The 116,556-nt window shown below is 42.6% G+C and overlaps 4 protein-coding genes across 9 annotated transcripts in view; 1 reads left to right on the forward strand and 3 right to left on the reverse strand.

Annotated features, from left to right (window-relative positions):
* LOC106605918 (zinc finger protein 318) overlaps positions 1 to 5,521 on the reverse strand; it is a 13,990-nt gene extending 8,469 nt beyond the window's left edge. Inside the window, exons 1-4 of the mRNA XM_014201917.3 lie at positions 4,965 to 5,521; positions 3,661 to 4,578; positions 2,277 to 3,477; positions 92 to 174 (exon numbers count right to left, since the gene is read on the reverse strand). Of these exons, the coding sequence (XP_014057392.3) occupies positions 92 to 174; positions 2,277 to 3,477; positions 3,661 to 4,578; positions 4,965 to 5,228 (2,466 nt within the window). The 5' untranslated portion in view covers positions 5,229 to 5,521. The remainder of the gene's footprint in view (positions 1 to 91; positions 175 to 2,276; positions 3,478 to 3,660; positions 4,579 to 4,964) is intronic.
* A 5,444-nt stretch (positions 5,522 to 10,965) lies between these two features.
* Positions 10,966 to 23,093, reverse strand: LOC106605925 (uncharacterized). Its single transcript, XM_014201929.3, has 18 exons — positions 21,978 to 23,093; positions 21,737 to 21,769; positions 21,453 to 21,625; positions 21,249 to 21,294; positions 21,029 to 21,154; positions 20,805 to 20,909; positions 20,391 to 20,609; positions 19,966 to 20,103; positions 19,659 to 19,763; positions 19,422 to 19,547; positions 19,092 to 19,298; positions 18,805 to 18,945; positions 17,916 to 18,020; positions 17,702 to 17,787; positions 16,831 to 17,530; positions 14,765 to 16,639; positions 14,313 to 14,397; positions 10,966 to 12,959 (listed from the first exon to the last, which is right to left on the reverse strand). The coding sequence occupies exons 1-18, from the start codon at positions 22,536 to 22,538 to the stop codon at positions 12,328 to 12,330; spliced, it is 5,463 nt and encodes a 1,820-aa protein (XP_014057404.3). The 5' UTR covers positions 22,539 to 23,093; the 3' UTR covers positions 10,966 to 12,327.
* Positions 23,094 to 29,410: 6,317 nt separating this feature from the next.
* Positions 29,411 to 65,393, reverse strand: LOC106605930 (cullin-9). 3 transcript variants are annotated; one of them, XM_082975351.1, is made up of 41 exons: positions 65,113 to 65,393; positions 63,490 to 64,152; positions 54,164 to 54,318; positions 53,435 to 54,028; positions 53,129 to 53,270; positions 52,747 to 52,937; positions 50,659 to 51,058; positions 50,246 to 50,438; positions 49,941 to 50,142; positions 49,547 to 49,740; positions 49,225 to 49,421; positions 48,756 to 48,993; positions 48,444 to 48,549; positions 48,096 to 48,323; positions 47,789 to 47,879; positions 47,348 to 47,519; positions 46,923 to 47,028; positions 46,716 to 46,811; positions 46,421 to 46,596; positions 46,206 to 46,339; positions 45,876 to 46,061; positions 45,547 to 45,573; positions 45,127 to 45,263; positions 44,739 to 44,921; positions 44,360 to 44,517; positions 44,044 to 44,245; positions 43,692 to 43,863; positions 38,755 to 38,900; positions 38,506 to 38,635; positions 38,035 to 38,237; positions 37,611 to 37,864; positions 36,415 to 36,790; positions 34,019 to 34,159; positions 33,639 to 33,803; positions 33,228 to 33,391; positions 32,991 to 33,084; positions 32,595 to 32,780; positions 31,353 to 31,470; positions 31,098 to 31,231; positions 30,876 to 30,967; positions 29,411 to 30,775 (listed from the first exon to the last, which is right to left on the reverse strand). In XM_082975351.1, the coding sequence occupies exons 2-41, from the start codon at positions 64,145 to 64,147 to the stop codon at positions 30,568 to 30,570; spliced, it is 7,749 nt and encodes a 2,582-aa protein (XP_082831477.1). In that variant the 5' UTR covers positions 64,148 to 64,152; positions 65,113 to 65,393; the 3' UTR covers positions 29,411 to 30,567. The 3 variants fall into 3 exon arrangements, with proteins under 3 accessions (XP_082831477.1, XP_082831475.1, XP_082831478.1); XM_082975349.1 differs by having other exon boundaries at positions 45,547 to 45,576; XM_082975352.1 differs by lacking the exon at positions 45,547 to 45,573.
* A 3,829-nt stretch (positions 65,394 to 69,222) lies between these two features.
* On the forward strand, positions 69,223 to 111,888 carry LOC106605956 (synapse differentiation-inducing gene protein 1). 4 transcript variants are annotated; one of them, XM_014201980.3, is made up of 5 exons: positions 71,294 to 71,667; positions 74,737 to 74,771; positions 77,415 to 78,087; positions 83,694 to 83,831; positions 107,198 to 111,888. In XM_014201980.3, the coding sequence occupies exons 3-5, from the start codon at positions 77,521 to 77,523 to the stop codon at positions 107,354 to 107,356; spliced, it is 864 nt and encodes a 287-aa protein (XP_014057455.2). In that variant the 5' UTR covers positions 71,294 to 71,667; positions 74,737 to 74,771; positions 77,415 to 77,520; the 3' UTR covers positions 107,357 to 111,888. The 4 variants fall into 4 exon arrangements, with proteins under 4 accessions (XP_045576202.2, XP_014057455.2, XP_045576194.2 ...); XM_045720246.2 differs by lacking the exons at positions 71,294 to 71,667; positions 74,737 to 74,771 and adding an exon at positions 69,223 to 69,349; XM_045720238.2 differs by lacking the exon at positions 74,737 to 74,771.
* Positions 111,889 to 116,556: the final 4,668 nt, after the last annotated feature.

A 116,556-nucleotide genomic window follows, 5' to 3' on the forward strand; every position in this document is an offset into this window, starting at 1 on the left:
ATCATTAGAGAACTAGTGTATGCCAAAACAGCATCAAATGACAATACTGTAGGCTTCATTTGAATTTAAGTGGATAGGCTGAATACTCCACCTTTTGTTTTTGGCTTTCATTATTTCTCTCTTCTAAAACCCTCCTGTCCTTGCCATTATCCTGAGCGGCCATCTTTGATGATACTATACAGGAATAATGTACAAAATTAGATAGGAGTTACATCATCAAAACTACTGTTTACAGTATTTTCAGAAAGTATTCAGACCACTTGACTTTTTTACATTGTTACATTACAGCCCTATTCTAAGATGTATTACTTGTTTCTCTCATCAATCGACACAAAATCGGCCACTATGACAAAGCAAAAACAGCTTTAGAACTTTTTCCAAATATATTAAAATAAAAAAATCACATTCACATAAGTGTTCAGACCCTTTACTCAGTACTTTGTTGAAGCACCTTTGGCAGCGATTACAGCCTTGAGTCTAATTGAGTATGACGCTACAAGCTTGGCACACCTGTATATTTGGGGAGTTTCTCCCATTGCTCTCTGCAGATCCTCTCAAGCTCTGTCAGGTTGGATGGGGAGTGTTGCTGCACAGCTATTTTCAGGTCTCTCCAGAGATGTTCGATAGGGTTCAAGTCCGGGCCACTCAAGGACATTCAGAGACTTGTCCCGAAGCCACTCCTGCGTTGTCTTGGCTGTGTGCTTAGGGTCGTTGTCCTGTTGGAAGGTGAACCTTCACCCCAGCCTGAGGTCCTGAGTGCTCTGGAGCAGGTTTCCATCAAGGATCTCTCTATACTTTGCTCCGTTCATCTTTCCCTTGATCCTGACTAGTCTCCCAGTCCCTGCGGTTGAAAAACATCCCCACAGCTTGATGCTGCCACCACCATGCTTTACAGTAGGGATGGTTCCAGGTTTCCTCCAGACGTGACACTTGATATTCAGGCTAAGGAGTTCAATCTTCATCAGACCAAAGAATCGTGTTTCTCATGGTCTGAGAGTCCTTTAGGTGCCTTTTGGCAAACTCCAAGCGGGCTCTCATGTGCCACTACCATAAAGGCCTGATTGGTGGAATGCTGCAGAGATGGTTGTCCTTCTGGAAGGTTCTCCCATCTCCACAGAGGAACTCTGGAGCTCGGTCAGAGTAACCATCAGGTTCTTGGTCACGTCCCTGACCAAGACCCTTCTCCCTCAATTGCCCAGTTTGGCCCGGGTGGCCAGCTCTAGGAAGAGTCTTGGTGGCTCCAAACTTTTTCCATTTATAAATGACGGAGGCCACTGTGTTTTTGGGGACCTTCAATGCTGCAGAAATGTTTTGGTACCCTTCCCCAGATCTGTGCCTCGACACAATCCTGTCTAGGAGCTCTACGGACAATTTCTTTGACCTCATGGCTTGGTTTTTGCTCTGACATGCACTGTCAACTATGGGACCTTATATATACAGGTGTGTGCCTTTCCAATTCATGTCCAATCAATTGAATTTACCACAGGTGGACTCAATGGACACAAAGTCTTGTAGCAAAGGGTCTGAATACTTATGACAATAAGGTAGTTCTGTTTTTATTTTCAATATATTTGCAAAAATGTCTAAAAAGGGGCCTCCCGAGTGGCGCAGAGGTCTAAGGCACTGCATCGCAGTGCTAGCTGTGCCACTAGAGATCCTGGTTTGAGTCCAGGCTCTGTCAAAGCCTGCTGCGACCGGGTGACCCATGGGGTGGCGCACAATTGGCCCAGCGTCGTCCGGGTTAGGGGAGGGTTTGGCCAGCAGGGATGTTCTTGTCCCATCACGCGTTAGCGACTCCTGTGGCGGGCTGGGCGCAATGCAAGCTCGCCAGTTGTACGGTGTTTCCTCTGACACATTGGTGCGGCTGGCTTTCGGGTTAAGAGGACATTGTGTCAAGAAGCAGTGCGGCTTGGCTGGGTTGTGTTTCGGAGGATGCACGGCTCTAGATTGTCGCCTCTCCCGAGTCCGTACGGGAGTCTCAGCGATTGGACAAGACTGTAACTACCAATTGGTTACCACAAAATTGGGGAGAATAAAAACATGTTTAAAAACCTGTTTTCGCTTTGTCATTATGGTGTATTGTGTGAAGATTGATGGTGATTTAATCCATTTTAGAATAAGGCTGTAACATTACAAAATGTGGGAAAAGAGAAGGGGTCTGAATACTTTCGGAAAGCACTATGTGCTGCAGTTTCATTGATCACCAACAAAAAGTATTTATTGAAGAGGAATGAACAAGTAATTAAACATCCACTTATTCAATGGTTTGTTCTCACCTTTTCTTTCACCCCCCTGGTGTAACTCTGGCTGGATGACGTTCAAGTATGGTCTGTCAAACGGCGGGGTGTTCGGAAAATCTTCAACGGGAGATTGAGGCAGCATGCCCATAGATGGAGGTGGGTACATCGGCCACTGTTGGGGCATGTAAGGCCAGTTCCCATACTGCCCAAAGCCATGAGGTGGATAGTTGGGTGGTACCAGACCATGTGCCTGGGCTTGGGCGTAGGCAGGAATCGAGATAGAAGGGTGGGTGGGTGTCACTGGAGTAGTTTCAGTCTTCACCTCTCCGCCGCCTCGAGTCTTCCCATGGATGCTGCGCTTGTCAGATGGGGGTGACTTCTTCTGGCTCCTTCTGTTATCACAGCTGCTGCTCAGGCTCCTGCTACGACTCAGGCTGTGGCTTTCGCTACGACTGCTACCACTGCTGGAGCTGCTCCCACTGTGGCTCTTACGCCTGCCTCTGCTCCTGTCTGAGCTTCTTGAAGAGTCACGGTGACCCCGCCTCCTCCCAGGACAAAGGGTTTTTGGAGGGGGCCTCTTTCCATGCAGACGCTCCTGAGTCCTGGCAGCCATCTTGCTGATCTCCGTCACCCCCAGATCCAGCCCAATGGTTTTGAGGAGGTCCTGGATCTTCTCGTACTCCTCCACGTCTTGCTTCTCCTTCCCTTCCAGTGGTCCTGTTCCTAGTGGGTAGTCATTAGGCTCTTCAACCTTGATATTATGGTCAGGGGTGGCAGAGGACCTGCTTTGATGCTGATACCTCATGTCCACCTGTTGCTGACGAGAGCTTCTCTGATCGACAATACCAGGATGGCCCTCTAGGTGCGGTGAGGCACCATAGCTTGCCGGCTGACTCATAATATCACCATAGAGCTCTGACAGACTGTGTTGACGGGGAACTCCTGCTGGAGTCGGAGACCTGCCCTTCTCTAGATCATCTTCATCGCCATAAAGGAACTTCTCCTCATCGTCAATGTCTGGTACCCTCTTCCTTTTCTCCTCCTGCGGTGCAGATGCACCTCCCAACAAGCCAAGGATCCCTGCAATCCCACTGGGATCAAGCCTGCCCTGGGCCATGCGTGGGTCATCTCTCAGCTCTCCCAGCATGGTGGCCAACATGTTAGGGTCCATGCCTTTCATAGCTGAGAGGAGACGCTCTGCCTCAGCACCAGGGGTAACTCTTGGAGAATCACTGTTCTGCAAAAAAACAAAAAAACAATATATGATGAAGAAATTAATCATGATAATAATTTGGATAAAAGAAAAAAGGTCATTGTGGGATGACAGGGTTAGAATGAGTATGACGATGGATAATACACTACACAGCTATATACTACATAACTAATTTAACACAGTAATAAAATGGCAAATGTCCCCTACCTGCACAAATGAAGGGGAGTCAGTCTCCGAGTCCATGCGCCTCTTCAGGATGGACTTGGTGGGAATGTTCATGTCTTCCATCTCTTTGTGGTGACGGGCCAACTCCAGCTCCTTGAACCTGCTCATCCTCTTTATCTTATTACCGCCTCCCCTGCTGCTCCTGCTACTGCTGGTACTGCTACTGCTGGTACTGCTGGTACTGACACTGCGGCTCCTGCTCTTGTGTGGACCAACACTCTTTGCTCTGCTTATACTGCGGGCCTGTCCATAGCTCTGACCACAACTCCTGCTCCTGCTTCGGGACCTGCTTGGCGGACGGCTCTTGCTCCGTCCCCCCATTTCAGGGCTGCGGCTTCGGGCCCGGCTTTTACTCCGTCCCTCCAATTCAGGACTGCGGCTTTGAGTAAGGCTTTTGCTCTGTCCCCCCATTGCAGGGCTGCGACTTCGGGCACGGCTTTTACTCTGTCCCCCCATTGCAGGGCTGCGACTTCGGGCACGGCTTTTACTCTGTCCCCCCATTGCAGGGCTGCGACTTCGGGCACGGCTTTTACTCCGTCCCCCCATTGCAGGGCTGCGACTTCGGGCACGGCTTTTACTCCTTCCCCCCATTGCAGGGCTGCGAGTTCTGGCACGGCTTTTACTCTGTCCCCCCATTGTAGGGCTGCGACTACGAGGACGGCTCTTGCTCCGTCCCCTGATTCCCGGGCTGCGACTACGAGGTCGGCTTCTCCCTCTGCTGGGACTCTGCCTCCTGGGGCCACGGTCGTCAGGGCCATCATAACTGGACCTCTTTGGCAGGTAAGGAGGGTAGTCTCTTGAGGGTAGCCCTGCCCCAGCTGGTCCAGTCAATTCATTGCCCACAGTGATTACCAGACTGTGGTCTGTGGGGATGCCACCACGGGGAGAAGATGGAGATCTCTATTGACAGAAACAGATTTGTAATCAAACTCCTTAACTGTAAATCAGTTTCATTACAATAAATAGTTTGACAGGATTTTGAAGTTAGACACAGCATTTCGGCAAATTAATGCATTGCTCCAGTAAAAAAGGAAATAGGAGCCAGTGCAAGGGACGGGGTAACTTCCAGTTCCACTGTAAATAAAAATTGCACCTGCGCTGGTAGCTGGTTAACAATAAACAGTGACAAGTAGTTATGATAACTAGCCTAGTTAGCTAGCTAACCAATGCGCTATGCAAACAGGCAACATGCACGAATTGTTTTTGAAAGCTACATTTACCAATGTAATTAGCAAGTGGCAAACTAGTCAGGTAGACAGTATCCCGCACATAATTATTGCACTTACTTCTCTTGGGGGAGGGCCGCTGCCCCAATATTCACCGCCTGGACCTCTGTGACTTACTGAACCGGGAGAAGGATACCTCCGGAGCGGCGGAGAACGCCTGTACGGGTCTGAAGGCCCGTCATTGTAACCCTGAAACGGAGGTCTGGGCCTGCCTCTTTCTTCTCTAAACGGTGGCCCAGGATAAGACCGGCCAGGAGTAGGACCACGGTCCTCGCACTGCTGCGGGTACCCTCCTCGAGGTGGAAGAGGCCGACCACGATACATATTTCACTGTTAAATTGGCCCTTTTCTATCAATTACAGCTACTTACTACCGCACTGATTGTATGCACATTTACTTGTTCTATTACTTACTGTCTGCAGTTGGTGATAACAAATGCAAGCTACCATGTAGCAATTTGAATTTGAGTGTATGACGAACAACTCAGCGCTCAATGTGTTGTGATTTCCGGCCTGCTTGGACCTTCTTCTTTGGTATTACTGGCGGTCCGCAAAACAACGTGAAAGATGCATGCCGCCACCTGTCGTGCTGAAGCGTGTGGTTGAAAAAGGTTTACATACTGTAAATCCTCCTACCTAATCCCGTACTACTAAGAAGCATGAGCCATACTAATTCCAGTCATCGCCCGTAAAATAACAGGCCCCAGATCCATCTCAATATCTCTACACCTCATTGCATTGGTCTGAATAATACGCGTCTTATGTAAACCCAGACCAATTGATACAAGCGCAAGCAAGACGTTTCTATTTTTGTCTGAAAATGGGTAACATTTTTGTTTAAAGTGAAAACACTGGGTTTGAGTTGTATTCTACTTGTGTAATAATCAAAACCTCGAACTTTTGTCTAACTAGTTGAATTCAGACGAGCCGTTTTAGTCATGTCAGCTGCATCCCACTGCTGGCTTGATTCTGAAGCTAGTTAAGCAGGGTTGGTCCTGGTCAGTCCCTGGATGGGAGACCAGATGCTGCTGGAAGTGGTGTTGGAGGGCCAGTAGGAGGCACCCTTTACTCTAGTCTAAAAAAATATCCCAATATCCCAGGGCAGTGATTGGAGACATTGTCCTGTGTAGGGTGCTGACTTTCGGATGGGACATTAAACGGGTGTCCTGACTCTCTTGGTCAGTAAAGATCCCATGGTGCTTATCGTAAGAGTAGGGGTGTTAACCCTGGTGTCTTGGCTAAATTCCCAATCTGGCCTTCATGCCACCTAATCATCCCCAGTTTACAATTGGCTCATTCATCCCCCCCTCCTCTCCCCTGTAACTATTCCCCAGGTCATTGCTGTAAATGAGAATGTGTTCTCAGTCAATTTACCTGGTCAAATAATGGTACATTTTTTTTAATGCCAATTAATTTGAGTACGGTGCCTATAGAAAGTCTATACCCGCTTGAATCTTTTTTTCTCAAATTTTTCTGCCTTAAAATTAATTAGATGTTTCACCCCTACAGATCTATCTACACCACCTACCCCCCATAATCTCAGGGTTAAAGAAAGTTAGAGAACATTTTCCAAATTAAGATATACAGTGCATTCGAAAAGTATTCAGACTCTTTATCCACATTTTGTTACATTACAGCCTTATTCTAAAATGTATTCAATCGTTTTTTTCCCTCATCAATCTACACAAAATACCCCATAATGTCTAAGCAAAAACAGGTTTTTAGAAATGTTTGAAAATGTATTAAAAGTGAAATATTACATTTACATTGGTATGCAGACCCTTTACTCAGTACTTTGTTGAAGCACCTTTGGCAGCGATTACAGCCTTGAGTCATCTTGGGTATGACGCCACAACCTTGGCACACCTGTATTTGGGGAGTTTCTCCCATTCCTCTCTGCAGATCCTATCAAATTCTGTCAGGTTGGATGGGGAGCGTCACTGCACAGCTATTTTCAGGTCTCTCCAGAGATGTTCGACCGGGTTCAAGTCCGGGCTCTGGCTGGGCCACTCAAGGACATTCAGAGACTTGTCCCGTAGCCACTCCTGTATTGTCTTGGAAGTTTGCTTAGGGTCGCTGTACTATTGGAAGGTGAACCTTTGTCCCAGTGTGAGGTCCTGAGCACTCTGGAGCAGATTTTAATCAAGGATCTCTCTGTACTTTGCTCCGTTCATCTTTCCCTCGATCCTGACTAGTTTCCCAGTCCCTGCCACTGAAAAACATCCCTAAAGCATGATGCTCCCACCACCATGCTTCACCGTAGGGATGGTGCCAGGTTTACTCCAGATGTGACGCTGTCATGTGCCTTTTACTGATGAGTGGCTTCCGTCTGGCCACACTACCATAATGCCCCGATTGGTGGAGTGCTGCTGAGATGATTGTCCTTCTGGAAGGTTCTCCCATCTCCACAGAAGAATTGGAGCTCTGTCAGAGTGACCATTGGGTTCTTGGTAACCTCCCTGACCAAGGCCCTTCTCCACCATTTCCTCAGTTTGGCCGGGCAGCCAGCTCTAGTTAGTCTTTGTGGTTCCAAACTTCTTCCATTTATGAATGACGGAGGCCACTGTGTTCTTGGGGACCTTCAATGCCGCAGAAAATTTTTGGTACCCTTCCCCAGATCTATGCTTTGACACAATCCTGTCTCGGAGCTCTTCGGACAATTCCTCCGACATCATGGCTTGGTTTTGATCTGACATGCACTGTCAACTGTGGGACCTTATATAGACAGGTGTGTGCCTTTCCAAATCATGTCCAATCAATTGAATTTACCACAGGTGGACTTACATTTGCAAAAATGTATAAAAAACAGTTTTCGCTTTGTCATTATGGGGTATTGTGTGTAGATTGAGGAAAAAAAGTGTATTTCATCAATTTTAGAATAGGGCTGGAGCACCCCCAGATCATCACCGATCCTCCACCAAATGTCACAGTGGGTGCGAGACCTGGAGATCCTCCACCAAATTTCACAGTGGGTGCGAGACCTGGAGAGGCCTACAAGCCACAGTGTCTCGCACCCACTGACAAATTTGGTGGAGGATCGGTGATGATCTGGGGGTGTGTCAGCAAGGCTGGAATCGGGCAGATTTGTCTTTGTGAGGGACGCATGAATCAAGCCACATACAAGGTTGTCCTGGAAGAAAACTTGCTTCCTTCTGCTCAGACAATGTTCCCCAACTCTGAAGATAATTTTTTTCAGTCGAACAATGCTCCATGCCACAGTCAGGTCAATCAAGGTGTGGATGGAGGACCACCAGAACCCCATTGAAAACCTCTGGAATGTGATCAAGAGGAAGATGGATGGTCACAAGCCATAAAACAAAGCCGAGCTGCTTGAATTTTTGCGCCAGGAGTGGCATAAAGTCACCCAACATCAATGTGAAAGACTGGTGGAGAGCATGCCATGACGCATGAAAGCTGTGATTGAAAATCAGGGTTATATATTGATTTCTGAACTCTTCCTAAGTTAAAACATTGGTATTGTGTTGTTTAAAAATATCAACTTAATTTCATTGCATTATTCAAGGTCTGACAACACTGCATGTTTTTTGTTATTTTGATCAGTTGTCATTTTCTGCAAATCAATGCTCTAAATGACAATATTTTTATTTGGAATTTGGGAGAAATGTTGGCATTAGTTTCATTTTACCCAAACACATACAGTTCATACAGTTTTTCACAATTTCTGACAGTTAATCCAAGTTAAAATTCCCTGTCTTAGGTCAGATAGACCACCACTTTATTTTAAGAATGTGAAATGTCAGAATAATAGTAGAGAGAATGATTTATTTCAGCTTTTATTAATTACTTTCAACACATTCTCAGTGGGTCATAAGTTTACATACACTCAATTAGTATTTGGTAGCATTGCATTTCAATTGTTTAACTTGGGTCAAACGTTTCAGGTAGCCTTCCACAAGCTTCCCACAATAAGTTGGGTGAATTTTGGCCCATTCCTTCAGACAGATCTGGTGTAACTGAGTCAGGTTTGTAGGCCCATTGCTCGCACATGCTTTCTCAGTTCTGCCTACACATTTTCTATAGGATTGAGGTCAGGGCTTTGTGATGGCAACTCCAATACCTTGACTTTGTTGTCCTTAAGCCATTTTGCCACAAATTTGGAAGTATGCTTGGGGTCAATGTCCATTTGGAAGACCCATTTATGACCAAGCTTTTACTTCCTGACTGATGTCTTGAGATGTTGCTTCAATATATCCACATACTTTTCCTCCCTCATGATGCCATCTATTTTGTGAAGTGCACCAGTCCCTCCTGCAGCAAAGCACCCCCACAACATGATGCTGCCACCCCCGTGCTTCACGGTTGGGATGGTGTTCTTCGGCTTGCAAGCTTCCCCCTTTTTCCTCCAAACATAACAATGATCATTATGGCCAAACAGTTCTATTTTTGTTACATCAGAAGAGGACATTTCTCTAAAAAACAATCTTTGTCCCAATGTGCAGTTGCAAACCGTAGTCTGGATTTTTTATGGCGGTTTTGGAGCAGTGGCTTCTTCCTTGCTGAGCGGCCTTTCAGGTTATGTCAATATAGGACTCGTTTTACTGTGGATATAGATACCTTTGTACCCGTTTCCTCCAGCATCTTCACAAGGTCCTTTGCTGTTGTTCTGGGATTGATTTGCACTTTTTGCACCAAAGTACGTTCATCTCTAGGAGACAGAACGCGTCTCCTTCCTGAGCGGAATGACGGCTGCGTGGTCCCATGAAGTTTATACTTGCGTACTATTGTTTGTACAGATGAACATGGTACCTTCAAGCGTTTGGAAATTGCTCCCAAGGATGAACCAGACTTGCGGAGGTCTACAATGTTTTTCTGAGGTCTTGGCTGATTTCTTTTGATTTTCCCATTATGTCAAGCAAAGAGGCACTGAGTTTGAAGGTAGGCCTTCAAATACATCCACAGGTACATCTCCAATTGACTAAAATGATGTCAATTAACCTATTAGAAGCGTCTAAAGCCATGACATCATTTTCTGGAATTTTCCAAGCTGTTTAAAGGCACAGTCAACTTAGTGTATGTAAACTTCTGACCCACTGGAATTGTGATACAGTGAATTATAAGTGAAATAATTCTGTGTCTGTTACTTAAACTCTGTGAAGCATTGATTTGGGCTGCAATTTCTGAGGCTGGTAACTCTAATGAACTTATCCTCTGCAACAGAGGTAACTCTGGGTCTTCCTTTCCTGTGGTGGTCCTCATGAGAGCCAGTTTCATCATAGCACTTGATGGTTGTTGCGACTTAACTAGTAGAAACTTTCAAAGTTAGTGAAATCTTCCAGACTGACAGACCTTCATGTCTTAAAGTAATGATGGAGTGTAGTTTCGCTTTGCTTATTTGAGCTGTTCTTGCCATAATATGGACTTAGTCTTTTACCAAATAGAGCTATCTTCTGGCACTTTTACTGAAACGTTGATTAATGTGCACTGTCCCTGTAAAAATAAACTTCAACTCATAAGGAAATCAGTCAATTGAAATGAATTCATTAGGCCCTAATCTATGGATTTCACATGACTGGGCAGGGGCGCAGCCATGGGTGGGCCTGGTCTGACTTAGTAGCCAGATCCAGCCAATCAGAATTAGTTTCCCCCCCACAAAAGGGCTTTTTTGAATATCACTATCCATCAATGATTCCCAACCAAATGTATGTGTTTGCGTAATTTTGACAAAAACAATGGCTATACTGTGTTGCCCTAAGAGTTGTGCATGGTGGTAGAATTTTATTCTAAATAAGTCACCGCTGTAATGACTGTAAAAGTCCACCAAGTATTAACTCAGGGGGGTGGAGACTTATCCAATTATATCAGTATTTTATATTTTCTTAATTTGTTGGTTGCGTAGTTCTGTAGGGGTAAAATAATCAAATTGCATCCCTTTTGAATTTTAAGGCAGCAAACTGCTTTTTTTTTTAAGGGGTTAAGACTTTCCATCCATGTATTAGCCAGGCTACACTGTAAACGTACTGTTTGTGTCGAAGTAGTACCAACATGGAATAGGTTCGAGTAGCCTGTCAATCTAATGTATAATTAAAGACACAAGTCATATCTTCATAATAGTCTGGTGTTTATTGTCACACCATAGAAAGATGATCTTTCACGATTGAAACGATGAGAATAGCAGTACGTTTAGTAACAAGCCTTATGACAGAGGTGTACATTTATTTAAGAAACATTCTTTCAGCAACTAAACACACACAACAACAACAACAAAAACTTACCCAGATGCAATTTTTTTGTTTGTTCTGAAAATAATCTTTAGGGTGAATTTTCATCGATCTTGACGCTCTGTGCACTACATGTTTACCTCAACAACGTCAGATGTCTCAACATGCACACCTCACGGTCACCTATGTACATCATTTTATATTTTGATCAAAATAATACAGAAACATCACAGAAAGGTATGGTGACAGAACTTCCAAAATTACATCTGGAATAGAGTACTACACTGTACAGCAACACTGGATTGCACAGATCTTTGTTATTGAATGCTGTATCATTTCCAAAAAGTGACAAAAATAAAAATGTTCTCTTTTTAAAATCTAATTCAGCTGAACTTGTGTTACCTTTGCTATGTTGGATGTTCAAAGCCTAGTCCTGAGATCATCCTAGAAAATGGGTAAAGGTAAAGAGACTCCTAGGTAGGTAGGAGGGAAAAAGCTTGGCGCTGGTCAGCAACAAGCAAACTTACAGCTTGGATAGTGAAAAAAACTAAACAAGAAGAGAACATTAAGTTACAGAAATAAAAGGTAAAGTATTACATAAGAGAACCCTGGAGTGGCCAATCTGCTAGCTAACTACTACACTAGAAAAGCTCTAGCAACAGAGTACAAACAAAAGTTACCTCTTGTATACCTGTAGAATTTCCGTTGGATATTTGTGTACTTTGGACAATAAAGTCATCTTCCTTCTTCTTCTTCTGCAGTTAACTTAAAAATTGAGTGAGTATATGTTTTGACAAGAAAGAGACAATGTTAGAATTTCCACTTAACTAAAAGACCTTCACTTTTACCGCCATAATTTACAGACATCCTAGTTTGAATGCCTCTTCTATCACAAGTTTCATATCTCAGAGGCTTCAGAGCAGAATGAAATGCCAAGCACATGATATTTTCCAATTATCTAGTTTATTTGTTTCTGTCCAACAAAATTCATACAATAAGTAAAAGCCTAGCATTTTATGGATAAACAACATGCTAATCATCAGTATGCTAAAACTTAAACAAAAAGATTACATACAGCAGTTAATCAAAGTGGATACTACCATAACAGAATGTATTATTTGCAATGAAGTAACATTACATCTAAAATCAACCCGTAGGTTGGTATCCAGCGCTCCAGCACAGTAAGGTAACAGAGAAATGAAAATAAAACCGTCCCCAATAAAAAACGAATTCATTGGGCATTTCTTAACTCATCACAGGACCATTGCTTGCCTCGGTCTCCCACTTCTCCAAAAAGTCCTGCAAGTTCAAGTTGAAAGTATCAATACCTTTACCAGACAGATGAACACCATCTGGCCTGTACAGGCCTGCGTCTGAGCCACACATGATGTTGTCATGGGTCAGAGCAGTGCCACCTAGCTCAGCGATGATGGTGTGAACTCTTCTGTTGATGGCCGCCCTAACATTGTCCACTGCGTCACTGTCCTCTGTGTGCCTCCAGGAAATCCGGGGCAAGATGTCAGACCAGACCAACAGGCATTGTGGGAAAATGCTCCTCATGGAGGTCAGGTCCTTCTTCACAGATGCCAGAAGGGCCTCAGGGTTGTGGGTGCCCAGGTCATTCCCGCCCAGGTGCAGGATGACCACGTCTGGGCTGGGCCACTTGATCTTCAGCTGGTCAAGCTGGGGCAGCAGCTGGGCCCACGTCATGCCCTGTGTGCCCTTCCACCACACCCGCACACTGCTGGGGTCCATGCCCAGCTGCATGCCAATCTCGGGCGACTTGGCCCTCATCTCTGCCCAATATATAAGCGAGTGGCCACAGATCCACACGTTCCTAGGCTCTGTGTTTGCAAAGGTAACTTTGGGAACTTTTCCTGTAAAAACGCAACAATAACACAGGGTACATGTGTGGGTTAGCATCACAGGGGCTTTGCGAGGTTGACGTTACTGACGCTCCAGCTCTTGGGACTCTGCAGGCTGCTGGTTGGCTGTTTATCTTCCATCTTTGGCTCAGAACTGATGGAGCTGACACTCAAGACTATGCCCTCCTGCAGTTAGCTAACCTAGTCTAGTACTATAAAAAACATTATCCTCATGAACTGAGGTATGAGAAATATTTGACACTAATGATAGCTTATACACTAAAGCTAAATAGCAAATGACACCATCTGCAGTCTGACCTAGCTTACTCTTCTTAACGTAGCACTACCACATCACACCCTCATTTCCTCATTATTCAGGCCCTAGCTAGTTGTCAGATTGACAGCAGTCCCAATATTTATCCCTGTTTTGGAGTAAAAACAACACTAACAAGTCCCCCCATTGAAGTAAAAGTTTCTCCCTAGCAGTAGAGATTGGAACACCCACTCCCCTAATCAAGAAATGTATAGCAAGTCTAATATTGCCAAAAAAGTCCTAACACTTTTGCGGACTTCCTACAGCTTACCTGATCCCCGTTTCTGAACTACACATAAACAATAATGCAACTCAACAGCTTAAGACCTGTTGATGTAAACTCTGCTAAAATACTTACCTTTATCTGTTGGAGAAAACATTACATGTTAAAGCTAGCTAACATTAATATCTGTCTTTAGAGCAACTCCTGTCCAGAGTAAAGGAACATGGGAGTCTATACCTATCTATTGTTTCTGTTAGTATATCTGAGCAAAAGCACTTGAGTCTTGAAGACCTCATGCTTAAAAAAATTGTATTGCATGCACAATAAATAAACATATTTTTAATACTTTTTTATGAGCATAAACCAAGTATGGAAACTCATTTTCCTATTAGGACATACTTGCATTACACAAATCAAGACAAGTGCCAAGCTGGTAAATCGTTACAGGGCCAGGCCTTTCAAAGCAAATAAGTAGGAACACTTAAAAACCTAGCCCTAACACAAGGATAAAAACAGAAAATGTACATCTAGGAAATATAATAGCTAAAGCTATCTAAGATATCACTGAAACCTGATTAACCATGGCTGGAATAAGAGCAAGTAAAACCTACATTAAACCTGTCTAAGTGAAGCCTCAAACCTATCCGTGTTCCCTCCATGGCTGGTTCTTGACACCTACATCTCATCCTGTACTTTGAACGCGTGTTAAGCGCCCAGCATCAATTAAGTTGTCTATAGCTCCTGACTAGTTCTGGTATCACCTAATCTTAACCTTGGCTACAATGTGTGGCTGAACACCTCTCTACACGTCAACCTCACTAAGGGTTACCTGTTGCGTTCTTCTTCCTACTGTCACGAGTATCGTTCATTCTTTGCTGATTCTTCTGTCTCATCCGCAGGTTAAACTGCTCCAGCTACAAAGCGACACACACACACACACTGTAAATACAGTCAACTCCTAAATGCAGCAGCTTTGGACTGACTTGCCAGTGTGCACTAAATCCAGAACATTAAGTTAACAGAAGCAATTTAATATTATATAATTGGGAATACAAAAAGTGTGTTCAGACACACACTGAACTTTTCCAAAGTGCACTATCAGGAATTAAAAATGTCAAACAACTCCCCAAAAAGCTTTAAAATGGCCTATAATGTAATTCAAATGTCAACAACACCAAGGACTGAAGGTGGGTTGCTGGCTGGTAGAATATACACAAACTGAACATGATCAGACAACTTTTTCTAATTCCTACACATGGAATGAACAAAAACATAACATACCCTTTTCTTCTGTTTGGCCTTGATATCGTCTTCCGTCACTGGTGGACCTGGAGTCTCTGGTGATAGAGGGGGAGACGAGGGCTGTCCAGCTGCAGCATCAGGGCTTTGTGTGTTGATCTGGAGAGGTATGGCGATACTATGTCTTGGCGAATCCTGCTGTGCACCGGACACACTTTTGACTGTTTCAATCACCTTGAGGCATCTAGACTGGCTGGTGACTTGGAGGATTTGACTCAAGACATCCATTGTGGGATTCGATACAGTCACCTGATTCAATATATTCACTTGTTGTGTGAGCTGAGTCTTTGCAAACGGTATCATGGGGGCACCAGGATGCCCATAATAAGCGGTGGGCAAGGCCGTGGGTAAGCCAGGGGATTGTCCCACAGGCGAAGTATAAGTATACACCCCAGCTGCTTGTTGACCAGCTGGAACATGAGGTGTGTTTGTCAAGGATGGGACAGGGGAAATATTAGGGGGGGGACTTAAGGGACCGGGCGGCAGTGATGAGAGATAGTTGGTACTAGACCCCTTGCTAGGCCAACCCTTAGGAGCAATGGGCTGTGTCTTCTCAGGGAAGTTCCACTGTGTGGTGGAATAGGAGGTGCCAGGATGGGAGGAGGTGGTGGGGGAGGTGGTGGGAGGCGAGACACTCACTTTCTTGGTGAGGCTTTGCATCTGCCTTGCCTTCTCCAAGGCAGCCTCCTCTTCCGGGTCAAGGAACCCTCCATATTCCGGGGTGTCTTGGGGGTTGAGGTACACCTCCCGCTGGGAAGACCTGGAGGGCGAGGCCGACCGGAGGCGTTCGGAATCAGATGAGTCGGTGTTGCGTCGCCGATGCCGATCTCCCCGCCTAGACGAGTGCTTCGTCTCTCTCTCAGAGGAATCTGATGAGTGTTTGGATGACTTTGTCCCGTAGAGGCGCTCCTGGGTCCTGTCTGCCAGCTTGGTGACCTCGGAGGTGTCCAGGTTCAGGCCGATGGCCTGGAGCAGGCTCTTGATCTTGTCGAAGTGCTGTGTCTTGTCCTGACTCTCCTGCTTCTTGGTCTCCTCCACCGGGGCTCTGGCTGGACTGGACCTCCCGTCATCCCTGGATCTGTCTGAGCGTCCAGGTTTCTCATAGCGCTCCTCCTCACCCGCTGCTGCTGGGGCTTTACCCCCATAGAGGAAGTCATCCTCTTCTTCCACACGTTCAGGTTCTCTCAGGAACTGGGTGTGGGACGTCATTCCTAGAATTCCGGAAAAGCCACCACCGTCCTGGATTGCTCTCTCGTGAGGCAGCAGCCGGTCTTCGTCTCTGAGGTCATCTTTAGTGTCGGAGATCTTCACTCGCTCCCTGTCGAAGCCCCTGTGTGGGCGCTCTGGCTCCTCCTCTCTTCCCCTGTAGGCATCCTTGTACTGATCTTCATCCCCACGTTCACGCGACCTACGATAACACTTTTGAGGTATGGGACTATCCTCCTGAATACCAGCAATCTCCTCTCGAGACTCCTTGACCACAGTGGACAGCAGACCGGCATCCACACCTTTGTTGAGGATGTTGAGGAAACGGGCGAGCTGGGTGTTCAAGTTAGGGTTCTTTTCCTGTGACTCTCGGCTGGGAGGAGGTCGATTTGAAGAATGAGGGTCAAGAGGTGTTTGGCGAACTAGAGAAGGTTGTGATGGGTGCTCTCTAGAAGTCTGCTCATATGGATCATACTTTGCAGATAGGTCAGGAGCAGGATGTCCAGCAGGTGAACCTTCATAATAGGACTTCTGACTGGATGTTTGGGTGAAGGGTGGTTGGGCAGAGTGTGGTTTATAGGGCGTCTCAACGTCATAACCGTACTGTTCCACAAGCCTTTGATCAAGAGGTTGAGCTTTAGGGGGTTCAGTCTGCAAAGAAACAAAATAATTTCACACCACGTCATACAAATCAAAAATGTCTCATGTCGTGCTGATCACAATAATATTGACTGTAATATGTTTCTTAAATCGATATATGAAAACTATATAAAGCACTATATAAAATTCCCGAGAACAAATGATTCTCTAACTGAAAGAGAAGTTTAGAAAGAATAACTGACCTGAATTGGGAAAAGTGGCCCTGTGACATGGTCTGGGCGTTTCTTCAGAATGGACTTGGGTTTGATGTCAGTGGGTGGTTTAGGTTGTGGAGGAAGCTCTGGCATTCCATGATTGTAGTCAAAACAGGTCTTCTCCATAGGCTTCCCTTCTGGCAGGAAATTGGGAACTCCACCATGTTGCTCCATGGCAACCATGGCTCTCTTGCGGTATATTAACTCATTGAGCTCATCTAGTTCCCTCTTCTTTCTTTCTAGCTCATCGTTCATTCTATCTGGAGGTTTACTTCCCGAGCTTGAACCGTTCTTGGAGCTCCTCTGACTGCTTCCATCTCGCTCCTTGCTGTGGCTCCTTTTCGAGGATGTCCTCTCTTTGCTGCTGCTCCTGTGCTTGGAATCTTTTCTCTCCAGACTGTGGCTTCGTCTCCTGCTCCCACGGCTGCTCCTCTCCCTGCTCTGACTCCTGCTGCGACTGCTCCTGTACCTGTTGCTACCACCCCGCTCTCTGCGCTCCCTGCTCGTGCTCCGCCTTTTCTTCACCCGGCCAAACTGGTCTAGGCTGGGGCTCCGGCTTCTGCGCCCGTATCTCCGCCGGCTGCTGTCCGAGTCCTTGCCACCAGATCCAGAGCCAGCAGTTTTTGACCGCAGAGTTTTTACGACTGCTTTCATCTTGTCCAACTCCTCGAAGGCAGGTTTGTCGTTGCTGGGGCACAAAATAATGAGGGAAATGACTTCAAGCACATCTGTTAAACGTTTAGATTTCAGGGTACTTGTGGCTTGAGCTAACAAATGACATCCAAAATCGTCACGCAATGATACTTTACCTTGACTTCATGTTGGAACCAATACTACTACTAAGCACAATCAAACTCACGTAAGATCATCATCGTGCTCTACTTTGACACCTGCACCCTTGATGAGCAGTTTTGGGTCTCTCATCAGTTTGATGGTCATCTTCTTCTGTAAGACAATAGGCAATTGAATACAACAGAGACAGCAACATGTCTATCCCCTAAGTCAATATGACATCCCCCGGCACTAAACATCATTGACCAAAGTCACAGGCTTTTGTTCCATCATAAACCAACCTTTTCTTTTGCTGCCACGCCCACAAGCTTGGGCACACGGGTGAAGACACTGTCGATAAAGCGTTTGATCCTGATCGCTTGGTTACCTCCTTCAGCTGTTTCAAGCTAAGAGAAAATGGAAAGAGTTAAAATGCCCAGCGCAGTTGTTTTTATCTCAAAATCAATTCTGGGAAACAATTAGCTAAGTAACTTATTTTAACAGTTTTCCGTTAAAATTGTCAAAAAGCAACAAAAGTTGCTTTTTAGCTAAAACTCATTCTCAAGCAAGGTTTTTGCAAAGACTGTCTGGCCTGAGGGGAGTGGGGAAGGGCACCAAAGCGCTGCATTAACCAGTTAGGATTGTGGCGCGGGGATCACAATCCACCACAGTGGAGGGGCTTAAAGGGAGGGATATGTAACCTGAAAACTAACTGTTATTTGCAGAGAGGTTTTGAACTTGCTTTGTTAATGGTCTATTAACTTATATTGCCAACGTTGCAAAACCTGCTGATTAGAAGGTCCTGTGGTGATTGTATTTTCAATCAGCAAGTATCGGGAAATAAAACGGATCACATTTTTTCATACTTTTACAGTGTTAGTTTCATCAGCTGTTGTACAAGTATGATACAAAACGCAGGATAAAATAATTTTGACTGCACTGGGCCTTTAACTTTTGTCATTCTTTTGAAAACAATCATCCTGTGAACCAGACTCAGTGGAGGACAGTATTTAAATCGATCCATATGACAGCAGCAGTGTGGGTTATATGGAAATGTAACTGCATGTTCCTCAAGTTGGAAACAACTGGTCAAAAGAACAACATTTCTCTAAATAGCTACTTGCATGTACAGTATACCAACAGATATTAACTTCCCCATGCCAATCGGATCACAGCTCCAGGGAAACTTACCGGAATGACACTAAACTCCACCTTCTCTGAGATGTCCAGTTTCGTCTCCTCCATGACCTCAGTCAGACGGAAGAAGAGCAGCTGGGGGCTCTGATGGCACTTAATGGTCCCAGACAGCTCCCCAGCTTGCACCACCACACCCTAGAAGGGAAAACACTTCACTTAGACATACTGTGCAAATCCATTAAGGCATTACATAAAACATCCCATCCTTCTTTAGTGTGGAAAAACCTAGCCAGCCTCAGACTTAAAAGGCATCATGTACCACATGCTAAACATGATCTTACAGTTCTGCGTTGCTCTGTTGACTCCTCAAACGTCTCGGAGAGAATCTCCACGTTGACGGCACGCTCCTCCTTGGTCTCACGGTTGGTGGAGATGTTAAAGTGAACCTTGTCTCCGTCGAACATGGTGGCGTCAGTCAGAATGTCAGTGGCTTCAAATGATAACTGTTTCTGTGTGCCGCCCACCGACGCCTCCAAAAGGCCCTGCTCCTGGAAGGAAAAGGAGATAACATATTCTAAAATCCATGATTTGACAACCCAAACGTTTTCCAACAAGAACACATAACAATACTGTCTGATTTATACTTTCAATCTTCTAGTAATACACCGTACCTGCTTCTTGTCGGAGACCTTGAGGACAGCCTTGACGACCGTTCCTGCATGCTGCGCAGTGCTAACGTCCTCAAACACCACAGTCCTCTGGGGCAGCACCTCCTCCACTGGGGCCACTGGCTTCCACTGGAGAGACAGTAATAAGGACATGATTGGGTATGTCACCGATGAAAGTCATCAACTCTGAACGACAGATTTTCCACCACCTATCAGATTTTGCACTGAACTGCGCCCCACCTTGTCTTTTCCTGCAGTGTCTTCAACCTTCTTCTCCATGGTGTCTTCCAGTGTCACCAAGCACTTCAGCTTCCTTACTCTGATGGCCTTCTCCTTCCCTTTGATCTAATGAAAACAATGACATTATGTTAATGTAACATGTATCAGTCAATCAACAAAGAATTTAAACATTGCAATACTTAGGATCAAAATCTGCACATTTAGAGGGTCAAAACATCACTCCCAGGTTCAAACTGATCGTAATTCGGTGTCAACAAACTCAATTTGCCAATCAATTATGTGGATGGGAAAGACACAGTATACTCACTGTGACGACTGTAAAGTCCACCTCATCCATAACAGCGAACTCAGTTAGACTCATGTTCTCTGTGGTCTCAAAGGGCAGGTTGTTCTGGTTCGCTGCCATTATGGTGCCAGAGCCACCCTTTACGCTCATTATCACACCCTGGTTGAGAGAACAAAAAAGATATCAACAGCTAGCTACAGTAGGGATGGCCAACTCTGGTGCCACTAGGCCACTTTGTTTGCAGTAGTTTCATCCAGCCCAGCTCTAACACACTTGACGTAAATAATTGTGGTCTCAATTGAAGATCCTGAATAGATGATTATTTGACCCGGGTGTAGTCATACTGGGCTGGATAAAAGGCGTGCAGCTCTCCAGGAACAGAGTTTACGTCCACATTTTTTACCAAAATTAAAGTGTAAGAATATAGGTGTGCCACTCAGACTTACCACCTCCCTCTTCTCTCCAGTGATCTTAAAAGTCTGTGGTGTCTTTGGCCGAATATTAGTGGCTCTAATGTTTTGTGAAACTATGTCGGTTAACAAGTTGAATGTCACATGGTCCCCTTGCAACAGGGTGATGGTGCTGTCCTTCTCTGAGTAAAGCAGCGCTCTTGTCTTGCCATCGATGTTGGCTTCAATTTGGCCAGGTTTCTGCTTTGCACCAGGCTGTGGGGGCACATACATTCAGTTAATACCAGCTATGCCATTTTTAAACGAGATGCCAAGTATTAGTCATAACAAGCCAAACATAGAATCAAATATACTTACAATAATCAAAACATCTAGTTGTGGCAGTGATGAAAATGTTCATAAAGTCAAGAATTGATTTTAGAAAATCTTTGTGCTACAGAGTTCCCTCACCTGCTGCTCCGGGATAGCATTGCAGACAAAACCTTCAATAATGGTGGAGTCAATCTCCTCAGTCCCCCCTGGAGGTACAGATACATCGGTGGCACACTCCCCTGCCTGGGTTTACAATACAGGGAAGTATAAAAAAGACAAATACAATGAAAACCAATGTCTCACACTCCTTCGAATGTTTTCCTTTGAACTATATCCAGCAAAATGTTTCTAAAGTGACCCACCTTCTCCTTATAGGCTGTAAAATGCACCCTGACCCCAGGTATCATGTTCTTGGGGACTCCCAGAAAAGCATCAAAAGTGAAGGAATATTTTTTGAGATCGTCTCTTTCGATGTAGCCGTAAGTTGGCTGTGGACAGGAGAGGACAATTTGAGAATGCAATGTTGACTAGTGGAGATTAAGAACCTTCCATTCAAGCAGGATTCTCAGCATTTGGACTTACCCCAATGAATGAGATGACCCCCTTGGATCTTCCAGGTGGAGGAGGCCTATGAGTTGTAAGTGTTGAGAGGGGGAAAAAAATATATGCGTATAAACATAACTTCCTGAAGAACTAACGTAACGTATGGAAGATCCAACTACTGTATGCAATCAAACACTAATCGCACAGTGATGACATCTAATTTGTTGACATAATGACCATTACTTGTCATTGTAGCTCTTCTTCCCTGATGATTTTTTGTCCTTCTTGGACACTTTGGTCTTCTGTTCATCAGTCTGTGGTGGATCAGGTTGTTGGACCTCGGAGCCCCGGCAGAGTCCCCACACATCAGGCACTACAGTCGTCTCAGTCGGAAGGGGGGCTGTTGTCGTAACGGGCTGTTTCCCGACAGGTAAGAGAAAAGGAGCCAGTGAAAAGTTGAGAGTAAGTAGCAAAATGTTATTGAAATTGTATCATAGAGATGACAGGACAGACACAGTGGCTCTTACCCACGACGGCGGAGGAACAGCATAAGGGTTTACCTACATGAAGGAGGCAGAACTGATTTTAGGGATGATTTTTTATTTAAATATTTTATTCATGAAGAACAAACTAATTCTTCTTGATTGCACATTCAAACCATGTCATGTTATTATAACACCAATTAAATTTTTTTTTTTTTTTTTACAAGTTTAACATTGAGAATTTGCCATATGCAGAAAGCACTACAAGTTGTCAAGCTAACATTACCTCGCTTTGCCAGGGTGGAGGAAAGCCAGAGTTGTCCACCAGAGGCGGGACCATGGGCGGCATACCTGGGGGAGGAATACCAGGGGGCGGAATACCTGGGGGGGGCATAACTGGCGGGGCCATAACTGGAGGGGGCATTGGTCCTGGTACATTGCCCATCATTGGATCATATGGTCCGGGCATACCTGGACCATACCCGAATCCTGGTCCATCCATCGGTGGCCCATCAAAACATCCATCCATAGGGCCACCTGGACCCATTGGCCCATACCCATCCATGGGGCCTCTTGGCCCGTATCCATCCATGGGGCCACCTGGACCCATTGGCCCGTAGCCTGGCCCATATCCGTGATAATCAGGGGGCATGGGGCCTTGCATCATTGGATCTCCCATAAAGTTAGGATGTGGACCGGGGCCACCGTGAAAAGGACCAAAGGGTCCAGACGGCCCACACCAACCTGGTCCTGGGCCCATGTCAAATGGATGAGGCCGCCTTGGTCCCATGTCAAATGGAGGAGGTCCATTGCCTTTTCCACGCTTCCGACCACCTCCTCGTCCCATTTCGAAATGTTTTATGAAAGCTAGTTAGCTCGCAAGCTAACGTAAGCAGAAAGAACCCTTCAAAGGGGACGCGAACGTTGAAATGCTGGCTAGATTACCATACTAGCTAGGTAAATATCTCTGATATTGCTATATATGAAGGTGCACGTATTCACTATTGCAAGTTTGTGGTTTGATAGGTAAATGTTCGGTTAACGTTATATGGAAACTCAAACAACTCACGTTAGCGGGATAGCTATATAGCTAGCCATATAACCTCACACCACCAGATACAAGCGAACTTGTTGCGGATATTGTGGATGTGGAGACATGACGTATATCCGATGTAGATAGCGCCAAATCCATAGACTGTGAAAAAATTCGATAAAATCATATGAAAGGGTCGCCACTAGTTTATACAATTTATCTTCTTAAAATGTGATTTTAAACATAACCCTAACGTTAACCACACTGATAACCTTATGCCAAAAATGTACCTTAAATTAAGACCAAAAAGCACATTGGTAACTAGTCACTACCCCCCTCACTGCAACTGCACTGTACTATCTCTAGCAGCCTATGCTGAAATTACGACGTTAATAATAGCTATATAGCAGATACCTTTTCAGAACAGACATTCGAGCTCATTAAGGTCGAATACCGCCACTAACAGCACCGGTGGTGAAATTACATTTGAAATGAGAAGTTAGGTACTGGCAAAGACAGTACAGTATGTCCTAGGTTTAGAATCTCTGTGGTACTAGTTAGTGTGTACACAGTTTAGCAGATGTTAAAGCTGGTGCAGCGAATAGCTTATAGTAGTGTGGACCTACAACTAGCTAGTGTGTATTTAAATCTGTCCAATTTCACACATGTACCAGTGTATTAATATGCTTGTGTGAATCGGAAATGTGTTTTTCCATATCCCATTCTCCCTGAGACAACCTCTAACAGTGAGGTCAGGGTCTGCCACTTCCTGGTCTATTCTAAACATAAATCCAAGACACTCCATCAGCCATGGACCTTAGAGGCTGCTGCCCTATGTACATAGACATGGAACACTGGTCACTTTAATAATGAAACACTGGCCCCTTTAATAATGTTTACATACTGTTTTACAATTTCATATGTACAGTTGAAGTCAGAAGTTTACATACACCTTAGCCAAATACATTTAAACTCAGTTTTTCACAATTCCTGACATTTAATCCTAGTACAAATTCCCTGTCTTAGGTCAGTTAGGATCACTACTTTATTTAAGAATGTGAAATGTCAGAATAATAGTAGAGAGAATGATTTATTTCAGCTTTTATTTCTTTCATCACATCCCCAGTGGGTCAGAAGTTTACATACACTCAATTAGTATTTGGTAGCATTGCCTTTAAATTGTTTAACTTGGGTCAAACGTTTTGGGTAGCCTTCCACAAGCTTCCCACAATAAGTTGGATGAATTTTGGCCCATTCCTCCTTACAGAGCTGGTGTATCTGAGTCAGGTTTTTAGGCCTCCTTGCTTTCACACGCTTTTTCAGTTCTGCCCACAAATTGTCTGTAGTATTGAGGTCAGGGCTTTGTGATGGGCACTCCAATACCTTGACTTTGCTGTCCTTAAGCCATTTTGCCATAACTTTGGAAGTATGCTTGGGGACATTGTCCATTTGGAAGACCCATTTGCGAACAAGTTTTAACTTCCTGACTGATGTCTTGAGATGTTGCTTCAATATATCCACATATTTTCCTTCCTCAGGATGCCATCTATTTTGTGAAGTGCACCAGTCCCTCCTGCAGCAAAACACCCCCATACAACATGATGCTGCCACCCCCATGTTTCACGGTTTGGATGGTGTTCTTCGGCTTGCAAGCCTCCCCTTTTTCCTCCAAACATAAAGATGGTCATTATGGCCAAAAAGTACAATCTTTGTCCCCATGTGCAGTTGCAAACCGTAGTCTGGCTTTTTTATGGTGGCTTTGGAGCAGTGGCTTCTTCCTTGCTGAGCGGCCTTTCAGGTTATGTCGATATAGGACTCGTTTTACTGTGGATATAGATACTTTTTTACCTGTTTCCTCCAGCATCTTCACAAGGTCCTTTGCTGTTGTTCTGGGATTGATTTGCACTTTTCGCACCAAAGTACATTAATCTCTAGGAGACAGAACGTGTCCCCTTCCTGAGCGGTATGACGGCTGCGTGGTCCCATGGTGTTTATAGTTGCGTACTATTGTTTGTACAGATGAACATGGTACCTTCAGGCATTTGGAAATTGCTCCCAAGGATGAATCAGACTTGTGGAGGTCTATAATTTTTTTTCTGAGGTCTTAGCTGATTTTTCTTAATTTTCCCATGTAAAGCAAAGAGGCACTGAGTTTGGAGGTAGGCCTTGAAATACATCCGCAGGTACACCTCCAATTTACTCAAATTATGTCAATTAGCCTTTCAGAAGATTCTAAAGTCATGACATCATTTTCCAAGCTGTTTAAAGACACAGTCAACTTAGTGTATGTAAACTTCTGAACCACTGGAATTGTGATACAGTGAATTAAAAGTGAAATAATCTGTCTGTAAACAATTGTTGGAAAAATTACTTGTGTCATGCACAAAGTAGATGTCCTAACTAACTCTACAACGAGATAGTTCGTTAACAAGAAATTTGTGGAGTGGTTGAAAAACGAGTTTTAATGACAACCTTAGTGTATGTAAACTTCAACTGTATATACTGTATTCTAGTCAAGGTCATCCTATTGAACTACTGCGGTACATATACTATTCTATCCTGCGTATTCTTCAGATATACTACATATTCCATCCACATACTGTCCATAATGTTTATACATCCCATTACACACACACATATAAACACACATTATATACAGTACCAGTCAAAAGTTTGGACACACCTACTCATTCAAGGGTTTTTCTTTATTTTCACTATTTTCTAAATTGTAGAATAATAGTGAAGACATCAAAACTAAGAAATAACACATATGGAATCATGTAGTAACCAAAAAAGTGTTAAACAAATCATTTTTAATACCTGTGCAGCGATGCTTCCCATCCAACCTGACAGAGCATGAGAGGATCTGCAGAGAAGAATGGGAGAAACCCCCTAAATACAGGTGAGCCAAGCTTGTAGCATCATACCCAAGAAGAATCGAGGCTGTAATCACTGCCAAAAGTGCTTCAACAAAGAACTGAGTAAAGGGTCTGAATACTTATGTAAATGTGACATTTTCTAGTATGTGAACTATGTGGAATGATTTTGGACCGTTAGCTTCCCTTAAAACAGGTACTAACAGGAGGAACAATATGAGTCTGCCAGAGGTCTTTACCCTGAATGGGGATAGTGATGGAGGCTCTAGTGGTACACACAACAAAGAGGCAGGTGTCCCTTCCAGTGATGTGGAGCTGCCTTTGGACCTCACGGAGGCTGTAAGACCCTCCCTCCATGATATAGAAATATATAAATCCTTTGACTTCACTACCTCTTCAATGGTGTGGTCCCTTTTGCACCATAGGGACACTTGATCTCCACCACTGCTCTGGTGCCCACCAGACCATCCGGTAAGGCACCCAGGATCCCAGACCCCGTGATCCAAAGCCCTGACTCATGCACATCCATCTCTGTAGCCATTTTGAATGCCTTGATGCCCTCCTCTTCGTTATCTGTGCCCCACTTTACAGACAACACCCCATCCAACGACTGAACACCTTGAAATGCATTCGTTGTAAGAAATGTGCTATTTAAATCAAGTTTGATTTGATTGATGACATTACAGCTGTAGAATATTTAAGTGCAGTTTTTCCATAAACGTTTAATTGATAAGTTTGGATTTTACCACTTGACAATTCTATAGCGGAAAGGATCCTATAAATCAAGACTGTGTGAATGCATGCCTCTGGTCATTACATTTACATTTCAATAATTTTGTGACTTACAGTTAGTGCATTCATCTTAAGATAGTTAGATGGGACAACCACATATCACAGGCATATAAAGTACATTTTCCCCCAATAAAGTAGCTATCGGTAGATTAATTTGCATCAATGACAACCTTCTAGAACTGAGTTATCGCTCATAGAAGTCTGGTATCTTGTTAATGATCATAAAATTTATCAAGTGGCTCTTTCCTTGTAGAATGTTGACAGCGGTATAGAACACATTGTATTGCTAGATGCTAAAACTTAACTTAATAGCTACACTCACCGACACAGGATAAAGTTTATCCCTCATGCTGGCCCTGACCAAACCGGTTAATTGCCCCTCACTATAGCTGTACTTCTTCACATGGCCAGACTTCTAGTGGTCTTCTCCCCTTTTAATGCTCATATAGTAATCCTTGAAAAACGCCATAATATCTGAAATAGACACCAAATACAACATACAGTAAAAAACAATTATCTAGTCTAAGTTAAACAAACAAATGTTTTATATTTATACTGCTCTGCTAAACTACCTAGGTAAAAAGTGTAGTCAGTGGCTAGCTAAGACAGAGAAAGGGGATGCAAATTCATGGATAGGGCACAAAGGTCTCTGATCGAGCTGTTGAACGCTCCCGAGTGGCACAGTGGTCTAAGGCACTGCATCTCAGAGCTAGAGGAGTCACTACAGACCCTGGTCCGATTCCAGGCTGTATCACAACCGACTGTGATTGGGAGTCCCATAAGGTGGCGCACAATTGGCCCAGCGTCATCCGGGTTAGGGTTTGGCCAGGGTAGGCCGTCGTTGTAAATAATAATTTGTTCTTAACAGACTTGCATAGTTAAATAAAGGTTAAATAAAATAAAAATAAATAAAACGGTAGCTGACGTCAGCTAGAGATGACGTGTAGGTGCTTCCTGCAGGAATATGTAGTCAACTGCCGTTGTAGCACAGATAGAACAATGAGACAGATATTTCACCAGATGTATAAATGTGAAGCATGTGGGGCTTCCACTCACTACCAAATATGGTAGCGAGAGGAAGCCAAGTGGCCGGCAGAAACGAGATGGATTTTGGCCAACATTCTGCTAATTTACTCATCGATGAAACATTTGATCTCAATGCAGTTCTGGTCCCAAAACTTGAATCTGTTATGCACAGAGTGGACTAAGTTATGTAGACTTTACCCTTTGCCAAAGTTGAAAAAAAATGCGTTGTTAAGGAGTACAAAGGCGAATTGAATTATTGCACACGCGCACTTCACAGAGTAGGCGTTCCCAAACGGAAATATGCAAATATAGGCTACAGGATCTCGGTGGCACGTGCTTGGTCCTCGTCATCATCCTCTGCCAAATATTCCCATTTGAAACGACAGGTTGTGGTCTCTTGGTTTAGTTATACAAATCTTTGGTCGTATTTTAGGTCTTATCTGTTGCTAAATTAGCGTTTTGTTGAGTAAATTTCGGCGAATATATTGAGAAAACTCACCTTTTCCAAGAGAGAATTACATGGCTATCAAAACGTCACACCGGCCTACACGAAACACAGACTATATGAAGTAGTTCTAAAATCCCAGATGTAAAATTAATGGGGAAAAACGATTGAAACCACTACCGGATTTACCGATAGATTGTATGGGTATTATGACGCGTACACTGTGCCGGACTATTGAGAGGCTTTCAAGCCACCATTCGGCCATATTGGCACTGCGCAGTCGGAGCAGTCCTCCATAGGAATGAATGGAGTTCTACATTTTTCAATTAAATGTTTCAATGACAAAATTACATGTATTTAAGTATTTTGTTGTAGTGGGGACAATAACATTAGTCATCTCAAAAAAGTGTACTTTAAGGAAAAATTGTTATTTCATTTGTATAGTTATCTCACATAATATAATTTAAAAGTATGTTTTAAAGTGTCTTTAATAAAATAAATGCTGCAAAAACGAATGTAGACATTAATAAATGCATTTCTATGGTCTGTCAACGTCACGAAAACGATGTGCCGCTTCCATGGGGAAGAAGTTAGCCAGTCTGTTATGATTCTGGATGGCCAGATTGCTAGCAAGAATGACATGAAACTGCCATGTGGGGAATGGTAAATGGCTCCATTCAGCTTGTTTCATAAAATAAAATACACATATTTAGCAGATGTTATTGCAGGTGTATCGAAATGCTTGTGTTCCTAGCTCCAGCAGTGTAATAGTATCTAACAATTCACAACAATACACACAAATATAAAAGTAAAATGGAATATATATATTAGATCAAGCAATGTCAGTGGCATTGACTAAAATACAGTAGAATATAATATAGTTTTTACATATAAAGAGTAAAGCAGTTTGTAAACATTAAAGTGACTAGCTTTCCATTATTAAAGTGGCCAGTGATTCCAAGCAGCCTCTAGGGTGCAGCGTTGAGTAGCCGGGTGGAAGCTGGCTAGTGATGGCTATTTAACAGTCAGATGGCCTTGAGATAGCTGTTTTGCAGTCCCTCGGGCCCAGCTTTGATGAAGCCTTACTTACCTCGCCTTCTGGATGATAGCGGGATGAACAGGCTGTGGCTCAGGTGATTGATGTCCTTGATCTTTTTTGCCTTCCTGTGACATGGTGTGCTGTAAGTGTCCTGAAGGGCAGGTAGTCTTTGGGCAGGTCATCTTATTGATACCATGTCTTGTGTGTTGTGACTGATTTCATATTAATGCTAATATGGCTGAAATTCATTAGCTAGTTGACCAACAACTGCAACGATGTATTTCAGAGAAGTGGTCATTGTGCAAATGTATGTTTTCAATAAATATTGCAGACGAAATATAGCTTACATGTCAACTAAGCTAATCTCATCGGTTTTTCCCATGGTTGTGCACTGGTCTACTTAGTTCATTGACTTTCATAAAAGAGAAAAAAAAATTTAACTGAAAGTGGGTTGTCTTGCTGGATGCTTCCAATTTAAAATCAGGTAATAGTTATGAAATCACTCCAGTACAGTAGCAGAAAAAGCATTTATTTAGTCAGCTGAAGATGCACAACTTCAACAATGAGATCAGAAAGATAACATTTTGGAAGATGCTCAGTATGAATAAGGATATCTCAACTTCTATGAGCAAAGTATGTTGAGATATCAGATACCTCTCAAACAATTAAACAGATGAACATTGACATGTACAAATTTCAAATGCTATTTTCCAGCAAGAAAAAAAAGCATGTAGGTTTTCGCTTAGCAAATAATGCATGAGCTATGATACTTTCAATCCGTTATATGCAGTGAGGTTAAGAGGATGGCGACATGTTTCTGATTTGTCAGTCTGATGGGCTGTGGCTTACTGCCAGGCACACCAAATATCTTACACCCCCCCCCCCCCCCAAAAAAAAATGTTCTCCATCTGCAACCCTTTAACCCAGATGCATGAAAATGTTTCACTCTTCAAACATTATGTATTTACTGATGTCTTTAGTAGGCTACTAAACAAACCAAATATAATTGAACAGTATTAAGTTTCACTATGGAAATCAATTCAGATTAATTGTGTTCTTTATCATTTTGAAGGCATATATCCATGTATTAAAAAATAAACCAAGGCAAACCATTTGGTAATGAACGACATATGCCAACTCAACATGTCAGTATACAACAGATATAAAAACCATGAACTTAAAACTAGCACTGGATTATAAATCCCTTTATTGGATAAATCAAAATGCAGCATCTGTATTAAACAAAAGTATGGGCTTTGTTCCAAAGTATACAGTCACACCTGACAAATGTATCCTCTTACAGGGATCCTTCATTATGCGTGATGATCATGGAACCCTCATCGGCTTCAAAACAGTAATGTGAAAAATAATGAAAGGCTCTAGGATTTCAAACCTATTTGATAAACAATAAGAGGAAAAAGTAAGTGTACCCCCTATCCAACAGTTGTGGCATGGGACAAAAACTGAAAGATCAGCACAAACAGGCTGACCGGAAATGTGAAGGCTCACAGCCAGCCTCACTTTAAACAAGACCATGGCTTTCCTGTTACCAAAGCTCTCTAATGGATATTTGTTTGTTTATTAAGTACTGTTTCTAATATAGTTATATGGTGTTTGCAGTGCCTGCACAGATTGACATTTCCTTCCTTTAATATTTTCAGATATTTAGTCAAAAGGACTGAAATCCCTCTCAAGGTTTTCAGACTCATCGTCATCAGAGAAGAAGTCGTCCTCATCTATGTCATCTTCATCATCTTCATGCCATTCGAGGACTTCCTCATCGTCATACTCATCATCCTCCTCTGCCTCATCTCCACCTTCCTCCTCATTGTTGTTGTTGTTGTCAGAGTCACCAGACTCAGAGGCCCCAGCCCTGCAGGGAGAACACCAGTCTCATCGTGAGCACAGCAAAACATGCTACTAGATCCAGGTGGTAATGTGGAGATCCACGTCTCAAAATGTCCTGTACTCACGCTTTATTGGCATCTGTGGTCTTAGAGAGATTTGAAGCTTGAGCAGATTCCTGTTCCTGTCCTGTTTTGGAGTTGTAGCCCACTCGAAAGTCCTGTGTTTGGAGAGACCAGACAGGAGGAAACCCTAATGATTTGCTGTTGATTGGACCACAATGCATCCAGTAAGTATTACCACCACACTTTGTGTTCTGCTCTTCAGAGTGTGCGTGCGCAAGTCCCTACCTGGGTCGAGTGTTGTAGAATGGCCACCAGACGCTCCTGAATGCGGCGGATGAGTTCCAAGCCAGTGTTGAGGTGCTCAGGCTTCAGGAGACGGACGCAGGACGCTAGATCAGTGCACTGCAACAGGGTCTCCTCTGGGGGGGTGGAAAACACACAGACGATGATAACTTATCCATGATGCTTGAAACATCCTCAACAGCAATCTGCCTTGACAAAATCTTACAATGATTTTCCTAGAATTCATGAAGGTCTTACCCAACAGGATCTGTAGGGCATTGGTGTGAAGCTCCAGGGCTTCCATTTGCTGCTCCATCACATCCATCTTCTCAGTGTCCTGGTTGTAGTAGCTGTACACACAAGAGTAGGCCAGCACCTACATGGCAGTCAGGCAAGAGGTCCATATTAGTCATATGGATACTTTTTGAATACTAACAAGGTTCATTGTGAACCTTGTATGCAGGGGTGAAAATAGATTTAATTTCTTACCGGTACGGGAAACCCAAGTGAGCGCACACTTTTTTTCAATACTACAGAAATTACAGGGTAGCCTACTCTGCAGACACTGACAAACCAATCAATAAAAACGCAATCATATATTTGGCATTTGCAGCGTGCACTGCCCAAATTGTGGGTCCTTCCGACTGTAGACTATGCAATAGAAAACAAATCGACAGCTTTTATATTTTTTAGATGCTAATGATTCTCTATGGCAAATCATGCTTTCTGGTGTAGTAGCCTATTTACAATGATTATATTGATTTCTTTATAGACAGGAATATGTAATTCAAATTTACTTTAAGGAAAGCTTTTCTTCCCCTAGCCTTATGGACATGCCGCCTATGCCTTTTAAATGGGGCAGAAACACAACCAGTCACTGTGTTTCATCTGATTGTTAAATGGTCATTTAACAATGGCGCTCCTGTAGGCTACGCGCACATTCGTCCACTCACAAAATAATTTCAGCATCCAAACCAACAGTGCACTGTGAACCCACTATTTGATGAATGGAAAGAGATGGTTACAAAACACCTACGTGTATTGTAATAACATTCTGCGATTGTCATTGGGCCTACACTTGTAGCCTGAATTGATGCATCCACTGTTATCCACGCACGCCTCGGTCACTCATCTCCACAAAATGTAACTGTTCTCCTCAAACCACAATGCATTTTGGAGCGTATGCCACTCGGTTTCCAGTCAATTCGTTAATTTGTCATGCGGCTGACCTGCAGTAAGGTTAAATAATGGTGTAATACCCAAAAAAACTATAGGCTATGTTGTATGAATTGTGATAGGCTCATGTTTTACCGGTACGACTTACCACTATTTATTTTCCCAGGACGCAGTACCAGACCACCTTACTTTTACCCCGACTTGTATGTGAAATCACATGCTGATTGATTTTTCCAAAATGCTCTTTAACACAAGAGACACTGTATTGCTTCAATGTCGCTACAGATTAGTTGGTTCTTTTCCTATTTGTTTACTCCCTCTTACCTTGCGAGCTTGAGCGAGTACTTTGCAGGCATCAATAACAAACGTCAAGGACTTCATCTGCAGTGCTTCATTGATGGAGGAGACTTTGCTCTCCAGATTAATGGCGAAGTCCTTGGCCTGGTTGTGGAAAGTGCATCTCTCGTTGTAGTCTTGGAATTTCTTTTCCTGCCTTGCTGCTTTACTCACCTGCAGACAGAAAAAATGTATCACTGCATTGGAACTCAGAGCTTTTGTTTATTACAGAGTTTTGTATTAAAGTATGTAGGTTTAGATTGGACATGGATGATCATGTCACAAACCAAAGGGGAAAATACTCTGCAATTTACAGAAACCCTTTGCATTTGTTTTAAATCTTATGAAGCACAAACTTAATTTCATCAAGTCATATGGACTCACCATAGCTGAGCAGTTGTAGTAATCTTTGTGGGTTGGTTTCCATGGCTTAAGACACCTCCAGCAAAATCCATGGTTACATTTGGCACAGGTCATACTGAAAAGAAAAAGGAGAGTGGCAGTAACAGCGATGCCTATAAATCCCTACAACATACTTCTGGTAAACCTTGAAATGGTTTGATGGGAAAAAAGACAGAACAGGGCTGAGGATTAAAACGGGTCCAGTAGCTTTATACTTACTGAAGGCAGCCTTCGTTCTTCTCTATCTGGGCCTGGCAGCTGGGGCAGCGTTTGGAGATGAGTTTGGCAAGGTGCTTACTTTGGGCTTCCATGGTCATACCCTCGTAGTAGCCACCATCATCCATCCACTGGGACATGTGACTGCAGCTGGCTGGGTAGTGAGCCTGGGGGAGATGGTGGAGGTTAAGCTGTACTCTGTGCTTGCTTGAGTGTCTGGAAAAATATGTATAGATAGATGGATTTACCCTACACCAAGTTTGATCGCTAACCATATAAATAAGGATTTCTGATTCAATAACATTTAAGTAAAAAAAATATTACAAATAAAGTAAAACATTTTCACTAAAGCCCAAAAACACAAATGAGAATGAAGACATGAAGCTGTGTACTGTATGACAGCTCAGCGCTAACCTCTGGGAAGTTGCAGCTAAAGCAGGAGGACCAGCAGCACTTTGAGCAGGTGCCCATGCTGCCGATGTTCTCCTTGCACAAGATCTGGTCACAGCCCAGGGGGTTGGTGCACCAGGTCAGGTTGGAGCAGCACTCCACGTAGCCCCGGAGGAGCGCGTTCTCATACTGGAGGGGAAACGGAGGACAGGAGCGGAGGGGCTCAATGAAAGGATAGGTACTGCTGTTTTAAACTCACGAGAAGCAAACAAACATTGTAAAACTGGACAGAACTGTCCATGCTAAACTGAGCCAGCACTTCATATGACAACTAGACTAATGTGATGTAATGTTTTGGGTTAAAATAAGTGTGTTTCTCTCATTGAGCTGTGTGGGGGACAGACCTTGGCGATAGTGTCTTTGTCGGTCAGGATGTTGAAGAAGAACTGAGAAGTAGGTTGCGCACGGCAGTCTGTGATTGGACAGTTGCAGTTCATCACCAGGTTCTGCTCAATCCTGGCCGTGAGGTACTCCTGCCAGCAAGACTGAAGGAAATATTAAAAAAAACGATTTCCTAAGCAATCTACACACAATACCCCATAATGACAAAGTGAAAACAGGTTTAGAAATTTTGCTAATTTATTAAAAACAAAAATACCTTATTTACATAAGTATTCAGACCCTTTGCTATGATAATCAAAATTGAGCTCAGGTGCATCCTGTTTCCATTGATCATCTTTGGGATGTTTCTACAACTTGATTGGAGTCCACCTGTGGTAAATTCAATTGAATGGACATGATTTGGAAAGGCACACAGCTGTCTATATAAGGTCCCACAGTTGACATTGCATGTCAGAGCAAAAACCAAGCCATGTGGTCGAAGGAATTGTCCGTAGAGCTCCGAGACAGGATTGTGTTGAAGCACAGATCTGGGGAAGGGTAAAACATTTCTGCAGCATTGAAGGTCCCCATCATTCTTAAATGGAAGTTTGGATCCAGCAAGACTCTTCCTAGAGCTGGCCGCCCGGTCAAACTGAGAAATCGGGGGAGGAGGGCTTTGGTCAGGGAGGTGACCAAGAACCCGATGGTCACTGACAGAGCTCCAGAGTTCCTCTGTGAAGATGGGAGAACCTTCCAGAAGGACAACCATCTCTGCAGCACTCCACCAATTAGTCCTTTATGGTAGAGTGGCGAGATGGAAGCCACTCCTCAGTAAAAGGCACATGACACAAGCCCACTTGGAGTTTGTCAAAATGCACCTAATGAGAAATAACATTCCCTTGTCTGATGAAACCAATATTTAACTATTGAATGCCAACGGTGAAGCATGGTTGTGGCAGCATCATGCTGTGGGGATGTTTTTTCAGCAGCAGGCACTGGGAAACTAGTCAGGATTGAGGGAAAGATGAACGGAGCAAAGTACAGAAAGATCCTTGATGAAAACCTGCTCCACAGCGCTCAGGACCTCAGACTGGGGCAAAGGTTCACCTTCCAACAAGACAACGACCCTACGCAGACAGCCAAGACAACGCAGGATTGGCTTCAGGACAAATCTCAATGTCCTTGAGTGGCCCAGCCAGAGCCCGGACTTGAACGCGATCAAACATCTCTGGAGAGAACTGAAAAGAGCTGTGCAGCAACATTCCCCATCCAACCTGACAGAGCTTGAGAGGATCTGCAGAGAAGAATGGGAGAAACTCCCGAAATACAGGTGTGCCAAGCTTGTAGCATCCTAACCAAGAACACTCGAGGCTGTAATCGCTGCCAAAAGGTGCTTCAACAAAGTACTGAGTAAAGGGTCTGAATACTTACGTAAATGTAATATATTTTTATTTATTTATAAAAAATAAAAACATTTTTTCTTTGTCATTATGGGGTATTGTGTATAGATTGATGTGGACAAAAAAAAAAATATTTCATTATAGAATAAAGGCTATAACGTAGCAAAATGCGGAAAAAGTCAAGGGGTCTGAATACTTTCCAAAGGCACCGTAAATAATCATCAAATGAGTCCTTTGACAAACTGTACACATGAATTAGGAGAAGATGTTACTACTCAGTATGTACAGTGTAATTCATCCTTAACCCCCTAGAGTTGATTCTCACGTAACGTCTGTAGAGTCCCAACAGTTTGACATACAAACTATTATGACCACTATGGAAAGGTGGAGACTTTCACGTACACGATGGTGGTCACCGACCCCCACAAGTGTCAGAGGACTCGTCTGAAGTCAGTACCATTGAAATGCAAATTTCTGTTTGTAGTGTCCAAACAGTTGGCTACAAACTAATGTGACACACTACAGAAAGGGTCACAGGACTCGTCTGAAGGTAACCGGTAATGTTTATAAAAAAAATATATATATTTAAAAAAAAAAATGGAAGTTTGAAGGTAGTTTTATGCCTAACCAAAAAAGGAGTTAAATGTGTAAAAAAAATATTTCCTGAGCTTTCTTATATCGCCTAGATAAGACAAACACTTAAAATCTTGTTTCTTATGATTTGGTTTTTGACTGTCTTTTTTTTACCATTAATGAATGTGTTATTCAATGCGTTTCTCTGGGCTATAGTAGTAACTAACAAATTCAATATTTCTTCAAATCAATATTTTATTCCTGAAGGGGTACTGAAATTCAGAATCAAATAGCTAAATGATCTATAGTATGACCATCTTAAAACAATTCCATGTCAGCTTAGAACCCTCGCTCCCCAACAGCTTAGACTTTAGAATTAAAGTATCCGTGCAAGAGTTTTTTAAAGAAGTTTGAAAAGAGGTAGAAAAATCTGTAAGGTGACTGACCCGGCAGCAGTAGTGCATGCAGCAGAGGGTGGGGGCGGGCTCTGCCTCCCCTGATTGGGAGATGAGGCACACGGGGCAGCTGGCCACGGGGCTAGGGGGCGGCTGGGGGTTCAGGCCCTTTAGCCCGGCAGCCAAAACCAGGGAGTCTGGGTCGTCTGTGTAGCGCTGGATCAGCACGTCCACGTTCCACTTGCAGTGGACCAGCAGGTGCTCAGCCTGGTCCAGGTCCAAACTCAGAGTGCCAGAGACCTGCTGGACAGTGCGCTGCATCAGCTGCCGGACTTCCTCCTGGTTCATGGTCCGGCCCATGGACAACAGGACAGCCTCCAGGACTCCATCTTCTGCACTCGGAGGGGCTGCAATGATGCCTTCCAGGCTGCAGGAGGAGACACAGTGGGTCACAAGGGTACTTACAACTATGGAAATCTTAACTTCTTAAAAGTGAGGGTGTCAATGTATGATTACATTGGAAATGCTCTCCTTTAAGAGAACAAGCATGTGTTATTTAAAGTGAGTAACCATAACATCCTTATAGATAAGCTAAATTTAGTCATCAGGTTCGTGATAACTGTGATTTTAATGACTGAGTGACTAATTTTGGAATCTTCGTTAGAAAATATCTCACCCCATACAACATTTCTAGACTATTTCATTATAACACAAAGAAAGCAACAAACATGGTTCAAAGTTGATCAATTTTCTTTATTTATAATAAAACATTCACTAGCATATTTTGCCTGTTTCTGAACATATTGTGTAAGAGCCTAGATTATTTTGATGTTGCATTATCGTTTGAGTAGAGAGCCCTGGTTTTCTTGGAAAGTAATGGCTTAGATGAACAGCATCAGTGGTCATCCTGAATATGAAATGACTGACATTGGTGGGCATTGCCATGCAGCCATAGTTTAGGTCAAAGTGCATTTAAAAGCTTAAGTAGGACAGAACGAGAACATATGTCACAAATACGTGCTGTAACAGGACTGAAGACCTCATCCCAATTGGTTATTTATTAAAGCATTTATCCGATGCCTAAGGCAGTGGGACATAAATGGAAAAGGCCTGTTAATATAGTCTACTCTCCTTCCCTACCATTCAAAAACCAAACTAGCCCCGAGATACAGAATCTCCCCAAAGGCCACACCAGCCATCCACATTAAAATTCATTCCCCCTACTAGGTCAAGGCCAGTCCGCACACCTGATGTCAGCGTTGCTGCTGCTGGGGTTATTCTTCAGCTCAGCCTTGCTGAAGGAGAAATGCGCTTGGCCCTTCTGGGGAGTGGAGGGGTCCTCGGGCAGGAACTCCACGATGTGGGGGCTGTCCTCGTTGCGCCTGATGTAGCCCTTGCTGATGACATGCATGACGCAGGACAGCACGTCTGTAGTGCTGCAGCTGAAACGAACTGAGCCCGGGGAACGAGTCGCCTCTCGCTTCTGACACGTGTCCAACACCTGGGGGAGGACAAGTGAGAAAAGTAGTACATAAGACACCAGCTGCTAGTATCTGGCCCATCAAATAAAGCTGGTCCTGAACCACGGAGGGATGGACGTCTATACTACCACTACATAGGATCAGTTGAGGATCTCCATTGGTTACACATGAAAAAGGAACATGGCCTTACTCTGAACACCAGGTTGTCTATGTGCATCTCTTTCTCAGCCTTCATGATCTGGATGATGATGCAGTAGATGAAGTTCCTCTTCCTCTCCAGCGAGCGGGCAGCATCCTCATCCACATTCAAGTAGGTCTGCTTGGGCAGCAGGTAGCAATAGCTGTGGTTTTCCAAACTCTGAGACAGAGCTTTTTTGTTCAATCTCAGGACTCCTATGGGCAGAGGACAAAACTATACATTCAGTGCGACTCCAATGACAAATGCCAACAGTAATTTCAAAATGGTCACTAAAATATAATCTAACTGGGGAACAATGCAGGAGAAGGAGTCTCAGTAAAAAAATGTTGTTTTTTTTAAAAGTGTAAATGCAATGTCACAAAATCTGATGGATTACAAGGATCAACAGAAGCTCCATAGAATATTTGTGAAAGGCTCAGAGAGAAAGAGCTAGCCAGGGGAAGACAAAGAGCAGGAGCTCACCCTTCACAAGATCGTTGTCAGGGCTGTCTTGGGTGAGAATGCCCTTCCCTGCAGTGAGGGGAGACAGAGCATGGGCCAGCATTGTCGGGGAGAGGCCTGTGGCCTGCTGAAGAGCCTCCACAGATACATCCTGAAATAAAATACAACAGGAGGTAGTATCAGAGACAACAGCCCATTGTCAATGGAGAAAATGTAATACTTCAACTCCCCATAGTGCATTGCACTGTACCCCCCCGGTCATCAAGTTACCGCTTGGTGGTTGAACTGCAGGAGGATGTACATCTGCAGGGTGGAGACGTAGAGAGTGCAGGAACCGTAGCGCAGCTCTGCATGGCCCAGCCACGTCCACTGTAGACGCCGGGGCTTACTGTGGGTCAGATTGTACATGCACTGGCCTGCAGACAAACACATACCACTCAACGTTTAGGCTCAAGCACTTTTGTTCTGAAATATGCCATTGTAACAGACTGGTTCTGATGAGATTTTGGCATATGTGACTTGTTTCAGGAAACTAGGCATATGTCGCTGAGATAATGGATGTGCTGGACATGCCCATCCAGAGATGATGGGCATGTCCCATTACATGACACATCAAGTTAGCCAGGTGTGTCTGTGGGTGATTACGATCATCTATTGTATTTCATGAACATGTATACATGTTGAGTTTGGATTGGTCTGCCATGTAGCATGCTTCTGTCTATAACGTGAGCTGTTCAGTATGTGTTGACAGTCCTTTCTACCATGTTTTTTTTTGTTGAAAGATAACATTAGCCATCGAGAACTACAAAAGTTTTTCTACTTTTCTCAACAGCATTGATGCCCTGAATTTAGCAGGCCCTTTCGACAGATCAGTTGGAAAAAGTGATGGGCTACATTCTGCATGCCATGGTAATTGTGAACGGGAGTGACTTGACAACTCTGGCCAAACAAAATTGAGTTCAAATGGTGCCAGTCTGCTATGACGCGTTCAACCATGTATACGGGTAAGAGACTAGCAACATTTTCAGATACAAGTGTCTAATTGTGTGAGAAAGTCATTTTCATTGCAAGTTAAAGCGTACTGTTTGCTAGCAAACTGGCAATAATATTATTACACAAATCATACACGTAACGTTAGCTAGCAAGCTAACGTTACGTGTATGATCTGTGTAGTAATATTATTGGAATCAGAACTCTATTTGCATTGCTAGTTATAGCCTAATGTTAGCTAGCTAACATTGAACCTAGCTAGTTGGTCAGCTTTAGCTACCTGCAGATTCATACTACAGCTATGACAATGTTTGTATTGGTGTTAGTAGTACGAGTTGGGATTACGCCGGTTTATTGTTTAGCCAGCTAGCTACATGTCTAAACAAAAGACTCCACTTTGCCAGATGATTACATGACCCACCAAGTTAGCCAGGTGTGTCTGTGGGTGATTACGTCCATCTATTGTATTTCATGAACATGTATACATGTCTAGACAATAGTGACTCATCCACCTAGCTAGATGTGGCTGGTTATAGCATTTCCTTCAAATGACCTATCAATTTATACAAGCGTGTCAGGTAAGCTTCATCTAATAATTATAAAATATTTTATCCGGACACTGTTTTTAATATTGCTAGTGACCAATGTTCCCTCTAAGCTGCGCGCGCAGTAGCCCCGAGACTGCCGCATAGAAATATCAGCCAACAGCGAGAAGCACGAAATTAAACTTCACTCAACATTCTAGAGCAGTGGTCACCAACCGGTCGATCGCGATCAACTGGTCAATATCCAAGGCATTCCTAGTCGATCAGTAAATATTTATGTAAAAAAAAACATCAGATGCAGGCACCATCAGCCCAGTGAAATAAAAATAAAAGCCAAATATTTAAATGTATTCTCACTCAGCTGTGCTTCACAATTAATAAAAAAAGATGCGCTACCAGCATGATCATATAGCCTACCTCCAATTTTTAAATGCCCTGAACAATACACTCATTGGCGGGCAATTCAAGCAAAGCCAATATGTGGTTTTTAAATTGGTTAATGTTGCAGGCTTACATTTTTTAAGTCGTGTTAAAAAATCTGAGCGGTAGATCTCAGCTTGGGTTTTGACTCCGTGATCTTGACTCAGAAAAGGTTGGTGACCACTGTTCTAGAGTTCTCTGTTAATACCATCAACGTCTCCTTTACTGTGGCAGTTGTGATCGAATCAACGCAATATTAGCCACTTTCAATGCAACATACCAAAACATAATGAACTATCCAAAAGATTTTGTTGTAGGCAGAACGCATAGGAGTAGGATTCTATTGCATTGACATGCACTACTCAGACCGTACTCTACACAGACCGGTGCGGTATAAATAAATCAGAGCTGCAGTAGGCCTATATGCAAATAGACCATTGCCGTACATGGATCAGTGTCATTCACTTCTTGTTTTGAGATCAAAGCAAGAGCTGCATGTAACCACGTGTGCACACTATTTTCATATCCTTTGCTAGTTGGTGAGTTATTATCCCAGTTATAGATAATTTGTAGTCAGCAATAGGGGAGTGATTGCTTCTTACAAGAGAACAAAACGTGTACATTTCTAGACATCTTTGAAAAGCCGGTCAGGTAAAGAGCTCTTTTTGTCTTAAAGGGGCAGTGTTGTATTTTGAGACAGGCTTGAATAAGATAATTAGCCAATAGGCGGAGGGTAGCATAATTTGTCTGATTCTATGTAATAATGGTATGGGAATAATGATGCATTTTATATGGTAAAAGTGGTTACTTTCATCAAACAACATTTTCAATCGCCTCATTGTCTGAAGGACAAGTAGATTAACAGGTTAATGTCAAGCCCTGCATGTTTGTTGTTGTAAGTCTCATGGAATGTAGGCTTACATTGAACACCACACATTGGCTGCTATTGTAGGCTGAATGACAGAACAGCCATTTCCATGTTAAAATATTATGGGATGCATTTTCTCTGTTGTTTTTGATGTAGGCCACTGGTTAAAACTACCTTAACCTGTTGGGGCTAGGGGGCAGTATTTTCACGGCCGGATAAAAAACGTACCCGATTTAAACTGGTTACTACTCTTGCCCAGAAATGAGAAAATGCATATAATTAGTAGATTTGGATAGAAAACACTCTAACGTTTCTAAAACTGTTTGAATGGTGTCTGTGAGTATAACAGAACTCATATGGCAGGCCAAAACCTGAGAAGATTCCATGCAGGAAGTGCCCTGTCTGACAATTTGTTGTCCTTCTGTTGCATCTCTCTCGAAATTACAGCATCTGTGCTGTTACGTGACACTTTAAGGTTTCCATTGCTCTCTAAAGCCTTTAGAAAGCGGAATGACGCGTCTCCTGTCTCTGGGCAAAGTACAGCAGCAGAGTTTGTAAGTGGCCTACCTGGGGACAGTGACACTGGAGATGCGCGTTTCACGAGAGTTCGCCATTTTTTTTTTCTTTCTCTCTTTCAATAAATAAAACGTTGTCCAGTTGGAATATTATCGCTATTTTACGTGAAAAATAGCATAAAAATTGATTTTAAACAGCGTTTGACATGCTTCTAAGTACGGTAATGGAATATTTTGACATTTTTTTGTCACGAAATGCGCTCGCGCGTTACTCTTCGGATAGTGACCTGAACGCACGAACAAAACGGAGGTATTTGGAACCAAAATATTTGTTGTTGAAGTAGAAGTCCTGGGAGTGCATTCTGACGAAGATCAGCAAAGGTAATCCAATTTTTCTAATAGTAATTCTGAGTTTAGTTTGTCCCAAACTTGGTGGGTGTCAAATTAGCTAGCCGTGATGGCTGAGCTATGTACTCAGAATATTGCAAAATGTGCTGTCACCAAAAAACTATTTTAAAATCTGACATAGCGTTTGCATAAAGGAGTTCTGTATCTATAATTCTTAAAATAATTGTTATGTATTTTGTCAACGTTTATCATGAGTAATTTAGTAAATTCACAGGAAGTTTTCGGTGGGTATGCTAGTTCTGAACATCACATGCTAATGTAAAAAGCTGTTTTTTGATATAAATATGAACTTGATTGAACAGAACATGCATGTATTGTATAACATAATGTCCTAGGAGTGTCATCTGATGAAGATCAGAGGTTAGTGCTGCATTTAGCTGTGGTTTTGGTTTTTGTGACATATAGGCTTGCTTTGAAAATGGCTGTGTGATTATTTTTGGCAGGGTACTCTCCTGACGTAATCTAATGTTTTGCTTTCGCTGTAAAAGCCTTTTTGACAACGGACAATGTGGTTAGATTAACGAGAGTCTTATCTTTCAAATGGTGTAAAATAGTCATATGTTTGAGAAATTGAAGTTATAGCATTTTTGAGGCATTTGTATTTCGCGCCATGCGATTCCACTGGCTGTTGAATAGGGTGGGACGCAAACGTCCCACTGGCCCAGAGAGGTTAAAGCAGGAACAGCCTCAGTGTTCACAGTAAACGTGCGCTGGAAGTTGCACAGAATTTTCACAACGTTCAAGTTTGCGCTCAGCAGACCTGAAATTTGCTCAGCGGTTAATTTTCTTTTAATTTTGGGGGGACGACGACATTGCAAGTAACAATTTCACTGTACTGTTTACACCTTCTGTATCCAGTGCATGTAACAAATAAACTTGGATGTTATTTGATAGTGTGTGTTTACCAGGGACGCTAATGTGAAGAACATGACCTGCACGAAAGTCAGATTAGGATATAGGCCAAGGACTAGATAAGTGTATTTTACATGGATTCTTTCCTTATTGTAGGATACTACTTTTAACACTTAGTCTTGAAATATTTGGTTGTTTACTAAACTACTTACTCTGTTCAGCACATGGTCTCACACGTCAAGCCTTAAAGAGATAGGTGGGGCTAAGGCTTAAGAGGGTGGGAACGATGCTGAATGGGTGTAGACAAAGAGCTCTCCAGTAGGTGTACCAAAACATCCAAGGGCCATTTTCTCAAAAGTGGTGTTAAAAGTTAACTTTTAAAGCAGAATTACTTTCCCATTGTTCCTCAACTGTAGTGTATGATACCATTTTCTAGCTGAGTCTCTTTTATCCAATATATAAAAAAAAGTACACATTTTTTGGGGCTACATAAGACCAAATCGAGGCAGCCAGTCACATATGAGAAATATTAAAATACATCAATATGAGGCAAACAAATTATTGCATACAACCAAACTTTTTGAAAAGAGATAACCGAAGGGGACTGACTGTTAGAGTAGAAGTCCGTGAACTCTGCCAGGTAGGTGCAGAGCTGCTTGGGGAAGTATCTGCTGTGGTTGTCCATGTAGCAGGGGGAGGAGACAGCCCAGCAGCGAGGAGACAGGATCAGCACCTTCACCTCACTCTCCTCCTCAGGCTCCGACGGCTGATCATCCATCATCTGTAGCACAGCAACGGACAAAAATAGTTTATGTTATGGGTTGGATTCCCATGAGCCCATATCACATTGTAACATGTGTATGCTGCTTTGGAAACAAGCATCAGCTATATATATATAAAAAAGAATAAAGGAAAAACATTGCAGGGCCTGATACAATAGTGGTTCTCATCCTCTGCTCACCTCCTCGTCGACATCCTGAAGGGTCTTGTCCAGCTGCTGGAGGCGGTAGAGGTGGAACTCCTGCTGCAGCTCCTCAGACTCACTCAGGTTCTTCAGCATCTGCTGGGGGAAGCGGTTGGGGAAGCAGGTGCCTATCTGCATTATGACAGCACTCTCCAGCCACACCTTGCCCTGGCCTAGCAGCCTGTCACCCAGGTAGTACCTGTGGAGGAGGAAATGAGATGGATTGAGACTCGGGTACAATATGGTCCTTTTCAGAATGATAAATGGTGTTAGGTTGACCTTACCAACTACAGGGATAGAAATGTGGACTTACCTGTAAAAGTGCTCAAAGGTGTTGGCCAGCTCCAGGCCGGAGAGGAAGAGCATGGGTTCTAGGAACTGCTGCAACTGGTTAAGAGTCTCCACGTTGCCAGAGTCCACTCCACTCTCCTGGATCATCAAGTCGATGTACTGGGCAAACCGCTCGCTCACCTGCAAAACACAAGAGATGGAGAATTCAACCTACACAAAGAGCAGTGATCTGGAGAATAGATGTGTTACCGGTGCACTGCCGGGTCATGTTCATTAGGTACTAAACAGAAGAAAAATGACTGGAACGGGGAAAAACAGTGCGTTTTCCGTTGTTTGCCCTAATATGACCCAAGTAGTATTGAGTATAGGTCGTCTAATATAGGTAGTCTAGTATAACTCACGTGCATGGCGGTGAGGATGGAGAGCTGTAGGAGAGCAGCAGAGAAGCCGTGGCGGAGAGCCAGCACAAACGCTGTCTGTTGGCCAAACAGCTCCTCCATGGCATTCTTCAGACGGAGGTACATGTTCCTGTAGCGCTCCACAAAGTCTGGCAGGCTGCACGTTGAGTCCAAAAACTTCTTAACCTGTTAAACATGTGTCAAGTCATCACTCCAAAAGTTATTTATCTATGAGTTCCAACTTTGAAATCTTGCCAAAGACTCATTTAGTGATGCCATCTTGACTCAAACATTTTGTTTAGAGTTACTACACCAACTTACTTCAAGGACATTAGATCAGAGTAGGTTTATAATGGGCCTCAGCGTTTTTAGAGCAATAGGAGTGGCTTACCTGTCTCTGTACAACGCCCTGCCAACACAGTGCTATCCCTGCAATACTGCTGGTGTTCTTCATCTTCGGTTTGACAGAGTTGGAGGAGGAGGAAGAGGAGACAGCAGCTACATCTTTGTTCTTTCCCTCTTTTCCATCTGAAAGTAAATGACAATTCAGTTACCTGCTAAACAAAAGGTTTGAGATAAATCAGGGTAAAAACAATCTGCAGCCAAAAACAACAAAATCAATAACACATCGTCCTGATCATTTTCAACTGAAACTGGAGGGTTGCGTGTGGGAGGAAAGCGGAATGTTGCAGTCATTAGTTATATAAAAAAAAATTATAATAAAAAAAAAAATTAAAAATGGGGGTGCCATTGAGCTGGAAGAATAACTTAAAACGAAATGCAGTACATTAGCCTCTAAACTGTTACTTACTCTTTAAATCTTTGCTTCGGTTGATACCTTCTGAAAACAAAAGAAATACCTTGAAATACGGAAGACTTGATGGGTGGTGGCTACCAAATATTGTAAGTATCAATACGCTCGCATTTCCAAATATTATACTACCATGCAAAATCTAGTCTACTAAGACTTATTCTCAGCTCATTTTGATTGGCAATTCCCAGCACCTATTTCCAGGGGCAATAATTGTCAGTTCACTATTCTGAAGGTTGAGAAGCTGGAGAGAGAAAAGACTCATAGCAGCCTTGAGTGTTCATCAGAAGTAAATGCGTGGTAAGGTATAGCGTTACAGGATTACTCACTGCACTTGATGGGCGGCTTGAGCTCCTCTGTGTCCACTCTGCTGGTATCCACATGGACCAGTAGGTGGGTGAGGCGACGAACGCGGGAGTTGAAGATGGCGGCCCGGCTCTTGCAGCGCCTGGCTGACTCTGCGTTGTCAAGGTACTCACTGAGCAGCCAGGAGAGGGGACTGAGGACTTGGGTCTCTGTTGGGAGTGGAGAAGAGAAGCAAGTTATTTGTACTACAACTGACTGAATCTTAGTTGATGAAAATGTATGACTGATAGAAGCTAGCTGAAGTGCGGAAGTGAGTGCACGAGAGAAAGAGTGAGACAGACTCCAAAAGTTACCCGAGATGGTGATGCTCTGTACGATGGGGGTGATGAGGGCCTCCCAGCAGGTTCGTCCCAGAGCCTCCGCTGCCTCGGCATCAGGCAGGAAGCGGTCAGCAAACATCTGCTCATGTCGCAGAGCGCTGTTCAGTCTGCAGAGACACCAGGCCAGGTTAGCACCATCAGGGGGTCAGTGTAGTTTGCAGTACCGTGTATAGTAGAGACAGGCTTACTTGTTGAAGAGCTGCAGCAGCTGGGCCTTGTCCTCCAGGATCTCCTGGCACCAGGTGTGGGCCTTAGTGGTGTAGAAGAGGTAGGTGCGACAGCAGAGCTGCTCCTTGAACACAGGCCAGAAGGTGGGCTTGGGCCCCAGCACCTCAAAGCCATGGACCCTTGTGTCAATGCCACCCTGGTGGGAAGAGCAGGTTCAAAATGTAAAAGGACTCCCTGCTGACCAGGGTTGGGATCAATAACATGTCAATTCAGGAAGTAAACTGAAATTCAAATTTTCATGATTCCACAGCCCACCTGCTGACACCTCTTGATCCTGATCTGCACAATGGACCAGAAGCGGGTTATGCTCTCCAGCAACACAATGCGATTGGCTGAAGGGGGCACATTGACCTGTAAAAACAAAGAGTTGGGTGGGTGAGGGGCTTAAACCTTAAAGACAAGATGGTAAATTTAACCTACTTCCAAAGTTTCCTACTCCTGTCTGCTTATACAGCTACTTACTGTGTTCAGCTCTGTGTTGATGTTTGTGGGGTCGTCTCCTCCAAGTACTACCATGCGGGCAGGCATATAGCTGGAGTCTTCACTGGCCACAAGCACTGCCAATTGCCTGAGTTTAACAAGAAAAGGAGAACATTTACTTACTGTAACTATTGGGAACTTACTGTAAAAAATAAAAAAGTACAAATATCAATGTCATTGACGTAACCACAGCAGTTGTTTAAGAAAGCATGCAGTCTAGCATAATAATCCAGACACATGAACAAGGCAATAACAAACGTTTCGGTATACAGGCATGGTAAAAGTGAGCAACACAGGTGTGGTTCAATTGTCTTACTTTTTTTTTTTAAGTGCAATTTGCATATATCAAGATTAAACATGTCAACATTCTAAACCCTCTGTATGGCCAAAGTGATGTGTGGACGTACCTAATCACCACCCCCTTGTGCATGTAGATGTTGATAAAATGGGAACCTGTGCAGCCATTGGACTCCCAGTACGTTTTGGGGTTCTTGTCAGTGAGCTTGTTGGCTCGATGGTGATTAGAGGAAACCTCCACTTTCTCCCAGCACTTGTCCTCCTTGAGTTCCACACTAGATCCTGTTAAATGGTCACAGACAAAGTATGACATTTTAAGACAAGTTGTACATTAACTTTCAGAAGCTAAATAAAAACTTCAAGGGATGTTTGGTTAAAGTAAATAAAAATCTACCAGTACACTCATTTCTTGATTTTATGAAAAAAAGAACACAAAAGTAATGACATGATTTATTTTAGCACCATTTCTATGCAAGGCTGGTATTCAGTTGTGCTTTGAGTCAGCTAAAAGTGATAGATATATATATATATTTTTTTTAAAACACACACACCTTGGCACAGATTGCGCAGAAAGATGTCGAAGAAGGGGATGTTAATTGGTTGGTGGCTTCGCCGATGCTCCTCTATTTGGCCCAAAACCATCTGTATTTCGTTAGAAAGGACAGCACAGATTACAAATGAGCTATTAGCAACAGAGTAGCATGACACTTGCAAGCCAAATGTGGCACCCACTATTGAAGGAACATTTCAAAGACCCACAAGTTAAAAAAAAAAAGAAAATGTATGAGGAATTTTACAATATAAAAACCTAGTCTTGTAACTGACTGAATAGGTAAGATAGTAGAATTTGTATTAAACCTGTATGCAACCAGCCAGAACGCTGGTGGTCATTTTCTTGTAGAGACTGGCGTACTTCTCACAGTCTGTGATCAAGTCCCGCAGCTCTGTGACCAACAGCAGGTTGATACTGTGCTTGTCTAGCGCCTTGACCAGGGCGTCCTTCGTGCCCAGACGACACATCACCACGGCATAGTCTTTGTTCACAGAGGCCAGGCGATACAGGAAGCGGATGAGCAGCTGGACAACCTAGACGAAACAACCTTGTGTCAATTACATAACCATTAATTGAATACGTACCTAAAATAGAAACGTAGAGGATTATAACTACACGCCTTTGGGTTTATAATCATGGAAGATCTTTCCTACCTCACGGTCATTGATGAATGCGGTCATAGAAGACAAGCATGGTTCTATGCTCTCATGCCATGGAAGCAGATCCTCCAGGTAATTGTCCAAGAACTTGTTCAATATTCTACAGGAGAGAATATACAAATGTTTGTGTTAAATTAGTTGTCCTCAGGGCACCATTGAAAATAAAATACATGCATTGCATACATACATAACACGCCCCTTGGAGGTTCATTACACAGTACACTGATGACATGATCTAGGCACTGACATGACATTCCAACAACTAAACCCTGTCGGTAGGCAGCACAACAAGCCCCTCCGTCTCACCTGAGGATGGAGAGCTGCGCGGCCCGGTCAGCTCGGTGCTGGTCCATGAGGCGCACCAGGTCCTGGTAGGTCTCTCGGCTGCGGGTCACCTGGTTGCGCTCCTCCTCTAGCTGGGAGGCGTCGTCGCACAGCAGCTGCTCCAGTGTCAGGATCACCTCCTTGGTTGCCGTCATCTCCTTCAGGCTCACCACCAGCATCTTCAGCTCTGTGTCCTTGAAGTCCAACTCATCCTTTGACTCTGGAAAAAATATCCAGAACAGAATTTATTTATTTAATCTTCTTTGTCCCCATTAGGACATAAGCCCACAAGAAGAGGAAAATAAAATATTCTTCATCATTTATTGTGGGAAGAAGGCTCTATTATAGGAACGCAAGAGGCATGGCAGAAAAAGCATATGTGCAACTAGCTAGCTAGGAACCCCTACACATAACCGGAAGAAGTGTGTTCAGACGAGCAGTGAAATCGTACCTTTCTTCTCCAGCTTGTGGACCATGGAAATGTGGTTGAGGGCAATTATGGCCAGCATGTTCACTGGCCGCGAGGCTGAGAGGCACTTCTTGAGCACAGCGCTGACGTCACAGGCCACCAGCTGTTCCGCCAGGCTCTTACTACTGGAGATCAGCATGATGATCACCAACAGACCGTTCCTCACTGACAACATACACCTGGTAGGAGAGAGAACAGATATCCCTTAGCCGCCACTGTGACATAGCAGCGTCATCATAGGAAACAGTGGAGTTGGGCATGTTACCATCCCCTTTGAGAGCCAGTCGGGGTGTAAAAGACATACCTAGGTGTGTTGAGCATCAGTTCAATGCCAGCGGGGATTGCAGCCAGCAGTCCCTTGGAGCCCTCGGCGGTGGCAGAGCCAATACTGGCAAAGACCCCGAGCATCATGGGTGTGCCAGACTCGGAGAGAGGAAGATAACAGCTGCTCATACTGCCCAGGTCATGCTTACTGGCACCTGTGATAACCATCAGAGTCTAGAGGGAGGAGGGAGAGAAACCAACACACACACTAAGTGTGGACAGAAACATGATAGATAACTACTCCTTCACAGCTGCAGTGTTGTCATGACTTGTCATCCCCTAAAACTATAAGAAAACATGTGCTCTTTCATTACAAAACTAGCTAGATAACAAAACGGGAGTAAAAAAAGAAAACAAAGTGATTGAGAACTCACAGCCAGAGCGACTTGCTGGACCTGTGGGACAGTGGGGTATTCCTGCATACAGGAGAGGATAGCTTTGACGCCACCTTCAGTGGCGAAGGAGACCCTCCACTCGTACTTGACCATGAGGGCGCGGGTGAGACGCAAGGTGCTGACCACGTTCTCCTTGGGCTGCCCACTCAGTATTTCGACCAAAAACTTCAGGACTTTATCCCTGGGGGGTGGGGGGGGGGGTCAAAGATCAAGTTGGAGGACACAAAATGTTAGAGTTCAAACGTGACCCTAAGAGAATAGAAGTGTGCAGGCAGCAGTCTTACCGTATGGTCTGGACAGCGTCCGTCCTAAGGGTGCTTCTCTCCTGAGGCCCCTCATCCTCTAGGACCTGGATGATGAACTTGATCCCAGCCAGCTGCTGGACTGGATCTGAGCCACTCTTCTTCATGATGTCAACCACCTCCCCCAGCTTCTCCAGGGCTGTCTTCTTGCCCTGCACCTTGGGGTTGTTAAACACTGGTGGGGAAAACACAAGGCAAAGCATGTTGGAGCAAGAATGGCTGTCATTATTTAAAATCAGGCTAGAGTGCAATAGTGTCAGGTAATAAAAACACCCATGTATTCTTGGGCATGTTTATGGTTTCACTTGTCTTTCTCTGGAAAAAGGTGTTGCCTACAGCTAGAGGCAGTTTGCCAATAACCAAAACAAACAAAGCTCAAACACAGACTGCCACACCTTTCATCTTTTCCTTCAGGTCTTCTGGGTAGTTAGACTCATCTTCCATGGGCAATTCAGACTCCGTGTCGGAGCAATAGTCCGTAGGACTCTCCTTCTTGGGCTTCTTGGACAATGAGCCCATGGCAGAGGAGGAAGAGGCGGCGGCGGTGGCATCAGATGAGGAGTTGCTCCGTCCTCCACCCAGGCCAGAGGATCCGAGGGAGCCATCGGGCAGCAGCTCGTCGTCTTCCAGGCCTCCCCCACCGCGCCGCAGGTAGTGTTTAGAGAAGGCATGGGAGCAGAGCAGGTCCCACAGACATGAGTTTTGCAGGGTCTGCTTTAGGTAGTGGAGAAGCTTCCGGGCCACCTCGCCTGGCACCAACAGCTGGATAAGAGTGGCCTCGTCTACGTCTGACATCTGACAGATTAGAGAGAAGCAAGGCAAAAACATGAAATCTACTCTCAACTTCCATGGGGCTGAGCGTCATGAAAAGAACAGGAAGAGTGAGAGAATTAAAGAGGGATTGGGTGGCAGGGGGGGCTCCATTTTCCCTCGAACATCACTCCAATCAAAAAAACAAATCACATCAAAACACTTAACACAGTATGTGCTTTTAAAACTCACCTCACTGTGATTGCTCAATTTGAAGAAAGGAGTTCAACAATAGGTTGAAACTGAGAGGAAAACATGGTCGTTGTGAATGTTGTTTCAAAGCCTAACAACGAAATGGACAGCACTTTCTAAGGTGAGGATTAATTCAAATCACCACTATATGCATATTGGAGCTTATGCATTAGCCTTTATGAGCCCAAGCCCGAGAAAAAAATTAACTGAATTCAAATAATGATTGTGCTGTTACACAATACATAGCCAACAGCATATTACACCTGGCAGAAAGACATCTTTGGTCTAGCCTAAATTAAACAAATTCAGATTTAGCCTACACTTAGTGAATGTATTTTATAGTGAATATATTTTTATATTTCCATAATAGACTGACACATTACCTTTAGCAACAGAATATCTCACCACTATGAGTTTCCATCTCCTCCCCCCTCTCCTTCATTCCTTTCTCCAGCGCGCAGAGAGGGGCTGTCAGTTTAATGAGATATGTTTTGTTGTGAAAACATTTAACTATCAATGTTCCCTGAACAGATTTCCCTTGGTTTCCTAAAATTAAACACTGGGTAGCTGCAGGAACAAACACCCGCAATAACATCTGCGAAATATGTGTATGTGACCAATAAAATTTGATTTGAATAGGGTTGGAGCGCCATGGCATACAACGTTTGGGCAGAATATCACCTGTTGACAGCAAAATTACCGGAGTAGCCTACTCAACATGAGTGAAAAACATACCCGCGGGGAAGTGGCTTCCATTCGCTACTCCAGGGCATCCGGATGACACACCTTTTGTGTCTTGCCCATTTAATAAAAATGGGCCATTCAAGTAAAGACCAGATTAAATTGAGAACAGTCTGATGGGTGAAAACATGATCACTTGAGAGAACATGTGCAGCCTGAGGCAAGGAACAGAGTGCAAGTTTTTTTTGGGGGACTTTCTCAAAATCATCAATAGCCTATAGGTTGCATCATGCAGCTCATATCTTGTGATTTCTAAGGCATTTTAAGGTTTGTATCACTCACAACTAAAGTTGCCAAATAACTCTAAATCTAGCATATAGTACATGTTTCAAATGATCCCTTACGCTCAACATAGCCACTTCATATGGGGGGCACTCTCGCTCCAGAAAGTGAAAAATATCCATTCTATTTTATTCAGCTAAGATCAAATATGTTCCTATTATTATAAAATAATGGCACGGGACTTAAGCACATCTTGTCTGGTAAATGAACAAGCCTACAGCATGGTGCATAGTCAGATAACATACAGTAGGGCAAATCATATTCTGTTCTTCTGAAATACATTTTTTTCACATCATGTTTCTTTAGACCTAAAATAAATAATGAATTTATTGTGATGGTGTAAATTCAATTGATTTATTATACTTATTTTAAAAATGTAGATGATCCAAAAGGCTTGCATGACAATAACCGGCTGACAACATTTCATGACCGCCACAGCCCCAGTGATGGGCACTTGCCTGTTCATCGAGGCTCTGACGCAGGATGTTGTTGATCTCCTGCTGTTGCTTTGGTTCCAGCTTCTTGATGAAAAAGAGCACTTCCCACCACTCGGCCCTGCTCAGAGTGGCGCCGTCAGACTGCAGCCCCTCAGCCAGGTAAGGCAACGAGTACAGCCCACCAGGAGGCTTGGAGAACAATGTCTGACTCACTGCATACAAGGGAAGACAACAATATTAGACAACAGTTTCTAATAAAAACAATATGGCAATTTGTTGAATTTACAGAATAACCTGCGTGTGCATTACGGCTCAAAGTTTGTGTTCTTTGGCGCATCGGAGCCGCGTTACTGTTAAAAGTCACTTACATGAGTGAGTCTGTGGTTGCAGGGGATTCTCTTACCAGTCGTGAGCTTGATGGTTTCAGTGAGGGAGGAGGCCTTCTCCTGGGCGTCTTTCTCACCCTGTCCACTGGTGCCAGTGCCCAGGATCTCAACCATGTGCCAGTGCACCCAGTAGGTTCGAGACAGGGAGGTCCAGTACACCTGTGCCCAGAAAAACAAGCAGATAGCAATAAGTCAATCACTTTACAGCAAATCTGACCTAACAGCGTTAATGTTTTTCCCAAAGCCGTCGTCACTCAACCCTAACTCAAATCGCAGGAGCCTGTGCGATACAGTCTAGGCCGATACAAGGTGTGATTTTTTACCTGTACCGGTGGCGACCCGTCATTACTGTAGCGGAAATCCCCCTCATCACCAGCGCTGACCTCCTCATAATCCTCCAACATACGGACCAGCATGCCGCTCTTCAGGTTTTCCTGCACATATTCCACGTAAGCCGAGCGGCTGGCGAAGTCTGTGCGCGTCTTGAAGCCGTTGCCGGTCTTCTTCTTGGGTGGTGTGGCGGCTGCTATGTTAGAGGCGGCGGCAGCGGCAGGAGAGGCAGAAGCAGAGGCAGAGAAGCGGGGCTGGAAGATCGAACGCACCACACGGCGGGGCGGCTCGTCCTCCTGGTCCTCCCCGCAGGCGCTGCCCTGGGCCAGGCCAGCTGACTGTGGCGGCTGCCGGTTGCGGTCCCAGCCCATGACGCGCACCAGCTCAGAGATGAGGTTAGCCATGGCCATGGTGAACTCAAACTCTCGTTGGACACGCAGGTTCTCCAGCTGGTGGCCTGTCCCTGAGGAGCCTGCTGCGTCTTGCCGCTCAGAGCTCGACTCCACCCCTGCCGTGTTGAGCTTGTCCATCAGGGATGTCACACACAGGTAGCGTTTCACCAGGGAGAACAGCAGCTTCCCTGGGATCTGGAGCACACAGGGGAAACGTCACATTACATCTCAGCGACCGGTAATTCACTGGTTTGATATAGAGGTACATGTAGGAACCCAGTGGTAAGTAAGAGTACAGTACAGAGACATGGAATACGATTTGGTAGCTACCTGAGGGAGGTGGATCCCCTCAAAAGAGATGCCATGCTCCTCAGAGGAAGTGGTCTCTGCAAACAGCTCCAGGAGGGTGTAGCGATTGTCAAAGTCCATGTGCTGTTCAATACCATCCTGCTGGCTGAGGGACAGGAGCACATAGGCACGGCTCCCTGGGGGAAAGACAGGAGCACCATTATTTTATGTGGACACTATATTTTGCACTTACCCTCTGAATTGTCACTGCTTGTTGGTCTGTCATGACACCTAGTATCTAATGAGGTGGTTACCACTGTCCCAGGAGAGTTGCATATGCACACACACCCACCTGATTAACAACCCTGTTTGGTTGCACTCAATTTGAACTCCAAGACATGCTCTAAAAAAGGGATGTAATGATTCACTGCTTCAGTCCCAGTTACCAATATGTTTAAGATACAAGTGCATTGGTCCGCGGAACCCAAACCGGTCCAAGTGTAGAATACATTGGTCAGAAAATGGATTAATATATGTTACGAATTGCCAGTTCACTAAAATGTTTCTCATATTACATTCTACCTTGCGAAAATAGCGCTCATCTTGTGACAACTGATGCATCCTCTCCTTCAGTGTTAAACTGCATGTAAATGTTGACAGTCATTAATCTAGTTATGCCGACCAAGCCCAGGCAGCATCAGTAACGTAGTCAAACTGAGCAGTGTGCCCAGCACTGCGCACTGAGCAATGCAAGGTAGGTGGCCTGTTCCTGATATCTGACACCTGTGTGGCACATTCAGCATTCAAATGCTGAAATGGCTTGAGTGATATTAGGTTGTCACTCAAATAAAACTGTAATTTGCTAGGTTAGGTTCATCTATGCAGAGTTGAAAATAGTGTAATAAAAGTAAGCTACCGGAGACAACGGCTACTTAAAGCTGGCGTCAACACCACTACCAAGGAGCTGACTGATCTTGTTGGCAAGATCTGGGAGCATAATATCATATCACAAGACTAGAGAAAAGGACTAATCGTCAAACTGCCAAAGAAAGGAAACCTCAGCGAACGTGTCAAACACACCCCTCTAGATCAACTTCATTTCAAGAAGGCATTGGATAGTGTTCACCATGAGAGGTTATGGAGAATCCTTGGAGGCTACGAAGTACCACCCAAGATAGTCAACCTCATTTCAACTTTGAATGTAGCATCATCCTTGATAGTTCTCTTACTGGAGTCACTTCAACTTAAGTCTGGTGTTAGACAAGGCTGCATCCTCTTTCTTGTTCCCGTCGACTGGGTAATGTGTCAAACATCTGACCATGATCGAGGAATCCAGCGGACCCTCTTCCATCTAGAAGACCTCAACTCTGCTGATGATCTGGCCTCTATATCATCCAACTCCAGGAGTAGTCAGACTCAGCATGTATGCTTAACAGACTGGTCTCCATATGAACATACAGAAGACATGTACATTAATACACCGCCAATTACCATCGATGGAGAGAAGCTCGAGTATGTCGACAACGTCACCTATCTTGGAAGCCTAATCAGTTTTCGAAATTATAGTTTCTGGATTTGAGCATATTAATGACCTAAAGGCTCGTATTTCTGTGTGTTTATTATAATTAAGTCTATGATTTGATAGAGCAGTCTGACTGAGCGGTGGCAGGCAGCAGCAGGCTCGTAAGCATTCATTCAAACAGCACTTTCCTGCATTTGCCAGCAGCTCTTCGCAATGCTTGAGGCACAGCGCTGTTTATGACTTCAAGCCTATCAACTCCCGAGAATAGGCTGGCAGTACTATAGTGCCTATAAGAACATACAATAGTCAAAGGTATATGAAATACAAATGGTATAGAGAGAAATAGTCCTATAATAACTACAACCTAAAACATCTTAACCGGGAATGTTGAAGACTCATGTAAAAGGAACCACCAGCATTCATCCGTTCATGTTCTGAGCAAGGAACTTAAACGTTAGCGTTTAAACATGGCACATATTGCACTGTGTTTTTGCATTAAATTGGTTTTATTTATGTATTAAGTTCAAATAAAAAAGTGTTCATTCAATATTGTTGTAATTGTCATTATTACCAATAAATAAATAACTTTTTTTTAAATAATAAAATCGGCTTCGGCTTTTTTTTAGTCCTCCAATAAATCGGTATCGGCGTTAAAATCATTATCGGTCGACCTCTACTTAGCCCCATGTCAAAAGGTCTCAGCCCTTCCTGATAAGGGAGTCATTTAAGAGTCCACAAGGTTGAACCGTCATGGCCCAAGGAGTGGGAATTCAAACAGTACAGAAACCGAGGCGCAATACAACACTATAACTGTACTATTCCATACAAGACAGTAGAGCAGACCGAGTTTTTTTTTTGTAAGCACAATTGTGAGTGGCTTAATAAAAGAAAAAGTAACCCGCCATAACAATCAACAACCCAATTCAATGAATGTTGACTGTTTTCATAAAGCATGTTAAAAAAAACATGAAAATGTTATCCATTTCCTCCAGCAAACATAGTTGCTAAGAAACCTTAAAACAAACAGTCCAATCAGCCAAGGTGGCTGACGTGGCCTCTTTATAAAGGGAAGATGAGTAGGCCCTTCCTTTTTTCAACAGTCATTGATGACGCATGTGAGAAAAACCTCAACAGCTCTACAACTGAGGAATTCTCTGTAATAAGGCTACATCAAATTGCCAAAAAGGGTCAGTTGGAAGGCAAAAAAACACTAAAGAAATGCTTGGTGGGAGCTGATACAAGGCTTTACCAGTACGACTAATCTTTCAGTGTTTTGCATTGTACAGATGGTCAGTGACAATTCAGTGATGCAATGACAAAGTGTCATGGCTGTCAACTGCTACAGACTTTGCCAATGTCAACAATTCAGAGTATATTCAAATGAATAACAAACAGCTGTAACTGGTCCGGGTTCACATCCGGACTAGTTGCACAGAATTCCAAGTTACAGTTACAGAGTATTCATGTCATGACTAAAGGGCAAGTACAAAAGGCCATAGTTAAGCTAACCATTACCCAAAGACTCACATCTTTAAAATCAAACCGGAAGCATTGTAGGTCAAATAGAAAATGCTACGCAAACTAAAGCCATCAGCCAAAGGTAAGATTAACCAGTGGAACAACTGCATTGCTAAACCCAGAATTCAAGCCCCTCTTCAGAAAATAAAGCTAGGAGTCATTCAGAAATACCATTACTTAGGTCAATGATGTTTACAGAAGAATATCTTTGAACCTTTATTAATATCACACAGACCAAATGATCTATTATTAGGGATATGAATCTCAATCCAATACATATCTAAGATTAGATGTCTTCTCATGTCCAACAAGCTTTCCTGAGGGAAGCAGCAGAAAATACATTGTTTTTGCTATGTTATTAACTGAAGCTTTTAAAACACACAAACGAAGGGACAGGGAAACTGAGCTGGCAGCAGGCGGGGGAGGAGCCGTGCTGTGTGTGTGACTGAGTAGCACAAGGAGGAAGAGAGGGAAGCAAAGAAGCCCACTTGTACTAGTTACTAACTTTAAGCTGCTAGGTTATTTATCATCCAATCTGATTACATAGCACTCGTTTTTACTGCATCAAACCAAGAAGAGAAGCTAGTTAAGCCAGCTAATCAAAGCTACATAGGCTGCACTTTCCCCCGTCCTACACAATAACTTCATTCAAAGTTGTAAGTAGCAGCCTACCTGCTGGCTCTTGGTCATTGAACCATATCCTTCTCATTTAACGGCATAATTTAAATTCAATCTTCCATTGATATCCTAACTTGCTTGCCATGACAGAGTCAGAGGGTAGTGCCACTGACGATTGGCCGACAAAAACATCAAGCTACATGCGCCTCCTGTGGAAAAACCACAATGTAGTCAGTTTTTTTGGCCCCCACACTTTGGTTCTGAAATCACCATCATCCAATAATTATCTGGTCATTATTGCAGATTAAGTGTTTGAGCAATAATGTATCAACATTTATCATCATTTACAAATTAGCCATGACATAGCCAATGAATATACAGTGAGGGTAAAAGTATTTGATCTCCTGCTGATTTTGTACGTTTGCCCACTGACAAAGAAATGATCAGTCTATAATTTTAATGGTAGGTTTATTTGAACAGTGAGTGACAGAATAACAACAAAAAATCCAGAAAAACGCATGTCAAAAATGATTTGCATTTACATCTTGGCGGTGTAGAGCAATTTCCTGCAAATCCACATTTCACCAACAAGCTGGGAGAATTTTTTCCAGTTTGAAAGCACATTTCCTGCAATTCTACCCATTTTGACATGAGCCGAGATAAAATGTTGCAGTTTTAAAGCTAATATACTGCAATTACAGGCATTTCGCCATGGCTAATGCTATGTTATTTTGATCAAACATGAAGGCAATACTGCTAAATTAGTTGTCCGGGATAGGGTAAGGTTTGGCCGGCAGGGATGTTGTCCCATTGTGCACTAGCGACTCCTGTGGCGGGCCGGGCGCAGTGCACGCTGACACGGTTGCCAGGTGTATGGTGTTTCCCCCGAGACATTGGTGCGGCTGGCTTCCGGGTTAAGTGGGCATTGTGTCAAAAAGCAGTGCGGCTTGGCTGGGTTGTTTCGGAGGACGCACAGCTCTCGACCGTCGCCTCTCCCAAGTCCGTACGGGAGTTGCAGCGATGGGACAAGACTAACTACCAATTGGATACTACGAAATTGGGGAGAAAAGGGGTAAAAAAAAAAATATATGTCCATTCTCTTTTCTACATAACTTAAACCAGATAAAAAGTTACTGAAAGCACCTGATTAAGCATAGAAGTAGCCCTAGGTTAACTGGCCTGCACCACAAATGTAGGCCCATAAAAATGGGCCGATTATTTTTACGATAACGACAATAATTCCTCAACGTAGCCTATTTAAAAAAAATATTTCCATCCCTCTTCCTTTCAACAACCACTCAGCATTGAAAGGGGGAAAAAATGTCATGCTCTGAGCCGGTGGAAAAGGCATAAAATAGGCCTACCCGATTACTTATTATCCCCTGCGCAAGTAGCCTACAGCTGTGGGAAACTGAGGGCCCAAAATATTTTATACAATGTTGCAAGCACATGCTTTGGGCTGGACCAAGTTAATACAATGTTAAGTTCCTTGCAAACAGGCCATGCATAGCCAATGTGATTTATAGAATATTTACTTTTAAAACCAGGATATTTTTTACCTACCGAATGCAATGTTTTGATTTGTTGGCTGTATGTATGCCATTCTTACATATTAGCAATATTTACTTTTCGAATTGTAACATTTTGATTGACCACATGACATTGATTGAGATATGAAGACTATTACAAATGAAACAGTTCCATAAAATTGTGCGTATGAAAATCAGATCAGTAGAAATGGTCAAATAAATTGGCACTCCAAATGGAAAAGGTTGTTGACCGCTGGAGTAGCCTATTACCGGCAACTTCAGGAGACTAAATGGCAGAAGGCCAGCAGCAGCAGGCTGAGGGAGGGTGGGGGGTAGAGGTCGACCGATTAATCGGAATGGCAGATTAATTAGGGCCGATTTCAAGTTTTCATATCAAATCGGTATTTTTGGCCACCGATTTGCCAATTTAAAAAATAATATTTTCATATAAATATTTAACTAGGCAAGTCAGTTAAGAACACATTCTTATTTTCAATGACGGCCTAGGAACGGTGGGTTAACTGCCTTGTTCAGGGGCAGAGCGACAGATTTTTACCTTGTCAGCTTGGGGATGCAACCTTACGGTTAACTAGTCCAACGCTCTAACCACCTGCTTTACATTGCACTCCACGAGGAGCCTGCCTGTTACGCGAATGCAGTAAGAAGCCAAGGTAAGTTGCTAACAAGCATTAAACTTATCTTATAAAAACAATCAATCATAATCACTAGTTAACTACACATGGTTGACGATATTACTAGTTTATCTAGCCTGTCCTGCGTTGCATAAAATCGATGCGGTGCGCATTCGCGAAAAAGGTCTGTTGTTGTTCCAACTTGTACCTAACCAGAAACATCAATGTCTTTCTTAAAAATCAGTACACAAGTATATATTTTTAAACCTGCATCTTTAGTTAATATTGCCTGCTAACATGAATTTCTTTTAACTAGGGAAAATGTGTCACCTCTGCAACAGAGTCAGGGTATATGCAGCAGTTTGGGCCGCCTGGCTCGTTGCGAACTGTGAAGACAATTTCTTCCTAACAAAGACAGCCGACTTCGCCAAACGGGGGATGATTTAACAAAAGCGCAAAACGGTTCCGTATTTCACTGAAAGAATAAAGGTGATAGTTTCCGGATTTGACCATATTAATGACCTAAGGCTCGTGTTTCTGTGTGTTATTATGTTATAATTAAGTCTATGGTTTGATAGAGCAGTCTGACTGAGCGATGGTAGGCAGCAGCAGGCTCGTAAGCATTCATTAAAAATAGCACTTTCATGCGTTTTGCCAGAAGCCCTTCGCAATGCATTGAGCTGTTTATGACTTCAAGCCTATCAACTCCCAAGATGAGGCTGGTATAACCGATATGAAATGGCTAGCTAGTTAGCCGGGTGCGCGCTAATAGCGTTTCAAACATCACTCGCTCTGAGACTTGGAGTAGTTGTTTCCCTTGCTCTGCATGGGTAACGCTGCTTCGAGGGTGGCTGTTGTCGATGTGTTCCTGGTTCAAGCCCAGGTAGGAGCGAGGAGAGGGACGGAAGCTATACTGTTACACTGGCAATACTAAAGTGCCTATAAGAACATCCAATAGTCAAAGGTATATGAAATACAAATCGTAGAGAGAGAAATAGTCCTATAATAACTACAACCTAAAACTTCTTACCTGGGAATATTGAAGACTCATGTTAAAAAGAACCACCAGCTTTCATATGTTCTCATGTTCTGAGCAAGGAACTTAAACATGAGCTTTCTTACATGGCACATATTGCACTTTTACTTTCTTCTCCAAAACTGTGTTTTTGCATTATTTAAACCAAATTGAACATGTTTCATTATTTATTTGAGGCTGAATTGATTTTATTGATGTATTATATTAAGTTAAAATAAGTGTTCATTCAGTATTGTTGTAATTGTCATTATTACAAATAAATAAATTTAAAAAAATAGGAACAGGTTTTTTCTTCTGGTTAGGCAATATTGATCTCAGGCTCCCTCAAGTAATTTGTGTCTTCATTTTTAATCATAGTGCTTAAACGCATCAGACAAGCTCAGTAGCCTACATATAGTTGATTTTATTAAAACATAAGGTGTCTATATGGAGAAATAGGTTATAACATTGACCATCGGTCAACAACAAAAAACCTATCATATTTTTTGAAGGGGACAGTCCTACTATAAGTGCCCCCCCTCTATGAAAGATGCAAGTGTTTGTATTCTCAGAAGTTAAGGCAACTAATCAGTCTCCATTCCACAAATACCAGGGGTCACAGCTTTGAGAAACACGGATTTTCAAAAAGCAGACCATCAAAATCTGTTTTAAACCATTTCACCGGCATTTCATATTGAATGACAGTGTTTTTTGGCTTCAATAGAGTAATGCGGGGCATGCAACTCCTGTGTAACACATTCGTCAGAAAATCGTTTTCATCAGATGACAGCAGAAGTGAAACGCTGTTTGGCTAGCAGCCACACATGTAAATTAGCTTAGAATGAAAAAGCAAGGTATTTTTTGGTAAAACAATGCTTGGCCATGATATCTCTAATGACTGGCGACCAAGCGTTCCTGAAGAAAACACACATACACACGCTCACACCAACTAAATTAAACCAACAACAAAAAAGAAGGAAACATAAAAGGCAGGTTAACCTCTTAGGGCTAGGGGGCAGTAGTTACACGGCCGGATAAAAAAACGTACCCGATTTAATCTGGTTACTACTCCTACCCAGTAACTAGAATATGCATATACTTATTAGATATGGATAGAAAACACCCTAAAGTTTCTAAAACTGTTTGAATGGTGTCTGAGTATAACAGAACTCATATGGCAGGCAAAAACCTGAGAGATTCCTTTACAGGAAGTGGCCTGTCTGACCATTTATTGGCTTTCTTTGACATCTCTTTCCAAAACAAAGGATCTCTGCGGTAACGTGACACTTCCCACGGCTCCCATAGGCTCTCAGAGCCCGGGAAAAAGCTGAATGTCGTCATTCCAGCCCCAGGCTGAAACACATTATCGCCTTTGTCAAGTGGCCGATCAAGGGACAGTGGGCTTAGGCGCGTGCACTGGTCGCCCCCGTCTTTCTTTTTTTCCCTCTATTTACCGAAACGCAGATTCCCGGTCGGAATATTATCGCTTTTTTACGAGAAATTGCATAAAAATTGATTTTAAACAGCGGTTGACATGCTTCGAAGTACGGTAATGGAATATTTAGAATTTTTTGGTCACGAAATGCGCCATGCTCGTAACCCTGATTTACCATTTCGGATAGTGTCTGGAACGCACGAACAAAAAGCCGCTATTTGGATATAACGATGGATTATTTGGGACCAAACCAACATTTGTTATTGAAGTAGAAGTCCTGGGAGTGCATTCTGACGAAGAACATCAAAGGTAATCAAACTTTTGTAATAGTAAATCTGATTTTGGTGAAGGCTAAACTTGCTGGGTGTCTAAATAGCTAGCCCGTGATGGCTGGGCTATGTACTTAGAATATTGCAAAATGTGCTTTCACCAAAAAGCTATTTTAAAAATCGGACATAGAGTGCATAGAGGAGTTCTGTATCTATAATTCTTAAAATAATTGTTATGCTTTTTGTGAACGTTTATCGTGAGTAATTTAGTAAATTCACCGGAGGTTTGCGGGGGGTATGCTAGTTCTGAACGTCACATGCTAATGTAAAAAGCTGGTTTTTGATATAAATATGAACTTGATTGAACAAAACATGCATGTATTGTATAACATAATGTCCTAGGGTTGTCATCTGATGAAGATCATCAAAGGTTAGTGCTACATTTAGCTGTGGTTTGGGTTTATGTGACATTATATGCTAGCTTGAAAAATGGGTGTCTGATTATTTCTGGCTGGGTACTCTGCTGACATAATCTAATGTTTTGTTTTCGTTGTAAAGCCTTTTTGAAATCGGACAGTGTGGTTAGATTAACGAGAGTCTTGTCTTTAAATAGCTGTAAAATAGACATATGTTTGAGAAATTGAAGTAATAGCATTTCTAAGGTATTTGAAAATCGCGCCACAGGATTCAACTGGCTATTACGTAGGTGGGACGATTTGGTGCCACCTAGCCCAGAGAGGTTAAATCCACTTACCACAGCCTCTCTACTCTCATTTCCTACATGGCTGACACTGGGACAGTCTAAGAATGAAACTATCAAAACCCCATACCTGCATCATGAGAGGCCAGAGCCCGGAGCATCTTCCCAGCACTTCGGCGGGTTTGTCGCTCTTTGTTGCAGAGCAGCTCCATGAGCAGGTCCAGGGCACCCGTCTCCTTGAAGACGCCCACCAGTGAGCCGATGCTGGCGTAGGCACTAAGCACGTGGATGGTGTGTGTGATGCTGATGGCAAAGTCGCTCTTCTTGGCCATCTGCTTGCGGGCCCTCGTGACCAAGTTCTTGACATCGTCCTTCATGTCTGAAAGCTCCACCTCGTCAAAGGTGACATCAGCAGGGAACTCTCCACTGGGCCTCTCCTCCTCCTGGAGGGGCCGCTGGGTGTCTGCCTTGCGCTTGCCCAGTAGCGTGGGGCAGTTGGCGTAGACATCCTCCGTTGACATCCACATCAGTATGTTCTCGGTCTTGCTCTCGCCTGAGGTTGAGCCGCTGGAGCCACCCACCCCTGAACTGCTTCCTCCACCTCCTCCTGCCTCATTGCTCCCTCCACCTGAGCCACTACCGTCGTCTATGGCCAGCAGGCACCAGCGAATCAAGTACTCTGTCTGGCCATCGTGAGTCCGCCGCTGCCGGATCAACTCCTCTGGATAGGCCTGCAGCTTCGTGCCCAGCTGGACAAGTAGGTTCCCATTGCGGCGTTCACCTACCATGATTGCTGTAAGGAAAATATAAAGGAATGGTTAATATCAATATATTTTGATATCTGCATATAAAAAAACGTCAGCTGTACGTTAGTTTTGCACCTGTAAAGTAATTTTGAGTCAGCAACTAAGACTATGCAAATCAGAGTGAGATACTGGATGGGCAAATACTGTACTCAGCCAATGAAGGCTTAGTTGTTGAAGGCTTAGCTGCATTTAAGATTTACCCTTCTTGGGAAGGATAGACATGTTAAATCCATTGGTGAAAAGGACAACTATACATTTCTGAAAACTTTCATTTTCACTTTGTTATTTGAACATCCATTTTTCAAGGCAAAGATAATTAGCGAAATGACGCCACACTAAAAAGCCAGCTAACAGGTTAAACTAGCCAGCTCAGCTAGTGGTGTTGAACAATAATATCGAGTAACATGTAGACAGTAAAGTATTTTGTTAGTTAAACCAACTAAGTTAACTAAATAACGTTAGCTAGTTACGAACATCGTTTAAAACATTTGCATAAGAGATTGAGTAACAGTTAGGTAGCTAGTTCGCTAGCAGTTGCAAATGCTAACGACGGTCGTTAGCGCATTGCATACACGGTAAACGCTGGCTTGCTGCAGTTAGCTAGAAAACGCTAACTAACGTTAGCTTGGTAACGTTAGCTAACTTTGAACTTGAAACATCTGATTGCATCAGCTGGGAGGTTAGTCAGCTCTACTTTTTAAACACTAACGTTATCCTCATATTTCTCATATTTACGGCGAACAGGTGTGGCTGCCAATGTCGCTGATTAACTCCAACACACCAGTTTACCTACAGACTGCCTCATTATCAGCAGGGGCCCGTTTTGACAAGGCAAGCCTGCCTCAACTAGCTAGCTTGGCAGCATCGCTCAGTAGCTAGCTAGCGGGTTACGGATAGTTGGAATAGTGCGGCCTAATAACACTATAATAACAAGGGATACCTCTTACCTCCAGTGTTACCGGGTTTCCCCTTTTTCACTGTTTTCCCGCTCCTCTGTCGATGGAGTGTTCTTCTCCGTTGTAAAATGTCGTTTCCCAGCCTGGAACTAGTTTTTAGCCAGCGTTTGATACGGGGTGCGCACGTGACAGGTAGGAATTTCACCACGTTCACGTCATGTCGAAAACTCGGTACCTACGAGTCAAATTAACGTATGTTTTTTGTATAGGCCATATAACTTGCTATTGGTCGGAATCCAAGTCTTCCGCTTAGTAAACAAGGGACCAGGGTTCTGGTCATCGGCCTTTTATCAATTCGATTTTCTAACCTCCTGCATCATCTCTCGCCTCTTTTGAAAATAGGTCGAAGTTAATCGAGGAGAGTGAACGTGGTTGGAAATGCACTTGCTTGAAACGATATGGTCCTTCTCCATCACTCGCGCTTCATTAGGCAAATTACAGTTACAGGGGTCTATCGCTAAATAAGTGTAAAGTGATCAAAACTAAGTAAATTAATTGTGCAAAACGTTTTATAGATAAAACAATAAGTAGCATGTTTTTCTCTAACAAAACAAAAGCTGATTCAAATGGGGTGTGGAAGATTTCAAAACTCTTCTGCAGTTCTTTTTACAGTCACTAATCGCGTTTCCATTCCATCCAGTTTTTATGATAGTAGTCATACCTTCTTCTTTTTTTTTAATCATGACATGTAGCCTATTTTCCGTACAATTGTATAAATTCCAACAGATCATTTGTTCTTTCAACATGGTGGAATCGTTGTGTGTCAGTAACATTTATTATGCGAGAACTGGTGGTGGAAACGAATTTATGCGCAATATTGATATAGCCAGCCTCCCGAGTTGCGCAGCGGTCTAAGTCACTGCAACCGAAAAAAACGTTTTAATTTCATCCAATGTCTGTCATGTTTTTGTTTACATTATGAATTCGTCGCTGCTCGTGCTATATCGTGTAGGCTGTTATCCTACTCTCAATTGAAATAAACATCACTTTCTTTTACCATTTTTAACTAGCGCAATGCTGCTGTTGTCAGCTAGCCAGCATACACTAGCGAGCTGGGAAGTGCTCGTCAGAACAACTGACTAAACCAAATCCATTTGTCTCAAATCAACTTTCAGCTGCGAATTTGGGCACGAGGCGTGTCCGTATAGCCTCCCCCACATTAGGTGGAATGCTACGAAAGTAAAGCGGAACAGGCAGTTTCTTTCATAGAATATTACATTGTTCCCGTCATGTCGGAAACTGCAGTTTCCAATTTACTGACAAAGAATTTGAGACTGCGTCCAAGATGTCCGACCGTTGTTTTCATCGTAATCAGATTATCATACTCCGATTCATGGACTGTCTATATCCGGGTTGCATCCAATTTACATGTCCATAGTATGGCCCAAACGGCGTTCCATAGTAACACAACAGCATGCAGTGTGTCCCGCTTGCCGAATACTTGTTATCCTGCATTAAGGAGAAGGAATAATCTAGAATAGTGTAGGCAATATCAGGCCATGGTGACAGCTAAAGCATATTTATTGTATTGATTTTCACCGAAAATGTAAATCTACGGCATTACATCTACATTTCTTTTTTTTAAGTCCCAAAGTTTGAAATTCTGGTTGAAGTTTCTAGCCACAAGCATAAACTAGCTAGCTGGGGAGGGCTTATTAGACAACTGACTAAACCGATTCTATTGCTGTGTCGATTCTGATATTTTCCCAGTGGGGAAACTCTACGCGAGTTCCAAGTTGTCTTGAAAGCGGCATCCATCTCGCTGCGCATAAATCATACATTTTGGGCACCAGACTTGTCCGTATAATCTCTCACCCCTAATGTTTTATTATTCTTCTCTGTGGGTGTTATGGCGGACCCATCGCAGAAGGTGTATTGCCACCATCCCCTAATGTTTTGAAATAGAATTCACGATTATATCATAAAATTCGTGACAGTACTGTCATTTAAGATACATAACAATACACTCACCGGCCAGTTTATTATGTACACCAACCCATTCCCGAAAAGGGATCGCTCCTACAGACAGTGAGTTATGTGGCCGTGGCTTGCTTTATAAAGCAGGCAGAAAGGCATTGAGGCATTCAGTTACTGTTAAATCGAAAGTTAGAATGGGCAAAATATTTTTTTTTTTCTGCTGTTAATTCAGCCATAACAATCCGCCTAAGCAACTTTGAGCGTGGCATGATCGTCGGTGCCAGGCGCACCGGATACAGTATCTCCAAAACGGCCGCCCTCCTGGGACAATGGCGCGACAAACAAAAAACATCCAGGCAGCTGCAGTCCTGTGGGCTAAAACAGCTGATTGATGAGAGAGGTCGAAAGAGAATGTTAAGAATTGTGCAAGCTAACAGGTGGGCCACAAACAGACAAATAACAGAGCAGTACAATAGTGGTGTGCAGAACGACTTCTCAGAAAGCACAACTCGTCGATCCTTGTCACGGATAGGCTATTGCAGCAGACGTACACACCGGGTTCCACTCCAATCAGCTAAAAACAAGAAGAAGCAGCTCCAGTGGGCACGCAATCACCAACACTGGACAATTGAGGAGTGGAAAAACATTGCCTGGTCCATCGAATCCCAGTCCTGTTGCGTCTACAGCTGCACAATCGAGAGCATCCTGACAGGTTGCATCACCGCCTGGTATAGCAACTGCTCGGCATCTGACCGTAAGGCGCTACAGAGGGTAGTGCGAACGGCCCAGTACATCACTGGGGTCAAGCTTCCTGCCATCCAGGACATATATAATAGGCGGTGTCAGAGGAAAGCCCATAAAATTGTCAGAGACTCCAGTCACCCAAGTCATAGACTGTTTTCTCTGCTACCGCACGGCAAGCGGTACCGGAGCGCCAAGTCTAGGACCAAAAGGCTCCTCAACAGCTTCTACCCCCAAGCCATAAGACTGCTGAACAATTAATAAAATCGCCACTGGACAATTTACTTTGACCCCCCCCTCCCCTTTTGTACGCTGCTGCTACTCTCTGTTTGTTTGTTATCGCCGTCCAATCTGCAGCAACTGCGTAATGCCATCGCTTTAGCATGGACCAACATCGTCTGTGAAACGTTTCCGACACCTTGTAGAATCCATGCACCTGACGAATTCAGTCTGCTCTGGAGGCAAAGGGGGGGGTCTGACCCAGTACTAGATGGGTGTACCTAATAAACTGTCCGCGAGTGTGTATTTGTGAATTAATTTACTTCTGCCAGATGCCTTTTATGATGTTTTTGCGCTTGAAGACCATTGCACTACATTTTCCCCCATTGAAGACCAAACACAAAGTCAAAATTCAAAAGCTACAGGGTTGAGGGGCAGTCACTTCCTGGTAACTTTCACTTTATGTAGCCCCGCCCACTTAACCCAGTTTCAGGGGTGTGTTCCTTCTGCATTCACTTCATGTCGGAGTGATCGGAGGAACGACTTGGAGCGTTCACGTGTTCGGAGCAAGGAAGGAACTCAAGAACCATTCTCACCATTGACATCCGAAATCGCGGTCAAGTTTGTTGCCATTTTCAGTGTTGCATGACATCAGAGTACAGCATGTGGGAAACATCGGATCTAGATAGCATACCTGAGTTTCCTAGTCGTAATTACGAGTTGAAGGGACGTTCACATGTATTTTTTCCAGTGGGAAGGACGTATTTACGAGTTCCCGACATGACGTGAATGCGGCATCAGTTGGCTTCATCTTTTGCTACGATGCGTCACGGTTTGTACAAAACATGTTTCCCCAAAACGGTGTGCACCGTTCTTCAACAGCATTTACGCTTGCTCCCGTTTGGTGGGTGTGGCCTGATCAATATAGGTTTGACTGTCTGAAATAGGAAAACCAGTGCAACACACCATATGGTAACTGCCCAGACAAACTACATTTGCCTCAATGGCCATACCTCTGACTCCGCTGATGTCACTCAGGGTGACATGTTTCAAAATAACATGTTTCAAAAATTTTGAAAAAATAAAAAACAGAAAAGTGATGTGTGCATATGTATTCACCCCCTTTCTATGAAGCCCCTAAATAAGATCTGGTGCAACCAATTACCTTCAGAAGTCACATAATTTGTTAAATAAAGTCCACCTGTGTGAACTCTAAGTGTCACATGATCTGTCACATGATTCCAGTGTATATATACGCCTGTTCTGAAAGGCCCTAGAGTTTGCAACACCACAAAGCAAGGGGCACCACCAAGTAAGCGGCACCATGAAGACCAAGGAGCTCTCCAAACAGGTCAGGGACAAAGTTGTTGAGGAGTACAGATCAGGGTTGGGTTATAAAAAAAATATCTGAAACATTGAGCATCCCACTGAGCACCATTGAAGGAGCTGCAAAGCTCCACAGCGGAGATTGGAGTATCTGTCCATAGGAGCTGTACACTCCACAGAGCTGGGCTTTACAGAAGGGTGTCTTGAAAAAAAGCTGTGGTATGACTTAAAGATTGCTGTACACCAGCAGAACCCATCCAACTTGAAGGAGCTGGAGCAGTTTTCCCTTGAAGAATGGGAAAAAATCCCAATGGCTAGATGTACCAAGATAAGAGACTTGCAGCTGTAATTGCTGCAAAAGGTGGCTCTACAAAGTATTGACTTTGGGGGGTAAATAGTTATGCACGCTCAAGTTTTCAGTTTTTTTGTCTTATTTCTTGTTTGTTTCACAAGAAAAAATATTTAGCATCTTCAAAGTGTTAGGCATGTTGTGTAAATCAAATGATAGAAACCCCCCCAAAATAAATTAACAAAATAGGAAAAATGCCAAGGGGTGAATACTTTCGCAAGAAACTGTAACTAAAATGCAATGTACAGTAGTAGAAAAATTAGAATGAGCTGTTGAGAATACAGAATTGAAATACGCAGTACAAACAGCAAAATGAATAGAATTGCAGGAAATTAACTTCTGGACTAGAGTCTGGAAACTAATGCAGTATATATGTATGTGAATGGTGTGTATGGACAGTATGTGAATAGAAAAGGTATGTATAGCAGTAGTTAAATAGGATGAGCCATGACTAGAATAGTCATGCCAAAGGTGCTTCAACAAAATACTGAGGAAAAAGTTTGAATACTTATGTAAATAAGGTATTTCTGTTTTTTATTTTTGATGCATTGGCAAAAATGTCTAAACCTGTTTTTGCTTTGTCATTATGGGGTATTGTGTGTAGATTGATAAGGGAAAAATATATTTAATCAATTTTAGAATAAGGCTATAACGTAACAAAGCTGGTCTAGGGTGTCGGGTAAATTGTAAGTGAAATGAGCCTTAACTAGCCTCTCAAAGCACTTAATGATGACAGAAGTGAGTGCTACACAGTGATAGTCATTTAGTTCAGTTATGTGCGCTTTCTTGGGTACATGAACAATGGTGGACATTTTGAAGCAAGTGGGGACAATGGATAGGGAGAGATTGAATTTGTTTGTAAACACTCTAGCCAGCTGGTCTGCACATGCTCTGAGGACCCGACTTGGGATGCCATCTGGGCCGGCAGCCTTGTGAGGTTTAACACACTTAAATGTCTTACTCAAGTCGGCCTCGAAGATCAGGAGCACGCAGTCCTCATGAGTGCTGGGGGCCCAGGTCAACGGCTCTGTGTTGTTTTCCTCAAAGCAGGCAAAGAACGTGTTTAGCCTGTCTGGGAGCGAGGTGTCTGTGTGTCCGACGTGGCTGGCTTTATAATCTGTGATTGTCTGGAGCCCCGCCACATGCGTCTCGTGTCTGAGCCGTTGAATTGCGACTCCATTTGGTTCCTGTACTGTCGTTTTGCTTCTTTGATTGCCTTACGGAGGTCATAGCTGGTCTTTTTGTACACGTCCATGTTCCCAGTCACCTTGCCATGGTTAAATGCGGTAGTTCACGATTTCAGTTTTGCTGATTTGCAAAGGGAGGGCGGGCCATGTAGTCTGTCCTGGAAGGTATTGTTTCAAGCGTGTTCTCTCTGTGTGTAGAACAGGAGATGTGTTGATAGAATTTCAGGAGCGTTTCAGGAGAGTTTTTTTGAAATGGAATTCCCCAGCTACAATAAATGCTGCTTCAGGATATGCGGTTTCCAGTTTGCACAAAGTGCAGTGTAGTTCCTTGAGAGCCATTGTGCTGTCGGCTTGGGGGGGATATACACGCCAGTGGTAATGCGGTCAGCATTTGATGGTGAGGTATTCCAGATCAGGAGAACAAGGACTCCCTGTACGTTTCCACAATCACATCATGAGTTGTTAATCATTACAAACACCCCTCCACCTCTGTGTTTCACAGAGAGTTTCACGGAGAGAGCCATGATTCCGTAACACAGAGTTTGTTACAGTCCTTTATGTCTCTCTGGAAGGAGATCCTCGCCTTGACCTTGTCTACTTATTGCCCAGGGACTGAATGTTAGTAAGTAATATACTCGGAAGTGGTGGATGGTTTGTTCGCCGCCTGAGTATGACTAGAACTCCACTTCTCCTCCCTCTTCTCCTTTGTCAACGTTTTGGTTTAGCACCCGGGATGAATGGGGCAGCCTCTGGAAGTTCAAACAAAGGATCCAGGCCAGGGAAGTCGAATTTCTAGTTGAATTTCTGGTGAGTGAACACCGATCTAATATCCCAAAGTTATTTTCGGCTGTAGGTAATAATACTAGAAACGTTCTGAGCACGTCAGCGACATCTTGGCAACCATCCTCTGATGTGACCCAATAAAAACAATTGTTCACAAAAATATAAACACATCTGAGACACACACACATGCCTTCAATGCACACAATCTGCAGCTTGATGCATCCCAGTTCATGGTGTTAGTGGTGTTAGTTAATCATTTAATGGTGACGTACATAGCTTCCCTAGCGCTTGCTGCCCTTTATGGGTGTACACAACCTCTACAATAAATTCACTAGCAACAATAACAATTGTTATTTAGTACAAATAAGACTGATGATCAATTTCTGGTGGCACTAAGAACTTTTTGTTATGTCAGAATATGGAGAATAATCCAGACATACTCTAAAGGTGATTTGGGTTAGGGCATAGCTCAATGGTAAGAAGTACATGTAGTAGGTGGTGACCTATGCATGTACTGTACAGTGCCTTCAGAAAGTATTCACACCCCTTGACTTATACCACATTTTGTTGTGTTACAGCCTGAATTCAAAATGTATTAAATATATTTGTTTTCTCACCCATCTACCCAAAATACTACATAATGGCAAAGTGAAAACATGTTTTTAGAAAGTTTGCTAATTTATTGAAAATGAAATATAGAAATATCGAATTTACGTAAGTATTCACACCCCTGTGTCAATACGTTGTAGAAGCACCATTGGCAGCGATTACAGCTGTGAGTCTCAGGGTAAGTCTCTAAGAGCTTTCCACACCTGGATTGTGCAACATTTGCCCATTATTCTTTTCAAAATTCTTCAAGCTCTGTCAAATTGGTTGTTGATCATTGGTAGACAACAATTTTCAGGTCTTGCCATAGATTTTAAAGTAGATTTAAGGCAAAATTGTAACTCGGCCACTCAGGAACATTCACCTTCTTCTTGGTAAGCAACTTCAGTGTAGATTTGGCCTTGTGTTTTAGGTTATTGTCCTGCTGAAAGGTGAATTCATTTCCCAGTGTCTGGTGGAAAGCAGACCGAACCAGATTTTCCTCCAGGATTTTACCTGTGCTTAGCTCCATTCCATTTATTTTTTATCCTCCCCAGTCCTTACCGATGACAAGCATACCCAACATGATGCAGCCACCACTATGCTTTAAAATATGGAGAGTGGTACTCAGTAATATGTTTGGGCAAATCCAATACAACAAAACACTTTGTATTCAGGACAAAAAGGTAATTGCTTTGCCACATTTTTTGCAGTATTACTTTAGTGCCTTGTTGCAAACAGGATGCATGTTTTGGAATATTTGTATTCTGTACATACTTCCTTCTTTTCACTTTGTCAATAAGTTTAGTATTGTGGAGTAATTACAATGTTTTTGATCCATCCTCAGTTTTCTCCTATCACAGTCATTACACTCTGTAACTATTTTAAACTCACCATTGGCCTCATGGTGAAATCCCTGAGCAGTTTCCTTCCTCTCCGGCAACTGAGTTAGGAAGGACGCCTGTATCTTTTTAGTGACTGGGTGTATTCATACACCATCCAAAGTGTAATTTATAACTTCACCATGCTCAAATGATATATCTACCAACAGATGCCCTTCTTTGTGGGGCATTGGGAAAAACTCCTTGGTCTTTATGGTTAAATCTGTGTTTGAAATTCACTGCTCGACTGAGGGACCTTACAGATAATTGTATGTGTGGGGTACAGAGATGAGGTAGTCATTAAAAAATCATGTTAAACACTATTATTGCACACAGAGGGAGTCCATGCAACTTATGAGACTTGTTAAGACATTTTTTATATAGCGTCACCATAACAATATCATTCCACTTTGACATTATGGGGTATTGTGTGTAGGCCAGTGACAAAAAAACCTAAATGTAATCAATCCATTTTAAATTCAGGTTCTAACACAACAACATTTGGAAAACATTAATACATTACAACTAGCTCATGCATGCATGTAGATCTTGAAGGAAAGCATTTGATTAGAATAAATCAGCAAAATCAAGCAAGCTGATATTTCAAGCTGATTGGTCACACTTCAATCAGGATGTTTACACGATTTCATAATCACTCATGATGATTTTTTTGTTGTTGCTTAGCTTAGTTCATAATCTATTTTATCTGTAAATTGGAGCTGTCTAGTGCTGAAATATATTGTCTTTTAGATGTCAAAAGACTATATGCAAATATATGCAAAAATGATTCATTCTTTGAATTTAATTTCTGTTCAACAAGAAATTCAGTAAGATTTAAAGTAGCACCTCTTGTTGTTCAAGCACAGATACACCTGGGGGCAGCATCCGATTATTTGATATGACAAGCAACAGCAAGCAAGAAACTGAGGTCAATAATGCCTCCTTCAACAATCACAACATTACATTGTCATATTTGTGAGTCAATATAAAATGAGGTATAGGATTTACCTAATATAATAGTAGCAGATGGGTTACTAAACCATGGTTCATTGATATTGATGGTTCATTGATATTGTAATCCTCTTCAAAATACCTGTATTTCAGCATGAAAAAGTATGAAAACGAGTTGAAAGACCCCGCAATCTTTAGGACCATGGGGTAAACTGTCCCATTTGCTTGGGACCTTCATCCAACACTAGACTGTATAGCCTAGGTAAGGTCTGAAAGGCTGCAATTCGACACTTTCACATACAAAGCACAGTGCAGCTGCCTTTGCTTCACAAGTAAGATGCTCTTCTTGTGGTATGTCTGTAGCTTGTGTTGCTTGTGTGCTGCTGCATATGTTCCCCGCTGGATTCATCCAATCTGAGCAGAAGCCAACTGCAACACCCCCATTGCAGGCACACAAAAGAAAAGTGTAATTGACTGATGTTTTTTGCTCTGCTTTTTGGAGGGTGGAAATCGGACTGTTGAGGCTTGGGTTTAACACTTTTGGGAAGATTAGGCGGAGACTCGGAGTTCTGGCTAGATGTATATGGGATAGCTTGTAGAGAATTACCAGAGAAAGGGAACGAGCCCTGACGGATTGATAAACCCTCTGTCCACTTATGTTTCCCACGGGATCCAGCCTATTCGCCGCAGAACGCCCTTTCACCTTGGAAGGTAAGTGTGTGTGAATGCCTTGCCAGTCAGATCACGAACATGTAGGTTACAGCAATGAATGATTGCACCAAGATGACACCAGCGCATAACCAAATAACACTGTCTTCGTAAATGATTCACAATTCAAATATAAGTATAGCCTACATTTGTCCATTTTATTCACGACATTGGTTTTTAAAGAATTTAGGAGACTGCGAAGAACACAAGCAAGCCTATAAATGTTAGTTAGCCACTGGGAAAATACGTAATTTAAACGTCTAGTTTTGGTTTACATTAGGTTGAGATGTAAACTAATGTGAATTCAGCGTGAATTCAACAAACATTTCACTATGTTACTGGATTTAGGTTAAAGGTTGGGTTAAAAAAATACGAAATTCCCTTATGTTGATTTACTTTTTGCAAATCCAATCAGTTTTCCACGTTGATTCAACGTCGTCAGATGTAATTTTGTTGTTGTTGAAATGACGTGGAAACATCGTTGATGCAACCAGTTTTTGACTAGTTGGTATTTTCATTGATTAGTTTTTTGGGGCGATGCAGATGAATTTACCGAAAGGGTAGGCTACTAGCTTTTTTGAATACATATGTTTCACAATAACATCAACGATAGTGCCGCATTTCCGCGTGGGCTGTATATCATATAAGACTGATTTTGTTTCAAGATGAGTGATGGATGTCTGGTCCCTGACTACCGTCCCGTGCTCATTACAAACAAGGTAAACAAAAGACCTTGAATGACAGCAACACGGATAGCTCCTCCATTCACCGGAGGAGACTTCGTGCGGCTATTTTGATCCGGTACTGACCATGTTTTAGCCTACTTCTCCATTCACCATGTGTCATGTCCTACACTTGGATTAGTTACACTCCAATTCATTCAAATGGACTAGGTTCTTTTACTGAACCAGCATTGCATGCTCGATGTATACTAAGGAAATTCAAGGAAATTGGCCAACCCGTAGCCCGGCTATGTTGCCCGCAGCACATAACCTACAAACTGAGATACTGTATATTGCTTTCATGGAAAGTTAAGTTGTCGACTGGTAGGCTACCCCAACACTCATTATTTGAAAACGTAAACATTATCTGGCCTGATTGATAGCTTCCAAACATATACTTTTCTGTATTTAAAAAAAAAAGTCAATAGAGGTCATTGGACTGTATGGAAACATGATCTTCACTGTTTCCATTGTATTTTAGTGTTGCAAGGGGGGGACCAATTGTCACTTCATTTTACATTCTCAATTCGTTGACTTCTTGTCAACAGGGAGCTATAGTCCCTTTCAAAGTGGCCCATCTAGTATCTTTTCAGGAGAATGACTGTCCCATTATTGTCTGTATTGCAAGGCTAGTTATGTACTCCAATGGTTTCAGGGGCTCCGTACTGAGTTAAGCCTTTAAAAGCTTGGTCTTGTGAGGGCCAATTATGGTCATATGCTCAGAGATAGCACTGTGTTGTGACTGCCATTGAGCCTAAACGTGACCAGCTAGATATTCTCATAATGTAAATAGAGATTGCAATGTTGAACAGACTATCCCTCCAATAGGCTTTAGCTTTGACATTAGCTTTGAGTATTGAAGGTGATAGAAAGGGAACAGTGGCAGTCCATTTTAATTCCACTGGAGCCTTTAATTAGCTAATTAAAGCAAGAACATGCTTTAAAGCTGTTGGTTAACTTTCCCTGAGGCCGTGAATGCAAAGCAGGTCATTGAACTCTTCAGCAAAAGACGAAAAGCAAACAAATAAAGGATTGAAAGTAAGCCAAGGGAGTCCCAATACCTCTCACATTAAGTGAGGCGTTTAATTGGTCACAGGGTTCTGCACGGGAATCTGTTCTCAGTCTGTGGCAATACACTCAAAAACTGACCAGGATGTCATGTCCATTAGAGCCTCCCCTGCAGTGGCCCGTTTCTCATCCTGCACACACAGTTTACTGCTGAACCTAGCAAAAATTGCCTTTTCATTCCAGGCCTTGGCAAGGTAGAGCATGCCGATAGATTATCAATGGCTCTGACATGAAACGTTACTGCATATGCAGGGACTGCATTTGCATGTTTGAGAACCAAAACCTTGCAGGCTGAGAGAGGGATCGAGGTTGAGGCGTGTCTGCTGTGCATGTGTGTGTTTTTGTGTGTGTGTGTGTATGTGCATGCGGGCAGGTGTGTGTTTGCCAACAAAATGCATTTGTTGGTTACATACCCCACCAGATAAAAGGCAAAGTGATGTAGGTTGGGAGTTATAAGTGCCTTAGGCAGCAACGAACACCTTGGGATTTAATGCTTGGCAGGGTTTATGTTTTGTAACTAGCAGCTGTGCCATTCAATCGTCACAGAGATGGTGGATGTTAATTGAAAAAACACTCCTCTTCACTTTTTCTTCAACCCTCTACCTGGCCATGTTTCTGACTGAGCTGGAGTCACCAAAATAAACCAACACAATTAAAAATACATTTACATGTGCAAGACTACAAAAATAGTTTTTCTCATTTGAAATACCAATTCAGTAACCTAAATAGAGGAAGTATGTAAAGGTTTAAAGCTTTGTCTGGGTTTATACTGCTTTTGATGAAAACAGCAACAAGGCAAATTGAATACAAAATACCTTTTTAATCTGCTAAACAATTTTAATATGACCTCCCACAGGAGAGTGCAGCCTGCCATCCCATGCCTTCCCCAACCCAAGGCCCCTATGAGAGAGGCCTTTAAAGAGGAGGGGATTTGATCAAACAATCCAGCTCTCTAAGCCAGGATGGAGAGTGGACCAGGACAGGGAGCGGGGTCGGGCTCCAGCCAGGCTGTGGAGGCTGAGCCCCCCACCCAGCGGACGTCTTCTCCAATCGAGAGAGGAAGGAATGCAGGGCTGGCCTCCTGCAAGCACAACGGTCTGATCAACACCCACAGCTTGATGGTAGAGACTAGGGAAGGGCTGGTGTCGGTGTACTCGGCCCCCCAGTACCAGGGTCACATGGTGGTCAACCTGTCCCCTCAGCAGGAGCAGAATGGTCAGGGGGTGGGCGGAGGAGGGGGACCCCCACAGCTGCTCAACCCTAGCGCTCTGCCCCAGGGCATAGACCCCTGCTTCAGGCCCAACCTGATCCTGTACTCTGAAAACATGCTGCGGGCCTGGGGGGATGGAGGAGTCGGGGATTGCTGTGAAACCACCTTCATAGAGGACTTGGCATCCGGCTCCTCTGCTGCCTCCAAGGATGGGCTGATGTTTGCCGATGGAAAGTTCCTGGAACTGTCTGTGGAGGATGCAAAGATCCAGACCCTGTCTTATGACATTGACGATGATGATGAGTTCCAAGAGCTGGAGGTAAGGCTCGGGGGCTCTGTCTTTTATCATAACACATTAGAATGTAAACATTTTAAGGGATGGCTATATGTATGAAACACATGAATGTATTTCTCTATGGTTAGAAGTTTTGTATTATATGTTTCTATTATTGCATTTAGAGCCAAATACAAATGGACCAGATGGATTTCAGAAGTTAAAAAAAATATATATATTATACATTTTTTTTACCTCCTTTTTCCTCCCCAATTTTGTGGTATCCAATTGTTAGTAGTTACTGTCTTGTCTCATCGCTACAACTCCCGCACGGACTCGGGAGAGTCGAAGGTCGAGAGCCATGCATCCTCCGAAACACAACACAACCAAGCCGCACTGCTTCTTAACACAGCACGCATCCAACCCGGAAGCCAGACGCACCAATGTGTCGGAGGAAACACCGTACACCTAGCGACCTGGTCAGCTTACACTGCGCCGGCCCGCCACAGGAGTCGCTAGTGCGCGATGAGACAAGGATATCCCTGCCGGCAAAACCCTCCCTAACCCGGACGATGCTAGGCCAATTGTGCGCCACCCATGGGCCTCCCGGTCGCGGCCGGCTACGACAGAGCCTGGGCTCGAACCCAGAGTCTCTGGTGCCACAGCTAACACTGCGATGCAGTGCCTTAGACCACTGGATTTCAGAAGTTTTTGTCTGAAGGACGAAGATCACTTGGGTCCTTGAAGCTGTTCACTGAGAGCAACGTTTTATTCTTGACATATGATAAATATCAGGCTTTTCAAAGGCTGCCTCAGCATGAAAGAGGCTCTGTTGAGAATTCAGAGAGGCTAGAATGGAGAGAGGGGAAAGGAGATGATATGGTGAAAGGAGACAGGGGAGGAGAGGGGAGAAGAAGAGAAATGGGAGGAAAAGGGAGAGGCAGTCTGGACCACTGGGTATCCGCTGCGTCTGGCTGTCTCTGCCAACTGTTCTGATTCAGGTGTAGCACAGCCCAGGCATTACCCTGCTCAGGAGGCTTCTGGACAGACCAGGAAGGAGAAGACATGCACTGTATGTGGGCTCAGATGGCTGTCTTGTGGATATATAATTTCCCTATCCCTGTGTTTATGTGCCCTTCAAAGACTAGTTATTTATATACTAAATGTTTGCAGGAAAAATGAATTGAGTCAACACTAAACTGTTGGTTTCTGGTGTTGCCATGGTTTCTGGTGGTTGTCACTGGAGCAGTCAAGGTGAACACCCTTTTTATAGCGCATTCTTAATTTGAGTTAATAAGATCTTTATTACGGTATGTTGTAATACTTTAGAGAAAGCAAAAAAAAACTCCCCTTCATTTGGCCCTTATTCAGTACAAAATTAGCTCCTTGGATTCTCAACGTGGGTTCTTTTGAAATACACAGCAATGTAATAATATACAGTTGAAGTCGGAAGTTTACATACACATAGGTTGGAGTCATTAAAACTCGTTTTTCACACACTCCACAATTTCTTGTTAACAAACTATAGTTTTGGCAAGTCGGTTAGGACATCTACTTTGTGCATGACACAAGTCATTTTTACAACAATTGTTTACAGACAGATTTTTTCACTTATAATTCACTGCATCACAATTCCACTGGGGCAGAAGTTTACATACACTAAGTTGACTGTGCCTTTAAACAGCTTGCAAAATCCAGAAAATTATGTCATGGCTTTAGAAGCTTCTGATAGGCTAATTGACATCATTTGAGTCAATTGGAGGTGTACCTGTGGATGTATTTCAAGGCCTACCCTTCAAACTCAGTGCCTCTTTGCTTGACATCATGGGAAAATCTAAAGAAATCAGCCAAGACCTCAGGAAAAAAATAGTAGACCTCCACAAGTCTGGTTCATCCTTGGGAGCAATTTCCAAACACATGAAGGTACCACGTTCATCTGTACAAACAATAGTACGCAAGTATAAACACCATGGGACCACGCAACTGTCATACCGCTCAGGAAGGAGACGCGTTCTGTCTCCTCGAGATTAACGTACTTTGGTGCAAAAAGTGCAAATCAATCCCAGAACAACAGCAAAGGACTTTGTTAAGATGCTTGAAGAAAACAGGTATAAAAGTATCTATATCCACAGTAAAACGAGTCCTATATCGACATAACCTGAGAGGCCGCTCAGCAAGACAGAAGCCACAGCTCCAAAACCGCCATAAAAAAAGCATAACTACGGTTTGCAATTGCACATGGGGACAAAGATCGTACTTTTTGGAGAAATGTCCTCTGGTCTGATGGAACAAAATTAGAACTGTTTGGCCATAATGACCATCGTTATGTTTGGAGGAAAAAGGGGAGGCTTGCAAGCTGAAGAACACCATCCCAACTGTGAAGCACGGGGGTGGCAGCATCATGTTGTGGGGGTGCTTTGCTGCAGGAGGGACTGGTGCAAAATAGATGGCATCATGAGGAGAGGATTATGTGGATATATTGAAGCAACATCTCAAGACATCAGTCAGGAAGTTAAAGCTTGGTCGCAAATGGGTCTTCCAAATGGACAATGACCCTCTAGCATACTTCCAAAGTTGTGGCAAAATGGCTTAAGGACAAGAAAGTCAAGGTATTGGAGTGGCCATCACAAAGCCCTGACCTCAATCCTATAGAAAATTTGTGGGCAGAACTGAAAAAGTGTGTGCGAGCAAGGAGGCCGACAAACCTGACTCAGTTATACCAGCTCTGTCGGGTGAATTTTGGCCCATTCCTCAAGTTATTGTGGGAAGCTTGTGGAAGGCTACCTGAAACGTTTGACCCAAGTTAAACAATTTTAAAGGCAATGCTACCAAATACTAATTGAGTGTATGTGAACTTCTGACCCACTGGGAATGTGATGAAAGAAATAAAAGCAGAAATAAATCATTCTCTCTACTATTATTCTGACATTTCACATTCTTAAAATAAAGTGGTGACCCTAACTGACCTAAGACAGGGAATTTTTACTAGAATGAAATGTCAGGAATTGTGTAAAACTGAGTTTAAATATATTTGGCTAAAGTTTATGTAAACTTCCGACTTCAACTGTATGAGGTGCCCACAGAATAATTATTGTGGATTACTATCCTTAAAATGAATAGCAAATACTGTACCGCATACTTAACATGATTCCCGTGGGTTTATGTTATTGGACTGCCCTTCACAATGTTCTTACAGTACTTGTGGAGTAAAACATGTCTAAGCCTTCCAAATTTACATAGTAACTTAGACAGCCTATCTACGTCCCTTCAATTATCATATATCATTTACTGTGTACTCTAATATTTTCATAGAAAATTGAAGTCTGTCTCAGAATCTAGTTAATGGAGCATTTGACTCTTCTATTATGCAGCCACATTTCTGACTCCATTACCGTCGGATTTAGGCACTGTGTCTGGAATGAGATTTGTGAATTACAATTTTTTGGCGTCTTGCTCAGAATCCATCTGAAGTTAATTAGCTAGAGTTCTGAAGAGGTGCAATGATTTCTTGTGGTATCCTGCTAATCCACCCTCCAGGACAAGAATGTCCTCATAATTAGGGCCATGCTTTTTTTTGCTTCTTTTTGGGCACTTTGCTTTCACCAGTATTTCCAGCATGAGTCAGTGAAACCAACCATGGAAGTATATTGCATTTGGTTTGATTGACTCTCCCCTTTAACTGCCCCTAACTGCCCCATTTTTAGCTACAACTTACAAGTCCGTTGGAAAGGATCAGCTTGAGAAAAGTGAGGTTTAAAATCACTGAACTACAAATAGTATTCCCTGACAAATAATAGGCTGTGCAATTGTCACAGAGGTACGCCGCCGCTGACTTAAGCGATTTCCCCACCAAACACACACATGCACAACCAAACTTTGATTGGTTGACTGGAGTCAATTAAAATATCATTTCCTAGAACCTTCTACCTGCAGCAAACCTAGTGGATCATGCTGGAAATTAAGGTAAAAGCAACTTTTTTTTAAAAGCCCATAAAGCATGGCCCTACTTACAGTCTGAATTCGAAATGGATTCAATCTACACACGATACCCCATAGTGAAAAAGTTGAAACATGTTTTTAGATTATTATTATTTATTTTTTTCTCAAATTTCTTACATAAGTATTCACACCCCTGAGTCAATACATTTTAGAATCACCTTTGGCAGCGATTACAACTGTGAGTCTTTCTGGGTAAGTCTCGAAGAACTTTGAACACCTAGATAGTACAATATTTGCTTATTATTATTTTTTTTAAATTACTCAAGCTCTGTCAAGTTGGTTGTTGATCATCGCTAGACAGCCATTTTCAAATCTTGCCATATATTTTAAAGGCGATTTAAGTCAAATTTAACTAGGCCACTCAGGAACATTCAATGTCATCTTGGAAAGCAACTTCAGTGTATATTTGCCTTGTTTTAGGTTATTGTCATGCTGAAGGGTGAATTTGTCTTCCAATGTCTTTTGGAAAGCAAACTGAAAGCTTTTTTTCAAGGATTTTGCCTGTGCTTAGCTCTATTCCATTTATTTTTATCCTAAGAAACGATTCCTTGCCGATGACAAGCATACCCATAACAATATGCAGTCACCGCAATGCTTGAAAATATAAAGAGTGATGCTCAGTGAGTGTTGGGTTGGATTTCCCCCAAACATAACACTTTGTATTCAGGACATAAAGCTAATTTCTTTGCCACATTTTTTTGCAGTTTTCCTTTAGTGCCTTATTGCAAACAGGATGCATGTTTTGGAATATTTTTTACTCTGTATAGACTGCCTTCTTTTCACTCTGTCATTTAGGTTAATGTTGTTGATCCATCCTCAGTTTTCTCCTGCCACAGCCATTAAACTGTTTTAAATTCACCATTGGCCTCATGGTGAAATCCATGAGTGGTTTCCTTCCTTTCTGGCAACTGAGTTAGGAAGGACGCCTGTGTCTTTGTAGTAACTGGGTTTATTGATACACCATCCAAAGCATAATTAATAACTTCACCATGCTCAAAAGGATACTCAATGTCTGATTTTCTTTCCCATCTACCAATAGCTGACCTTCTTTGCGAGGGATTGGAAAACCTCTCTAGTCTTTGTGGTTCAATCTGTGGTTCAAATTCACTGCTCGACTGAGGGACCTTTGACATAATTGTATGTGTGGGGTACAGAGATGAGGTAGTCATTCAAAAATAATGTTAAACATGATTATTATTATTAAATTCAGGCTGTAACACAAATAAATTAGGAAAAAGTCAAGGGGTGTGAATACACTGTGCCTAAGAGGGAGAGGAAGCAGAGAGTGGGAGAGGAAGCAGAGAGTGGGAGAGGAAGCAGAGAGAGAGAGAGAGAGAGAGCGAGGTGGTGGGTTGTTTTTTTTGCCCATCATTGTCCAGCTGGCATGGCTAGTCGTGCCCCTGTCTGGGTGAACATATGTACAGGTCCCTCCCGGTGCAAATCGACTGCTAGAGAGCCCAGCTGTGCAAGCTGTCAGTGTATTTACAAACCTGTGCTGAGGTGAGGAAAACGAGGTCATTTGTAGTCTATAAAGACAGAAAATCATTTCAATTAAACATTAGCAAGGCCACCCTATGCTGCGCTACAGTGCAGTCTTCTGTAGACCTCTCTCCTTTCTTGACCTGCAGTATTCACTCTTTGTGCTTTCACAGAGCGAGTACTCGAGCGACTCGGAGAGTGAGGACAACTTCCTCATGATGCCACCGAGAGACCACTTGGGTCTGAGCGTCTTCTCCATGGTGTGCTGCTTCTGGCCCCTGGGGATTGCTGCCTTCTACCTGTCCCACGAGGTAAGGACTACTGTAGTGTCAATGACTCTACACCATGGCTTGGTCACCACAAGCATTTACAGTAAATATCAAGGCAGTCTTAGGAGAATGTGTATAACAGACAATAAATAATCGAAATAAGTCAATTTATAGATTTACGTTTTGTTTATTTGGACCCTCATTAGCTACTGCACATGCTGCAGCTACTCTTCCTGGGGTCCACATAAAGTGTACAAATACATGACAAAGTACAGAACAGTTAGAGACAAGAACACAAGATGTGACAATAAATTCAAACGAGTTATATATTAGAAAGACACCAAGAGACAACAAAAATACTATTTCACATTATTCATATATACAGTGGCTTGCGAAAGTATTCAGCCCCTTGGACTTTTTCCTATTTTGTTGCATTACAACCTGGAATTAAAATAGATTTTTTGGGGGGTTTGTATCATTTGATTTACACAACATGCCTACCACTTTGAAGATGCAAAATATCTTTTCTTGTAAAACAAACAAGAAATAAGACAACAAAAACCCCGGAAAACCTATTCAAAACTATTCACCCCTCAAAGTCAATACATTGTAGAGCCACCTTTTGCAGCAATTACAGCTGCAAGTCTCTTGGGGTATGTCTCTACAAGCTTGGCACATCTAGCCACAGGGATTTTTTTCCCATTCTTCAAGGAAAAACTGCTCCAGCTCCTTAGAGTTGGATGGGTTCTGTTGGTGTACAGCAATCTTTAAGTCATACCACACATTCTCAATTGGATTGAGGTCTGGGCTTTGACTAGGCCATTCCAAGACATTTAAATGTTTCCCCTTAAACCACTCGAGTGTTGCTTTAGCAGTATGCTTAGGGTCATTGTCCTGCTGGAAGGTGAACCTCAGTCCAAGTCTCAAATCTCCGGAAGACTGAAACAGGTTTCCCTCAAGGATTTCCCTGTATTTAGCGTCATCCATCATTCCTTCAATTTTGACCAGTTTCCCAGTCCCTGCCGATGGAAAAACATTTCCACAGCATGATGCTGCCACCACCATGCTTTACTGTGGGGATGGTGTTCTTGGGGTGAAGAGAGGTGTTGGGTTTGCGCCAGACATAGTGTTTTCCTTGATGGCCAAAAAGCTACATTTTAGTCTCATTTGAGCAGAGTACCTTCTTCCATGTTTGGGAAGTCTCCCACATGCCTTTTGGCAAACACCGAATGTGTTTGCTTATTTTTTTCTTTAAGCAATGGCTTTTTTTCTGTCCACTCTTCCATAAAGCCCAGCTCTGTGGAGTGTACGGCTTAAAGTGGTCCTATGGACAGATACTCCAATCTCCGTTGTGGAGCTTTGCAGCTCCTTCAGGGTTATCTTTGGTCTCTTTGTTGCCTCTGATGAATGCCCGCCTTGCCTGGTCTGTGAGTTTTGGTGAGCGGCCCTCTCTTGGCAGATTTGTTGTGGTGCCATATTCTTTCAATTATTTAATAATGGATTTTATGGTGCTCTGTAGGATGTTCAAAGTTTTGGATATGTTTTTATAACCCAACCCTGATCTGTACTTCTCCACAACTTTGTCCCTGACCTGTTTGGAGAGCTCCTTGGTCTTCATGGTGTTGCTTGCTTAGTGGTGTTGCAGACTCTGGGTCCTTTCAGAACAAGTGTGTGTGTGTATATATATATATACTGAGATCGTGTGACACTTAGATTGCACACAGGTGGCATTAATTTAACTTATTATGTGACTTCTGAAGGTAATTGGTTGCACCAGATTTTATTTAGGGGCTTCATAGCAAAGGGGGTGAATACATATGCATGCAACACTTCTCTGTTTTTACATTTTTTGAAACAAGTTATTTTTTTCACTTCACCAATTTGGACTATTTTGTATATGTCCATTACATGAAATCCAAATAAAATTCAATTTAAATTACAGGTTGTAATGCAACAAAATAGGAAAAACGCCAAGGGGGATGAATACTTTTGCAAGGCACTGTACATATTCATATACAGTACCGTTAAATTAGATATTTAGAAAGAGGTGAGGCGCTGGGATACAAGAAGATTTTGTATCTGTTTTTTAAAGCTGGACTTGCTTTTTGCCTGGGTAACCTCTGGAGGCAGAGCATTCCACGATGACATGGCTCTCTGCCAGTGGAGGCTCCTCAGAGGAGGAAAGGGAAGACCATCCTCAGGGAATTTCATAAAAATACAAATAGTGAAACATTAAAGTTGTTCTTTCTAGATAAAACTATACTACATGTTTTCCAGTCACCAAATAATTGATTAACACACACTGTTTTGCAATGAAGGTCTTCAGTAGCCTCAACAGCAATCTGTAGGGTAGCACCATGGTGTAGCTGGAGGACAGCTAGTTTCCGACCTCCTCTGGGTACATTGATTTCAGTACAAAACTTAGGAGGCTCGTGGTTCTCACACTCTTCCATACACTTGCATAGTAATTATGACAACTTCCGGAGGACATCCTTCAACCTATCAGTGCTCTTGACACATGAACTGACCACCCAATGTTCTCCACCCAGTCAAAAGATCAGAGGTTTAATCTAGTACTGAAAGCATAAATTACAGCTAGCTAGCACTGCAGAACATAAAATGTGGTGAGTAATGTTAGTTGACTCAAAGAGAGAGAAAGACAATAGTTGAACAGTTTTGAACAAATACATTTCTTCAAAAATAAAGGAGAAACAAGCAAGAGAGCTATATTTCATAGTATTTAAAAAAATGTTTGCTTAGCTAGCGAATGCAGCTAGCTATAGCCTACTTTAATACCCGGCTCAAACAGAGAGAGATGCTATGTTAGCTAGCTGGCTATGACTATCCAACTCTGGAACTCTTCCAAGGTAAGCTTTTGGTTTTATTAATTTATTGCCACTGGGGCCTGCCGGTATAACTGCTTAACTGTTTGCTGCTGACTGTACACTGTACTGCATGATTGTAGCAGGTTTACTAACACGTTAGTTCTTGTAGCTATGTTGACTATGACGTTAATATGGTGACAATGATGTAGGCTGTGTGTAGCAGTAATAATATGAAGGTTTGGCTTGGAAAGGTTTTTTTCGCCTGGTCACAAACAGCTGATGTGTTGTGCACTGAAGTCCACAAGCGAAGGGAAAAGGTGAGAGGAGAAGAGGGTGTAGATGTGAGAAGGAATGATCCAAGGGATCATGCTGTTTGTATGTGGCTGCTATGAAAGTGAACTGTGTATGTTGATGAACAGGGGTGTATTCATTCTGCCGAATCTTCTGTTGAAAAACATTTATTAAACGGAATGAAACGGGGATAAACATACTGGAATTTAGCCAATAGAAACTCTCGTTTGCGACTGTTGGACAACCTCATGATGGGTATAGGGAAAATTAGTCATGTAGTAGCCTAAACCTATCGATGTTACATTGAGCTGGGTGAATGGAATATGAATAACAGTCATCCAATATGCTGTAATAGAAATAAGGCCATGCTCCTAAAACTCATTTATCGTCCTCTCTCATCTTAAACGGCACTGGCCGGCACTGCTCTATACATAACTAAGTGACCCATTTAAATCCGTTTTTGGTTTGGTACCGTGAAGAAACCCATAGTGGCATGTCTGGTGGGGTATGTAGACTGAGTTTACAAAACATTAAGGACACCTGCTCTTTTCGTGACATAGACTAACCAGGTGAATCCAGGTGAAAGCTATGATACCTCTTATTGATGTTACTTATTAAATCCACTTCAATCAGTGTAGATGAAGGGCAGGAGGTTAAAAAATGTTAAGCCTTGAGACAATTGAGACATGGATTGTGTATGTGTGCCATTCAGAGGGTCAATGGGCAAGACAAAATATTTAAGTGCCTTTGAACGGGGTAGGGTTGTACAGTAGGTGCCAGGTGCACCGGTTTGTGTCAAGAACTGCAACGCTGCTGGGTTTTTCATGCTCAACAGTTTCCGTGTGTATCAAGAATGGTCCACCACCCAAAGGACATCCAGCCAACTTGACACAACTGTGGGGGTGCAACTCAATATTAGGAAAGTGTCCTTAATGTTTTGTACACTCAGTGTATGTCTGTTTGAAGTGTATGCAAATAGATTATGCAAGTGGTTAGGCATTTAACACAAATGTTTCTTAAAATCCCATATAAAAACAACAATAATTATCCTTGAGAGGAAGATAAGAGTGGACCTGATGAAGATGGTAGGTAGTCGTTTTCCCTGTGTTACACACAATCTCATATCTCTGTGAGCTGCTCGAAGCCTCTGGCAGAGGCCTGCTACCCACACTGCATCACTCTGGTCTGACTGCACATCACGACTCACACCTACATCTCTCTTATTCTCCAGCTTAAAAAAAAAAAAACTCTGCTCAGTTGGCATGGGCAACACAGCCCACACTAAAATCAATTCCCTAAAATCCAACTACAAAGCCTAGCAGACGCAGAATAAAAAATGTAGCAGGCTGGATTTAAAACAACATCGCCATGGTGGGAGGTTTTGAAAAGCTTTAGGGTATTATCAAAGATAAGCTATTCAAAGCAGCCATTGAAAGATCCTGAAAGGAGCAGGACAGGAAAACATTTTGAGCCTCAGTGATTTGAAAACACATGCACAAACCCATGTTAAGTAAATCTCTTCTGATCATCTTCCTTCTTTGAGTTGTCCTCAATTGATACTGACACTTTGGGTTTTAGGAAAATCAAAGGTGGTCTGCAAAACATAATGAAGGAAAATGCAGCCTTGAGAAAGCAACCCACGTACACAAAATAGATGTTGAAATCTTCACTTCATCATTTAAAAAAATACAATAGACACAATTTCCTGTGTGTGCAGAATGGATAGGCACGGATATAAGTGTGTTTATTGAATCTAAAGAGTTAGAAGCCAGATCCTTATAATTAAGAACATTGTTAGTATTTGGATTTATGTAAATGTGACAATGTGATAATTGGATGAATAACCCTGCATAGATCGATAATCTTAAAGCACGGAACTGCTACAGTACGGCTCAACAATTTTCTGCTACAGTCTGTATTTATGTGTACTCTAGATAAACCATGTTGTCTACCGCCCACACATACAGGGTTTCTGCCATAGCATAGGTTCTCTTTCAACACCTCCCTCAGGAGTTTGTGTTTCAGATATCAGTCATCTTAACCCATTTGTTACCAAATTTTTCTCAGACATGCCACTATGCAAATCTGATGCCATTAGTAACCTTAAGGGGCACCTTCGACGCTGCAGACATGTTTTGGTACCCTTCCCCAGATCTGTGCCTAGACACAATCCTGTCTCGGAGCTCAACGGACTATTCCTTCAACCACATGGCTTGGTTTTTGCTCTGACATGCACTGTCAACTGTGGGACCTTATATAGACAGGTGTGTGCCTTTTCCAAATCATGTCCAATCAATTGAATTTACCACAGGTGGACTCCAATCAAGTTGTAGAAACATCTCAAGGATGATCAATGGAAACAGGATGCACCTGAGCTCAATTTCAAGTCTCATAGCAAAGGGTCTGAATACTTATATAAATAAGGTATTTCTGTTTTTTTTTATACTTTTGCAAACATTTCTAAAAACCTGTTTTCGCTTTGTCATTATGGGGCATTGTGTAGATTGCTCAGGTTTGATTATTTATTTAATCAATTTTAGAATAAGACTGTAACATAACAAAATGTGGAAAATGTCAAGGGGTCTGAATACTTTACGAAGGCAGTGTATATACCTCACATGCAACCCATAATAAGACAATGTAATTAATATTACCAAGTCTATTAAAACTGAGTATCTGACTCTGTAAAAGCTGAAGGATAAATAGGAATATGCAACCAATTTTCTTAAAGAGACACAGGAATAATAACAAGAAAGGTCTTAGAATGGAATGAAAATATTCCATATCAAAGGTAGATATTTAATATCATTGTAAAATGAATGAAATCACATAAGGCCTAAAGCTTAGGTTACAAGGCAATACTGACATTAACAAAACATTGAAAATGAAGGCACATACTGTATGTAAACTAGACCATTTAAACATTTATTTTTGCTAAGAAAATATTAAAACATTTCAACAATGTTTTTGTATTTTAAGCTGTTGAATACAGACTTCTGGTGGCAAATTCATCAGTAAAAGTGCAGCTTGGAGAAATTGTGACCATTTTAAGAAATCATATGAAACTTCTGTGAATCATACTAGACACCTTAATAATGCATAATATGATACATTTGTTGAGAGGTACAACTTTAACTTCTCTAGAGCTTGTAAAGTACAAAAGCTTTGTGCTCTCACTTTTGTGACCCATGGGATTAAATGGGTTAAGTGCACTTTAATCAAGATCAGGTTACTGCTTATGGGCTCTTTCTGTGAAAATGTGCCTCAATCTTACTCTCAAAGCAAAGCAGACCAGAAAGCAGCTTCTGTGTCAATGGTAGGATGTCAGTAAGAGCTGTGTTTCAAGTGTTGCACTTTGGTTTCTGCATATTGAGAGCGACTATAAAGGCCATAGCCATTTGAATTGGTTTCCTTTACCTTTTGTCCTGCTCAACACTCCAATTAATTTCTTCCTTTGAGGAGGAACAAAGCAATCAATACACAGCTCTTTGGGGCGACAGGGTGAAGGAAAAAAGCTTTAACCACAAATCTAGATTTCATGGGTGAGATTGCAGTGGACACCCCACCCCCGAAACCAATCTGTCAGAATGACTTTGATTTTAGCAATTCATTTCTGCACATTGTTAGCTGCAGTTATTGTACTGAATGAGATACAGGACATCATCATCATGATCGTTGTCAAAATGGTCGTCTTGTCTTTCTTCCTCCTGTTCTTCATCATTATTGCATTGGTACCCCTGATAGTTTTTACGTCTTACGTGGTAATGATGCCATTTTCTGAGAGCAGTTAAGTGTTACTACTATATGTTATTATATCGATCAACAGCTCCCAGCACCCTTTACTCCTTACTCTTATGTTAGTCTCAAACTCAAAGGACATGCATGGATTGGCTTTTATCGAAGCGGAAACTCTCAGACTGAATCTAAGGTCATTATGCCGAAACATAAGCCTGTTTGTATGTCCCTTCAATCTATACTCCGATCAATACAGACACAGAATGACCATTTTTTTTCTTTATTTTCCTGAATAATCACCTGTTGAATGTTTTGGGGATTTTCGAGTCCCTCAGTCAAGCTCCTGATTCCCTTTTTTTCCGATCAAGCTGGGCTGAAGCGTGTTTTGGTACGCTTTCTTTCCACTTCCATTATTATGACACCAACAGTGAAACAGTTGATGATGACCATGTCCCTCTGACTCATCTGGCAGAGTGGAAGAGCTCTGTTCATCATGCATATTGCAACCACCACCACACTACTTCCCATCTGTTCTAAGGCTTAGGAGGAACTATCAGAGAGAGTAGATTGTGAAATACATATTCAAGCAAGGGTTGGTCTCTTCTATAGATGTGCACCAATCCAAGAGCAACCTGGTGGAGAACAAGAGCCAATCTGTCCATTTATCTCTGTAGTTAATATGACAGGCTGAGAGCGTTTCTATTGTAATTGCCACCTTCTACTGCCTGAATTGCCTGCGTGGTTGCCAAAACTGTTTGTGCATTAGCAAACTGTTCAGACTTTTTTTTTTGTCAAACCAATCAAACCATGCTAAAGCACAAACAACTCTGAGACCAGGCTAACTAAAAGCCACTACACAGAGCATAAATCAGATCTGCATGCTCCATTGGTCCACAGAGAAATACTGCTGTGTAAATGGACATGCATAACTCTTTGAATATTTTAAAGTGCTTTGCTTTGAGGGTATTTCCCTGGTTTGAATAAGCCTTAAGGCGTTTATTTACTTTCTCCAGTGCAATATAGAACTCTGGTTTACTAATGAAATTGTTGTTTTCATGAGGATCCCTCTCTCGGCCCTCACCATCATTCTAGTGACACATTACATGGTTGGACCCAGACAGTTTTAATCAACAGCTGTCGCTGATATATGGCAACTGTGCATCAACAAGACCAAATTGGTGCATGGTGTTCCCTCTTTCTACCCAGCAAGAGAAAATGACATGTGTGTCCACGACTGTTATCACATAACCCACTTCAATCGCTGTGGTTAAATGGACAGCTTCATCTTTATGCATGTGCCCATTTACCGGCTCACAGATTCATTAAGCTAGTGGCGCACTGGCCAAATACAGATTGAACGGCCTGAACACAAGAGACCAGAATGAGATCTGCTGGAAATGAAACATCCTGACTGGTCATTTAGCTGCTGTATAAGAATAAGTAACACCTCATTTAGTTTTGGTTGAGACAGGTATCGTGCTTCTCCACAGGATTACCATTGTCAAAGCCACAGACACAAACAAACAAGAATAGTATTTTACTATTATCTGTACCACTCAAACATTTCTTCTGTTATTGGTGGGTTTTGGGTCATTGGTTTTGCCAAGGATTATTGTATTGGAATTGTTATTTATCTATTTTCCTGAGCATACCAGGTCATTGTTATTCTCTGAATAAGGTGTTGGTGTATACAAATGGTGTGATGGAAGAACACATTATGTGCAGCTGAATAATTCCCCTGTTTTTTTTTTGTCACGGTGAGATATTATTACTGTAGATCTTATTTTAATTAAGCTCCATACTATCACATGGGCAAAGCTGAATAGGTCCTGACCCCCGAGAGGTCTCGCACTGTTTCCGATACCAAACTGCAACAATCTGTTTTTGCTAAACCAGTGTGCATAATCTGATTCACTGCTTTTAGAGTTTACTCCATACAAATGGAGTAAGCTTTTTATATAATATTTTGGCTAGAGAGAGTGTGAGTGTGGGCCTTGTATGGAATAAGCTGGGAACAAATGCCTTTCCTGGGTGATGATGGCGATGATCCACAAAGCACAGATTCTTTATTTACTGTATACCACGGATGGGCTTTTATGTCCTTTCCTCTTATCCACAATGACCTACTTCTTTATACTTTCATGTAGTGTATACAGTACATTTATGTCCCTGTGGATAATAGTGTAGGACTACTGTATTTTAAGTTTGTTTTTGAAATGTGAAAGATTATTTTCAGGAAACACCTTCAGAAGGGTAGAAGATAATTGTGTAATGCGTTTGTAAAAAAAAAACACGTTCATCCTCAGTCGCAAAATGATGTTGCGGTTTCTCTTTCTCCACACTGCATCTGAAGAACTGCAGTTGCTCTGTGGTTAATTCGTTTTTGCTTTGATTTGATTTTAATTAATTATGCTGACTTGAATTGAACCAGTAATTACAAAGAACTGTTTCTCGCCTGCGCAGAACAATAGGATTGTTAATCGTATTTGCATACTTTGTATGCTTGTTCAATTTATGGAGGGCGGGGTGGAAAATGGGACTGTGTCTGTAAGATTTTCCCAAGACTCAACTACACCCTATGTGGCATCCTCTAGTTCAAACAGATGATAGTTAGAATAATGACACAGACTGGGAGCACTGTGGCTCATTTTGATGCATTTGTCAGTCATCTGAAGCAGTCTGTATTTTTGAAGGGCTCCTGAGAGTTACTGAGGAATCTTGATCTCACTGTCTTTTATACTTTAAACAACAACATCGAAGCCATTCTATAGAGATGTCTCTCATACTGTATATTCATAAACAGTCAATTTCAGGCCCAACTGAATGTTTCATGGTCCTCATTACAATTCGGCCGGCTGCAGCCAAAACAACCATGTCCTGCTGACCTTTCTAAGCATGCAGAAATTACTCGTCTTTTTCAAATACTGTATGTAACATCATAGACATAACAACACAGATCAATTATGGTTCATTGTCATGTTATGAAAGGCTATTACCTTCGCATAGCTCTGCGAATGGTTCAACTGTGCATGTCTCCTCACTATGTGATGAAGATGGGCTCCCGAGTGGCGCAGTGGTCGAAGGCACTGCATCTCAGTGCTAGAGGCGTCACTACAGACCCTGGTTCGATTCCAGGCTGTATCACAACCGGCCGTGATTGGGAGTCCCATAGGGCGGCGCACAATTTGCCCAGCGTCGTCCGGGTTAGGGTTCGGCTGGGGTAGGCCGTCATTGTAAATAAGAATTTGTTCTTAACTGACTTGCCTAGTTAAATAAAAAAAGATAGTGAAGGTCAATTTTTGTGTCTATTCCCGGCTTCCCCTCCCCCTAGGGAAATGTGTGTTACATCAAACACAGAGACTAGAGTAATCAAAAAAGCTTCAGATTTTAGATGTCACTGGGGCAGCGGGGCAGAATGCTACCTGATACTGGGGGCCAAGGCCCACATCTTTCAGCTCGATGCACACTAAATCTGTAACATGGCCTGCAGTTACTCTGCTCAGGTCTGCTATTGATCTTTAAGGTCTCTGTGGAGGCTTATATTTTGGAGGATGGTGGGGGCAGTGGGTGGGAGTTCTCTTTATATGAAATAATACCATCAAGCCCAAATTAACCATGGATTAGGGATCCCAATGCAGGGGATGATAATTAGCCTTTGGACCTCATGGTAGCATTGTTTGGCGTTGGACAGAGTGTGTGTGTGTGTGTGTTAGGGGTGGGTTGTCCGTCCAGACACTGTAAATGTAATCTATTATATTAGAGAATACATTTGACCTCTCAATAAAAAGCAGCAGAAAATCATTATTTAACTTGATCCTTTGCTTCCATGAACAATGCTTTTTGACTAATTGGAGAAATCATCATGCTTCCTTTTTTTTTTTAAGATTACCTCGTTTTGTATATCTCCTTATCTGTAATGAGTACTAGGTTTAAGCTCATATTACCAATGTTTAATTTCACAAAGTAGAAGGCTTTTTAATCGATCTGAAAATGAAGCGATTATTACGTTGCATGTTATTAGTCTTCTTCGTGGTCTGTCTTGTAAGTGCCTCTTTAGTATATTTGTCAGTCAGAAATGTGGGCAAGAGAGTGAATCTTCTATAAAACCTATTACAGTTTGGAGTATCATTAAGTTCACAAGAGCTAGGGTTAGTCTTGTTGATATAGTGAGCAATTAGATAATGTCCTAAATGACTCAAGCACATTTTAACCATGGTTCACATGTTTTTGAACATACTGTACTTAGCCTTTCACGAAAGCTTATAACTGAGGCTGCAGTTTGTGAATCCAGACAATGTGTATGGCTAAACCACATTCTCTTTTCCTCAGGTCTGGACATGGCTGAGGTAGCTAGCTATATGTCAGTAATATATAAATGGATCACAGAACAGGAGAAAACAACTTGCTGCCATGCAGCCTGGGCTCAAGGACTGAAATATATGTCCTGACAAAAAGCATTACATAAATCCTTTTGAATTGAGTTTGTATTGCAGGGCCATGGGGGAAAGTGTGTGGAGGAGCCTTATGTTATTCTGCTATCCAAGAATAGCAACGCACCCTTTACTGGCTCAAACAGCCAACCAATCAGCCTGTTACTCCAAAAGTAAACTTTTGGAAAAAATTGTGTTTGACCAGATGCAATGCTATTTCACAGTAAACAAATTTAACATCAGATTTTCAGCACCCTTATAGGGAAGCGCATTCAACATGGACAGTACTTACACATAACTGATGATTGGCTGAGAGAAATTGATAATAAAAATATTGTGGGAGCTGTTTTGTTAGACTTCAGTGCAGCTTTTTACATTATCGATCATAATCTGGTGCTGGTAAAATGTATGTGTTAGGGAACATCGCCTGTTATATTGTGGATTGAGAGTTACCTAACAGAACACAGTGATCTTTAATAGAAGCCTCTACAACATAATCCAGGTAGAATCAGGCATTCCCCAGGGCAGCTATCTAGACCCCTTACTTTTTAAAATCTTTACTAATGACCTGCCACTGGCTCTGAGTAAAGCCTGTGTTTCTATGTATGCTGACTATATACGTCAGATACCACAGCAAGTGAAATCACTGCAACACATAACAAAGAGCTGCAGTCAGTTTCAGAATGGGTGGCAAGAAATAAGTTAGTCATAAATATTTAAACTAAAAGCATTGTATTTGGGACAAATCAGTCACTAAACCCTAAACCTCAACTACATTTTGTAATGAATATTGTGGAAATTGAGCAAGGAGACTGAACTTCTTGGAGTAACCCTGGATTGTATACGGAGAGCTAACATCAATCTCTCCTGGCTCAAAGTAGAGGAGAGATTGACTTCATCACTACTTGTATTTGTGAGTAGTTTTGATCTCGACAAACCATTTCTGTATGGAACTCGCTTTGTGCACAAGGGCATTGTCATACTGAAACAGGAAAGGGCCTTCCCAAAATTGTTGCTACAAAGTTGGAAGCAGAGAATTGTCTAGAATGTCATTGTGTGCTGTAGCGTTAAGATTTCCCTTCCCTTCAGGCGCATGAATGATCAGTTCCTGAAGGAAATTTCAGAATGGCGAAAGTTCTCTACCCACTCTTCAAAGTGATAGAAACGTGTAGCTCTCGTAGTTGATAAACTGTACATTGATAACCAACTGTTCTGAGACACTAAGACTACTCCATGGCTATTCTAAATAATTGTTCCCATAGAGGAGTCGAATAATGGAACACCCAATACTATCCATGGTAGGGATTGTTATAAAAACAGGAAAACAACAATTGATAAAGAAATAAACTACAAATACACTATACCATTCAAGATGGAGAATGTTGTAAAATAATATTTATACATTTATAAAAGACAGCATTAGAAGAAAGGACAATTATTGAAATAATACATCTTAAAATATAAGGAACTGGAACACAAAAGTACTCAAAAGCCCGAAATTAGGTAGAAATCAACATGTTAGAGATAAAAACACAGAGGACAGAAGGAACAGTATGTGGGGGGAGTGTTGTGATGGGGGGGGGGTTTGTGATTGGGAAAGTGTGAGTTAAGTGAGTGAAAAAGGAAAATGGAGCCCATGTGTGCCCAGAAGTTGTGACAGTTTTCAATTTTGTGCAGATATGGGATATACAGTAAATGTTTTAATAAATTACAAATATAGTCTATTTATTTATTGTCCTATCATGATGGAACGGTCCCCAACCCTATACCTAGACACCCACCTGAGTGACCCACAGGCTAAGGAGAAGTCCTCATCTGTTTTTATAGGCCTACTGCAAGTAGCCTATCCGCAGCCAAGGTAGAAAGATGAACGCGGTCAGAGACCCACTAAGTAGCACCGCCCCTCAAGATCTGCGCTTGCCTGGCAGGGTTGGTCCAACAAAGCCAAAGCCCCGGGTGGGTGAGCATAATATACAAGGAATTTGCTAATGAGAACGTTTATGACCTTGTTCCTAGCCAGTGGGAATTCTGGTGGAGACCACCAACCAGGTAGTGGCAGTGCTGGCAACACTAGCTGCAGTAACCCATGGAGAGGGGGTCACACTCGGACAATTAGATAGGGGGCAAATGATTGTGACCCTGGCAGTCTCAGAGATGCTTGGGAAAATGGTCACAACGGGGTACCAGCGTGTGTGTGTGTATTTCAGGGGAAAGGGGTTTATCTGAGCTCCATCAGCTAGGACTTGACATTGGTTAAGCAAATCTCCCCATTGCTCAATTTTGCATGCCTTCTCAGACAGCTACAACTGTGTATGCAATTGCACATCAAGCATTCTCTTGCGTTGGGATCGGGGATGGAACAAATTCTGAACACCTGAGCTTGTGGTTGTTTGTGGGGGAAGGCTGGGGAGAGTGTGTGTATGTATCCCACATCTGTTGCTAAGGGGTATTTGATGTGAGGGACAGCATAGGATAAATCACAATAATTGTTTCCCAAAATAATAATTGCTTACCCCAAAAATTGTTATAGGTAACAATCCTTCGTATGAAGTGCCTACATTAGTACACATATTATTCATTAATTGTGGAAATAATTTAAGATATGCAATATATATAAGTGTGTATATTATGATAAATAGAATTGAAACTTGGGGATCTCATTATGGTAAGTGGTGAAATAAGTATAGCCATTTATAATTGTAATGGCTTAGCAGATAATAAGAAAAGATTATCAGTATTTACCTGGCTAAAAGAGAAGGAATATAATAATACAGCTATTGTTTACAGGAAACTCATTCAACCCTTTTAGATGAAGTTGTGTGGACAAAGACCGCGGGTGGCGAAATATACTTCTTCCATGGCAAAGAAACTCAAAATGGGTGATGATATTAATTAACAATTTTGATCCAAATGTGCAAATTGTCCAAACAGATCTGCAAAGTAGATGGATTATTTTAAATATGTTATTGGACCATAAACAGATTTGGCTCATTAATCTAAAGGGTCCAAATAATGATGATCCACGCTTCTTTGAAAATATATAAAATAATTGATCAAGCAATACAAGACTCTATTACTATGGTGGGAGATTATAATACGGTTTTAAATACCTTCATGGATCGTAAAGGAAATCACTAGGGGATATATGGAGGCGTAAATATCCTGAACTAGCCAAATCAAACTTTTATTTGTCACAGGCTCCGACTAAAACGAGTGGAGACCTTACCGCGAAATGCTTACTTACAAGCCCTTAACCAACAGTGCAGTTCAAGAAGAGTTAAGAAAATATTGACCAAATAAACTAAAGTAAAAAATAATAAAAAGTAACACAATAGCGAGGCTATATACAGGGGGTACCGGTACCGAGTCAGTGTGCAGGGGTACAGGTTAGTTGAGGTTATTTGTACATGTAGGTGGGGGTGAAGTGACTATGCATAGATAATAAACAGAGAGTAGCAGCAGTGTACAAAACAAATGGAGGGGGGTGTCAATGTAAATAGTCTGGTGGCCATTTTGATTAATTGTTCAGCAGTCTTATGGCTTGGGGGTAGAAGCTGTTAAGTAGACTTGGTGCTCCAGTACCGGGCAAGCGGTAGCAGAGAAAACAGTATGACTTGGGTGACTGTTTGTCTTTGACAATTTTTTGGGCCTTCTTCTGACACTGCCTTTGTGTGTGTGTGTGTGTGTGTGTGTGTGTGTGTGTGTGTGTGTGTGTGTGTGTGTGTGTGTGTGTACACACACAGTGGATATAAAAGTCTACACACCCCTGTTAAAATGCCAGGTTATTGTGATGTAAAAGAATGAGACAAAGATAAATCATGTCAGAACTTTTTATACTGTTAATGTGACCTATAATGTGAACAATTCAATTGAAAAACAAACTGAAATCTTCGAGGGGGGGGAAAAATGAAAAATAAAAGCCTTACAATAACCTGGTTGCATAAGTGTGCACACCCTCTTATAACTGGGGATGTGGCTGTGTTCAGAATTAACCAATTACATTCAAACTCATGTTAAATAGAAGTCATTACACACCTGCCATCATTTAAAGTGACTCTGATTAATCACAAATAAGGTTCAGCTGTTCTAGTAGGATTTTCCTGACATTTTCTTAGTTGCATCTCAGAGCAAAAGCCATGGTCCGCAGAGAGCTTCCAAAGCATCAGAGGGATCTCATTGTTGAAAGATATCAGTCAGGAGAAGGGTACAACAGAATTTCCAAAGCATTACATATACCATGGAACACAGTGAAGACAGTCATCATCAAGTGGAGAAAATATGGCACCACAGAGACATTAGCAAGAACTGGACGTCCCTCCAAAATATATGAAAAGACGAGAAAACTGGTCAGGGAGGCTTCCAAGAGGCCTACAGCAACATTAAAGGAACGGCAGGAATTTCTGGCAAGTACTGGCTGTGTGCTACATGTGACAACAATCTCCCGTATTCTTCATATGAATGGGCTATGGGGTAGGGTGGCAAGACGGAAGCCTTTTCTTACAATGACAAACATCCAAGCCCGGCTGAAGTTTGCAAAAACAAACATCAAGTCCCCCAAAAGCACGTGGGAAAATGCGTTATGGTCTGATGAAACCAAGGTTGAACTTTTTGGCCATAATTCCAAAAGGTATGTTTGGCGCAAAAACAACACTGCACATCAGCCAAAGAACACCATATCCACAGTGAAGCATGGTGGTGGCAGCATCATGCTTTGGGTCTGTTTTTCTTCAGCTGGAACCGGGGCCTTAGTCAGGGTGGAGGGAATTATGAACAGTTCCAAATACCAGGCAATTTTGGCACAAAACCTTCAGGCCTCCGTTAGAAAGCTGAAGATAAAGAGGAAGTTCACCTTTCAGCACGACAACGACCCAAAGCACACATCCAAATCCACGAAAGCATGGCTTCACCAGAAGAAGATTAACGTTTTGGAATGGCCCAGCCAGAGCCCAGACCTGAATCCAATTGAACATCTCTGGGGTGATCTGAAGAGGTCTGTGCACAGGAGATGTCCTCGCAATCTGACATCGTCGATGCACTTATTGATGAAGCCGATGACTGAGGTGGTATACTCCTCAATGCTATTGAATGAATCCCGGAACATATTCCAGTCTGTGCTAGCAAAACAGTCCTTTAGCATCCGTGTCATCTGACCACTTCTGTATTGAGCGAGTCACTGGTACTTCCTGCTTTAGTTTTTGCTAGTAAGCAGGAATCGAGACAGAATTATGGTCATATTTGCCAAATGGAGGGCGGGGGAGAGCTTTGCATGCATCTGTGTGTGGAGTAAATGTGGTCTAGAGATTTTTTTTCCCTCTGGTTGCGGATGTGACATGCTGGTAAAAATTTGGTAAAACTAGGAGCACGCTTCTGGATGAGCGTTTTCTTGTTTGCTTATGGCCTTATAGAGTTGGTTGAGTGCGGTCTTACAGCTACGAATAATATAGATGAGAACTCTCTTGGTAGATAGTGTGGTCTACAGCTTATCATAAGGTACTCTACCTCAGGCGAGCAATACCTTGAGACTTCTTTAATATTAAACATCGTGCACCAGCTGTTATTGAAAAAGAAATGCACACCCCCACCCCTCGTCTTACCAGACGTAGCTTCTTCTCTGTTCTGCCGGTGTATGGAAAATCCAGCCAGCTCTATATTATATTAGTGAGATATACATGGCGGAGGCTCAATCAAGCCTGTCTTCTTGACTACTTTCGAATGTCATTCTCGCTGGCACCAAAAGTTTAAAAAGTGTTGATAGAGGACAGAATGCGGTCAGACACTTATTTAGACCTCATGGCCTGGTTTTTGCTCTGACATGAACTGTCAACTATGGGACATTATATAGACAGTTGTGTGCCTTTCCAAATCATGTCCAATCAACTGAATTTACTACAGGTGGACTCCAATCAAGTTGTAGAAACATCTCAAGGATGATCAATGGAAACAGGATGCACCTGAGCTCAATTTCGAGTCTCATAGCAAAGGGTCTGATTACTTATGTAAATAAGGTATTTCTGTTTTTTGTTTTAATAAATTTGCAAAAAATGTCTAAAAACCAAGCCATGAGGTCGGAAGGAATTGTCCGTAGAGATCTGAGACAGGATTGTGTATGGGGACAGATCTGTTGAAGGGTACCAAAACATTTCTGTAGCATTGAAGGTCCCCAAGAACACAGTGACCTCCATTCTTAAATGGAAGAAGTTTAGAATCACCAAGAATTCCTACAGCTGGCCGCCCGGCCAAACTGAGCAATCGGGGGAGAAGGGCCTTGGTCAAGGAGGTGACCAAGAACCCGATGGTCACTCTGACAGAATTCCAGAGTTCCTCTGTGGAGATGGGAGAACCTTCCAGAAGGACAACCATCTGCAGCATTCCACCAATCAGGCCTTTATGGTAGATTGCCCAGATGCAAGCCACTCCTCAATAAAAGGTTGATGACAGCCTGCTTGGAGTTTACCAAAAGGCACCTAAAGGACACTCAGACCATGTTTTTCAGCGGCAGGGAGTGGGAGACAAGTTAGGATCGAGAGAAAGATGAACAGAGCATAGTACAGAGAGATCCTTGATGAAAAACTGCTCCAGAGCACTCGGAACCTCAGACTGGGGGCGAAGGTTCACCTTCCAACAGGACAACAATCCTAAGCACACAGCCAAGACAACGCTGGAGTGGCTTCGGGACAAGTCTCTGAATGTCCTTGAGTGGCCCAGCCAGAGCTCGGACTTGAACCTGATCGAACATCTCCGGAGAGACCTGAAAATAGCTGTGCAGCGATGCTCCCCATCCAACCTGACAGAGCTTGAAAGGATCTGCAGAGAAGAATGGGAGAAACTCACAAATACTGGTGTGCCAAGCTTGTAGCATCATACCCAAGACGACTCAAGGCTGTAATTGCTGCTAAAGGTGCTTCAACAAAGTACTAAGTAAAGGGTCTGAATACTTATGTAGATGTGATATTTCAGGTTTTTTTCTTTTTTTTCCCATTTTAGAATAAGGCTGTAACGTAACAAAATGTGGAAAAAGTCAAGGTGTCTGAATACTCTCCCGATGCACTGTATATATTTAAAATAACATATTTATAAAAAAGTATATAAGGGGGATTGGAAATTATACAGACAATTACATTGATAGAAGTACTGTATATGCAATATTAATGCTGTTGCACCCATACATTTTTTTTAATAAATAAAGGATTTCCCTTCCCTGGAACTAAGGGGCCTAGCCCTAACCATGAAAGACAGCCCCAGACAATTATTCCTCCTTTACCAAACTTTACAGTTGCCGCTATGCATTTTGGCAGGTAGCGTTCTCCCGGCATCCTCCAGATTCGTCCGTCTGACTGCCAGATGGTGAAGCGTGATTCACCACTCCGGAGAACACATTTCCACTGCTCCAGAGTCCAATGGCAGCAAGCTTTACACCACTCCAGCCAATTCTTGGCCATGGAAAGCCTTTTCATCAAGCTCCCAATAATCAGTTTTTGTGCTGACGTTACTTCCAGAGGCAGTTTGGAACTCGTTAGTGAGTGTTGCAACCAAGGACAGATGAATTTTACGATCTTCAGCACTCGGCGGTCCCGTTTTGTGGGCTTTTGTGGCCTACCACTTTGCAGCTGAGCCGTTGTTGCTCCAATAACACCGGGGCAGCTCTAGCAGGACAGAAATTTGACTAACTGACTTGTTGGAAAGGTGGCATCCTATGATAGGGACACTTTGAAAGTCACTGAGCCCTTCGGTAAGGCCATTCCACTGCCAATGTTTGTCTATGGAGATTGCATGGCTGTGTGCTCGATTTTATACACCTGTCAGCAATGGGTGTGACTGAAATTGCTGTATCTACTAATTTGAAGGGGAGTCCACATACTTTTATACATATACACACATATATATAATATATATAATATATATATATATACTGCTCAAAAAAATAAAGGGAACACTTAAACAACACAATGTAACTCCAAGTCAATCACACTTCTGTGAAATCAAACTGTCCACTTAGGAAGCAACACTGATTAACAATAAATGTCACATGCTGTTGTGCAAATGGAATAGACAACAGGTGGAAATTATAGGCAATTAGCAAGACACCCCCAATAAAGGAGTGGTTCTGCAGGTGGGGACCACAGACCACTTCTCAGTTCCTATGCTTCCTGGCTGATGTTTTGGTCACTTTTGAATGCTGGCGGTGCTTTTACTCTAGTGGTAGCATGAGACGGAGTCTACATCCCACACAAGTAGCTCAGGTAGTGCAGCTCATCCAGGATGGCACATCAATGCGAGCTGTGGCAAGAAGGTTTGCTGTGTCTGTCAGCGTAGTGTCCAGAGCATGGAGGCGCTACCAGGAGACAGGCCAGTACATCAGGAGACGTGGAGGAGGCCAACAACCCAGCAGCAGGACCGCTACCTCCACCTTTGTGCAAGGAGGAGCAGGAGAAGCACTGCCAGAGCCCTGCAAAATGACCTCCAGCAGGCCACAAATGTGCATGTGTCTGCTCAAATGGTCAGAAACAGACTCCATGAGGGTGGTATGAGGGCCCGACGTCCACAGGTGGGGGTTGTGCTTACAGCCCAACACCGTGCAGGACGTTTGGCATTTGCCAGAGAACACCAAGATTGGCAAATTCGCCACTGGCGCCCTGTGCTCTTCACAGATGAAAGCAAGTTCACACTGAGCACGTGACAGAGTCTGGAGACGCCGTGGAGAACGTTCTGCTGCTTGCAACATCGTCCAGCATGACCGGTTTGGCTGTGGGTCAATGGCATTTCTTTGGGGGGCCGCACAGCCCTCCTTGTGCTCGCCAGAAGGAGGCTGACTGCTATTAGGTACGGAGATGAGATCCTCAGACCCCTTGTGAGACCATATGCTGGTGCGGTTGGCCCTGGGTTCCTCCTAATGCAAGACAATGCTAGACCTCATGTGGCTGGAGTGTGTCAGCAGTTCCTGCAAGAGGAAGGCATTGATGCTATGGACTGGCCCGCCCGTTCCCCAGACCTGAATCCAATTGAGCACATCTGGGACATCATGTCTCGCTCCATCCACCAACGCCACGTTGCACCACAGACTGTCCAGGAGTTGGCGGATGCTATAGTCCAGGTCTGGGAGGAGATCCCTCAGGAGACCATCCGCCACCTTATCAGGAGCATGCCCAGGCGTTGTAGGGAGGTCATACAGGCACGTGGAGGCCACACACACTACTGAGCCTCATTTTGACTTGTTTTAAGGACATTACATCAAAGTTGGATCAGCCTGTAGTGTGGTTTTCCACTTTAATTTTGTGTGACTCCAAATCCAGACCTCCATGGGTTGATAAATTGGATTTCCATTGATTATTTTTGTGTGATTTTGTTGTCAGCACATTCAACTATGTAAAGAAAAAAGTATTTAAGAAGATTATTTCTTTCATTCAGATCTAGGATGTGTTGTTTAAGTGTTCCCTTTATTTTTTTGAGCAGTATATATTGTAACTCCTGAAATTTGTCTGGAAGAGCAGCTGCTGCCTTAGCTCTTTAGCCACACACGCCAGTGATGTGTTTGGTGTTTAAAAAGGGAAATGTATGAGAGAAAATACATGTTCAGTTAGCCTATTGGGTATTAGTTAGTTTATATGATTGTGCAAGAATAGAAACCTGGTTTTGTTGAGAATAAAAAGGCTGGCTTTTATGAACGATTCCAAAAGTTACACAGATCCTAACACAGAGGTGTTATATCCCTCCCTGTGATTGAATATAATTTGTTATGGTCTCTTCATACACTGGTAAGATTTAACCATATGTCAATGATTCCAACATCGCTGTTCTTTGGCACTGTTTTGTGTGAACATGAAATTGTCATGACAAGGATGGACCTGTTGCACAGAATGACATTCCAGCAAGCACATAACATGCTGAGAACCATATGTTTCTTAGAGCTTGGTGAGAGTGGTTGTTCTATGGTTATTTTGCATACAACCTTCCCGCAACGTTCTGGGAACGGTGCAGGATAGTTGCTTGGTTTTGGAAAATTCTCAGCACGTTTAAGGAACTTGACAAAATAACGTTACTTTCTTGGTATTTCATTACTCTAACAGAACGTTTCCTAAAAGTTCAAACATGGTTACATTTCATACAATTTTGGTAATGTTCGAGGGAGGTTCTCCGACTGGTTTAACATTGGGAATGTTCTCAAATAGTTCAGAGAACATTAAGAAACAACGTTCTTCTGTGGGAATTTCAGTAATTCAGTGTAATGTTTCCTTATGGTTCTATTTAAATTAAAGTTCTCAAATTGTACAGAGAATGTTAAGAAAACTTTCCATAAAAACCACAAGCAAACTTTAGTAACATTCAGAGAACGTTCTAAGAACATTATTTAAAAACATACATTCGGTTTTCAGCATCAAGAACACTCTACTCTATCTGTGATCTTAATAAGTTCTTGTTTCCTTTGGAATTTCATCTGTTTGAATAGACGAAAATGAACAGCTTTGTATGAGTTTAGAAAAACAGCTCCATCCTGGTGGTGCATTGGACTAATTCCATGGCTAGAGATCAAAATATCATAGGTTTGACTCTCACTGACGCTCTGCCACAAAAGTAAATAAGTGTTTGCATGTTTAATGCTTAAGCAAATTCATTTCCATGTTTCCTATCTGTGCTTGGAGTTCAAAACAGTTAACCAAAACTAAGCTAGCAGTGTTCTCAGAAAGTTATTTAATTTCCGTTCTCAGAACATTAATAAAACTTTCAAGGAATCATAGTAAAACATTATCAGAACCTCCCTGCAACCTAAAAAGTAACTTTCCCAGAACAGACAAAATTTTCACTTCCGTTCTCAGAACGTTTAAAAAAAACTTTACATTTTACTGGTCAGGACACTTATTGCTTCGTTGTTTTTGGGAAACCAAAAACGTACGTTCCCACAACTTCCAAGGAACCATTTCACTTCCTCTGACTCACTCTTTTCCTGCAGCAGCAGAGGAGGTTTGTTTCTTCAGTGAGAAGCAGTTTTATACTGCACTGTATATGAACAAAGATATTGCAAGCTTCATAAGGGTTGTAGATCCCCCCCCCCCCCCAAAAAAAGATTTAGAAATTAATCTAATATCTCCACTCAGTATCATATAATTAGGCAAATTCTTAGTGCCATTAAATTGGAAAGGTATTTGAGAAGTAACAAAACATTTGACAAACAACAGCGGTAGAGACAGTAGTTGTGGTGGAAATTCTTATAAAAAAATGTAATTAGGACTCTATTCGATCCGCATCGCGGAAATTCAGCATTACAGCGTGATTTGAAATTTAAAAGCAATGTTTCTGCTTCAGCGGAGACTGCATTCACGGTAAACACTCCATATTTTGGCTCAATTGGAAATTACTTGTACTTTTCTATCGCAGAATCTGTAACGCTTTATAGATTGAATAGAGCCCTTCGTTATTTCGCTGTTACATTGTGTTCACTGTACATAAAAATTTAGTCTCCATGTTATGCACCTGTCTGAACATTAGAAAATAACAAGATAAAAACATCACAATCCTCTCATCTCCTGTCCTTACCCTCCAGTGACCACAGAACAGTTCTTTGAAACCTTGGGCCAAGCAGCGGTGGCGTAATCGGCTTTCAGCCCCTACCCACCTTGTGATGAACTTCGTCTGGAATCTTTAAATGAGGACTGGTTCATTAATAAATGTCTCGGAGTTCAAATGTGCACAATTAACAATGCTGAAGATAAAAGATCAAGGTCTGCTTGCTAACAATCCAACTCCACCTCCCCTCTACATAACACATCAGAATGATCCTCAGCAAGGTAATAGGGGCTAATAGTTCACAGAGAAGTGGGTCAGGGAAGATCTGTTCAGTGTAGATGAAATGATAAGGACTACTTCTAGGTTGTTGAGACAGAAATGTATTAATCAGAATATCCCTCTTTAATCTTGGTAACATCTTGTGCACTTCAAAAGGCTACAGGCCCTATTGGTGGGATGAGTCACAGGTGATTTCATTATTAACCTTTGTGTGTTGCCATGTTTTGCTGAGAGACCCCACAAGATCCCCCAGACATCTCACTGGAAATGGGCCAATCGACTGTTTCATTTCCTCCTATTAATTGAGTCATTCTGTCTATCTCTCCCCCCTTGTCTCTCTCTCTCTCAGACAAACAAGGCAGTGTCTAAGGGGGACTTCCACTTGGCCAGCTCCAGCTCCAGACGTGCCCTCTTCCTGGCTGTGCTGTCAATCACCATCGGGACAGGCATATATGTGGGCCTGGCTGTAGCGCTCATCGCATACCTCTCCAAGAACCACCACTTGTAGCCTTGCCCTGGCCCCAGCCCCTGCACTACAGGATTGACTGCGCTGGGGGAGTGGTTCACTTGGGGGCAATTTAACAATGGAGTTTGCAGGCCAAAATTATGGGACTATCAGGATGGACAGAACCTGGCCATATGGTTGACTCAATTCATGGGTTGTAACATAAGAGGGTTATGATATGGAAAATAGTCTTGTAACGGTCAAGTCATTCTCTCATTTTGACAAAGAAAAACTGGGAACTCTCTTAAGTCGTTCCATACTCAACTGAATATTTTGTTCTTCAGATGTCTAAAAATGGTGTGTGAGTTTTACCAGGGCAAGACACATCCTTTGAGAGGTCAGACCAACATGCACTAAATATTACCTGTATCAAGGGCATACTGTTCGTTTACAGGGCATGCTCTCTGCTCGGTTAAAAGTGAGTTGTGGAGTGGGCTGCTTTATGTCCAGCTACATTTACCACACTATCAGTCACATTTGGCAGCTCCTGTCGAGTATAAAGAGGGTGGATAAAAGTGCTTTTAAAGCTGTCACTCATCCATACATTCAACCTGTATACATGTATTCTACATCACATTGAATTGATCTGTGGAAGTCGCATAGTATAGACACTGCAGCTCACTTATAAAGTAAGGTGATGGTCTATATACATTAAAGTGCAACTGCACTCTAATACAGTATCTTGGTGGTCCTATTATCTCAAGGGAGAACTGATGTGTCCTCATGGCACAATATTTTTTAACACATACCACACACCTGAAATGTGGAGCTTTGTTGTAACCCTACGACAACATGCTTTTGTGTTTCGTCAGGGAGATCAAGTGCACAGGCTTGCAGCTCTCCGACAGAACCTGCTTACACAGAGATACCTCCATGTTGATGGGCACAAATCACTAAGGAAGAGAAAGCAGACGAGTCTTTGGAGGCAGAAGCCATGCTGTAAATACTTCGATACATGCCTAACTGCAATATTTTTTTTGCAATACTATTTATTTTCCTGTTGTATACTGCTACTATGTATGGGCGGCACGTAGCCTAGCGGTTAAGAGCGTTGGGGCGGTAACCAAAAAGGTCGCTGGTTCGAATCCCCGAGACGACTAGGTGGAAAATCTGTGTGTGCCCTTGAGCAAGGCACTTCACCCTAATTGCTCCAGGATTGCCATCAATAATGGCTGATCTCTGGCTGTGACCCCACTCTCCGAGGGTGTCTCAGGGGGAGTGAGTTATGCAAAAAAACGACTTTCCAATTCACACATATATGAATAATACACACTTGTACATGTGTGAAATAGGACAAATGTAATTATTATTATGTAAAAACTCAATTTTTTGGGAAACTCATTGGACTCAGTGTTTGACATAAAAGTGCTTGCAAATTAAATGTAGTATTTCCATTTAAAAAATGGCTTTCACAGTCTGACTTAGGTTAGTTCAGCTGCAACTTTCTTAAAATTATAGTTTTTTTTTTCTTCATGCACACAGTATTACCACATAAAGTAATATGGTCTTGCAGGTTAGGCTATTTTGTTGCGTATACTCTACAGTATAAAATACGTTTTTTTAAATACTATGTGCAATGTAAAGGCTTCTAACAAACAAATATTACTTGAAAACACCAGAAGATTATTGAGTGTTAATTGAGGTCAATATAGACCTACATTTATGGACCCTGCTCAAGCATCAGGTTTCCCCACTCACTCCCCTAACTCCCTATCCTCTCCTCCACTGCGCACACACTATTGCAACTCTATTACACCCAGCCTTGCCCCAGGAATGACTAATCACCTGCACGCACTGTGCATATTTCATGGCAGCAGAAACGTCTCACTGCCTGTCAGAAATATTAGCTTGCCAGGCGCCCAGATGATTTATACATTTTACATGACATTGCGGGCGCCTTAATTGCTCCAACCCCTCTTCTGTCCCTCCTATATGATATGAGAGTGTGGGATTGGGTGATTGGAGGATTGGTGAGTGGGACCCTGTGGACACCATCAGAGGGAGGCCGGGTTTCTCTCTAATTCATGAAACCGTAATTCAGCTCAGAGCGGATGTTCCGCTGGCGGTAATTAACGCGTCTCGCTGTGCTTGCCAAGACTTCAATGTCGGGGGAGGGGGGGAGGGGAGGGGGGGGCTATAGTTGTATCATTTCTATATGTGACATGAGAGAGACTCAGTGATAAAGGCCTATTGTACTCAAAACAAATTGTATTCGACACATGCTTCCTAAACAACAGATTGTAGACTAACAGTGAAATGCTTACTTACATGGCCTGTCCCAACAACGCAGAGAGAAAGACCGTAGAGAAGTAAAATACGTAACCATAAGAATAATACCAATGGGCTATCAGACTCTGGTTGAGTCACAGGGGCTGGAAACCCAGCAGAGGCAATAACAACAGCCATTATGTAAATGCAAGGGGGATTGATGGTAAAGAAGACACCCAAACGTTTATGGCTATAGACTGGAATGGTTAAGATGCCCTTTTTCAGAAGGCACGGGGGAAATTGGATTGCAACAATAACCATGGAAATCAATAGCCTATTCCAATATTGGTATTGTCTAGACCTCCAACATGTGTTACAATACGATAAAGAAGCAGATGAGACACTTGCATTTGGCCATCAAAGTATTGGACTCAACCATACACTGACCTTTAACATGTATTGACAGCACTGGAACAATGAATTAGAGCTCTCATTGTTAAACAGAGGGCCCCTTATCACCAGAAACCTCTAACAAGCAACTCCCAGGCAAAGAGCTGCCAATAGGGATAAAGCCTGCTGCTAACATCTGTGTGCTAAGAGCAGGCCAGTGAGCCCACAGCCCTATCTAATAAGGGGTGAAATGGTGGAGGGTTGGAGAGCGGGGTACTGAGGGAGTGGGGGAAGATGGGTAATTAGCTTAATGCACAGTGGCTTCAACAATGTTTTTGGTTAACTAGCAGGACGTCTGATTTGAAAAGCAGGGATGATGATAGTGCAGTCTATTCATATCTGCGTTGTCGTATCCTCTAAAACATGTGAAGGGCATTGATTATGGTTGTGTACTGTAAGACTGTACTTTGAGGCAGAGTTGGCAGGGTAAGATCTAAAAGGAGATCTGTTTTAATTCAAATGTCGATTAGCACAACACCCCCATTTGACACTTAACTCTCAATGTCAGTCATTGAGTCAAATACAGTGTGTTCGGCAACCAGGGATTTGATAGGTTAGACAAAAGCTGTACTGTAGCACTAGCTACAATACATATCATTGCTGGTCTCAACCAGCAACAAAAAGTGAATGAAATGAGAAGGTGCTACCATTCATCACATGGTGTGGTTCTTGTGGCGAGGAGGAATCTAGTCGATGAATCACAGCAGCTGTTTTCCTGTCAAAGCCCATTAATTGTAAATGAACAGTGATTGAGTTTTCTTCCATAGAAACACTTGGCCTGGCTGGGCTCTGTTGAGGAGGAGACACAGAGGGACAGACAGGTTTACATTAGCTTTTGCAGCAGTTTGACATTTGTGACTCGTTTTAGGAAACTAGGTGTATGTCGCGCGTCACTACTTCACAGGAAAGCCATTTGAACATAAACTTTTAAAAGAAATCTAAATTCATTTTTGGGCAGAAATGCCTTCTGGAACATGTGAACTTTCACGTGCCTTAATAACAAACTTGTATGCCATCTGTAAATACGAATAGTTGGTTTAGCCACCGAAAAAGACAGGAACCTTTCCGCTAGCCATGATTGGCTGAGATAAAGGCTGAACATGCAGAGAGATGAGTTTGTAGCACGCTTCTGTCTATAACATGAGCTGGTCAGTATGTGTATGTAATTTCCTTTCTAATGCTGCTTTTTTGAAAGATATCACATAGTAGAACTACAAAAGTGTTGCTCTCCACTTTCTGGAAGACCCAGTTTTGAAATCAGTGGAATGCTTGGTGGAATTAAGAGTATGATAGCTAAGGAGATGGAGAAAATTATGGCGTTTAATTGCAAATATGCAGAGGGAGTCGAAAAGAGAACACAGAAGGCTGTTGTAAAAAAAAACACTTGTCTCCGGATTACATCTTCAAACTAAGGGCAACCATGGCATCCGTGACAGAGAGGGAGAAGCGTCCATCCATGTATACGGGTAAGATAGTCTAGCTAGCTACATTTTCAGATATTATACGTTCCTAATTTTGTCAGAAAGTCGTTTTCATTTAAAGTTAAAACATACTGTTAGCTAGCTAGCTAATGTTAGCTTGCTGGCTTGCTAGCTAACGTTATATTACGTGTATGATCTGTGTAGTAATATTATTTGTTTCTCAGAGCCATTTACATTGCTAGTTGTAGCCTAATGTTAGCTAGGTAGCTAACATTGAACCTGGTTGGTTAGCTACCTGCAGATTCATGCAGGGTAGTAATGTTATGAGTTGGGATTATGGTTCATTGTTTTGCTAGCTAGCTACATGTCTAAACAAAAGACTCCACTATGCAAGTAACCATTTCACTACACCGTCTGTATCCTGTGCATGTGACAAATAAAGTTTATCAAATGAAATCATAGTATGTGTTTACTAGAGACCATAATGTGAACAACATGACCTGCACCAAAGTCAAATTAGGATATAATGTTAGGCCAATGAGACAGTGTCCAAGTGAAAAAATTATCCGGTAGAATGCCCTGCTTTTATTTCGTCACACTCACAACTGTAAGCAATTTTCTGTAATTTGCTCGACATTAACTTGTAAATACTGATTTTGTTGTGAGTTAATTTTCCTGTAATAATGAAAACAAATGAGCTAAAGTGAAGACGTTGTCAGCTATATGATCATTATTTGAACTGGCTAGCCAGCTAACTTAACATTTAGCTAGTTAGTTAACAAGCTAGAAACGAACCAAAACATTGTTTAGAAAGTTGCTTTTAGTAGCCTGGTTTGCTAGATTGACATATACTAATGACATTTTTTAACAGGTGGCTTTATTGGTGTTAAAATACACTAGTTATGATATTTTGAAACACCAGGCTGCTGCTGGCTGCTGCAGCCTGTAGTTTTTGTGTTTATACTTTTTCATAATGACAAGTTTGATGTCGGATGACAATAGAATGTTCATGATGTCACTGCAACAACTGTCCATAAATGTAGTATAAACCAACCTTTAGTCTTGAAATCTTTGGTTGGTTAGTACAGTACATGGCCTCACATGTGAATCCTTAAAAAGATGGGTGGGGCTAAGGCTTAAGAGGGTGTGAACGATGCTGAAGGGGTGTAGACAAAGAAGCGCTCTCCAGTAGGTGTACCAAAACATCCAAGGGCCATTTTCTCAAAAGTGAGGTTACACGTTTATCAACTTTCAAACCAGAATTACTTTCCCATTGTTCCTCAACTGTAGTGTATGATATACAATTTTCTAGCTCTGAGTCTTTACTTTTATCCAATGTAAAAAAATATAATTTCAAATTTTGCTACATAAGATCGAGCGGGTCGGTCACATTTAAACCTGTTTATGTTCAAGAAGGAATAAGGCAAGGAAAGGATGAGCAAGGGGATTATTTTTTAAATTAATTATACATTATTATATTTTGTAATGGAAAATGTATGGAAACGAGAACCAATGCTGTGGGTAACTGGAAATGTATAGTGTTTATCCTTATACACTGCCCTTAATAATGTACATTACATTACGGTAGGTCTGAGATCTTTTCCATTGATGTAACACTGTGGTTTGGGCTGCCGTTAATTAAGAAGAAACGGCAACCTAGATCTGTAGTGTGTGTGCATCCTCTCCCTTGAGATAAAGGGTTAATTATGATGAAATAGACATCTTGTCCCTAAGATCCATTTTAGAGTCACATCACAGAATATCTGCCACATGAATAAGGTATGAATAATGGGCACGAATGTATACAGGCGCACGCACACCCACATATATTGTGCATAACTACCTGCATAGGACAACACATAAATAAATACATTATCTATATGATACTGAGCCAGGTGTGCATCTCAACCCTCCACTCAGATGTTTCACCCAAAATTCAATATAATCATCATCGTCAATTAAAGATTGCTGAGATTAAGCTATTCATAATACAGCATAAGTAGCAATGAAAAAGGTCCTGGCCTTACCCTTTTCAATTAATTCTAAAGGGTTCGCTCTCGGGTTTCCATGACAGCTGCAAATGTTAATGAATGTGCAAGTGGTGCATCAATGTACAAGAGCCCACTGCTGTGGCACGGAACACTGATGACTCAACCCACTTGCTCTCATCTTTGAATGATTTGTTCATCCAGTCTTCTCCGAGGCCAACAACTCTCTCGATGGGCCAGTAGTTGTGAGAAGTGGTTGGGGAGCAAGGCAGGTCAACAGGAGGTTGTTGTGTACTCTGATACAGAATCGGAGACTTGTGTTCCAACTGGGTCATCATGGCTAGTGTCATATTATCTCGTGAACAATACGGGCACTGTGGCTAATCAGATGTTAGCCTGTAATGAACAATCAGAGTTGGGTCACCTCACATACACAGAGCGTTACTTTCTCTCCTCCAATGTTGTGTTCCCGGCTTATGCCGTAGAGAGTTCCTGTGAGATCACACAGACGCCAAGCTCTTCTGGGCGGTTCCGTCATACTGTACACCAAGAGAAAGGAAGAAGGCAATCACGGCCTGGCCTCACTGAGGATCAGAGCAGCAGACCCAAATGCTTTTGATCAAGCCCTGCCTTTAGACCCCTTCCTAGTCAGGCATGTCTGCACAGCGGAGACCAAGCCCTGCCTTTAGGGAGGGGGGAGGGGTCTAGTCAGGCATGTCTGCACAGTGGAGACCAAGCCCTGCCTTTAGGGAGGGGGGAGGGGTCTAGTCAGGCATGTCTGCACAATGGAGACCAAGCCCTGCCTTTAGGGAGGGGTCTAGTCAGGCATGTCTGCACAGTGGAGACCAAGCCCTGCCTTTAGGGAGGGGTCTAGTCAGGCATGTCTGCACAGTGGAGACCAAGCTTGAGACACTCAGCATACCACACCATCGTTGTAGCTACGTACTGTATTCTGCAATTCTAGCTTGACCCTTTAGTGAGAGTCTGAACAATGCCTGAATGAAAACTCTTTGGTGGAAATGCAGTTACTTGTGTGTAACGACGCAATAATTTCACTTGGATGTTTGGATTACATTATAATGTACTGTATTTGATTATTAAATGAATCAGCAATATGATTGCAATCGACCACAGGTTAGACGGAAACTTCAGACACAATAATGAGGATTTCTGATGAGTGATGCAGACAATGTCACCTGGTTAAGAGGGAGATAACAGTAGCGCTCTGCTAATAACCACTGCCTTTAGCCACTAGAGTCTGAGGAGAGACCAGGCAGGAGAAACCACAAACCAAATGGACTTCAGATGACAGAAAACAAAACGGAAGAAGAAAGAGGTGGGAAGAGGAAGGCTCATTAAAGTAGAGTACTGTATAATAAATCAACCTTTAAAAAGGAAATGTAATGTAGTCAAATGGAAATCACCCAGAAATAGAGTTTTAATTGCTATGCAAATGCTGTCTATGCCTCCTGAGGCTCGATATGTGGGCCCTGCTTCTCACTGATCCAATCACACCACAGCAGAGCAGACACTAGCTCTCTGAAACTCTAGGCAGAATTCAGCTTTTTCCCCAGAGTTCAGAGTGGTTAGCTTCAACCACGCTTGGCTCCATGTGAACTACAATTCTGACACTGTGTTTTAACGTTTAGTAACGTCAATAATCATCGCTTAAGATACGTTTTTCAAAACATATGGCTTTCATATCAGCAAAAAAATGATCTTTCAAATACAAAATACACTTACTGTCGGAGATTTGCATCCATATGCTGTGTGTGCCTCCAGTTGACGAACTACACTTCCTCCCCAGTTATGCTGACACATAGGTGTACTGAGCTCGCTAGATAGCTAAATAGCACAGGTGGTCGCCTCTGTTTTTTGTCTGTCTTCCGTAAACAAGCGCTGTAACATGGAGTTATGGCAGTGTGGGAACACTGCCATATCGGTGTGTAGTAATTGAACCTTTTGTTTTTTGAAAATGTATTCTCGCTGATATGACAGATACGTTCCTTATGTGTCCAAAACGGTACCGCAAGCGATGAAGAAGATACCTTTATCAATAGGTTCTAAAGTTAGTTAGCATCTATGAATGGGCTAAGCAGACACCCTCTCCCTTCATTAAACAACTGTGTTGCTATTACTGGCGTCCGACACATTGACGTCATCATTTTCACTGGTCCCGTCATTTGGGATGACATGTTAAACCGAGGTCCTCCTGACGATGGGATCTATTGCACTTATTGCAAGTGTCCTGGCTACATTCCCAATCTAGCCCTCATATCACCTCATTAATTGGCATGCATCGCTCCTCACCTCTCCGCTGTGAAGGCTGATGTGTGATGATGAGCTCTGGGACAGAAATGCCTGCACAGGCATCACTCAGGTGGGTGCTACACATTGATAGTGGATGAGGTGAGTTTTCCCATACAATGTGAAGCATTTTGAGCTGCTGGTGGAAAAGCTATGTAAAGCTATATAAATTGCAAATGCATTACTCTATGCCAACAACACTGTCAGCTATCCCACAGGAGACGCTATACAATACAGAGACAGGGTTCCTCTATAAGAGCATTTAATGAAAGTGCCCTCTAAAAAGCCAGATAACTTCATTGAGCAGTGGTAATGCAGTTAGTGTGTTGCATATCTATTTGTTTTTGAGGAAGTCGTTTTTGTGCATGTAATGGCAGCCATCCATCATGTAAGCAAGAGGAAGCAGTCAAGACCAGGAAGGGATGTTCTGTATCAGTGAAGTCAGGTGACAGCAAATCCATATCCCAGATTACAGCTGCCCCACTTAAGAGAAGAGGAAGAAATACAGAAAAGTTTTGGAAAATGAAGTGCAATCACACAATTAAATCCAATTTCAATCCCAAGCATTCTTAATTCAACTCTCAGTAATACTTCTAAAATCTCAAGCTTCTAACAAATGTGTTTGCTAAACATAGTTTTGCCATTTAGGAAAGTAAACAAGTATGTATGCCAAAGGCAGAGCCAATGGTTACAGAGCTTAGAGTGCTTCTTATGGTGGTGATGCAACCCACACAGTGGCTGATGCACTTTCCTGTATGCATGGGGTGACATGCATGCATTACTCAAAGCTATCGTAAATAACAATGTAGTCAATGTCTAAAATTACATC

The sequence above is a fragment of the Salmo salar genome, chromosome 01, assembly GCF_965601325.2.
Source record: "Salmo salar chromosome 01, fSalSal1, whole genome shotgun sequence".
Classification (NCBI taxonomy): Eukaryota; Metazoa; Chordata; class Actinopteri; order Salmoniformes; family Salmonidae; genus Salmo; species Salmo salar.

Coding starts and splice junctions, on each gene's coding strand:
- LOC106605925 (XM_014201929.3), bottom strand. CDS start 22,538: ATGGGACGAGGAGGTGGTCGGAAGCGTGGAAAAGGCAATGGACCTCCT. Junction 21,770..21,977: donor CTCCACCCTGGCAAAGCGAG/GTAATGTTAGCT, acceptor TCCTTCATGTAG/GTAAACCCTTATGCTGTTCC. Junction 20,910..21,028: donor TTACAGCCTATAAGGAGAAG/GTGGGTCACTTT, acceptor TTGTAAACCCAG/GCAGGGGAGTGTGCCACCGA.
- LOC106605930 (XM_082975349.1), bottom strand. CDS start 64,147: ATGGTAGGTGAACGCCGCAATGGGAACCTACTTGTCCAGCTGGGCACG. Junction 52,938..53,128: donor AACCATCAAGCTCACGACTG/GTAAGAGAATCC, acceptor CCTTGTATGCAG/TGAGTCAGACATTGTTCTCC. Junction 36,791..37,610: donor AGCAGCAACGCTGACATCAG/GTGTGCGGACTG, acceptor CTCCTCCTGCAG/CCTGGAAGGCATCATTGCAG.
- LOC106605956 (XM_045720246.2), top strand. CDS start 77,521: ATGGAGAGTGGACCAGGACAGGGAGCGGGGTCGGGCTCCAGCCAGGCT. Junction 78,088..83,693: donor ATGAGTTCCAAGAGCTGGAG/GTAAGGCTCGGG, acceptor GTGCTTTCACAG/AGCGAGTACTCGAGCGACTC. Junction 83,832..107,197: donor CCTTCTACCTGTCCCACGAG/GTAAGGACTACT, acceptor TCTCTCTCTCAG/ACAAACAAGGCAGTGTCTAA.